The following is a 126,455-nucleotide window of genomic DNA, read 5'->3' on the forward strand; positions in this document are numbered from 1 at the left end:
GGCTGATGGGAAAGGTGTCCCTCCCGCTCGAAGGAAAGGCATTTCAGAACTTTTCCTGGAACTGCATCCCAGGGGGCAGCCACAGGCCAGGGAGACTCAGAGGATAGGAACAGCTCAGGGTGGCTAAATAAAGGGAGAGGAAGGCATTCCTAGCGCAGGCGTCTAGCAGGGGGTCCAGGGTGAGGTGGGAGCTGGGGGCAAACTCCTTTAAAGGCCGTGCTGCTGGGCAAGTGCAGACAGAGGGGTGTCCAGGAGGCAGCGCCTGGGTAGGGCAGTGCAGCCCCAGAACCCGAAGGGCCTAACACAAGCGCACCACCGCGAGGAAAGGGGGTCTGGACCAGGTCAGAGCAAAGAGAGAACTTTCTCTTCGCCCAGTGCAGCTCAGGGGCTCATCACAGAACAGGATGTGTGTGTGTGTGGGGGGAAGGGGGTTGTTGGGGGGGGAGGGGCTGGCAATCATCACTGGCACCTCTCATCACTATGTCTGCACCTCTGCCCTTTGGTGTCTATTGTTATGTTTAATTCACTGTGCAATCAACTGAATCCTGTCCTCATTCTCCACTACGAGGTCAATATTCCCATCCAACCCTTCGTACAACCTCCAGGGAGCAAAGGAAGACATGCACGCCTCGCTCCTTGGACGGGATCGAGCCCACCTGTGTATGGCGGCGGAGTTGTTGGGGTTAGAATGGACGGGGAGGTCGGCAGTGTCTATAACAGAGGCTCCGTCGCTGGCTCGTCTCTGCTGCCTGGGGAGCACCTCCCATCCCAGGCAGCGGGCTGGGGCTGATGGGGTGTGACGGGTTGGAGGACTGGCTGACCAGGACCACACCAAGCCTACCTGCCCGTGCATCAGTCACTTCCTGCTGAGAGCCGTCTTACGATACTTTGGAATCCACCGAGTTAAATGTCAAGGAAACCATGGAAGTTCTTTCACATCCCGTTTCACTGTGTCTGTTGCGTTTTTCTGGCTAATGGCCCGGCGAGTCCTGCTGGAGGAGGAAGGAAGCGAGCTGGCGTGCTGCCCTTAGCGCACTGGTTAGGAGGTCAGGCGAGCGGGAGGGCAGGCCTGGGTGGGGGTCACCGCATCTCCGCTGAAGGGCTGTGTGACCTTGGTGAGTCACCTAACCTCTCTGAGCCTCAGCTGCTCTCAGCTGTAACATGGGAATAACAATATTTCCTACCCCACTAGGCTGCTGTAAGGACACTACACTGAGTGGCCAGATGATGATGATCTCTGAACGCGTAATAATCTGGCCACTCCGTGTATTTGTGTCTCAAACGGGTACCAAAAGTATTCTAGACTTTTGCTGGGGATCAACCACCTATTTGCCCTGAGCTTCCCATCAGCCGGTGCAAAGGGGAAAACTGATCGGGTGCACGATTTATAGCATCTTTGATATCAAATAAATGAGGTACTCAAGAGAAGTACACTGAGCGGCCAGATTATTATGCGTTCAGAGATCATCATAATCTGGCCACCCAGCATGTAGTGATGCAAATTATTGTTACTGTTGTTATTTCTTGCTGGTTCCTAGGGGATACTGACTACTTCTTTCCCGGGTGTTCCGAGGCCATCCATTGCGGAGCCTTGCCTGGGGTTGAAAGGAGGGCGACCCGTGGGAGTGTGGGCAGGGGCAAGGTTACGGGTGTGTGTGCTGGTACAGAAAGAGTTCACGGGGCAGATCCGAGAGGCTCTCCTTAGAAAGCCTGCTTACAAGGCTGGCCCTCGGCTGGCCGGCCGTCTGGGAACGTGGATGACTGTTCCCTGCATCTCCTGACTGATAAGGATGCTTTATTACTGTGCCGAATCTGTTCGCACACCTGTGGTTCATGCTGCACACCTGTTTTCTTTGTGGAAATCTGGAGTCCTGGTCTGTGCCAGGCAGACGGGTGCCTAGGTGACCAGGCCCAGTAAACCCTGGCTCTGAGTCTGCAGTGGGCTCCCTGGGCAGGAACGCGGCTCCTGTCGCTGTGGGAAGAGCGCGCTCTGGGTCGCCGCTCATGGGAGAGGGCGCGGAGGAAGCCTGCGCGTGGGCTCCTCTAGACTCCAGGTCCCGTCCGCTGGGGCTGCGAGGAGGCAACGCCATAGACGGAGAGGATTAAACAACAGACATTCTGGAGGCTGGAGGCACAGGATCAAGGTACCAGCAGGTTTGGTTCCTGGTGGGCCTTCTTCCGGGCATGTAGGGGGCCACCTTCTCCCTGGGTGCTCACGTGGAGGGGAGACGGGAGCTGTCGTCTCTCCTCAGAGGACACTCATCTCGTCGCGGGAGCCCTGCCCTCCTGGCCTCATCCAAAGGCCCCCCCAACTCCCAGTGCCATCAGGTTGTGGGTTAGGGCTTCAGCATGCCCTCGTGGAGGGACGTGACCCTCCGCTGCTAACACTTCACCTCTGGGTGTTCCCCTCACGGTCTGGCTGCGTGTGATCTGACTGCTGCTGAAATAAAGCTTAGCCATGAGTGCACATGGGTCTTTATAGCGAATCTCTGAATTTGGGGGTGGCCTGAGGGACCCCGACACAATGTGTGAGTGTGTGTGTGTTCTTGCTTTTTGTTCCTTAGGGTAGTTATATTACTTTCATGAGGAACAAATAACCATGCTTATAGTTCTGTAGAGTGAACGTGAAGTCACGGTGCTACTTCAGCGGTAAGGTCACGCTCGCGGTGCAGCATCCGCAGTGGCATTTCCAGCAGCTGCTGGGCTGTGGGGCTTCCTCCCTGCTCCTGGCCCTCGGCCCACATCCCTCCCCTGGCGATGGCGTTGTCAGAGCCCACGCCGCCTCTGCCACGGCTGCAGGAAACGGCTGGTGTCCCGGAGACAGGCCTCCCCGCTGGACAGACAGGCCTCCCCACTGGACGGAACCGAGCGTGCGTGGGCGGAGACACCGGCGCTCCCACATATAGAGATGGGGATTTGAGCAGCCGAGGAAGGCGCTTCCAGGAGTGGTCAGGTCCTCGGCCTCCTGGGAATTCCTCTCAGTGACGCCGAGACCGGCGCTCCTTTCAGCAAGGTCAGCGCCCGTGTCACACTCACTGTCCCAGGGATTGTCCTGGCTTCGCTCGTGAATGAGAGGACCCGAATGGGGTGATTCAGCCAGCAGACTGGACAAAAGGACACTGTGCCCAAAATGCAAATCCAGGGGCCAGATTGCCCATAAATTTGCAAGTTGGTAACATTTTGTGTTTCTTTGTTCAAGTTCCGGCTCCTCGGCTTGGAGGGCGTGCTTGTCCAGAGTTCCCAGAACCGGCGCCACGATGGGCCTCCCCCAGCCTGGGAGGTCGTGGGTTGGTGAGCGAGCGAGTGAATGAGAGCAGGAGCAGCTGTAGCTGTTGGGAAGCAGCTTAGGATCTCAAAGAGCAGCGGCTCGGGTGAACAAGGGAGGAGTGCATAGTGGTTAGAACAAGGGCTGGGAGTCAGATTTGGTCCCCTGGCCTGCCTTGGCCACGGTGAACTTGGAACCTCTCTGAGCATCTGTTTCCTCATCTGTAACGTGGTTTCTTTCTTTCTTTTTTTTTCCCCCAAAATTTATTTTTATTGATTTCAGAGAGGAAGGGAGAAGGAGAGAGAGAGAGAAACATCAGTGATGAGAGAGAATCATTGATCGGCTGCCTCCTGGATGCCCCACACTGGGGATCGAATCCACCACCCAGGCACGTGGCCTGATCAGGAATCAAACCGTGACCTCCTGGTTCATAGTTTGAGGCTCAAACACGGAGCCACACCGGCCAGGCTGTAACATGGTTGCTACGGCAGCGGGCACTGTGAGGACGAAAGGAGATCACGCACGCCAAGGCCAGGCACCGTGTTCATGGCTAGCTCCTTGGGGTCCATCATGATCAAAGGTGGAGGGCGTGGCGTTTCTACCTTCCTGTGGGCATAAAGAGAGACAGGGGAAGGGAACTCACCTTTCTCTAAGTCAATAGTGAACCAGAAACTTTATATTTTATTTCTCCAAGCAAGTGTTGTGGACTTAAATGTGTGCACCTATTTCCTGGGGAATCTTGTGAAAATGTGGATTCTGATTTAGCAGGTATCGCGCTGGAGGCTGAGATTCTGCATTTCTCACACACTCTCAGACCATGCTGATGCTGCCGGTCCATGAGTACACTTGAAACGACAACAAGGTAGGCAAGTATTACTGCGCCCATTTCTCAGGTGAGGACAACTGAGGTTCAGGGAGGAAACCCAGGTCTGCCTGACTCTGAAACCCGTGCTCCTTCTCCCATGCTACTAAAGGTTTCTCAGTGGCTGGATGACATTTCGATTGCCATAGGAAAGGAAGGTAAACCAGACAGGGGTGGGCAGCTTGGATCCGAGGCAAAGGGAACGAAGGAGGGGCGCATATTGGAACATTACTGAAGCAACTCGGGTGGGAGGACAGACAGTCCTAGAACAGAGGATGTGACTTAGAAAGCTGACAGATACAGTGAAGGCGGTTGTTTTTGAACAGAATATTATGATTTTATTAACGCAATTCCAATGTGCACACAAGCCGTCTCTTCCTTTTCTTTGCTGCGCAGCCCGGCATTGGATTGTGACCCTGAGGGCCAGCAGGGCTATTTCCACAGCGGTTTTGCGGTTCTTTCAGGAAATGGGCGCGATCTCCGCACAGTCAGGTTTGATGCACATCAGCAGCACGTCCAGCTCCTGGGCGCGGTGGACCAGGAGCTTCCAAAGGCCACTGGGCAGCATGTGCTTGTTTTCTTGTTGCTCCCACAGCCGACGCTGGGTCATCGAGGTCTGGCCCTTGGGTCTTCTACACATTCCATTGTCGGTGCCTCTGGGTTTCCGCCAGTTATGCTTCATTTTGACATACTGGTCTGACTGGTGCCGGATGAACTTCTTGGTCCTCTTTTTGATGATCTTGGGTTTCACGGAGGGTCTGAGGGTGGCCATGGTGCGGAGATGGTGGCCAGCTACGTAGGCAGCCCTGAGGGAGAGCTATAGTGCAGCTTTGGAAGGAGAAACTGGAGTGTGTGGGTGAGGAGGCTCTTGGCCCATTCAGGGTACGGGGGGTTGGGGGACATGAGCAGCGCTGAGTCCATGTAAGCTGCGTTTGTATTAGTCAAGGTCAGCGGGAAAGGGCGGTGCACCTGAAGGGCTCCTCGAGGGAATGGAACGAAGGAAGCGCAACGGGATTGAGAAACCCCCACAAGCTGCAGCAGGCAGCCAGGCAGCCCCTGGCCTGAGCAGGGAAGAGGGGAGAATCTACCAGCATCGCAGCATCGGAGAGAAGTTGACCCAAAGGAGCTGTGGTCATGGCCAAAGAATGAAGCCACTGCCCAAGCAAGCCCAGTGTGGACAGAGCATAAACACCCTGGAGGTCTCTCCTCCCAGCCTCTCATCTCCTGCTGGTGCTTCCCGTCGGCCAAATCCAAGGGAGGCCGAGGGATGAGCTCATGGAGATCAGCTTCGTGGGCCACAGGGCAGAGAGAGAATCTGGAGAATACCATGTCCTTGAATTCCCTATCTACTGCTTACTGGATGGCTGGTCTTGGGCCAGAGAGTTATCATCTCTGAGCCTTGGTTTCCATGGCTTGTAAACATATAATGGTACCTCTCCCATAGGATTATTGGAAGCATTCAAAAACATAATGCACGTTCTTGTCTCTTATAATAAATCTGCTGGCCAGGAAAGAAGCTTTGGGAAAAGCACAAGGTTTTCTTTCTGATGTGGAGAGCTTAAAACAGGGTGTTTTAGTGTCAGCTGTCCAAGTGGAAGTCTGACTTTCCAAATAAAAAGACCTACTGGCCTCTGTAATATAGTCCTGACCCAGTCCTGACTCACTGCTCCCATGCTGAAGCATAGTAACTCTCTCCATATTGTGACAGTTTAAATAAAGCACAGAGACTATGAAAACGCAAGTTGATGTGGTTTTGGCTGCATCTCATCTGATGACTGCTGGAGAAACAGCAAAACATTTTCAGGAGACGGGAAGCTGAGAAACTACACCTTGTTCCTGTCACTGTCCTGAGTGAAAGAGTCCACCACATTCCAAGATGCACGTACCAGAAACTCAGGGGGCATCCTTTACCCTACCTCCTTACTCATGTGTCCCGTGTATCACCAAGTCCTACTGATTTTATAAAAGCAGCTCACTTCCATTGCCAGCACTCTAATCCAAGCCCCCACTGTCCTTCACTAGGTTTCCACTCTTCCTATGGGTCGTCCATATAGTAGCCAGGGTGAGGTTTCTGAAATTCAAATCTTAGCATGTCATGTGTTGAAAACCTGTAATAACTTTCTGTTGTTCCAAGAATATTTGTCCTCCCAGGCCTCTCATAAGCCGATCTGGTTCACGTCTGTAGCCACCTATCCTGACCTGCTCACTCACTCACTAACACTTGCTTCGTTTCAATTCCCCAGACCCAGCCCTCTCTCCGCCCCAAGCCTTCCTGCAGCCCGGACTGATGTTCTCTTCTGTCCATCCTCCTTCCCATCTTTCAGGCTTAACTCCTACTTCCTTAGGAAGGACCAGGCCCCAGCCTCCGTGACACTTTCTCCTGGCCCTCGTGTATTTTCCTTCACAGCACTTCAGTGATTGTGTGGGGGGTACATGGTTTGATGGTGTGTGGCCATTTAGAAAGTTCTGTTTGCCCACTCACTGTTTGCCAGTGCTTAGCATAGTGCCTGGCATATAGTAGGTGCTCCAAGAAACATTTGTTGAATGAATCAATGAATGAATGAATCAATCAATGAGTGAATGAATATGGAGAAATGGGCTCTCCATGGGCCCTTTCAGTCTCCAGCTCCTGAACCTTGAAATTCATTGTGTTAACATACGGAGGAGCCCACGTTAGTTTTCTCTTTGAGGGCGTCCATACCCAGGGCTTTGGTGTTGAAATGAGAGAAATTACCCACAGATACAGTTGCGACTCCTTTATGACTTCTTAAACAGTCATAGTCATAATCATAAGCTTCTGTGGACCACACATGGATGTCACTAAGTCAGCCTGGGAAGCTCTGACTGGGGGCTGCATTATCCCACAAATTCACTCCAAGGGGAGGTGGTGGTGGTGGTGTGGTGGGAGCGCCAAGCTGAGCAGAAAACAGACATAACAAAAGGTAATCACTGCCGGCACTTAAGAAGAGCCAAGGCACTGTTCTAAGAGCTCCACTCATTTAACACCCACATTATGACGTAGGTCTTCCTATCCCCATTTTACAGGTGAGCAAACTGAGGCCAGTTAAAGACTTAGCCGGGGTCACTTAGCTAGTAGGTCTGCAGAGCTTGGTTCCTCGCCCTCTCTCCCTCTTTACCTAGAGGCTCTGCTGTCTCTGGTTGATGCTGAGTGCATCCCAAACAGTTTTTGGTGCTATAGGCCAAGGGGATTTTCACCCTTCAATTCTGTGGGTTTTGATCCTGTTCAGGAGCCAAACCCGCTTCTCCTCTCTTTGTGTTTCCTTTCTCTTTTCCGTAGCAGAGGGCAGTGAGTGAGTACATCGATTCCAGAAGCAAATGCCCAAGTGTAAATCCCAGCTCAGACATCCCTGTGTGGTTTCAAGCAAGTCAGTTAGCCTTTCCGTGCCTCGGTTTCCTCGGATCTAATACTCGGATAATGCCTGAAGCTGCCTCGTACATTGTGGCTATGAATAAATGAATGACTGCTGGTGAAGGTCTCAGGTCAGTGCCCAGCACAGAATACATGCAATCGGTGTGCTTGGTATTATTGTATTTTAAAATAGCAACAAACCATATTTGCCCAAAGAACAGACCTTGGTTGGAAAATACTTGAATCAGTTCATGGGTGGCCAGACAAGCCACCTTGCTCTATGTGAACTAGGAGACCCAGCCCCAGCCATGGCCCTGCCCTTTCCAACCATGCGGCTTGGCACAATTCCTAGGTTTTTCTGAGCACCAGTTCTTACATAGGTGACATCAGGTGCCCTCCTTCTCCACGGTATTCCTATGCATTCAAAAAAAATCCTGGCTCAAAAGCCATGGCTGAACCCGAGAGCCTCTTCTTTCCAACCAGTTACCTAAGATTCACGCAGGCAAAGCCACAGGGAAGCAGCCGTGTTTCTCTGAGCTGAGCTCAGGCCCCCACCGGAAAGCCCCGGGAGCCGTTGTAGCACAGCCTTAAAGCCACAGCTGCTTCTTTCCCGTTTCCCACCTGGTGGGCTGCCCAGGGGCTGGAATTGTCACCTCCGCAGTGGGGCTGGCCATTTATAGAAAGAACCAGGAACTCTCTGTCCTGACAAAGAAAATAATATCCCAGTGGCTCTTCAAGGCCCAAGGCCTTCACGCAAAGGCGCTGGAACGCGGGCCAGTAGCTCCCGCCGGGGGCGTCCCATGACTGTCCCGAGATGGAGGTTCCGGAAGGTCTGGGTCTTTGGCTGGCTGGGCTGGTGGAGGTGGGTTGTGCTTTCTCAGGAGGATTTGCACAGAATCTGCTTACACTCTCATCTTGGTTGCGCTGCTGAACAAAAGATGGACGCAGACCCGTGGGCTGCCAGGAGGTGAGGGAGGAGGTGAGGGAGGAGGTGAGGGAGGAAGTAGGGAAGGAGGTGAGGGAGGAGGTGAGGGAGGAGGTAGGGAAGGAAGTAGGGAAGGAGGTGAGGGAGGAGGTAGGGAAGGAGGTGAGGGAGGAGGTGAGGAAGGAAGTAGGGAAGGAGGTGAGGGAGGAGGTGAGGGAGGAGGTAGGGAAGGAGGTGAGGGAGGAGGTAGGGAAGGAGGTGAGGGAGGAGGTGAGGAAGGAAGTAGGGAAGGAGGTGAGGGAGGAGGTGAGGGAGGAGGTGAGAGAGGAGTGAGGGAGGAGGGAGGGAAGGAGGTGAGGAAGGAGGTGAGGGAGGAGGTGAGGGAGGAGGTAGGGAAGGAGGTGAGGGAGGAGGAGGAAGGAGGGAGGAGTGAGGGAGGAGGTAGGGAAGGAGGTGAGGGAGGAGGTGAGGGAGGAGGTGAGGGAGGAGGTAGGGAAGGAGGTGAGGGAGGAAGTAGGGAAGGAGGTGAGGGAGGAGGTGAGGAAGGAGGTGAGGGAGGAGGTGAAGGAGGAGGTAGGGAAGAGCAGGAGAGGAGAGAACCCTTCTCCCAGGATTGAGATGCTTCTGTGCAAACAAGGCTGCAGCTGCTGTTGTCTCATTTCCAAGGACGGCTCAGGAGAGGGAGAGGAGTAATGGGGACCAGGGCTAAGACAGGGCTCCTGAGGGTGTGGTCTGGGGACCACCCCTGGTCAAGAGGTGCCTTCCTCAGGTTTCCTGTGCAAATAGTCACACACACATAACGGATGCTTCGTAGTAACAAAGAAGTGCGTTATTAAAGAAAGGTATCGTAATCATTAAGTTTGTGTCCACAGGACAGGAAAAAATATCAACAAAAAAGCATGCGTGTCCCTCTCGGCCCTTCCAAGTGGGACTGACGCCAGGTTGATGGATTGGCCTGCTCTCAGATCTCTAGAGTTCTGATCAGGGGATGGGCTACATTTGTATGAGAAAGGGCACGGAAAAGGTGCAGGAGGGAGAACAGACCTGCCAGGGGACTGGAGCGGGGAGAGGGGAGAGAGCAAGGGTGTCAGGGAGAGAAACACGGGGTCTGCGGCTGCTTGCGGTGGGGCCTTGTCACGCTGTGGCCGCCCGTGCTTCTCGGGCCCTGTTCCTGCACATGGAGACACACCCACCTGAGCCCTGAGCCGAAGCCAAGTTGGACTCTGTGCTCGTTCAGGTCCCACAGGAAACGGGTGCCAGAGGCTTACAGGGTAGGACACGACGTGGTGGACCCGGGAGAACCTTCCGCCCACAGCGCGGGTCTCACTGAGAAAGGAGAAGCGAGAGGAAGGAGGCTGGGTGGGAAGTGCCGCAGCCGGCAGGGCAGCAAGGAGGACGTCAGCCCGGCCCACGGGAGCCCCGGTGGGAAGACCACCCTGTGCAGAAGCCCGGACATGGGCCAGAGTGGCCTGCCCGGCGGCCCTGCCTGCTCCGCTCCGGCTGCGAGCAGAGACGCTGCGGGTGCTCTCTTGAGAGAGTTCTGAGCAGCGTCCCCATGGCCACCACCACCCCGAGAGCACAGAGTGGCCCCAAAGGGGGCAGGTTCTGGAGGCAGAAGTCTGTTGCAGGGGCCATGGTCAGAGGTGGGCAGGGGTCCCATGGGATGGAGGCAGAAGCTCAGTATCAGTCACCCAGTTTGTGGTACCTGGTTAGCGCAGCCCCAGGAAATAAGACAAGATCCGTTCCAGAAAAATCCGGTTCAACCCTGGAGGACGACAGCTAGCACCTGTCTTCTGAAGAAGGGGCGGGGCAGGTAGCAGGCGGGAGGGGCCGCACTCATTGGCTGTGTCCCCGCACTTCCCCTGCAGTGAGCCCAGGTTGAGGGACACCCTGAGGCAGTGGTCGGCAAACTCATTAGCAAACAGAGCCAAATATCAACAGTACAACGATTGAAATTTCTTTTGAGAGACAAATTTTTTATAAACTTAAACTTTTTCTAACGCCCCTTCTTCAAAATAGACTCGCCCAGGCCGTGGTATTTTGTGGAAGAGCCACACTCAAGGGGCCAAAGAGCCGCAGGTGGCTCGCGAGCCGCAGTTTGCCGACCACGGGTCTAGGCCCTAGGGCAATGCCTGGCCCTGGGGATCTTGTTAAAATGCAAACCCTGAGTCCACAGTCCGGGGAGGGCCTGCGACCCTGCACCTGTCACAGGCTCCCAGGCGATGCGGCTCGTCCTCTGAGCAGTGGGACCGCAGCACCGTTCTCTGTAGGTGCGCCGTGGACCGCGTGTCAGCATCGCCGGTGAATACACCATTCCTGACTTACAGCCCTGGACTCTGTTTAACCACCTGCCAGGACAGCCTCCCAACCACGGACTTGGGTCTCGGGTGGTCAGGGCTGGGAAGATAGTGGCTCCTGAGTCCCTTTCTTTTTGGAGCAGGGATAAAAGCATCGCGTGTTTAAAGAACCTCTTCTGTGGCCCACCCTGATATAGGAAGCCTTACGTTCAGTTCATTGAGTGTATTTAATCATCTGAACACCTCCTAGGACGCAGCTTCTAGTCTTACCCCCATTTTGCAGATGGGGAAACTGAGGCCTAGAGAGACAAAGCATCTTAGGGTCCTATAAACAGACCCACAGCCAGCTGTCTGATCGCACACTGTCCCCGAATTCACTCTGACTGTGGGCCCCTTACCCCGCACCGTCCTGGGTCTCGGCGGAGCTCTGTTCAAGGCCAGTGCCTCTCAGTGCTTTAGTGTGTCTTCCGGTCACGTGGTGACAGTGCAGGTCCTGGCTCCCAGGTGACGGCACTGTTGCCCTCAGAGGAAGCATCCAGGGCGTGGATTAGGAGCCATCTGCAGGGTCCATCCGCCAATACGCAGAAGAGATGAAAGGCCTGGCACTTTGGGAAGGTGGGGCAGACGCCGTCCTGTTTTCCAGCCATTTGAACACCTGGACACCTGGATAATGGGACCACGGGAGCAATCAGATTACAGAGCAACTGGCAATTAATAGAGCTCAGAACCACTTGTTAATGGATTTCCTTGAAAATGAAACAGCTGTCCAATCGCCTGGCTAAGCTCTTTAAGCACCTGCTTGAAATTACCTGCTTTAAGCACCTTCTCCCAGCAACTCAGTGGCCCCAGGAGCGGCTTCCTCTACATTAGAAACACCTGGGACCGGGCCCATCATTAAAAACAGAATGGAGACGCCTGCTGGAGCCCCATTACAAAATGAGCCCTCGGGGCGGTGGGTGGGTGAGCCACGGGGCGCTGGCGGGGTGCGTGCATGTGGGTGGATGACCCTGGCTCCCTGCTTCCCTGGAAGGATCCTGCTGAAACCGATCCGCCATGGAGTCGCCACAGGTCTGTAGTAACTTACAAATGCTGGGTGTTCTACAGAACCAGGCCTTCAACCTACTGCCTCTAAAAAACCCTCTTTCTTACACGTAGGTGCTAGAATGATTTTTCTTTATGAAACGGGCGATGATAAATGTATTACCTTTTTTTTTTTTAAGTTCTTAGTTGATAAAATAAGTAGGCAGCCTTGTTTCAGCCCCTTGATGTCTTACGTAGTCTGTGAAACCCACAAATCTGGAGACCTCCGTGTTCGGCCATTGGGGTAAAGATAAATGTACAAGATACTGAGTGCAGCGTTGCACGTAAATGGGAAAGATGGAAAGCAACCAAAATGCTTATCCGTCGGGGCCTGGCTCGATTATGTGTTCTCAGACAGGGAATACATGAAAATGGAGGTTTGTGTGAGCTCCCTCGTATATTAAGCGGAAGGAAAAGACCAGGTGGAGACTGGAGTGGCTTCTGGAGTGAGTGCGAGGGCCGGGAACATGGAGTCTCTGGGAAAAGGCACAGAAGCTTGGCGGTGGCTGCCTCTGCGGAGAGGACGCGGAAGGACGGTGGGAAGGAGATTTCCTTTTTTATGACAGCCTCCCTGGGGCTGTGGAAGCCAGTTATTGTGTTCACGTATTAATGTTTCGACAAACAGGTTAATTAACCAAGTGAAAGCCTGGGACCCCAGCGAGGCGGAGGTGCCAGGGAGGGGTCCCGGGAGGAAGCGCCAGCGCGTGGCCGCTGATGTGGGCTGTGCTCCCGGCAGCGTGGCTGGGAGAGAGCTGGCCGCCCCGGGGGTCCCCAGGCTGGCTCATGTGGGGGCTGTTAGGATGCGCGCGGAGCTTGGGGCCTCACCCCTCTTAGGCTCTGCTCCCCACACCTGAGGTGCATGTGAATTGCTAGGAAGGCTCCTTAACACACCGCTTGCTGGGTGCCCCCCTGACTCGGGAGGTCCGCCTCGGTGTGAGGGACCCACATTTCTCACACGTTCCCAGGTGCGCTGACCTGCTGGCCAGGCCCCCACCCCGAGGACCACAGCTTGGAGGGTCCCAACCCTGGAGGCTGCTGGGCACTTTCCCGATGAGTTGCTAGCCCTTCCCACACACAACAGGCAGCAGGTACTGACGGCCAATGGGAAGCAGAGCAGGGAGTCCAGGGGCTGGGGCTGGGACCCTTCGGGAGTGTTCAGAGCACCCAGCCTGAGCCATATCCCAGAACCTTTCGGCGTGGGCTCCGTCATGGGTGGTTAAAAAACACCGCAGGTGAACTTGGAGTACAGCCTGTGCATGGGTGTCCTGTGGCTGCCTTAGCAAAGGACCACACACTGTGTGGCTTAAACAAAAATGTCTCACAATTCTGGAGGCCAAGGGTCCAAATCAAGGTGGCTGTCAGTGGAGTGGTCCTCCCCCCTCCCCCCCTTAGGGTGGGGAGGGAGTGCCTATTCCAGGCCCCTCTCCTTGGCTTATAGGCGGCCCTCTTCTCTCTGGCTGTTCACCACATCCTCTCTCAGCACATGTCTGTGTCCAATATTTCTAAATAAGGACACCAGTCCTATTGGATTCAGGGCCACCCTAGCCCAGTGGGATCTCATCTGAATTAATTACACCTGCAATGACCCGATTTCCAAGTGAGGTCCCGGGGTTAGAGCGTCACCCTAGCCATTTTGGGGGGACACAATTCAACAAATTCCGAACCGCGTGTTAGGTTTGCTTCTCAAACAGCAACGTGCACGTGCATGACGTGGGGCCTTAACGAGATGCGGATTCGGACTCAGCAGGTCTGGGGCAGGGCCTGGCACTCTGCATTTCTGACCCGAGCCCAGGCTGGGTCAGGTCACCGTCGGGAATTATTAATGCTGTCAGGTGTGATCATGGCGTTGTGGTTGGGTAAGAAAGTGTCATGTTTTACCACGAGATGCAGACAGACATGTTAAGGCTGAAAGGTCAGGATGACAACCACGTTCTTTCAAACACGTAGTCCGCGACCAACAGGAAATACGGCAAAACGGAGCGATGGTTAAATCTAGGGGTTGGTGTGAGGAGGTTTGTTTTATTGGTCTGCTTTTCCTCGTGTTAGAAATTCTCATTAAAAAAGAAAAGCTTTCCAGGTGACTCCAAGGTGTAGCGGGGGCTAAGAGCCTCTGGGATGGATGGAAGGACAGAAGGGCAGGTGGGGGCGGGGGGAGCCTGGGCCTTGGTTCCAGGCCCCCTCCTGAGCTCGCTTCTTGGAGCAACAGCTGTGTGCACCAGCGCCTTGTCTGTGTCAGCGCTTCCTTTTTATTTTTCCGCCACCGTCACTTCCTCCCCCCTGCCTCTGAGTGAGTGCTGGGAGGTGTCAGGAGGGGTGGGATTCTGGTTTCCCTGGCCTGGGGGCCGAGGACAGTTTAGGTTTCTGACCTGCAATCTTGGCTTCTATGTCCCCAGCCCTTGTTAGCGTCATGCCAGCACACAGCAGTCAGTCAGTACATGCACGGAATGAACGAACGGCTGTGCACTTACCCTGAAGGCCTGGCCTGCTCTGGAGGAGCCAGGCTCGGGGAGGTCCGGGGACCTGTCCCATGTGGCTGAGCCGGGTCGGAACTTCTAAGACAGCCCTGGAAACTGGATGGGAGCCCCATGCATGATTCGGAATGTTCTCGTAGCCACATTTTCAAAGTGAAAAGGGATGGGCTACATTCATCTCGAGGATACGTTTTATTTAACCCAAATGACCAAGATGTTATTTAAACAGGTCATCTCTGTTTTAAAATGACGGGGTGGAGGCAGGAGGGGGATCTTCGTGGTGAGGGAATAGTTCTGGACCTTGGTTGCAGTGGTGGCCACACAAATCCACACGTGTGGTAAAAGGACAGAAACGTGCACACGTACCCATGTCAGTTTCCTGGCTTTGACACTGCATGATCATTATATGAGACTAGAGGCCGATGCATAAAATTCGTGCAAGAGTAGGCCTTCCTTCTCCCGGCTGCCGGCACCGGCTTCCCTCAGGCACTCGGGACCCGGGCTTCCCTCGCAGACCCGTCTTCGTCCGGAAGGTCATCCAGAAGGACATCCGGTCTAATTAGCATATTATGCTTTTATTATTATGGATGTCACTATAGGGCAAAGCTGCGTGCAGGTATCTGGGATTTCCGCGGGCGATCTTTGCAATTTCTTGGGAGCCTATAATTATTTCAGAATAAATGTTAACATTTTTGAGAGATTTTGCTACTGAAAATAACTTTTTAACTTAAAAGTTAAAAAACCAAGTCTCTGAGCTGCGGTGTGCACGTCTGCGAGTGGACCAGCTCACGCACTTGGTGGCCACGAGTGGCCGTGGCTGCTGCCGTGGGCGGCCAGCTGTGGCCTTGGGTTCTTCCCTGCAGCACGGAGTTGTTGGGGGTGGATTCCGGAGGCCTGTTCGGGTTGTCTGGGAGATGGCAGGTGAGTTACTGACCTCAGGTCACGGCCCCTTCCGAGCCTCAGTTATCCTTGTCTGTAAAGTGGGGCTCACTGTGGCTCTTAGTCTCCCCCGGTGGCTGTGGGCGGTGAAGTGAGCCGCTGTGCCTCGGGCACTTATCAGTCGCCAGCATTTCCTCGTGTTGCCATATTTGAAACCCCAAACGGCAGCTTCATCTGGTTCCCCTCATGTTACAATACCTACTGCCTCCGTCTGCTGGTCTCCCCGGAGCAGCACACGCTCCAGCATCGCTTCTGTTCTAGCTGCTGGGCAGGGGGCAGGATGGCATCGCCCATGTGTACTTGGCCCCTCACTCCTGTTGCAAGCTGGCTGGGGGCTGGGGGTTTGGGACTGGGGACTGGGGGCTCAGGGCTGGAGGCTGGGGCCTGGGGGCTCGGAACTCGGAGGCAGACCATCTGCGAAGATCCTGGCAGAGCCGGTTTGGAAACTGAGGACGCCTTTGTGAGCCCCGGGCTGCCCCTCCCGGAGGCGCTGCTTTTCGCCATATAAGGCGATCCCGCGACAAGGATGACACAGGTGAGGCAGCTGCACCGCAGGGTCTCGCTCAGCTACACCGAAGAGGCGCTTCCACTGAGCCTGTGCACAGAGCTTAGCAACGAGGAGGCTCTGAGGCCTTTTATGGTTTTAGCAGAAGAGAGACCTGTCGCCACAAAAGCAGAAGCGCAGAGCTTTACGGGGGTGAGAAACGGGCTGACCTCAGAGCGACACTCTCAGCCCAACCAGGATGTAACGCACCCAGAGCGGGTGCTCACAAACACCCTGGCGGGCTGTCTGCTGGGTGACGGCCGTGGCGAGAGGCGGTCACAGGGATCAACTGCAAAATTTAAGCCGTGTGTGTGTGTGTGTGTGTGTGTGTGTGTGTGTGTGTATGGGGGACGGGGGTTTGGGGAGAGGGGGTTTGGACGGGGCATAAACCCTCCAACCCTGCCCTCACCCCAACCCCTCCTGAACCTCAGGGCTCATCCTTGGGGTCTTCCTGGCCTCTGACCAGGTTAGATTTCCCCACACTGACCTCGAACCCTGTTCTGTCTTCAAAAGACTTCACCCCCCTCTGCCTCCACTTTCTCATCTGAGCATCTGCGGTGGGGAGGAGAGGGGCCGGGAAGGTCTCCGGGAGGCAGAGGGTGAGGAAGTGCAGGTGGTCGGGACACTTCTCCCGGGGGAGTGGAAGGGCCAGTGCGAAGGCTCTGAGCTGGGCGTCCGCAGGGTCCGGGACAGAAAGGCCATGTGTGCTGGGAGAGGTGGCCAGGAGGGCAGGGGAAGCTGCAGCCCTCCCCCCACCCCCCAGCTCCCGGGACAGGGGGAAGTCACTGAAGGACATGGCGTGACTCCTTGGTGGGGTCTCGCTGCCGACTGCAGGGTGCCTGGCGTGGACAGAGGCAGGAGCAGCTAACCAACCATTCCTGCATTCAGCGTCTCCTGAGCGCCGCCTGCGGGCCGGCGGACACAGATGCAAGGCCCTGCTCTCAGGGTCTCTGAATCCTGTGCTGCTCACAGGGCAGGGGGATGCCGTCCCTTCGCTCTCCTCACACTGTTCTCTGGGCTCTCCTTCCTCTGACCCCTCCAATGACTCCGATGGAGTTTCACTCGGATAATTGGGGAGCCAGGAAGAGGCGGGAGCCCCAAGTAATTGTCTTCTGCTCCAAACTTGCCAACCCGCTGGGCTGCACGCCTCTGCTTCGTTCTCGCACGGGTGACGAGAACGCTCTGCCTCTCCACCGTCCTCACTGGAGGGGAGGGGCAGGCAACGCTTTAAAAGAAAGGACAGACCTTTAAAAATACACGAGCCAAAGAGCGCAGCCTGGGAGAGGGACGGAGGAGGAGTGACCGGCCAGTGCCGAAACGGACAGACGGCACCTCGGCCAGGTGACCAAGGTCAACACCAACAGGGATGAGTCGGGGGACAGCATGTGCCCTTGATATGGTGTCGTGAGTCTGTTGGGGTCTTCATCCACCAAACCCACAACCTCAGTCTAATCAAGAGAGAAACGTCAGACAGATCCCAATAGAGGGCGTCTCATAAAACCCCGACCAACATGCCTGGTGATCGCGAAGGCCGTCAAAGCAAGGAGAGTGTGAGGAACCAGCATAGCCCAGGATGGCCAAGGAGACACGGCAACGAGACATAGGTAGGATCGCTTTTCTAGGCAGTCTTCCCTCGTGGACACAAGTCTTCCCTCGTGGACACAAGTCTTCCTTCGTGGACACAAGTCTTCCCTCGTGGACACAAGTCTTCCCTCGTGGACACAAGTCTTCCCTCGTGGACACAAGTCTTCAAGGCACAGTCCTGGTCGGTGATGGGGCGGCATTTGGGGCAACTACCAACCAGAAGCCCTCCCCTCACAGACCTGTGGAGGGAGCAATGCCTCAACTCCAGCTGTTCGTCTCCAGACGGAGTCCTATAAGTGACGTCCTTCTCAAGGAATCCCACCTGGAGTTGCGGCATGCCCCCCTGGTCATTTTGAGGCAGGATAGTAAGAAGCTAGGCAAGTTCCCGGGCAAGTGGAATGAGGAAACGGAGACAAGATCATCAAACAAGGCCAGACAGTTTGAACAACTTACGCCAGCCAGGGAGTCCCAGACCTTAGATTCTTTAACCGAGGACACTTGAGAGCAAATGGTTTACACCCTCCTCCCCAACCAGAGAATAAACAGCTTAAGTCACCCTGGTCGGGGCGGCAGAGAACAGAGACCCCACGAGGGCCACTGGTGTCAGCCAAACCCAAGGGCGGATGAAGTCAGGGGGCCAAATACCAAAACCCCCCATTAAAGCCACACGGACTCCAGGTAAAAGTGAAACAGTGAAGTTGACAAAGAAGAATCCCATGCTCATTTCGATGCATCGGCATGTTGAAAACACACCTGGGAAGCCGATGAACATTCTCCTCAACCCCCTCCATAAGATTCTCGCCCACAGAAGAAAGATAACAACCCTCACACCGTGACCGGGTGCAGGCTCGCTCTGGAGCACGCCCTGTGCCTTCTCGGGCACGAATGTTTACTTCCTCCTCAACTCTGAGGGTCCCCACAAGACTTGCATCCAGGGGAGCAGTGGGCAGCAGCAGCTCTTCCCAGGCTCACCCCATGATCTGTCTCCCTTTTCTCTGACTTCCCGGGGAGCTAATGCAGCCCACCCTGGCTCACTGCTCTCCTCTGACGTTTCCAGGGAGCCATAGCAGAGCCCCGCCCAGGCTCTCTCCTGTTGCTTCTTCTACCCCAGGTCCGTCCTCTGTCTCACTGTCCCCAGCTTTAATAAACGTGCTTCAGATCACCCGGACTCCCATTGTGAAATCTTTCCTGCATGACGTCAAGAACCCACGTACGATAGCTGGCCTGAGGCAGACCTGCTCTGGGCCACTCCCGTCGGGTAACAAACTTGGTCAAGTTGCTTCAGGTCACAACCAGTCTTTGAAGAAGGAGAAACCCAAACGGAAAAGTGATTATCGCGTGACACATGGACAGCGATGCGGCAAGAGGGACGGATTTGGGGATACTGTACCAGCTTCTGAAGGCCGTAAAGAGATTTGGCGATGCCCTGAAGGCTGCAGCACATGCTTTTGAGAGCAATGGTCATGAACTGGCACAAGCAATCATGGATGGTGCAGCCATAACATCCCCACAAGGTGCTGTGATGAACTGGGAAACGGACGCCCGCGTCCCGTCCATCGCCTGGCACCACCATCACCATGATAGAGGGAAAGAGCGGCAGAGACTGGATGCTCCTGAGCCACCCCCCACTTCTGGATGTGAATGTCAGCCCTGCTCGTGCCTTGCCGCTGGGGAACACCTCAAACATGTGGTCCGCAGCACAGGCGCTGTACCCCGCGAGGAGGCGGCTGCGCGCAGCAGAGGGAGTGGAACCGAGGAGTCGGCGGCGCTTCTTTCCTGGCCCACCTCTCACTGACAAAACGGAGCTGGAAGAGCTGAAGATCCCAAGGGGCTGTGCTGTACGGGTTACAGTGCGCCACCCTTGGCACAGCCGGCACCAGGGGAGAACTGAGCTGGTCCTATGGGCTGGTCCCCAGCTCCCTCCGCTCCTTTATGGCTGTTTCCTACTCTGTGGTGTGAGGTTTCGTTTCACTGCTCTGAATTCCGTGTCGTGATTTCATCCTGAGGAAACCAGTGAAAAATCCCATTCCATCTGTGATGGAGAGCAACAAAAACAATTAATGAAACACAAAGAGCTAGCCTTTGAGTCTCATGCAATTATGCTTTCTAATTTGAGGGGCAGTTCAGAAATAGCCATGTGTATGAAGACCCCCAGCAACTATGTAGTGGCTGTATTAAATGATTTGGACTCGAAGTAGAACATTGCACCCATGAAGAACAGCATTAAGCACCTTGTGAGTACAGGTGTGTGTGTTTTTAAATAAAAATCAAGTAATCACAGAAGTAAATAAACATAAGGGATTGGCTCATTAATGGGGACAAGTGTATCATACCAACATAAGACGTTAGTCATAGGGGGATCTGGGGGTGGGCTACGCAGGAACCCTCTGTATCAGATTCTCAGTCTTGTACATCTAAAACTTCTAAAATTTGTGTTTTAACAACCATGGCTCTAGCACAGTATTTTGCAGTGATCATGAGTGCCACCTTGTGGGCACACAGCTGTATTACCTGTGACCAGTCCCCACAAAACAAACTAAAAGGCAGGGTCAGGAACACCAGGGCTGGGAAATGGCAAAGGCCCATTTCCTGCCCTGCAGTGGCTCCTAATCAAGGTGCAGGATGATGTTAAGCAAATACAGGATTCCTCATCACAGCTGGTGTCTATCTGCACCTTCACCTAGGGCTAGAGACCCATCCTGCTGTCACTGGCCCAAGACGGCTTCGTGTGGTGTGATCATGACATCAGCTTCATTTCCTGTGGCCCCTTGAACCTACTGGGAGGGGGAGGCAGCCCCCTCTTGTCACTAGATAAAAAACCCAGGACTTCCCCAGGATGTTTTTTCTTTAAAAAAAAAAAATATTTGTATTGATTTCAGGGAGGAAGGAAGAAGGAGAGAGATAGAAACATCAATGATGGAGAGAATCATCGATTGGCTGCCTCTTGCACGCACCCTACTGGGGATCAAGCCCACAACCTGGGCATGTGCCCTTGACCGGAATTGAACACGGGACCCTTCAGTCCGGAGGCTGACGGCCTATCCACTGAGACAAACTGGCTAGGGCTAAAAATGTGCTTTTATAGAGTTTTGTATATTTCATTGTTTTAGTAAAAACCTATAAAATTAAAATAATACAGTAGAAAAAGGGGGAATATAATGGGTTAATAATTTATAAATACATTTTTAATGTTGTTTTTAAGAAAGGGAAAAAAACTAATACCTTTATACAGGACAACCCAAAAAATATATACACACTTTGAATAATTATAAAGGCAGTGTTTATTAAGATACACTTCATTTTCAAAATGTAATAGAACCTACAGACATTGTGTGTATACGTTTTGGAGGGGTACCCTGTAGTGTGTGGAAGAGTTACCGTAGCGAGTCTGAGACTACCATCTTTAGGAAGGTCAGCTTCCAGGGCTGGCCCAGGGCTGACCTCGGGAACTTGGCACTTGAACTATTCCCTGCATTCCCTAAGGAGAAGGGGGTTCACTGTACCTGGGCTGCTGGCACAAACAATATGGCTTATACACAACACCTGCTTTCCTGTTGGGAGTCTGGAATTTGGGAACCTGCCAGGCAGACCCAGGGTGCCTGTGTGACCAGCCCCTAATAAAAACCTGGTCACTGAGAAAAACGGGCTTTGCTGGGCAGAAAAACTGCACACGTTATTGCATTTTCATTGCTGGGGGAAGAGGATCCTTTGTGTGATCCTTCACGGAGGGGAGCCTGGGTGTGGCATCCCCAAATGCCACCAGTGTCTTTTCTTTTTCCTTTGCTGATTCTACACTTTCATGGTAATAAAATTAGCCATGAGGTCAACTATATGCTGAGTCCCTAAATCCTTCCAGTGAATCACTGAGTGTGAATGGTCTGAGATCCAGAAACATTATTCATTAGTACCGTATTTTCCAGCGTATAAGACGACCTTTTAACCCAGGAAAATCTTCTCAAAAGTCGGGGGTCTTATATGCCGGAAAATACGGTAACCCACCCATCATTTGGCAATAACTCACTTTAATTCTAAATTGTAAATACTGTATTTTCTGGCGTATAAGACCCCCAACTTTTGAGAAGATTTTCCTGGGTTTAAAGGTCGTCTTATATGCTGGAAAGTACGGTAATATAATTCATTAGTAGTCCTATGTAATAAAAGCCTAATATGCTAAGTGTCCAGTTGTCTGGTCAGTCATTCAACTAATCAAAGTGTAATATGCTAATGATATGCTAAGGCCGTTCAACCGCTCGCTATGACTTGCACTGACCACCAGGGGGGCAGACACTCTGACGAGTAGGTTAGCTTGCTGCTGGCGTCTGGCCGATCGGGACTGAGTGAGATGGGCTGGACACACACTGGAGCCCTCCTACGGTCCCTCCCCGGCTGGCCAACCTCCCGCATCCCTCCCCGGCCCCGATTGTGCACTGGTGGGGTCCCTCAGCCTGGCCTGCGCCCTCTCTCAATCCAGGCTGAGGGGCCCCCTCGCACGCCCCCCCGCCCCAGTTGCACGAATTGCCCCTAATAAAAACCGGGCCTCTAGTAATAAATAACATAATGGTTTCTGCTTGGAGCCTTAACTGCACATTTATCAATTGCTTTGTTGAAATTGACATTCTTGGCATATGCACATTCAGTAGTATTAGCCACGTGTCAATCTATCTTTGCCAATAGTTGCTGGAAGAACACATTTTGTTTAAATAAACTTTATTTTCAGAAAAATGTTAGAATTGCAGAAAACTTTTAAAGATGGTACACAGTTCCCATAAGCCCTGCACCCAGTGTCCCATAGGGTGAATGGCTCACATTATGATGGTACATTTGCTGCAATTACTGAATCCTTAGTTCTACATTAGTATTGACTAAAGTCCACAATTTATTCAGATTTCCTTGTTACCTACACCCCTTTTCTGCTCCCGGAATGGAGAGGGAGATAGAGCATGGATGAGAGAGAAACATCACTTGGCTGCCTCCTGCATGCCCCCTGTTGGGGACTGAGCCCAATGCCTGGTCCTGGGCCCCACCTGGGAATCAACGGGTGACCTCTTGGTGCACAGGATGGCGCTCAATCCACTGAGCCACACCAGCCAGGCCCAGGCTCTTTCCTGACAAAGTGATGTACATACTCGAGGAGGGAGCTGGGAGTTCCATTCTTCCTGGGAATCTCAAACAGCAAAGTTTCTGCTGATCTAGGATTTTAGAGTTCCAAGTTCTTTGTGAGTAAACGAGTCCCTCCTTTAAAAGGGGGATTGTCATAACACTACAGCTTCAGCTGGGTGTCCTTGGGAAATGCTGTTCCTGTGAACTTGGCAGCCGGCTTTGCCAGTGTCTGCCGTTTCGGCCTGATGAATGGCCCCAGGGATGCTGTGGTGCTCTCTCAGTCTAGGGGGGGCAGGACAAGTCTTTGTGGGTTTAGTGCAGGGATGGGCTGCAGGAGGCAAAGATGCCAGGAAGAAGGCTGCTACTTCGGTCTAGGTCTAGCCGAATGGATGATGGGGAGTGGATGGATGCAGGACGTATCTTGGAGGTAAAACAGATTTAGTCAGTAATGGAACATGGGGGTGGGGTGGAAAGGAGACATCCAGGATGGTCCCCGGTCTCCGACGTGGCCCTGGAAGGAGGTAAACAGGAGGGCAGGGGCTGCGTCTGGGTTCAGCTGGGCTGAATTTGATGTGCAGCCTTGTGGAGATGCTGGATAAACACCTGGATAGGACAGGCTCTAAGACGAGCTGGATGTGCAGGTTCGGGTCCAGCACTGTGGAGAGGTGGGGATTGAAGTCACGAGGAAGGACGTTATCTCAGGAGGACGTGCGGGATGAGAAGACGAGGTGGCCCTAGGGGGCATCATGAGGAAGTCCAGTAGAGCAGGATCCAGGAAAGACTAAGTGAAAACCTACAGGGAGAGGGGAGGAAAGCCAGGAACTGAGAGGCCTGGAGGCCCAGGAAAGAGAGCTTGGATAGGGAGGCAGGAATAACACCTGCATGTCGGGGCTGAAAGTGCATACGTGACAGGGATTTAGTGACAGGGCCCCTGGGGCCAGGTTTCAGTGGTTTGGGAACTGAATGAAAGGTGAAGAAATGGGGACAACAGTCTGGAGACATTTTGGAGTGAAGGCAGGGTGGGTACTAGCTGGAGAAGGGCATGGGGCTCAAGGAAAATGTACTTAGCAAGACTGGAGAGACTGAAGCACATTTGAATGCTCCTGGGAAGGGCTGAAAGGGAAGAACACAGGCAGGACTTAGCTACCAGTGTTAACCGGACAGGGGACCTGGCCCTGAGCTGGGAGTGTGTGTGTTTTTGACTTCGTGTATGCAAAATTTCACAACATGAGTCCAAGTGACTATGGGGGCGCCTTTATTAAAGCTGGGGACAATAAAACAAGTGAGCCTAGGCGGGGCTGCTTTAGCTCACTAGGAAGTCAGAGAGAGGGGGCCCTGGAGACAAGGGGTTAGCCTAGGATGGCTGCCGCTGCCCATTGCTCCTCTGGTTGCAAGTCTGTGGGGTCCCTTAGAGTTTAGGAGATGCGTGTCTATGAGGGAAGAGGATGGGCCAGAGGGAGGACCCCCCAACCCCCCAAACCGAGTCCTTTGTCCTGAGGCTTTGATCTCTTTTGCAGGCGGGAATTTTAGGGGAGGTCTCATGGGAGGGTTTCAGCCGGTTATTCATCAGTTTTCTAGGTGTGCTCCTTCAGGGCGGTGGTCTCCACTGTTGGGTCAGTGTCAGGGCAGGGAGTCGTTAGCCATTGCAGCTGACCCTGGCTTCATCCACCTGGTTTTGCTGCTTTTCTGGGCCTGGAGCTGAAATAGAACTGAGCCCAGATGTTATCTCTAGGGAGGTGGCCTTCTGTATCTGCTGTAAATGGGTCTGCCAGTTTATTCAGCTATGTTTCCCTCTTCCACGTGTCCTGGCTTACTGGCCTGTCATACCTGGGGGAGGTAAGGGGTGGCCTGCGGAGCCCCAGCTCTGGTTAGGGGTTTGTGCTCTCTTCAGGTGGGAGAGGGCTCCTGGCCCAGAACCAGTGGTGAGGAGTGAGAGGTGTCAGAGGAGAGTGGCCTGGGTCTTAATCCAGGGGGCCTAGCAGTAAAGGGTCCCACAGCTGGGTTACCTGCCTCTTTTCTTTTCACTATGTCTCCATTTTAGGCCTCTCTTCTCCTAGGTCCGTGGTCAGCAAACCCCAGCTTGTGAGCCACATGCGGCTCTTTGGCCCCCTGAGTGTGGCTCTTCCACAAAATACCACGGCCTGGGCGAGTCTATTTTGAAGAAGTGGCGTTAGAAGAAGTTTACGTTTAAAAAATTTGGCTCTCAAAAGAAATTTCAATCGTTGTACTGTTGATATTTGGCTCTGTTGACTAATGAGTTTGCAGACCACTGCCCTAGGTTATCTTCAACCCCATGCACAGTCCGTTTCTCATCTACATTCTCATTTCCAGCCACACCCCCTTCCCAGCCACACCCCTGCTTTTCCCACAGCCCAGCTACTATTTTCTACTCCAGCCTAGACACCCGATTCCTCCCCAGGTTGGCTTCCCTGGATTCTCCCCTGAGTGACCAGCTTCTCTCTTTCCCAGTTCCTACTCCAGCTGCACTACCACAACTCCCTCCATTCCCCCCAGCAACTTCCTGCCTGCAGCCGCCTACATCCCGGCCCCCGCCCAGTCTGTAGCCCCGCCCTTACCCGCCAAGGCCAGCCCATTCCCCATGATATGCATCGCCATTGGCTGACTCCTTTATAGGACTCCGCCCCCTCAGCCTCCACTTCTGCCATTGCGGCAGATAGACGCCCGTCAGCGCCGTCGCCTGGCAACAGGGCTGGCCGCTCCAGGGGGAAAAATCCTTGAACAGCCGGACCGGAAGGCGAGTCCAGTTTTCGAAGCTGGGAAGGTGAGTTTAGTTCCGTGATGATGGAGGGCGGAGGTGAGCTGAGAAAAGAGGCGCTGGCTCTGTGGCCTGGAGGCGGGGGGCAGCGATCAGGGGCAATGACCCTGGTCCTGGGAGCGAAGGTACCCCGAGTCGCCTGGGGCCTGCACCTGCCTGCCACGGGCCCTAGGTCGGGGAAGGTTAGGGGCGATGGGGGGGGGGGGCAGCATTGGGGGATGGAGGGTCTCCGTGTGGTCTGTCAGAGCACAACATCACCCCGCACCTTCAGCCTTTCGTTTGCTGGAGATAAAAGTGTCCCAGCTGGTGCCATCGCCAGGGCCGAGGCCAGCGGTCTGGAAGGGCGAGCAATAAAACTAGTATGGACATGGGAGGGACAGGGGAACATCTGTGGGAGGTTAAGGTGGACTGTGGGGCGGGGAGGGGAGGGGGGGAGTGGAGGAGAAGGGGGACCTTCCTTCTTGCTTTCTGATCACAACCTACTAGCTTTTCCCCAGGTTAGTTGAGTCTGATCACCAAATTCAGGGCAGAGGGGAGGAGAGGGAAAGAAAGCACGGTATGCTGACACCTGCAGATGAGTCAGTGGGGCTCTCTGGAGGGCGGAAGCCAGCCTTTGCAGGACAGTTCACCTTCCCGGCCAGAGGGACTGCGCAACCTGAAGGCTGGCTCAGGTCCAAGCTGACCTTGTGCAGAAGGGCTGCTGGTTCTGGGACATAAGCAGGGCTTGAAGTGCTTCTGTCCCGATGAGGCAGTTGGAGTCTTCCCAGAAAGGGGGTACTTGAGGGTCAGGTCACCAGTCTCGGGACCGTGGCCCCTTGAGGTCGGGGGTTAGAGATTGACAAGCCCGGGTGGAGAGCATCCCCAAACAGGAGCCAGTTGGAGAGGTTCTGAGGGCTTGACTGAGCTCTCCTAGGACGCCCGCCCACTCAGCAGACAAGGGCTCCCGCTCCCTCCCCTGCTCCCTCCCCTGCACGGAGGGAGTTTTCTTCCAGGCTGTTTCTCTTGTTTCAAGGCAAGAACTCAGTCTTCCCTTGTGGGCTCGTCTGTGTCTGTCTCTGGCTCCAGAAAGCAGAATTAATGGCCTATGGTACCTCGCTTAACCCTTTTCACCTCATTACAGCGTTGGTGGCACTTCCGCCATTTTACTAAGGTTCGAAAAGGCCTAGTAACTTGCCCCGTCATACAACCAACAAGTGTTGAACTTGAACTCAGAGGTGCCCGTCCTTGTTACACCGTCACCTCAGAGCCTGGCGCCCTGCGCTGGGGCCAGTGTTCTAGGGTACGATTCGGTGCAGTTCTGTGTGGACTCCCCTGCCCTGCCCCGTGGCCCCCCGTCCTTGGAAGCCAGGATTCCCCACCCTCTGCCTTCTGACATTTAGGGCCAGGGCATTTTTTGTGGGGGTGGGGGGGAGGTGGGCCTCCTGTGCACTGTTGGATACTTAGCAGCAGCACCCCTGATGCCAGCAGTGACCCCCTTCGCAGTTGTGACAACCAAAAGTCAACTTGCCACATGTCCCCTAGAGCAGCGGTCGCCACCCGGTGGTGCGCGGTCCGTGAGGTCCGAAAGGTCGGCGACCGCTGCCTTGGAGGACAAAACCACCCCCAGCTGAGGACTAACGGGGTGAGCAATCTTGGAGTAACGTTGCGGTGCGTCCTCCTGAAAGAGAACGTGGTATAGGGACCTACAGGAGACGCAGGCCAGCGGAGGCTGGCTGTGTGCACAACTTGCCAGGAAAGAGTCGGTGCCGCATGGCGAGGTGCACCTGGGACAGTGCCCTGTGAGAGCCATTGCTGGGACTGGAAGAAAGCCCAGGAACTTGCATTTGGGGAGACGTAAGGACGCTAGAAGGCCTTCATGTCCTTCCCAAAACTGACTAGAGATTTCTGGCATGTTCACAGCGATCGATCGAGGCTGGGGTGGATGAACCGGGGACACTTTGTACCATTCCTGCCTCTGGCCTTGCAGGAGCTCTTTAAAAAGAGGTGTTTTGAGATGCGTCCCTTCTCCAGTGCCTGCAGGCTAGGAATGGCGGGGCAGGGGGAGGGCATGGTGTTAGGAGCTGCCCCTCCTCCCATAGGCCTGAAGCTCCTATTTGCGGCTGCTACACACGCACTCCTTTTTTACTGTTGCCTCAGGGCCTATCCTGTGTCTCCAACGGGGCGCTGCCCTGTGCCCACCCCCAAGCTGATGGCCCGCACCTCTCCTCTGCATTGCCCTGCCTGGGCTGCTCGCCCAGCCTTTCCTCTCTCACAGTGTTTGGGCGCTGGGCAAGGCTGGCCGGGCACCGGGCGAGGCTGGCCTGGCTGCTCCATCCTGATTTGTTTTCACACAGTGGAGGAACCTGTTTCCAGTGGGACAGAGGAGGAGGTGGGAGGGCTGGAAGTGAGGAGCAGACGGAAGTCCCTTGTTCTGTAGTCCCTTCAGGTACCTTCCCCCCACCAGGCCTCACCTCACTAATCCCGGGGTTCACCCCACACCTTTGTGCTCACTGTCCCCACTTCCCAGGTGAGCCTCCTGTGGGTGCCTGAAGACCCAGCCAGAGCGTGTGTTCTCACCCTGATCCCCACTGACCCTGCAGCACTTGTCTGCCTCTCCCTGTTAAACGGGAGTTCCTGCAGGCCCAGGCCTGCCTGAGGCTTCTCTCGTCACCTGCTCTCTCGGACAGCCCAGCCCGGGAGATGCTGAGCTGTTTATTGAAGGAATAGAATCATTTGCTGACGTCAGGAAGTGTCCTGCAGGAGGCGGGACCTGTGGCCCCTTAGTGGCACAACCCCTGGGTACACTACAAACTTCCGAGGAGTGGCATTTAAAAGTGGGTGGCCTATACGCCCCAGTCAGTAGGGCAGCGGGTGAGAAACCCCTTACTGAGGCTGGTGTCCCCTAGTAGAGCAAATCCTTGGTTTTGAGCAGGGAGGGAGCCTGCTCAGGATTCCGGGAACCTGAGGTGTGGCACTTCGATGTCTTAAGAAGCCGGAGGTGGCGTCATCTCGAGATCCTGGCCTTGCTGTGAGCTCTCCCTGGTGGCTTCTGGGCTTGTGTTGTTCTTCAGGCTGGGACGAATCGCTTCCTTGTATGTGCTGAGTCCCGGCCGTGGTCTAGGCCTGACGGGCCGTGGGGTACAGAGATGAGGCACCCTGGAGCCATCCAGTTGTGAATAGTAGAGAGAGCACCGATCCAGGGAGCTCCTGAGTTCTGTGGGCCCCTGGGAGTGAGTCCCATAGGAGCTGAACATGGGGTGCTTGGGCCTTCTCAGGACCTCAGCCAGGCTAGCCTTCGGGGTTCACACCTGGGAGCCCACAAGGAGCGGGTAGAATGGCTTGGTCCACCTGAGAGGCCAGCAAAGGAATGACAGTCATTGGACATGACGTCCCCATGCCTGCATGCGCCAGGTTGGCCTAGGTGCTGGGCAGGTGGCTGTGGGGCAGAGTCTCTTTTGTGACTCAAATTCTAGCCAACCAATTAGGCATGAACCTGGGCGCTGGAGGTGGGGGGCAGTGAGGGGCAAGCAGATGAGCAAGCATGGCCTGTCTCCATTTCAGTTAAGGCAACAGTCAGTTCTAGGAAAGTCACAGATGCCGGGTGGTCTCGGAACCCGAAGGCTGAGTGCGATGGGGAGGTGTGCAAGGTGGACAGGGAGGGCCCTCCGAGCCAGGCGAGGGGCAGGAAGGACCTGGTGCCCGCGCGGACCTCACACATCTGTGAGGCTGGCCGTGGGAGCCTGCCTGGGTGGGCGCAGCCTGGAGGGATCAGCTTTGATATGAAGCTGTGCCAACGTCTCAAAAGCCTTCCCCTCCCAGGTGCCAGGAAGCTCTTCATCTCTTCCAGAATTTAGCTGAGTCATGGCTTTCTCATGTCACAGCCGTGAGGTTTTCTAGAGGAAGGAAAAAGTGAGCTCTTTTCTATGAAGACCCATCCATCTGAGGATGAGATGAATTCACTGGGGTGCATTTTTGTACGTTTACCACTTTCAGGATTTCAGTATAAGAACAAGATAGGACGCAGGGAGAGTCGTGTGACAAAACTTCTGGTGGCCTGATAAATCGACACAGATTTTGAGTGACTTGAATTACTTGGTTGTGCTGTGTGTGTGTGTTGGGGAGTATGAATCTAAAAATACTTTTGACTGTCATGATTTACCAGTGATATACACTGAGTGACCAGATTATTATGATCTCTGAATGCATAATAATCTGGCCATTCAGTGTATATCCTATATAATAAAAGGCTAATATGCAAATTGTTCCCTCGACCAGGAGTTCAACCAGCAGGCAGGCCAGCCAACCACCCATGTCCCCTCCCCCTGGCCAGGCTGGCCGGACCCCACCCATGCACGAATTCATGCACCGGGCCTCTAATAAATAAATAAATAAACACACACACACACACACACACACACACACACACACACTGAGTGGCCAGATTATTATGCGTTCAGAGATCATAATAATCTGGCCACTCAGTGTATGTAAAGCTGTGACAGAACAACGCAAAAGCAGGACCAGGCTGTACAGACAAAGATAAGATCACGGTGCATGCTCCCCAGATACCCCTCCCCCCCTCTCCTGGTAAACTCAGCAGTGCGGCATCCTTCCTAATGCTAACTGTAGCCCCTTTCTCTTCTCCCTGCATCTTTGTTAAAAATGAAGACACCCAGTCACTGATTTACACCCAGTCCAGACTGAACCCTGCCTTCTCCGAACCTTCCAAGGAGGCAGCCCCAACGCCACCCCAAGCCCCCTCACACGCCCTTACCAAGACCCCCCACACTGCCTCCCTGCAGCAGCTTGGAAATGCAGCTTCTTGCTCGTCTTTTAGGGGGTTATCGACATACTTTCCACTGTGGTTTCTCCTGGGCCTTGCCTCAGAATGTTTCCTGAAGCCTACAGCACGCAGGATGTAGGAAATTAACCTCAGAATCAGAGGTGTTTCTGCCCTGCTTCTCCCTTTGCTTTGCGCTCTTTCCCACTCTCTGCTGGAATCGGTGGTATTTAAACACCATGATGATGGCTCATCTCCTAATCCAGTCTTAAGTGGTCAGGTTATTTCTTGGGGCTCTTAGAATAATTGAAGAGGATGGGCTAGTCTTGGCGTGACTGCTTGAATTGTGCCCCTGGAGGGGGCTAGGGGCCAGCTGGTGCTGCCCCCCTGTGGTTAGAGATAGTAAAGCCGCATGCAGGCTGGCCTTGAGCCAGGGCGCCGGTTTCCTTCTTGGCTCTCATGCTGCTGGGAAACTTGAGGAGTGGAAGTATTTAGATCAGTGGCCCGTGAGTGACAGCCCTACACTGGTTGCTAAGGCCTCATTTGCAGCCTGCGTTTGCTAGTGCTCTATAGTCCCTCTCGGTGCCTCTGCTGGAGCCTTCCTGTTCGGGCCTATGGCGCCCCTGCCAGGATGGCAGTGATTAAAAAAAATGATGGGAAAAACAGCAAGAAAGTTGGAGAGGATACAGTGAAATCGGAACACTTGCGCTTTGCTGCTGGGAACGGAAAATGGAAAGCAGTTTGGTGGTTCTTCAAAAGTGGAACATCAGATTACCACAGGACCCAGCAGCAATTCCACTCCAAAGTCTGTTCCCCCAAAACTTGAAAGCAGGGACTCAAACAAGTACTTGTGAATATCACTGCTGTGAACATGCGTGTACAATACCCAAAAGGAGGAAATAGCCTAAATGTCCATCAACAGATGAGTGGATAAACCAAATGTGCTATCTCTTTTTTTTTTTTTTTAATTTTTTTTTTAAAATATATATATTTTATTGATTTTTCAGAGAGGAAGAGAGAGGGATAGAGAGTTAGAAACATCGATGAGAGAGAAACATCGATCAGCTGCCTCCTGCACACCCCCTACTGGGGATGTGCCCGCAACCAAGGTACATGCCCTTGACCGGAATCGAACCCGGGACCTTTGAGTCCGCAGGCCGACGCTCTATCCACTGAGCCACACCGGCCAGGGCCAAATGTGCTATCTCCACACACTGGAGTATTACTCAGCCATGAAAAGGAAGTGCTGACACGCACTGTAACAGGATGAGCCTCGAAAACATTCTGTTGAGTGAAAGAAGCCAGTCACAAAAGGACACATGTGTGATCCCATGTACATGAGAAGTCCAGTGTAGGCCGGTCCCATGGAGAGGTGAGCAGTTAGAGGCTGCCAGGGTCTGGGGGAGGAGGAATGGGGAGTGACTAGTTTCCTTGGGGCACCATGGAAATGCTGTGGAACCATAGAGAGGTGGTGGGGTACACTATTGGGAATGTACTAAATGCCCTGAGCTGTATCCTTAAAAGGGTGAGTTTTATGTTAAGCGAGTCTCGCCTCAATAAAAAGAAAAGATCCCAACTGTCCTCCATTTCCCCTTGAGGTTTGGAACAGCCGGGACCTGAGGGGCCTGTTACGCACACTCCGCGCCCTCTGAGATAGCTGCCCCTCCCTCGATGTCCTGGTGGGAGATAGTTGGACCCTTGCAGTTTATGGAGTGCTTGTCTCTCCAGCAATTTCACCAAAGCGAGTTTCCAGATTAAGTTTAGGATAAGAATTAAGAAGTCGCAGCACTTGCCCCTTAAGAGATTTTTTTTCATCTGACTGTGCTTTTCTCTTTGAATCCATGGATCTGTAACGAGGTCTATGATAATGAACAAAGGTCACCTGCTTTTGGGTACTAGTCTGTGCAAACTCCTGAGCTCATTGGCTGGATAATTTAATTACCAAAATAATCTCTGAGGTACGGCTGTGATTTATTACTAGAGGCCCAGTGTATACAAAATTGTGCACGGTTAGGGTCCCTAGGCCTAGCCTGGCCTCCGGTGCACAGCCTCTGCCACCATGCGACGCTACGTGAAGCTCCCCACCCCAGGATGCTCCGTGATGCTTTCGGCCCCTCGACTGCTCTGCGGGCTCCCCCCGCCCCGCCACTGCTCCACGAAACTCCCCCACCCTGCGACTGCTTCGAAAAACTCGATGCCGCCTGGGTGACTGCTCCACTAAGTTCATGGCCACCCCACCCGCTCAACAGTCCCCAGTCCCGCCCTGCCGCCAGCTCCCCCTCATGATGAGCAGCTCGGGGGCTGGGGGAGAGGGGGGACCGAGAGGTGCTCCATGCACTTCATGGTGACCCGTCGCCCGTTCGTTCGTGACCCCACCTAGCTATTTATATATATATTAGGATTATTTTTGTTAATCTTCACCCAAGGAAATCCCCCCCATCCATTGATCTTTAGATTTTTAGAAAGAGTGGGAAAGAGAGCGGGAGGGAGAGTGGGAGGGAGAGAGAGGGGAGGGGAGAAAGAGAAGGGAACACCAATGTGAGGAGACACATTGATTAGTTGCCTCTTGCACGCACCCCGATGTGTGGGGGGGGTGCCCTTGACTGGGAATCGAACCTGCAACCCTTGATGGGCAGACCGATGCTTTAACCGCTGAGCCACAGAGTTTCAGTAGTTTGCCCAAGGCTACAGAGCCAGTGAGAGGCAGAGCCACGATCACAGAGAACTTGTCACATAGCCTGTTCCCTTTGCCCATGATAGTTTCAAGGTGCTGATTGTATTCGAATACATGTGATCATCCAGACAACAGGTTTTTAAAGTTTTAAACTCAGATTAAAAAATATATATATATATATATTTAAATTAAAATACTGGTGTTTTTTCTACATTTTAGTTACATTAACTTGAGAACTGTGTTTTCAAATAGAGAACTCTAAACTGGCAATGATGGACATGTTCTCAGAGATCATAGGAATCAGGATTGGGTTTTCATACTTATTTATATTGGCTATCAAGTTCCACCTCATCGAAACAACATGACCTGGCTCTGATGCGTTTTAGCCGCATTTCACAGCTAAGTCAACGTTTATTAACTTGATCGTATACTTGTCAACGTTTATTTTCGATGGTTACGGCATTTTGATTTTTCTCTCTAACTTAGTACCTTCTTCTGCAGAGAATCCTGCCAGCAAGAAGGCAAGATGGGGAACAGGGGAAGCTCGGAGCAGAGTGTTTGTTCGCAGTTTCTTCCTGAGGAGCAGGCGGAGGTGGATCGATTGTTTGATGCCCTGTCATCGGAGAAAAGCAGCTCAGCCTCGCCTAGATCCTTTTCTCTGAAGGCACTCAAGGCAAGAGTCACAGTCATCAGTTAAGGCTTAGTCCAGAGCGGGAGTCCGCAAACTATGGCCCCCGAGCCAGAATCGGCTCTGTTTTTGTAAGACTGAACTTTAAAACGTTTCTTTTCTGTCAAGGGTCAGATAGTACATGTGTCACAGCTACTCTGCTCTGCCTTCCTCTCACATTCCCAATGAGATTGAACAAAGGGACCAGCCCCGCTTCCCATCGCTCGACCTATCGGGGTCATAGGCCCAATAACGGCAAAGGGTTCCTTTTGCCTTTAGGATTTGTAAAGTGTTTGCCTTTAGGACTTGTTACGTGTTTGATGCTCTTTTCGCCCTTAGGCTTTGTTAAGTGTGTGCAGTCCTACGAATTTTATGGTACGCCTAAAAAATAATAATGTTTCAAAGTCAAGGTTCATGGACAAGGAGTTAGATGCCTGTTTCCCCACCTTTTTGCCTTGTTCCCTGGGGGCTTTCACTGCCTGTCTGAGTGCTCAGACGGAGGGAAGACACCGGCAAAGACGACATGGGCTCATGTGCCTGGGCCGTGGGAGGGAAGGCCCTGTGTGAGGCGCTCTGGCAGCCTCCTCTTCTAGAGCATGCGGAAGGGGAGCTGATGGGCATCGGGGTCCCCCAGCCTGCTCCCCTCACAGATGAGCAAACTGGCCAGGGAGGTTATGTGGGTCACAGCCGTGTGGTGTATGTGCGTGCATCTGTGTGTGCACATGTGTGTGCACAAGTATCTCCACTGGACCAAAATCACCCCCGTCTGCCTGGTCACCCCCCTGTGCTGGAGCAGACAGAACCAGACTAGACTGGACGGCAGAGTGGGTGACAACATCATAAGTGTTTGTTTATTTTGAATCTCTGGACCAAATCTGATCTGATGTCGGTCAAAAGGAAAGCGACATTTACAGAACGTTATTGGCAAGACATTAATTAAGAACTAGATTTTAAATTGAAATACAAATTAATTTAAAATGCATGTTAAGCACACAGAACTTAGATAAGAAGTGAAAGCCAGCTACTATGTTTGGAAGTCCCGAAGATAGAGGAGACCAAATTAGCTACAAATAGACATATGCACCATATGTTAATAAATTCAGACGTGCAAATGGCAGCTATCCGTGTAGGAGGAAGGAGATGTTGTAAGCGGAGTGAAGAGCAGATGATGGCCAGACGTAGGAATGACATGGCCAGCCATGGGGAGACGGGAAAGCTTGGAGAGAGGGGAACAGATTGTGGAAGAATCTGAGGGCCATGACGAGCCACAAGCCAGGGCACGTTATGCATGTGGGTCCTTGGTGATGTGAGGCCCTTCGGTGCGGGAGAGATGGTGCGTGTGAGGATCTGGGCAGGCTACACGCTGGTAGAAGCACCACGGCATGGCAGTGGTTGCCCGTGGCGCCCTCGTTACCATGTTTAACGTGGACCCTGTCTAGCCCTTTCTCCTCTTGGTCCTTCACAGAGCCACATCGGGGAAGCGCTTCCCCCGGAGATGGTCGCCAGACTGTATGATGGCATGCGGAGAGTGGACCTGATGAGACCGGCAAAGGGGCCCAGCGAGAGCGTCTCCCAGGAGCAGTTCACAGTGTCCATGTCCCACCTGCTGAAAGGGAGTTCCAGGGAGAAGAGCTTCATGATCCTGAAGATGATTTCCGCCACAGATGGCCCTGTGAAGGCACGCGAAGTCCAAAAGGTAGGGAGGCCCCGAGGACCAGTGCAGCCATCCCAGTGGTCTCGGAGTCCGTAAGTGGGGGACTCGGGGCGATCAAGCCGCTGGTGGAAGCGTCAGAGAGATGCCCACCTTTGGGGAAGCCTGGGTCATCTAGCTGGGGGACAAAGGCCTCGGCACAACCAGACCAGCCGAGGGGATCATTAGGAAAGTGAATAACTACCTCAGTTACGTGATCTTTTCCCACGTTGTGGCCATTGCAGTTGGCACTAGAGAGATAAAACACCTTCCCCTTGCTGATAGGACGTAGGTCACCGGTCCTGGTAGAAATGTCATTAATGGTGGAATTGTAACCTTCAAGTTCACAGAGGACCTCGTGGGCTCTCTGGTGCACGTGCTGAGCCACAGGCAGGAGCTGAGAGGCTGGACGCAGAAGAGAGCTCCCGGCCCCCCGCCCAGGGTGCAGGCTCTGGCTGCGCAGCTGCTCTCCGAGGTGAAGTTTGCAGGCAAGTTTGCACACGCTGAGGCCTCAGTGGCGTAGAGTGGTGCCATCTGTCTCGATACTGTAGGCTTGCAGTCACGTTTTGGAATCAGAAAGGGTGAGTCTTCCACCTTGGGAAGACTGTAGATTGTCTAATTGGTTGGTATATGACTGTTCATAGTATTTCCTTTTTTTTTAAAAAATATATTTTATTGATTTTTCACAGAGAGGAAGGGAGAGGGATAGAGAGTTAGAAACATCGATGAGAGAGAAACATCGATCAGCTGCCTCCTGCACACCTCCCACTGGGGATGTGCCCGCAGCCAAGGTACGTGCCCTTGACCCGAATCGAACCCGGGACCTTTCAGTCCGCAGGCCGACGCTCTATCCACTGAGCCAAACCGGTTTCGGCCATAGTATTTCCTTATCATCCTTACCGTGCAGGTTGAGGTGAGGAGATCTAGGGACCTGTGATCGCCCACTAATACTGTTTGCCCTTCCCTAGACGGCAAGAAGCTGCTGGGGCCTGAGCAGCTGGACTGTGACTGCGACCCCGCCGTGATCGAGGACTGGGTGTTCAGGGCCCACCTGGTGGCCACGTTCCTGAGCGTGGTCATCCACAGGGGCTTTTGCCTGCCCTGGTCCCTCGATCTGGCCACGCTGGTCCCCGAGCGGCAGGTTGACCAGGGGCAGGAGTTTGACAGCGTCCTGGACCTCCTGTCGGTCATCTACGTCAACGCCCACCTGCCCAGGGAGCAGCAGCACCGCTGGCACCTGCTCTTCTCGTCCGAGCTCCACGGCCACAGCTTCGCCCAGCTCTGCGGGCGCGTCCCACACCGCGGGCCCTGCCTGCTGCTCCTCGAGGACCACGACGGCCACGTGTTCGGGGGGTTTGCCTCCTGCTCCTGGGAGATCAAGCCTCAGTTTCAAGGTGAGACGTGGCCACCGAAGCCCAGTGGTAGCAGGGTGCGCGTCAGGAGTTCTGGTCAGACGGCTGCGGCCTGCAGACCCCTGAGCCCCGGCAAAGGGTGTGGGTGTGAAAAGGGTGAGCGTTCCTTCCGGCTGCTCCTCCAGGCGTTTGCCCAGCTGTGTCTGGGAGGAGAGGGAACCACGCTGCTGCTTTATGGAGGGTAAACGATTCATGGGTTTCCTCTTTGGTCCCGATGGCAGGGTTGGGTAAGCAGGCCACGTGTCCTCGCTTGGATTTTAGGGTTATTAAAGGGTGCCAGGTCCAGGTGGTGGGAGAGGCTGGGCTGCGGATGCCTCATAAGGGCCCGGGAGATGCCAGCTCTTTCAGATGGGACCTCTTCCTTCCCTGGAGCCCCTGTGTCTGCTGTGCCGCCGCCGCCGCCATGTTTTTGGTTTTGTGATTTTGCTGGAGTCGGGAAGATCTTGTGGGATCTCGAGTGTAGCGAGATCTAAATGGCTCTAGAGAATTGTCCCCCTTCCTCAAAGAAAAGGGCTCTGATAAGCATTTTTAAAGGGCCATTTTGAAGATGCTAATCTGCTGGGCATACTCGGGGGTGAAACTGCCTTCCTAGGGTTTGGTGTCGCCGTGTGTCCCCTGGAGCGTGGCCCGTCTGCCCCAGTCTGCTTTCTCAGCAGGATTCCTTGGGGCCAGTGGCTGTGGAGGGCTTTTCCTCGTGGCTCTGAGCGCAGGTCCATTCCCGCTCTCACTCCCATGGGCTAAGTGAATTCTGGGCAGGCTCCCGCCCCGTGAGGGGCGAGGTTAACACCCTCCCTAGCTGTGTGAGTGGAAGGGAGGTTCCAGGGACCTGAGATGTGGGAGACGGAGGAGAGACTGCGCATCTGAACCACACGGTCACCCGTTTCCCGCCATTCTGCTGCGTCCCTCCCGCCTCTTCTCTTCCTCTTCCTCTCGCTCTCAGCAGCGTGTGCAGCTGCCTTCTCCCGGGCCCTCTGCTTTTAGTCTCGCCCTCCAATCCATTTGCCATGTCCCAGCTTGTCTCCTGGAAACTCTTAACAGACCCCATTACCTCCACTCGCCTGGCCCACTCCTGCCCCCCTTGTGATCCGTGCTCGGTCCCACTGAACTTCCTGCGGCTTCCAGAACAGGCCACGCTCCCTCTCATCTCGGGACGTGACACATGCTGCTTTCTCCCTCTTCCACCTGTTTGGGACTCAGCCAGGGTCACCTCCTCCAGGACGCCTTCCCCGCCCCACGAGGGCCGTACTCCCTGTGGTCCTCTGTTGTGCTGCAAGCCGCTAGGCGGAGCTCCTGCCGGCGGGGGAGCCGCGTCCAGCTGCAGAGGCCTTAGCAGCGGGGCCTCCCTGTGCCTGGGATGGGGTGGAAGGACTCATGAGATGAAGGTCGGGTACCTCTATCCCAGAGATCCTGTTATTTCTAGGATTTTATTTTCTCTCGGGTTTAGAATGTTCTGGCTCTTCAGTCCAGGTGCTGCTCCCAGCTCTTCCCCACTGTCCGGGGCCCCCAAGACCACCCCCACACGGTGTTCCACTGGCAGCGCCCATGGACTCGGCGAGGAGCTGCGCTCACGGCCACGGTGTATCTCCGTGAGAGGACGCAGACCAAGATCAGCAGAGGGAACAGGTTGGGGTGAAGTCTGGGGCAACCAGGCACCAGCTCCCAGCGTCCCCTCCCAGTGGAGCCTCCCCCCCCGGACATGCTGCCCTCCCCCCAGCAACGGGCCGTGACAGCACGTGCGGAGTGCCGTCCACCACGGAAGCTCAGTTGGGGCTCGGCGCCCAGGGTTATTTTGGGGGCCGGCCACGTGGGCACCCTCTGCCAGGCATGAAGCCAAGTCCCAGACTCCCAGGAGGAAAGCAGGGGGTCAGCCCCAGTCACTGTGTGTGCAAGCAGTTCAGGCACAGGGAGCCTCTCTGATCAGTTCTGGGAGTGGGGGGACTCCCCCGAAACCCACGTTCCCAGACGTCAGCCCAGGGCCGGCCCTGGCAGCTCTTCTGGGACCGCGGTCTCAGGCCGGCAGCGCCCCGTTCTGCACAGCCACCTTTCCCTGTCCGTGTCACGGGCAGTGGCACCCCCTCCCCCTCCCCGTCTCCAGGCTTCGGGGAAAGACGAGTCGCTCTGTCCTGTGGGTGGAGGCTGTGCTTTAGGATATGGACAAAACACGCCCCGAGAACCATTAGGAATAAAACGTTCGCTTCTTCCAGCTCCTTTAATATTAACGCCAGGTTAGCGCTGCTGGGTCTAATGTTTTATTAACGAGCAGCATTAATCTTCCTGAAGAACGGCGGAAAATGCAATTACCAGGTTCTCCAACCCGAGTTCATTCTGCTCTGAAATATGAGGGTGGACCTCCGGCAGGGGGCAGCCTTGCTCCGGAGTCCCGTCCGGTTCAGAGAGCGCGCTCTTGTCCGTTCGCCTTGGGAGCCATCACTTCTGATGTTTGACTTGGAGTGACAGCCACGGGTCGCTTCCCGTCTGCTCTGTCTCCTGTGGTGCAGTTGACAGGCCCGTGGATTTGGACTGGGCACAGAGCCTCGAGTCCGGCCCCGGTCCTGGGCAGGGTGCTCGATGTCTCCCGGGCCTCGGTCCCCCAGAAGTGTGGGAAGCGGCTTGTAAACTGTGTCACGTGGGTGGTTGTCAGGTGTCGTCACTGCGAGAGTGACGGGGGAGCCTCACTGTCGGTGTGGCTTTCTGCAGGTGTTACTGCCTCCCTGGGTCCTTACCGCCACGTTCTAGGAAGAATCCTCCCCACGTGGCCGCCCTGCCCAGGGCAGCCCCCGATGGACTAAAGTGGGGTGCATCGCAGCCGAGGGGCCCCTCCTTCGTGGCCCCATCGCTTTGCTGAGCAGCATCAGACTGAGAAAATGTTGGCTGGAAGACAGTCCTAGGATTGCAAGGCAAAGTGATGCTGTGACCAGCCTGGGGGCAGCAGGGTGCGACCAGGTAGCTCATCGCTTCCAGAACCGCCCCCACCTGCTGGGCCACCCAAGCCCATGGACTCAAGCAGGGGTCCTCAAACTACGGCCCCGCGGGCCACATGCGGCCCGCCGAGGACATTCATCCGGCCCGCCGGGTGTTTTTGCCGCCGCTTCCTGTCCTGCTTAGCAGCCGACTTAGCAGTGTGCATAGGAATTTGTTCATGGTTGTTTTTTTTTAAACTATAGTCCGGCCCTCCAACGGTCTGAGTGAACTGGCCCCCTGTTTAAAAAGTTTGAGGACCCCTGGACTCAAGTCTTTGCCTAGAGTCAGGTCTGCTGTCATCTGGCTCCCGTGACTGCTTCAGGCTCATCTCCCTTGCTGCCCTCCCCAGCGCTCACACATCCTTCAGACAGGAAAGGGCTTCTGCTTTTCCCCACACGTCTTGTCCCCGGGGGGGGACGGGGGGTTGGGGGACTCCTCCAGGGTGTGGCTCTCCCCGCAGCTGTCTCCATCTCAGGATGTCCTTCCCGAAGCTCGGCCTCCAGAAACTCTGACCATCCTGACTGCACCCCGAGGATCTGTCTGGGTTGAGGCTTGAGCATCGCTTGCCCAACTCGGTCCTTCCTGCTTCTTGAGGCCCCTGGGCTCGAACCCCCCTTCGTGTCTGCCCTCCACGTCTGTGCTCCATTAACTTCCCGGGACCTTCCTTCTGTCTCATGAACTGCCTGACCCCCGCGTACCAGGAAGTGCCCCTTGTGTGGGCTTGTACGGCTAGTTTTGACACCAGGTGCCTTTCACACTGTCACTGTGGAGGGGCAGGCCTTTGGGCCAAGTTCACACAACTGTGGGGGCATCTCTGGTTTGGCTGCCCCTGAGCTTGAGCTTCCTGGGAGCAAGGTGGGCCTCCCCCCCCCTCCCCTGGATGTGCTGACTGTGCTTCTGGAATGACTGCATCCAGGAAGGGAGGGCTCTGAGACTCAGGATGTGTTCATGCCCACAGTTTGACTGGTACCTGCTCTCAGAGGCAGCATGCCCTGCCCTGCCCTGGGACGAAGGTAGCCGGTCACCTTCCCCTGCCTGCCCCATCCTCCCTGCGGGGCAGCGGGCTGTCTGCAGGTGTCCTCTCCCCACCGAGTAATGCTCTCTTTTAGGCTGGGCCAGCCTTCCACAGCGTCCAGGGCCGACTGGAGGAGGCTGTGCCCACACCGGGTCAGGACCTGGAGTGACCGCCAGGCTCCTTGCTCCGAGGTTAAAGGGCACCCGCCCCTTTTGACTTGGTCGCATTCTTCCCATGAGCAACGGGCAGAGTCCCCACGACTGCTTCCCTGTCTTGGGCGGGGCCTGCATGATGGCTGAGCCCCGGGGGTGTGTGTGTGAGCTCAGGGCACGTGTGAAGACCCATGTGATGGCCTCGCTGCTTTGCCTCTGAGCGGCGGCTTGTTTGCAGCCCCTGCCTCTCTCTGTGCCGGCAGATCAGTGATCCTGCTTATGTGTGCTCCGGTCACTTTCAGGGGACAACAGATGCTTCCTGTTCTCCATCTCCCCCAGCATGGCCGTGCACACCTGCACGGGCTACAACAACCACTACATGTACCTGAACCACGGGCAGCAGACCATCCCAAACGGACTGGTGAGGACCGGGGAAGGGCTGGGACGTCCCCCCTGAGTGTCCATCCCGGTGGAGTCGGTCCTGATAACCTGGGAGCTGTGTGCATTCACTTACACCGCGTGCCCCGTTCCGCTCATTCTGCCCGGTGCCAGGGCCGCGATGAGTGACAGGGCGGACAGAATTTACCTGGTGTAACAGAATTTCCCCTGGAGCCTCGGGTGGGGTGTTTTGGTGGCTTGTGTGCGATGGTGGATTTGGCCAGTTTTCCTGGTAATCAGATGGTCCGTGGCCTTCGTGGCTGGACATGGTGTCGGTGTCAGACCTGTCACTGGCCTTGCTGCCCTGCCACGTGCCTGGGGGGATGAGCTGGGGGAGGGGGCACAGCCAGGGCTGGACTCCCTGGAGCCATGGGGGAGCCAGTTGTCATCCGTGACTCACAAAGCGGTGTGTGGGGTGGCCGCACCTCCTGTCTGCTCTGGGCTCCAGCCTGGAGACTCAGCCACAGGAAGAGGCGAGTGAGGGTGGAGGCCAAGGGCCGGGGTGGGCGAGGGGCCAGGCGCCCATGCACACACAGCAGCCCAGCCCCTGCGGGCCAGCTAAGTGTGGGTGAGAAATGTGCCTCTTACCAGCACTCTCGCCAATTTTTTCTCTCTGCTTAACAAAAAGCTCCTTTTGGGAAACTCCACCCTGTGCTTGCAAAGCCAGGGTCATGGAGAGCGCCCCCGCGCTCTTTCCCAGGCTTGCTGCATGCCTGCCCGGGGCCACCTGAAGACCCCGACACCTCCCAGAAAGGGCAGTGTGGTGGCCACAAGGGCAAAGGCTTTGGTCTCGGGAGCAGCACCCAGTACGTCCCCAGGAATAGCCAATCATCAGTCCGAGGGAGAGAAGCCGCTGAGAATCGACTGCACTTTCTTGCTTTGGTCTCTTGCTCAAAAGTAGTTCCAGGCCCCCGGGGCCTCGAGAAGAGGTGGTGGAGGTGGCGCCCAGATGCGTGATCAGGGAGGGGAGCAGCAGTTCTGTTCTCATCGCCACGAGCTTAGAGGCGGCAGTGTGGGGGGCAGAGGCAGGACAGCTCTACGTCACCCCCCGGGCCTGTGTCACCCCCGGGCCTGCTTCCTGGTTTCCCGCGGTGTAGGTGACACAGAGTGAGGGACTTACACCCTCAGCGCAGTGCCCTGGTCTGGGGGGGACGAGTGTCCCTGCTGCAGGTTTCCCACGCAGTTCTCTGGGCCCTGACGGTGCGTTTCTGTCCCTCTCTGTCAGCCAGTGTAGCCCCAAGAGAAAGCCATGCGGTGGGAGTCCGGGCACCTCAGTGATGATCCCAGTAACTTGTGCTGGGATGTGTAAATGGCACCAGTCTGTATGTTTCACTTCTCATCCCGCGTCTCGGCCTGGTGGCTGAGGCTGATGTGGGCTCGGGGTCCGACACGGAGGCTGGGGCGATGCTGACGGCCTTCCCTTCGCAGGGCATGGGAGGGCAGCATAACTACTTTGGGCTGTGGATCGACGTCGACTTCGGGAAAGGACACAGCAAGGCCAAGCCCACGTGTACCACGTACAACAGCCCTCAGCTGTCAGCCCAGGAGGACTTCCGGTTTGAGAAGATGGAGGTGTGGGCGGTTGGAGACGCCTCCTGCTCCAAGCTGGTGAGCGTGGGGCGTTTCTCCACTTTCTCAGCTTCACTCCTTTTTGCTAGATGGAAGCATCTAGAGACAGTTTATTCCACATTTGTTTTCCGAATTTGCTGGCCAGAGGGATGCCATTGGGGGCACAGCAGAGTCCTGTTGGGGTCCACTGAGAGGGGCAGATTAGCAGAATGAACCACCGGGAAAGCGAGGCCTGCCCAAGGTGGGAACTGGGGTGTGTGAGGGGCCCCCATCTGCAAGATGAGGTGGGTTGGGGTGCCTTCTAGTTCTGTGGTTCTGCAATGAGTCATGGTTGGGCCCTCGGCCCCTTGTCACCTCCCAGCAATGGCGTGCCGGGGCAGGGAGACCACAGTGAGGGAGCCAGAGCCCCCACCGCGTTTCCCGTGGCAACAGCAGGCTGTTGGTCCACGCTAATAAGCCTGAAACATCACCTCCGGCTCTGGGCTGCGCATCATTGGTCACCGAACACACCATTTCCCTTTTTCCCAAGGCCAACAGCGGCAAGAGCATTCTGGATGCGGACCCTGAGGCCCAGGCCCTGCTGGAGATCAGCGGGCGGAGTCGCCACAGCGATGGGCTTCGGCAAGCCCCTGACCAGGAGTGAGGAGGAGCCTGGACCGAGGGTGGTCCTGGAGCCGCGCGTGACCCCCTGGACAGAGCGCTCAGCCTGCAGACCTCCTCCCCATCCTGTGGGTGCTTAGCTTTAACCGAGAGCTGCCTGGCCGTATCCTGGATGTGCTGACTCAGAACACAGCCACCCCTCCGATGCCATACGTTGATGAGTGGGTGTGTCTCCCAGAAATCCCGAGTGTCAAATGGGCAACTTAAGTCCTGCACTTTGTAAATTTTGTCTCACTGAAGTGCAAAGACACTGAGACACGTGAGACCTCTGTTGGAATCCGCATTTGATGGGCGTGTGGGTTCTGTGTGTGGGGGTTTGGCCCGCTGCAGGGGTCACTTGGCCTCTGACCAGGTGTCCGTCACAGTTAAAGTGCCTTGACGTTCCGTTTCGACGGGTAAAGGACAGGCATTTGGATGGGAATCGTGATGCTTTTTTATGTATTAATGGGGGAAATGGCTGAAGATTTCGGAGACAGCAGCAGCCTGGGTCTTCAGTAGGTGTCCATGAGGCTCCACGTCTGCCTCCTCAGCTGTTTTTATTTTTTTTTTATTATTTTTTTTTTATTTTTAAAATATTTTTATTGATTTTAGAGATAGAGGAAGGGGGGGGGAGAGAGAGAGAGAGAGAGAGAGAGAGAGAGAGAGAGAGAGAGAGAGAGAGAACCATTGATCCGTTCAGCTGCCTTCTAGACTCCCCCAACTGGGGATCGAGCCCACAACCCTGGCATATGCTCTGACCAGGAATTGAACTGGCAACCCTTTGGTGCATGGGATAACACCCAGCCAACTGAGCCACACCTGCTAGGGCCACACAATTCACTAATTTATATAAGAGTTGATCCTCATCTTTACCTTACATTTTTTTTTTTTTTTAATTTCTTTATTGATTAAGGTGTCACATATTTGTCCTCATCCCCCCATTCCCATCCCACCCCTCTCCCCATGCATGCCCCAATCCCCTGTTGAACTTAACCGTTGGATAGGCTTATATGCATGCATACAGGTCCTTTGGTTGAACTCTCCCCCTCCCCCCACCCTCCCCCTACCCTCTTCTATCCTCCCTCTGAGGCCCGATAGTCCGATCGATGCCTCCTTGCTTCTGGTTCTGTTCTTGTTCCTCAGTCTATGTTGTTCATCATTTCCTCTAGATGAACGAGATCATATGTCACTAGATATATACTAATAAGAACTGAATGTGAGACGAGCAATAATATTTATGCTGACAGGCAAATGAATCAATCTGTAGCGAGCTTCCCCCTGGACCAACAGTTCTTTTGAGACCCAATTTCGATGTCCAGTATTTCCTTATGTGTACATGTCAGCACTGACCCCTCAGCTCTGGATGGTGGACAAATGGTGGTAACGGAGGTCCGACTCCCTCTGGTTTGGTCTCGGCCGAACCCAGGGGCACGGCGTCACCCAGACTAAGGGGCACGTGGCCTCACCCATACCCAAGGGGCACGTGGTTTCACCCGGGCCTGGGACCCAGCCTCACCCGGATGGATCCTCCTCAGCTGTTTTTAAATGCGTCTGTGCCATGAGCAAGTGGGAAAATGAGCGCGACAGGGAAGTTACGTTCTGTTACTAATCCAGTGGGGCATTTGGAGGCCCTACCACGGCCTGTTTTATAAATCCTTGGCAGCACTGGCCTGGGATGCGGGCCTCCTGACGCGCACCTGTCAGTATCACCTCCCTGCCCAGTGCCGCTCCCACAGGGGAAGGCTGGCTCCCTCCAAACAAACCCCAGTGACCCCGAAATGCTAAGGACCGCTGAGCTTAGGCAGGCTGGGCTTGCGAGCAGAGCTGCCATCCCCCAGGCCTGAAGAAACTATAAACACACTGTGCAAATCCCCTCCTTCACGGAGCTGTGGGCGCCCCTCTCAGACACGTCACTGCGTCCTTGTGTCTTCTGCTCTGAACTTTGACCTTTTAGAACAGAATTTGCCCTGATGATAAGCCATAGCAAACTGAGCTGTTTGCCTTTTGTAGGTTCTTTATTTTCTCCCAGGAGGCTCATCAAGCTTTGCACTTAGCAGTGCCCTTGACTGAGCAGAAGGCCCTGCAAGTGAGCCTTCCAAAGGAAAGCACACGCTCGGACGGTGTGCGGAGGGGCAGCGGCGTGACACGCACAGATGCAGTCACGATTGATTTTCCTTATAAAAAGCCAGTGTATAATCGCTTCCCTGGTACATTATGTGACCTCCTCACAGATGGATTAGCAGCTGCAGGACACTGGGACCCTCAGATATCCTCACCATAAATCTGAAGAATTAGGTCTCGAATCTTCAGTTTGTTGTGGAATGTTTTTTTTCTCTTTATTTTTTATAAAATGCAATTAAATACCTCATTAATGAAAGATCCATTGGCGTCCGTACGTTGAGTACCATTCACTGCTGCCTCTGTGGCTGTCGGAGAGGCGGAGGTTTTGTCTGCCTGCGTGCTTCCCGCCTTGCGCTTGTTCTGATGAGAGTGCACGCAGGCTAAAGGGGGTTGCGTTTCCCAAGCTGCACACTTCCAGGAGTGGGGGGGGGGGGTGGTGCCAAGACCAGGTGCGTGGTTACCTGGGGGATGCTGCCCTCACGGTGGGCCTGGGGGTCTGAGCACACCCTGATACGGTGTCAGTCGTGGCCAGGCCACTGGCCTGGCGCACCATGCTCTACCTGGGACCAGGAAGCCTGTGATGCTAGTCTGAACAAATGTGCTTTTCTGATCGGGAATAACAATTCAGGTTGTGAGGACCCGTGGTCTCCGTAAGTGAAGACTGGGCAGCGCCCAAAAAGGTGCTAGAAGGAAGAGGTGGAAAAAAAAAATGCAGTTCCTGATACCAACCTGCCTATTTTCCCATCATATTTTATTAATTTTAAAAATTACCACATGTGTACGTGGTAAAAACAGCCAAAATAGAAGCTACAACTCGGAAGTCTTCCTCCTGCCCCCTTCCCAGCAGCTCCTTCCCAAGAGGCAAAAGCAAGGTACCGCCTTGCACCCTCCGCTTGACTGTTTTCCACACTGGTGTGCCCCTCACTTTTTATTGGGAGGAGGTGGCTCCACAGTCACCCATCTGTCTTCTTTGTTTTCATTGACTGTGTAATGTCCCATTAGAAGGATGCGGCATCGTTTCTAGGGTTCAGCCATCCCGGCTGCGGAACGTTTGGTTTGTAGCTCACTGTGGCTGCAGTGACTCTCCCGTGTGTCTTGGTGTGATTTCTGTCCGGAGGATAAACTCTTAGAAGCTGACCTGTTGGATCAAAAGGTACATGCATTTTTATTTAGATATTAACAAATTAATCCTTCGAGCTCAATTTATATTTTTAACATTGGAGTGCTTGTTTGCTGTGTTTTCATCAACATGATATTAAAGTTTAGTTTTTGTTTACTTGATACATGAAAACTAACTTTGTTTTCTGTTTATGTGTGACAGTGAGCAGCTTAATTTTTTAAAGCCCTCTATATTATGTCCTTTGTTTTCCAGGGTGTGAGTCTTCTCTAATTGATTTGCAAGAGTGCTCTTTTGAATGAGGCAAACTAGCATTTGACGTGTATGGCAAATATTTTTTCCAGTTTGTTCAACTTTGTTTATTTTCCTTTACATAAGTTTTGTGTTTTATGCCATCATATTTGCCAGCACTTCCTCTTAAGGCTTCTGAGATTTGAAGTTTTTCTCCACTTTTAGATTTTTAAAAAAATGTTTTCTTCTGCTACTTTTGTGCTTTCTATTTTTACGTCTACATCTTTGAACCGTTCAAAATGTATTTTAAAATAGACTTCTATCTTACCCCAAAGTAAATTCCAGTGCCTTTTATATTAAATAGTATGCCTCTTTCATACTGACTTAAAATGCTACTTTCTCCTTAACTGAACTTAAGAATGAACTTAGATTTTTGTCTCATATTTTAATTACTGGAGTTTTATGATAAAAAGATGTAAGAGCTATTCCACTATGACTACTGTTTTTTTTTGCAATTTTCCTCCATATGCTTGCCTGCTTGTTTCCCGCCACCCTTGGGAGCACTTGACTTGGAAAAAATCTGATAGCACATTTTTGAGATAGCATTAAATAGAGATTGCTGTAGGCAGAACTGACACTTGGCTAAAAATTTATGACTCCTGCTATCCAAGAACAGGAATATCTACGTTTGCTACATTAAGTGTTGTCATTGCTGGCACTGTAAGGGGATTTATTTTTTCCAAGATGATTATTTGAACTTAGAAAAGTTCTTAATTTGCCCACATAGTTTTGTACCCAGTTACCGTGCTTTTACCCAGTGGTTCTCAGTCCTGAGCCTGCAGCAGAATCAGCGAGGGCCTCCTCAAATGCAGATGATGGAGCTCCACCCCTAGCGTCTGGCTCAGTAGGTCTGGGAAGGAGGGACCCAAAGAATTTATATTTCTAATAAGATTCCCAGGTCGTGCTGATGCTTCTGTTTCTGGGGCCTCACAGTGAGAAGCACTGCTGTTCATTGTTGTTGTTTTTTATCCTTACCCGAGGATATGTTTATTGGTTTTTAGAGAGAGAGGGAAGGAGAGGGAGAGAGAGAAACATCGATCGGATTGCCTCCCGTATGTGCCCCCAACCAGGGATGGAACCCACAACCTAGGTATGTGCCCTGACCAGGAATTGAACCAACAACGCTCTGAAGTACGGGTCGACACGCCAACCAACTGAGCAACCTGACCAGGACTGTTCATTGTTTTTGATTGACTACGAATTCCCTTGGAGTTTACAGGTATTATGATTTTTTTCTTTTGTTTGAAATCTTTATTTTGCCTTTGTTTTTGAAGGATTGTTTTTGTTTTGTTTTTTGAAAGATATTTTTATATATTTTCCCCCAACCACTCTAAAGATGTCTTACTGTTGTGTTTTGGCTTGCAAGATTTCTTCTTTTTTTAATCCTCACCTGAGGATATTTTTTCATTGATTTTTAGAGAGCGTGGAAGAGAGAGGGAAAGACACAGAGAGAAACATTGATGTGAGAGAAACACATCAATTGGTTGCCTCCTGCGTGCGCCCTGACCAGGGCCTGGGCCAGGGAGGAGCTTGCACCGAGGTAAGTGCTCTTGACCAGAATCGAACCTGGGACCCTTCAGTCTGCAGGTCGACACTGTCCACCGAGCCAAATGGGCTAGGGCACAAGACTTATTTCTTCCCCCCGCGCCCCAGCTTTACTGAGATATAATTTACACAGAACATTGTGAAGGTTTAAGGCAGTGGTCGGCAGACTCATTAGTCAACAGAGCCAAATATCAACAGTACAACGATTGAAATTTCTTTTGAGAGCCAAATTTTTTAAACTTAAACTATATATTGTTATTAACTTAATTAGGGTACTCCTAAGCTGGCCTTTGCTAAAAACTCAAGGGGCCAAAGAGCCGCATGTGGCTCGAGAGCTGCAGTTTGCCGACCACTGGTTTAAGGTATACAGTGTGTGACTGCGGGCATTATGATTGCATACCTGGAAATAAGGATAATTTCCCTACTCTTCTGTAATCTAGACCTTTTAATCCTTTCTCTTGATTAAGTATATCAGCAAATATTTTGAGAACTTTAAAAGTAATGATACATCCTTCTCATTTCTGATTTTAATGGAAATATGCCCAGTCTTCTATCATTAAGCATGATGCTGGCTTTTTGGAGACATTTCATATAAAGGAAGTAATTACTTATATTTATATTAAAGAGTTTCTATCAAGAGATATTAAATGTTTTTAGCATCCATGGTTTTCTTTTTCAGAGTTATCAATAAAGAATAGGGTTTGAAATCTTGAGCTATCTTTGTATTTTAACTCACTTTTCCAATGCGTTAATTCAGTTGGCCCGTGTTTGGTACTTTTGTAGCAATGTGTATAAATGAGTTGTTCTGTAGTTTTTTGTTTGGTTTTGTTAGATTTTATGTAAACCATGCTTTAGTTTTGAAGTTTGCTGGCTTTACAAAAATAATTTAGAACCTTTCCCTTTTCTAGGTTCTAGAGAATGCAAATGAAAGGATTTTCTTAATGTTTGGGTAAAACTCATCTGGTGCATTTTGATTTGGTGGGTGAGAACAGGGTTAACTCTTGATGACCTTATCCATTTCTTTTATCATCTGGGTTGTTTTAAATCTCTACCAGGATCAATTTTGATAATTTTTATATTTCCATTTTATTTAACCCTTTGCACTCGCTTGCTTTTTTCTCGATTCCTTTATTCTAATGCTAACCGTGTCGAGTCACACTCGACATCCAAGTGCAAAAGGTTAAATCTTCAAATTAATTTATATAGAATTGACTAAAATATTTGAAAACTTTTGTGGGCTTTGTCTCTTGTTTTTTTTTGTGTGTGTTTTTTTTTCCTAGATTGGTCTACCAATTTAAAAAATTAATTTTGCTTTCATATTTTTCCTCCTACTTAACATTTATTTTTGTCAGTTTTTTAGAGTTGACTGTTAAATTATTAAATAAGAAGAATGAAAGTAAATGAATATATAGAGCTATTACTCTTTCTTTGAGTTCTGCTTTAGATAGCAGTATTGCATAAACACAATTTCTATGGAATTTTAGTACATGTCTAGATTTGTATAACTACCACTACAATCACTCCCCTCCCCCAAACTCCTTCAAGTTTCCCCTATTCTCCTAATCTTTTTTCTTTTTTTGGTTAATCTTCACCCAAGAATATGAAATATTTTATAATTATAGAATATAGAAATTATAGAAATAAATTTTTTAAAATACTGATTTCAGAGAGAGGAAGGGAGGAGAGAGAGAAACATCAGTGATGAGAGAGAATCACCAATTGGCTACCTCCTGCACGCCCCCACCGCCCCCCAGGCATGTGCCCTTGACTGGAATTGAACCTGGGACCCTTCAGTCCACAGGCCGACGCTCTGTCCATTGAGCCAAACCAGCTAGGGCTATAATTTTTTTTTTTAAGAGATACTGGAAGGGAAAGAGGAGGAGGGGGAGCGACAGAGAAATATCGATGTGTGAGAGACACATGGATTGGTTGCCTTGACCAGTGCTGGGGAGCGAACCTGCAACCCAGGTTCATGCCCTTGACTGAGAATCGAACCTGAGACCCTCTGGTGCACCAGCCAATGTTCTAACTGCTGAGCCACACTGGCCAGTGCGCACCCTCCTGATCTTAATCACTGGCAACCTCTAATCCATTCTCCATCACAATAAACGTCACTTTGAGAATGTTATGTACATGGAACCACATAGTATGTAACCTTTTAAGACTGCTGTCACTCAGCATGATAGCTATGAGACCCATCTAAATTGTGATGTTTATCTTCCTTCTCGTGGGTAATATTTCATTGTATGGACAGGTCACAGTTTTTTAATTCATTCACCCACTTAAGGACATTTGGGTTGTTTCTAAGGGTTGGCTCTTACAGGTAAAGCTGCCATTAACAGTCCTTTACAGATTTTTGTATGAACAGAATTCTTCTCTAGGATCAGTACCTAGGAGTAAGATTGCCGAGTCATTGTAAGTTTACATTTAACTATACAGGACTTTGCCAAACTGTTCTCTAGAGTGGCTGTAGCTTTTACATCCTCACCAGCAATATTTAAGATTCTAGCTGTTCGATATCCTTGTCACCACTTAGTATTGTATTTTTTTAGTTTAGCCATTGTTACAGGTGTATAGTGTATCTCATTGTGTGTTAAGGTTGCATTTTCCTACTGGCTAATGATGTTGAACATCTTTTCATGTACTTACCATCTGTATGTCCTCTTTGGTGAAGACTCAGTTAAGACTTGTGTAAATTTTCCAAAAAATTTTAAGTGTTAAAATTTTGAGTTTTTAAAAATACTCTGGATCTCGTCTGTTGTTGGATATGTGATTGGAAAATATTTTTCTTCTAGTCTGTTTTTTATTTGCTTAATAGTAACTTTCATATGAGTAAAACTTTTTAATTTTGGTGGAATTCAATTTATCAATTTTTTTCATGAATGGTACTTTTGGTGTCATGTCTAAGAACTCTTTGCTTAACCCTAGACCCCGAAGATTTTTCTCTTATGTTTTTTACCGTTTTGGTCTATGGCTCATTTTGATTTAATTTTTGTAGAAAGTATGAGTTTTAAGTCAAGGAATGCCCAGTTCCAATACTATTTGTTGACATCATCTTTTCTCCATTGTATTCCTTTTGGATTTTGTCAGAAATCAATGGGCTTTACTTGTGTGGGGCTATTTCTGGACTCTGTTAATGTTCCATTGATCTATGTGTTTATCACTTTGCCAATATTACAGTGTCTTAATTACTATAGCTATACTAGAGGCCCGGTGCACGAAATTCGTGCACGGAGGGGGGGTTCTCCCTCAGCCCAGCCTGTACCCTCTCCAATATGGGACCCCTCAAGGGATGTCCAACTGCCCGTTTAGGGCAGTCAGACATCCCTCTCACAATCCAGGACTGCTGGCTCCCAACTGCTTGCCTGCCTGCCTTCCTGATTGCCCCTAACCGCTTATGCCTGCCAGTCTGATCACCCCTAACTCTGCTGCCAGCCTGTTTGCCCCCAACTTCCCTCCTCTGCCGGCCTGGTCACTCCTAACTGCCCTGTCCTGCAGGGTTGATCACCTCCAACTGCCCTTTCTTGCAGGCCTGGTCCTTCTCAACTGCCCTCCCTTGCAGGCCGGGTGCCTCCCAACTGCCCTCTCCTGCTGGCCATCTGTGGTAGCCATCTTGTGTCCACATGGGGGCAGGATCTTTGACCACATGGGGGCAGCTATATTGTGTGTTGCAGTGATGATCAATCTGCATATTATTCTTTTATTAGATAGGATAGAGGCCTGGTACAGGGGTGGGGGCCAGCTGGTTTGCCCTGAAGGGCATCCCGGATCAGGTGAGGTTTCCCTTGGGGTGTGGGGCGGCCTGAACAAGGGGCCTGTGGTGGTTTGCAGGCCGGCCATGCCCCCTGGCGACCCAAGCAGAGGCCCTGGTATCTGGAATTTATTTTCCTTCTACAATTGAAACTTTGTAGCCTGGAGCAGAGCCAAGCCTGGGGCTCCCTCCGAGGCCACAGCCATTGTGTTGGGGTTATAATTGAAACTATGTTGCCTTAAGCGGGTGGGCCCGGCCAGGGTGTGCGGAAAGCTTTGCTTCCCCTGTTGCCGCCGGCAACCCTGGCCTGCTCTCTCAAGCTCCATTCTGCCCCCATTTGTTTGAATTTGTTTACCTTCTATAATTGAAACTTTGTAGCTTGAGTGGAGGCTTAGGCCTGGAAAGGGCAGGCGGAAAGCTTGTCTTCCTCTGTTACCTAGGAAACCTTGCTCTTTGTGACTGTAGCCATCTTGGTTTGGGTTAATTTGCATACTCGCTCTGATTGGATGGTGGGCGTGGCTTGTGGGCATGGCTTGTGAGTGTGTCGGGGGTATGGTCAATTTGCATATTTGTTTATTATAAGATAGGATAGTAAATCTTAAAATCAGGAAAAATGTTTTTTTTCCAAATTTCTTCCTCTTTTTCAAAATTATTTTAGCTATTTTAGTGGTTTTTTGTCTTTTCATATGAATTTTAGAATGTGATTGTTTCCCAAAAAAGGCCCTGCTGAGATTTTAATAGGATTTGTGTTAAGTCTATGGATCAATTTAGGGAGAACTGTCATCTTTACTATATAGAATCTTTCAATCCATGAACACAGTATGTCCATTTTTAGAAGTTTTCTTTGTTATTTTGTGGTTTTCATTATACAGATCCTATACATGCTTTATTTATACTTATTTCATTTTTTAAAATTATAAATGGTATTATGTTTTAAAAATTTTTTAAATATATTTTTATTGATTTCAGAAAGAAAGGGATAGAGAAACATCAATGATGAGAGAATCAATGATCAGCTGCCTCCTGCACGCCCCTTACTGAGGGTTGAGCCCACAACCTGGCATGTGCCCTCAACCGGAATTGAACCTGGGACCCTTCAGTCTACAGGCCTGATGCTCTATCCACTGAGCCAAACTGGATAGGGCTAAATTTTAATTTTCGATTGTTCATTGCTAGTGTACAGAAAATACAGTGACTTTTTTGTTCATTTTGAATCTTATGGCTTTACTAGACTCACTTATTCGTACTAAAAAGGTTTTTGTTTTAGACTCCTTGAGATTTTCTACAATGTCATCTGTAAATAGGATCAGCTTTCTTTCTTTTTCCAATCCCTTTTCCATGCTTTTTAACTTCCTTTTCTTGCCATGTTTCAGGAGCTAGGAATTCCAGTTCTATGTTGAGTAGGAGTGGTGAGACCGGACATCTTTGCTCTGTTCCTAATCTCCTGGGGAAAGCATTCAGTCTTTCAGCATTAAGTATGATGTTAGCTATAGGTGTTTTCTTCCTTCCTTTCTTTAGTTTTTTGTAGATGCCCTTTATCAGGTTGAGGAAGTTCCCTTCTATGCCTACTTTGCTAAGAGTTTTTAATCAGGAATGGGGTTTAAAGTTTATCAAATGCTTTCTCTGCTTCAGTTGATACGACCTTGTGGTTTTCCTCCCTTAGAACATGAATATGGTGGATTACATTGATTTTTGAATACTGAACTAGCCTTCCATTCTTGGATTAACCGTACTTGGTCTTGTACTCTTTACATGCGGCTGGATCCAATTTGCTAATATTTTATTGAGGATTCTTGAGTCCAGGTTCATGAGACATGTTGGTCTGTAGAACTGTTTTTATCTGGTTTTGGTATCAGGGAGTGCTGGCCTCAAAAACTGAGTTAAGTGTTCCCTCCTATTTTATTTTTTGGAAGACATTGTGTAGAATTGTTATGTCTTTAAATGTTTCCACCAGTGAAACCAGATTGCCTTTTGGGGGAAGAGTTTTAAATACAACGTCAGTGTCTTGACTACTTATAGGACTATTCAGATTATCTATTTCATCTTCAGTGAGTTCTGGTAGTTTGTGGTTTTCAAGGAATTTATTTCCTCTAACTTGTTGAATTTATGTGCATAAAGTTGTTCTTAGACCCTTGTTGTTGGAATACCTTAAGGGGGTTATAACGATATACCACCTTTCATTGCTAATACTGGTCATTTCTCTCTTCTTTTTGATAAGCCTTTAGCCAGGCTAACACGTTTATTGATATTTTCAAAGAATTCACTTTTGACTTTTTTCCTCTGTTTTTGTCTTCAACTACACTGATTTCTCTTCTTTACTATTTTTATTTTGGTGTATGTCCTCTGCACTTGATGGGTGGAGTGCTTTGTACATGTAAATCAAGCTAAGTTGCTTATTAATGGTGTTCCAGTTTACTGTATCCTTGATGAAAAGGTTCCATTTGAGTGTAGTTTGATTTATCCATCATACTTTATGGCTCGCATTGTGTTTTATTTAGTAAAATTTTACCTATCTCTATGTTTTCTTCCAAAAGCTTTATTGTTTTCTTTTCTATTTATAATCTACCTTAGGGGTTTTTTTTGTATGGTATTAATAAGGGTTAAGAGTAATTTTTGTTGTTATTGCAAGTATCAATCAACTCGGGTTCTTTTTTTATTGTTTTTAAAGGGAAAGCATATTTCTGGGGTCACTCTGCTGAAGGATCCTGAAAAGGGAGAGGGGCAGCAGGAAGTGTCCTGGCCTCAGAGCGAAGCCCCGTAGGAGGCTGTATGTGAGAAGTAATCCAGCCTTTACTGCTGAGCCGTTGCCGGGCAGATATCACCTCTGCCCAAAGGTTTCTGCAGCCAGTCCCCTCATCTTTTCTTTTTTTGTTTTGTTTTGTTTTGCAGGGATGGTACATGTGTCTCTCTCATCATTGACTTCTGGTGTCTCTTGGGGTCGGGGCAGAGGACCACAGGGACCCCCACCTCCCCAGGCTGTGACTATTACTTTGGGGGGATCTGGACTGTAGTGTCTGAAGGGTTCACTCTGACCTCTCCCCTGATCTGGCCCAGGTGTCACCATCCCGGGCAGTCTGTCGACAGCTACTGTGGCTGGTGTGATGGTTACTTTCATATGTCAACTTGAGCTAGGCCATGGTGCCCAGTTGTTTGGTCAAACACCAGTCTAGATGTTTCTGTGAGATGTTTAGACGGGATTAACCTTTAAATCCGTAGCCTTTGAATGAATCAGATTCCCTTCTTCATGTGGGTGGGCCTCATCCAATCAGTTGAAGGCTTAAGAGAAAAGACCGCGATCCCCGAGAAGGAAGGAATGCTGCCTCAGACTTGAGCTGCGATATCAACCCTTTCCTGAGCCTCTCCCGCCGGCCAGCCTGCCCTAAAGAAGTCGCACTTGCCAGCCCCGACCATCAGGTGAGCCAGTTCCTTAAAACAGCCGTCGCCAACCTTTCGGACCCCACGGACCAACAGTGGTCTGCGGACCACTGGTTGGCGACCTCTGCCTTAAAACAAATCTCTCTCCCTCTCCATCCTATTGGTTCAGTTTCTCTGGAAAACCGTGGCTAACACCTGGGGGTAAGAGCTGTGGCCTCATTTCATTTCTGGTTCTCCGTGGTGGCTTTTGCCCGCTGCAGACAGAGGCCTGGGGCAGAGGCCGCTCTGCTCTGCCACCTTGCAGCTAGAAGGACAGGCACGTGTTAAAAGTCTTTGGGGCAGTGGGTGATAAGGCTCCTTGTCAGCCAGGCGGGCAATGTTCCAGTTCCTGGCTCTGCAGGGAAGGGCTGCTTACCGTCCATTTTAAAAGCTGGGCCTTCACGTAGACCACTCCGGATGAGACTGCTGCTCCCACATACGTGGTAATGTATGCGCACAGGCTGCCGGTTCCCAGCCTGGGCCCTTGTAGCAAAAACACTAATTCAATCCATCAAAGTCATAACCAGGCTCCTGGGCTAGCACTTAACCGAAACACCCAAAGCCCCCATCCGGTGGAGGAGGAGATGGGCCTGGAAGGGCCAGCAGGGCAAGGACCAGAAGCCCGTCCTGTCCCAGCCCGCCCCCGCCCCTTGTCCCCAGGCCCCACCCCCCCTGCAGGCACCCGGGCATTCTTCACGCGAGGGCTGCACGCATTGAGCTCTCACACAAGGACACAGGCAGACGTGGTTTATAAAAATCACTGTGATTTAATAAATAGCGGGTGTTTCTGTGCAGCTTCCTCACAGTCCGTCCCGGAGCCCGAGGGGCACGTGTGCATGCCGCCGGGGCCGAGCTTCCTGCTGGCCTCCCGGGAGAACTGGGCGAGCGACCTCCTGCTGCGTGTCCTAGAAACACCCCTTCTCTGAGGAGGGCCGGGGGAGGGGCGCAGTCACATAAAAATATAGCTTATCTGGGGCTTTTACGGGGTCGGGCTCCACTACGCATCTTCCTGGCGGGCCTGGGCTCTCCTGGCCTTGGAGCAGAGTTTCTCACACAGTTTGAGGAGCTCTGACAAGATGAACACGGATGAGGCCAACCCGGTTAAGAGCAGCAAGTCTGTGAACAGGTGAGGAGAGAAATGGGTCGGCTCTGCCCCGGGCTCTGCCCATCTCCCCCCCCCCCCCCAGTTGGGCAGTGCCCAGCACGGAGGTGGCTGCGGGTCTCCCAGGCAGCTCTCAGGACCCCTCACTGCGGAGCTGCTCCCTACACCTCGTTCTAATTAGAGAGACAGGCAAGGGGGCCAGGAGCCAGGGACAAGCCCGTCCATGTCCCTGAGCAGCTCCACAAGGACCAGCAGCCTTTCTAGGGGGGTCAGGGAAAGGGGCAGTGGGCAGGTTACCCAGGGCAGCTTCCCCTTAACCATGGCTTCTGGCCCAGCCCACCCTGGCTTGTTCTGTGGGTTAATTCTTAAAGACCCCCCTCCCCCGACCCCACGGCATGTCACTGCCCAGAACCATCCCTGCTCCCTGTTGTCAATGATTCGGGACAAATGGTGCCTAGTCACGGTGTTTCCTTCCGAGTTGGTGAGCTGGCTTCATTCCCAGTGGATGGAAACATCCATTAACTTTTTTATCTTGGGGGGCGGGGAGAGTGTCTTTTTTTGTCTGTGCCCACAGGGCATTCACAGGAGACCCAGGAGGACACTGCTTTTTAGATTTGGGGAAGAAAGAGCTAATTTCCCCAGTCTTGCCTCAGGCCCCGTGCCCTGCCTGGGGCTGCCTCACCTGCTGCCCTGGGTGGGGCTGGCCAAGCGAGAAGAAAGGGTGGAGGAGGGAAGGGGGTGGTATTTGCCCTGCTCCCTCCAAGTCCCTGTGGTCAGGTGTCTCTCTCTCTCTCTCTCTCTCTCTCTCTCTCTCTCTCTCTCTCTCTCTCTCTCTCTCTCTCTCTCGACTTCCTCCCCTTCAGGACCCAGCCCTCCTCTCACTTCTGCTCAGTCATCACAGCTGCAGGCAAAGGAGGCTAAGCCACCCCTGGCAGCTTCCCAAGTGAGAATGAGGGTCTGGGGAGGCCCAGTGAGGATGGGGAGAGCCCTGGGGCTCCACACAGGGAAGGTGTGGGAGAGCGGGTCATTAAGTCCCGTCCCTTTCAGCAATGCTGTCCCTGCTGGTGGCCCACTCCCTGTCTTCAGGTAAGTGGGTGTCCAGGTCACTCCTCGCTGGGGCACACGGCATGTCACAGGCTGAGCCTCCTTGCACAGGGCGCAGGGAGGGGCCGAGGTGCCAGTCCCCTTCTGCCCTGGACGGCCCTCCTGCCAGAGGCACCTGCTCGCTGCAGTTCCCTGGGTTGTCCCTGTCCCCGGCAGTGGCCCTCCTACCCAGTGCAGGCACCTGTCTGGTTCTCTGGGGACCCCGCTCCCCAGCTATGTGCTGGCCATGGTCTCTGGTGAGCCCGTCCTCCGGTCCCCTCCTACTCACCGAGCACCCCCAGGTTCTCCGTCTGGAAGACCTTCTGCAGTGGGGGCACGTAAATCACGGCCAGCTGCCCTAGGATGGACCCGAGCACCGAGTACAGGAACATGTGGTTCCGGAGGAAGCCGATCTCGAATATCAGCTTGGTCTGCGGGGAAGGCACACGCCCCCGTCTCAGACAAGGATGCCCGAGTCCCAGAGCCCCCCTGAGGGACTCGGACAGGGACCCGTCTCGCTGAGAACACGGCTCAGTTCCTCGGGAGAGGAAGCCGAGAGGCAGCAGGTCTCACCTGAGAGCGACAAGTCAGGGCATTGAAGAGGTCAAAGAACACAAAACAGGTGAAGGTCATGGTCGTGGTGCGCGGGGTGCTCGCCTTGTCCTCGGGGATCTGGAACACAAGTGCATGGGAGGAGGGGATGCAGCCCCTGCCCTGAACGCATCCATCGCGAGCTGGGCCAGGGCACCTGTAACCGCCTCGCGGTTCAGGCCACAGCACATGAGCTGGACTAGAAACCCATCAAGACCTCCCTGCAGTCCTGGGTCAATGGTGTGGCCCAGAAGCGTGTCTCCCGAGCCACCCCAGGGCCTGGCCCCGCTGTCAGCGCCTGGGAGGGGCCGTGAGCCTTCACTCTGGAATTGCATGCTGGGGGCGGGAGGGGGTGGGAACCTCTCTTAAGTAAATGGAATGTCCCTGCCTCCAGCAGGTGACACTACCACAGGTACATCCACTTCACCGGATGTCGCTTCCTACAGGGAAGGCAGAAGGACCCCGACCCCATGGAGAACTAGGGCCTGGGAGGCTGAATGAACAAAGCCACAGACTCCTCCCTTCTCTGGCGCCGCTGGGACCCGTCTCAGGTCCCACGGATGACAGAGGGTGGGGGCGTCCAGGGTGAGAGGAGCTGGCCTTGCTCCCGGAGCTTCCCTCTGCCTGACACAGGTGGCCACGAACCCTCTCTGCTGCAGGCGCCCGTCACCATTCCTGCCTGAGACCCTCCGCTGGACCAGGGGTTCACCCGCCTCCCCTGGGGGGACACTGTCCAAACAGGGCAACTCGGGGGCCTGAGAATCAGCATTTCTCCCAGGGTCCTGGGTCCCGGGTGCTGATGCCGCCGAGGGACCCCCTGCTGAGGACAACTGTGTTCCAACAGGAAGGTTCGGTCTCTCCCTCCACCAGGCTATGGCCGGTCCAGTGTCCCATCCCGCTTCCTGCACGTGGGTGATTGGGGTAAAGGTCTGCATGGGCCACCTGCTAGCTCGCCTAGCTCACTGGATGGCTGGGGAGGGGGCCTCCTGAACCTGCAGGCCATGACACGACCTTGCAACAGCGACCTCAGGGAACAAAACAGGAGTTTCTTTCAGTAGATTTCAGATTGTTTCCTGGTGACAGCAGCAAGTAGAGGCATGTGTCCCGCTTAGGAAAAAAGTCTGAATTCTCTCCTCTGCCCCTGAGGCCTCACATCCCTCCTGCCTCTTCCCACCTCGGCAAAGTCAGCTCCTAGTCCCCCACCCTCCACCCCCCACCGCAGGGACTGTCCACCTGCTTCCCACGCCCAGCCCCGCATCAGCCGCCGGGCACTGAGGGGAGCCCCTGAGCACGTCCTCACCTCTTTCCAGAAGATGAAGAGGGTCCCGCTGATGATGACAGAGGCCGACAGCAGGATCTTCAGGATGAGGGCTCTGCTGAGGATCATGTCTTTGACCTTCCTCGGCGGCTGCCGGAGGGTGTCTTTGTCCACCGGCTCTACGCCCAAGCTGCTCGGGACAAAAACGGGAAACGTTGGAATAAACCACCGAAAAAGGAACCTGAAGCAGAGATGTGCTCGTCACCATCAAAGGCTCAGCCAGGATGGGGAGGTGGCAAAGGCCTCCATGTTGTCCTGTGTGAGCCAGCGGCGTTCCCAGTCTCATGGGGCCCTCCATGGCCTCGTTGGAAGCCTGCGCTTCCCATCTTCTGACCCCCCCCCCCAACCACCCAGTCCCTTAGCTCCATCTGGAGAGACCCCCAGAGCCTGGACTCAGGGCAGCTTGCCCACCTCCATCTATAACCCCCTCACCCTCTCTCACACACACACACCTTGATCTTGAATCCACACTTAGTCATTTTTCTGCTCAATTTCCACCACAAGGGGACCCACCCAGAGCTGGGCCTGGCCCCATCCCAGCTGGCCGGAGATACAGGATGCAGGCCCTGCCCACCACAGAACTCCCCGTCGACTAAGGGACACCTGCCTCAGCCCATTCCGAAACAGTGGTAGGTGGTGTGGGGGCACCGAGGAGGGAACAGGCTGGGTGAGGCCCCACTGTGTGCAGGTAGGGCTGAGGTCACAGCCCTGTGCTCAGGAAGAGCGTGTAGAAGAGGGAGCCTCTACGTTGGGGATGTGAGGTGATGACAAAGTACAACCCTCTTTCCTCAGCAGCTGTCACTGGTGATGATTATATTAATTATAGTCACAGGAAATCAGCTACATCTGAAACAACACCCACTATGTGCTCAAGCTCAGTGAAGTGCCTTGTTTGCTTTGGTCATCCTGACTCCAAAGCTCGTTCTTCCTCCTGCACCATTTAGCTAGCCTAACTCTCTCATTCATTCAGCCACTAATTTACCTAGCTCCTGCTCTATGCCAAGCACCATTGTAGGAGCTGGGGATACTGCGGGAACAAAAAACCTTGCCTCCAGGAAGCTGACATTCTGATGGGGAGATGGATTCTATATAATCAGGTAAGCAAGGAAACACACATTTCCCTGTCGTGAAAAATAAAGCAGGGTAAGGTGACTAAGAGAGGAGGATGCTGTTAGAGTAATCAGGGAGGACTTCTCGAGGTGGTGACCTGAATGAAAAGGACTGGGCCATGCAGCTAGCCCAGGGAGAGCATTCCGGGCAGAATGTTCCATCATCCCCTGCCCTTCCTGCCTAGGCGCTTCCCCCTGTGCCCAGTGCACCACACTTACGTTTCCCGGGGTTTCCCATGGCCAGTGATCGTGTTTGCCCACCCCGAGCCCCTGCACAGAGTTAGGGTGCAGTCAGTGGAGGCTGGCAGAATGGTGTGGTCCCAGCGCCTCACCTCTGTGCTGGCGGCCCGTCCATGATGATGTTGATCCACAGGATCTGCATGGCGTTGAGGGGGTTGGGCAGGTTGCACATGGTGGACAGAGCGATGAGGCTCAAGGCCGAGATGCTCCTGCGGGGCACGAGCGGCAGAACAGGGCACGGTCAGCAGAGCCAGCCGTGCAGGTGCAGCACTTGGCACCGGGAGAGGCTGGCCCCGACTTACGTGCTCAGCTGAAAGCGGACAAAGTTTTTGATGTTATGGAAAATCCCCTTGCCTTCCTCCACGGCGCTCCTGCAAGCGAGGAGGAAGCACTGAGTCACAAGGAGGGCCTGGTGGGAAGGGTCAGCCGCCCTGTCGGCTGCTAAACGAAGTGATGGTGCCAGCCATTGGTGACACCATGCTTGGAACCCCCTTCCTGTTTCCCCTGGCTGGCGTTCTTGGGGACACACCGGTAGAGGTGCTCCCCCGTCCACCCCAGGCTTTTCCATCTGCTGCACTGCCTGCAACATCTGCTGTGTTTTCAGAAGAGCTCTTTGCATGTGAAAGTCCTGGATCACTAATGTTGTAGAAAACTGTTTAATCCAGTGGTTCTCAACCTTTCTAATGCTGCGACCCTTTAATACAGTTCCTCATGTTGTGGTGACCCCCAACCATAAAATTATTTTCGTTGCTACTTCATAACTGTAATTTTGCTACTGTTAATGAATCGTAATGTAAGTATCTGTGTTTTCCGATGGTCTTAGGTGACCCTGCTAGCGGTTCTCAACCTGTGGGAACTGTATTAAAGGGTCGCAGCATTAGAAAGGTTGAGAACCACTGGTCTAATCCCTCCCTTGTTTTTAAAATATATTTTATTAATTTTTTACAGAGAGGAAGGGAGAGGGATAGAAACATCGATGAGAGAGAAACATCCATCAGCTGCCTCCTGCACACCCGCCACCGGGGATGTGCCCACAACCAATGTACATGCCCTTGACCGGAATCGAACCTGGGACCCTTCAGTCCGCAGCCTCCCTTTTTTTTTTTTACGAAAAATTTTGCCAAGGAACTAAAGCTGTAGAGCTATAGATTAACTACATTTTCTCATTAAGAGCAACTGTTTTAAGAATTCTCAAGGTGATTCCTTTTGTAAAGTCGACAGTGACATCAAACTTTAATATTTGATATCAGGTTTAAGAAGAGTTTTTCCCATCCCCATCGGTGTTAATGACCTGGGCATTTCTGTCGAATCTCTTTTCAGTTCATGAAATGTACGTATCAATGCCAACACAACAATAGACTCAAACTGAACGTACTCATTTCTCTCACACGGATGCCATTCGTGTAACACCACCGTGTGAGCGTGTCTCTGTCACTAAAATGCTCTTCAAAACGTGTTTGCTAATGGCCACGTCGTCCTCCCGTCTCCTGCTGTTGGCGTTGAGGGTGGCCAGGATTTCCTTGCACATGTGCTGCAGCTCCCCCATCCACCCCAAGCTTTTCCATCTGCTGCACTGTCTGCAACATTCCCCGGGTGCCACCTGCCGTCACCCCAGGTGGCCCCCAGGACCCCGCTTTCAGTGGTGTTTGGGCCCGAGGACACCTTGTATCTACAGCACAGCGGATCCCAGGGGGCAGCTGGTTAACCCACTCCTCTCTGCCACCAAAAAAACACCTTAAAGAGCAACTCACATGATGGCTGAGAAGTCATCGTCCACCAGGATCATGTTGGCAGCCTCTTTGCTGACGTCCGTCCCCGTCTGCCCCATGGCGATCCCAATGTCCGCCGCCTTCAGGGCCACCGCGTCGTTCACCCCATCCCCCGTCATGGCCACAATCGCCCCCGACTCCTGCAAAGCCTTTGGCAAGAGGAGGCGAGTGGAGGCAGTGCAGCCCGAGGCCCTTCTTTCTAGATCCTTCCTCCCCTCCTGACGCTCTGTCTCTCACACTGTGGCTGACAGCAGAGACCCCTCTCTGAAGGGCACCGGCGTCAGCTGGCCCGAGTCTGAATCCCACCTCCACCTGCACTAACTGTGGGACGTGGGCCAGCCTTGGACTTCTCAATCTCAGTTTCTCCATCTGCAAAATGGGAACAAGAGCCCTTGCATCCCGGGCTGGAGTTAACCAGAATATGCCAAAGACCCCTCGGCTAACCAAGGCTGGCCTCCTCTTGGGTTTCCTTTTGCATCACCCGACTCCCACTCCCCGGTTTTGGTGTAGGAGGTGAAGGGCCCCCCGTCAGTTCTTCCCTCCCCAGAGGCTGGAAAAAGGAACCGCTGATGCAGCTGCCCTGGACCCAAGGGAGGAAGCCAGGCTTGAGGGTGGCCGAGGCTCCCGCCAGCTCAGGCCCTGCGCCATCCTGGGGAGCAGAGCCACCGCGGCTGCCCCGGGCCGTGCCCCAAAGGACAAGCGGGGCAGCCCCTGTCTCCTCACAGCTTACCTTTATGATTTTGAGTTTGTGCTTCGGGCTGGTCCTGAAGAAGACAGACACCTGCACATAGAGGCGTGAGAGGGCAGAGTCCGTGAATGGGAAGCGGGAAACACAGCGCCCTCCACGCTCCCAGCGAGCCCCCGGGGGGACCCTACCTTCCCCACGTGGTCAGCCAGCTTGCTCGGCTCCATACTTTCCACCTCCTCCCCGGACATGGCACTCAGCCTCCCGTTGCACAGGCCGATGTTCCGTCCTGCGTGGTGGGGAGAATCCGCGCTCAGGGCGTGCCCCAGGCCTGCAGCTGTGGTCCCTGGCCTCACCCCTCACGCCACCTACCTGACATCACTCCCTGCCGTGGCCACAGAGTACCAAGAATAAAACCACGATGGCTACCATTTGCTGAGCACCTGCTATGTGACACGATCTAACTCTACCCACAGAATTAGCCCACTACAAAGGCCATCTTATCCCCACTTCAAAGATCAGGGAATGGGGAGGGAAGTAACTTCCCAGGGTCACAGAGCTGGCAGGTGGTAACTGGAACCTGGCTCCATGGTGCCAGGCAGCCTCGGGACGGAGGGGCAAGAAAACCGAGGTGTGACAACCCTCATAGCAATAAGAAGAGCAGGGGGACAGAGTGGCTAGCTAGCCCTCTGCTGATGAAGAGCCTGAGGGTCAGAGTGGTCCAGTGATTTTGCCAAGAGTTCACAGCTGATGCAGAAGCCAGACTGAAACTATACACTGGGTGGGGTCGATGCTGCCTGCGAAGATCATGGATGAAAAGCCCTGGCACATAGTAGGCTTTCATTATACGTGAGGGCTGTTCCCCTTTTGGAGAACCTGCCAACGTTTCAGAGCTGGCAGCCTTTGAAGGCGGAATGCTGGGACATGCCAACTTAAAGCTCAGCATCTTTTCTCGGTACCAAGCTGGTGAGCTCTCCTGACCAGGCCCGTCAGGGAGTAACCAACGGTAGGACCCCACTCTAAAGGATGGCAGGTCCTGTCTTCCTCCCCCTCCGCCCCCTTACCTATCGCCAAGGCCGTCTCCAGGGCATCCCCCGTGATCATCTTCACGGACACGCCGGACTCCGAGAGGACCTGCACGGCTTCCTTCACGCCAGCCCTCGGAGGGTCGATGATGCCCACGAGACCCAGAAATGTCAGCTGCCCCAGTTCGGGCCCAGAAGCCAAGGCCAGCACTGCGGAGAGAGCAGACCCACGGAGGTGTCACTGGGGCCGAGGGACTGATGCTAGCTGCAGTCAGCCCTGGCCCCACGGTGTTGCAGTTCCTCCTGGCGGTGAGGGGCTTGGGCACCGAGTTCCCGGACCCCGAAAGGGGAGGCGGAGATCTGTGCGGTGGTCACAGGCCTGCCCAGGGCAGCGCGCCTCACCCCAAACCGAGATGCTAGAGTCAGCTTCCCTGGCCCCAAATGAGGCCGCTGTCCAGGGTGCTACAAACCCCACCCCACCCCAACAAGAGTGCCGCGAGGAGGTCTGCGAGACGGCCTGCAATTCTATGGGTTCTCCTGGTCTGCTCTCGTTTTGTCACCCCAGCAGACGGGACAGCAGCTCCAAAGGTTGGGGAAAACGTGCGGGAGGCGAACACGGGTGAGAGGACTCTTGTTTCGGTGGCGCAGGAGCCAGGCCCAGCTCCCCGGCGAGTGCTCCCAGGGGGTGGCCCCTTACTGATAACGGAGGGGGCTGTGGCCCGAAGCCTCTCGCTGCGCCTCCCTAGGACAGCTGCCCTGTGCCCGACGCAGGTGCTGTTCCCCGCTTTCCCGAGGCCGAGATCCCTCCCCTCGCACCTGTCAGCGAGCTGCTAGCGACGTACAATGTGATCCTAAGGGGGGAAACCAAGGCCCCGGACACCAGTGTGGCAAGCCCGAGGCAGCTATCTCCCCGAGGGAATACACGTGTTCCGGAGTGATTTTCAAGACTTCCTCTGAAAGCCGACAGGCTGAGAAATGACGCGGCAGGAAACGGGGTTTTCCACCCTCAGCCCCTCCGGGGAGGCCCCCGGCCCTGGTGCAGAACACTGGAAACGTCTGCCTTGATTGACAAGAGCGCCAGGCTTCCCTGACAGTAAGCGCTGAGCAAGACAACCAGGGGCCTCCCAGTCACCTTAGAAAACTCGGGAACAGGGAGCCCCCTCTCCTCATGCTGAGCTGCCCCTGGATTAATGGGTGTCTTTGGTGGTGGGGGGGGGGCCCTATACATTCTGCACTTGCTTGACTTTCATTGGCCACTGCCAGCTGCCACTCCGACCGTCCCCTCACAGGCTGAGGACCCTGCATCAAGGCGCCTGAAAAGTCAGCGTGACGTGCAGACGCAAAGCCCGGGGCTGGGCCGCAGGCACTGACCCCGCAGGCCAAGCGACCCCATCCTCTTCTCTGCCTGCTGGCAGAAGGACCTCTGCTGGGGCGTCAGCGGCAGGGGGATGCCCCCATTGTTGTACGTGGTACAGTAGCGAACCACCTCTTCGAAGGCCCCCTTCATGAAGTAGATGTCTTCCTGCTCCTTGAAAAGGACAAAAGGGAAACGATCTGTCACCGGGTGCTTCCTGGTGAGGTCCCCTCATCCACCGAGAGATGTGCACGGCCGGTGACGTACAGGGGGCGCTCGGCGCTCTCCAGTGGAGGGGCGATCGGGTAAGTTTCGGGAAGCCCACGCCATGGAACACCACACAGCCCATGAAAGGCAGGGGCTGATCTTGGACCCCCTCCGCCCCACCCTGCATTAAGCCACCGTGTTAAGGTCACTCAGCATGTTTCACTAATTGTTCATATCTCAGCCAGTGTATGTATTAGGTATGTGATTGACTGCTGGGTGTCTATTTCAGAACAAGACTGTGAAGGGAAGTTACCTCAGGTGGGCGATGGGTAGGGAGAGAAGGGGGCCAAATAAAGAGCTTCTACTTTTAAAGTCACATTTCCATATTTTTTAAAATCTTCACCCAAGAACCTGTTTATTGATTTTAGAGAGAGAGGGAGAAGGAGAGGGAGAGGGAGGGAGGGAAAGAGAAAGAGACACATGGATGTGAGAGAGAAACATCGATCGCTTGCCTCCTGTAGGTGCCCCAACTGGGGATCAAACCTGCAACTTTTTGGTGCTCTGGATGATACTCCAACCAACCGAGCCCCCAGCCAGGGCCCATAGATTTTTCAGGAGACTATGGTACAATCACCTTCAGGGGGGTGATTTGAAGGTATTAAGACGTTTTTTACAAATCCATAACCCCTTTCAAGCACCCAGAATTGACATGCCCATCCAAGACCTGGAATGAGCTGGCGGAGCTGCCCCCTGCCCTGAACGAGATGGGAAATCTCAGCATGGACAAGACGTGATAGATTCCAGAAAGAATGGGGGAGAAGGGGATGGTTGGAGGAAAAGGCAGAAGGCAATAAAAAGCAGTATCTTAGAAAAGATTTTTTTTGTGCTAGCTGGTTTGGCTCAGTGGATAGAGCATCGACCTGTGGACTCAAGGGTCCCAGGTTCGATTCCGGTCCAGGGCATATGCCCGGGCTGTGGGCTTGATTCCCAGTAGGGGGCATGGAGGAGGCAGCCGATCAATGATTCTCTCTCATCATTAATGTTTCTATCTCTCTCTCCCTCTCTCTTCCTCTCTGAAATCAATAAATCTATATATATAAAAGCCTAAGCCACCATATGACTGGTAGCTATGATGTGAACTGACCACCAGGGGGCATATGCTCAATGCAGGAGCTGCCGAGCTGCCATGACTTGGCAGCTGTGGTTCTCGGGTGACACACCCGGAACCAGAGAGGAGGGAGCTTGATTCCAGGGTACGTCACCTGAGAACCACCCTCTCACAATCTGGGATCCCTCGGGGGATATCATAGAGCTGGTTTTCGCCTGATCCCTATAGACCAGGCTGAGGGACCCCACCTGCCAGAAGGATCCCGCTCACTCCGCAGACGCCCTTCGAGCCCTGGCACCGCCCCAGGTGTGGCTGGCCAGGGAGGGACCATGGGAGGTTGGCTCCAGGGCATGTCCGACCCATCTTGCCCAGTCCCACCCTGCCAGCTACCTTCTAATTAATTTCCTTTCAATGTGCACAAATTTGTGCACTGGGTCTCTAATATATATATATATTATATATTATACACACACACACACACACAATGTGCACGAATTTGTGCACTGGGTCTCTAATATATTACTGTTACTGGGGCATCCCATTCACCTTAGAAAACTCGGGAACAGGGAGCCGCCTCTCCTCATGGTAACTGGAACCTGGTAACTGGTAACTGGTCTCTAATATATTAGAGACCCAGTGCACAAATTCGTGCACATTGTGTGTGTGTATATGTATATATATATATACACACACACACATATTTATATATATGTATATATATATGCATATGTGTATATATGTATATATACATATATATACATATATATATAAATAAGTAAAGATTATTTTTATTGTAGAAAATATGTAAAGCTACAGAAAATTTAAAAAGAAAAAAAAAAACAGTCAGCTGAATCCCCACCCAGGGATAGCCATGAATAGTTTGGTATATAGTCCTTTAATCACTTATAACATGTATGCATGTGTGTATGCGTGAGCTCACTGTTCACACCATTTGTGGGGGACCCCCTTCAGAAATGAAGAATTGGGTCCTGGTCAGTTTGGCTCAGTGGATAGAGCATCGGCCTATGGACTCAAGGGTCCCAGGTTTGATTCCGGTCAAAGGCATGTACCTTGGTTGCAGGCACATACCCAGTGGGGAGTGTGTAGGAGGCAGCTGATTGATGTTTCTCTCTCATGAATGTTTCTGACTCTCTATCCCTCTCCCTTCCTCTCTGTAAAAAATCAATAAAATATATTTTTTAAAAAAAAGAAATGAAGAATTGGTCCTTCATTGTGACAGTTAAATAAGCTCACGTGTGTAAAAAACTTAGCATGGGATGCGAAGGAAGGACCCAAGCTAGCAATGGGGTCCATTTATCAGAAGCCTAGGGTCGCTTTAGTAGTAATTACTCAGCAACTATATTACAGGCCAGTGACTCGCGCCTTGAGCGTGCATCCGAATCCCCAGCAAACGCAGATTACTGGAGCCTACCCCTGGGATTTCAGATCAGGAGGAACCTGAGAATATGTATTTCTGTTTGTTTGTTTTTGTTAATCCTGACCCGAGAATATATTTCCATTGATTTTTAGAGAGAGAGTGGAAAGGAGAGAAGAGGGAGAGGGAGAGGGGGAGGGAAACACACACAGAAAGAGAGAAACACTGATGTGAGAGAGACACATCGATTGGTTGCCTCCCATAGGTGCCCCATAGGGGCTGGGGATTGAGCCTGCAACCAAGGTACGTACCCTTGACCAGAACCGAACCCATAACCCTTCAGTCCGAGGGCCAACGCCCTAACCACTGAGCAAAATGGGCCAGGGCAAGAACCTGCATTTCTAACAACTTCCCAGTTGGTGCAATGATGGGCTGGTACAGGACCCCACGTGGAAGACCAGTGACTCGGTTAAAAATCTCAGAAGACCCAAGGTAGTCAAAGATTTAATTGCTATCAACTGTATTGTCATGTATTTGGAACCTCACAGAAGCAATGGAAACTAACCTCTCTCGCTGATGTCTGCATTTGCTTGATTTGGGGGGGATGTGGTGGAAAGGGACCGAGAAGCAAACTCACCTCATTCTTGGGGCTGCACTTTACTGCCATCCACTTCTGCTCTGAACTGAACGGGATCTCTTGTTTTCTCACGTAGGAATCTTTAACGTCACTTAAGTCCATCTAGGATAATACAACGGGAGTTTTCAGTGAGGCATTCTAAAGCAATTTCTATGCAAAGCTCGGTCCATTGCAATGCCTCCCTAATGAAACCATCTCGGGCAGATGAGAAATCCAAGCGTTTAGCTCACAGAGAAAGGCCATTTGCTTTCAAATGTTCCAACCAGGAAAAAGAACACCTCTTTATCTTGTCCCAGGGGCAGAACCACGCGCTCCCTGAAATAGCTCCCAGCTGAAACTTGCTCAGAAACAGGAGCCTGTGGGGTTCCTGTCAGAAGAAATGTCAGACTTGAGGATGGAGCCATTTCCTCCCAAAGGGTCCCCTGGGTCAGAGGGTGGCCTGTTGTCACAGCCTGGGGTCCTTGCCAGATCTGACATTTGTTGGCTCTTTGATGGTTTGTGGGCCAGTTAGTTGACAGGTTTGAGCCTCAGTTTCCCCAACTGACCACCAGTCCTAACCTGAGCATCCTGTTGACTCACAAGGGGTGAAAAGGGGTCCTTAGGAGGGCAAAAAATCCACTTTCTAAATATTTAAAGCGCAGACATGCATGCAGTACACTAACAGACATACAACGTATCTGTGGTATTAAAATTCCATGGAAGGAGTGACTAGGGAAAAATGTCTAAAAAGGTTCCTGAAGGAGGGTATTATGGGTTGCACTGTGTCCTTCCACCAGATGTGTTGAAGTGCTAACCCCCAGTACCTGTGACTGGGATCTTATGTAGAAATAGGGTCTTTGGAAATGTAATCATGGTAAGATGAGGTCTTCAGGGCAGGCCTAATCCAATATGACTGGTGTCCTGGTAGGAGGAGGACGGACATACAGGGAGAACACCATGTGAAGACTAGAGGGATGCGTCTGCAAAACCAAGGAGCACGGGGATCACTGGGAGCACAGGGAGAGGAACAAGGGAATCACTGGGAGCACAGGGAGAGGAGCATGGGAATCACTGGGAGCACAGGGAGAGGAGCACGGGGAGCACTGGGAGCACGGGGAGAGGAGCACGGGGATCACTGGGAGCACAGGGAGAGGAGCACGGGGAGCACTGGGAGCACGGGGAGAGGAGCACGGGGAGAGGAGCACGGGGATCACTGGGAGCACGGGGAGAGGAGCACGGGGAGAGGAGCACGGGGAGAGGAGCACGGGGAGAGGAGCACGGGGAGAGGAGCACGGGGAGAGGAGCAGGGGGATCACTGGGAGCACGGGGAGAGGAGCACGGGGATCACTGGGAGCACGGGGAGAGGAGCACGGGGAGAGGAGCAGGGGGATCACTGGGAGCACAGGGAGAGGAGCACGGGGAGAGGAGCACGGGGAGAGGAGCACGGGGAGAGGAGCACGGGGAGAGGAGCACAGGAATCACTGGGAGCACAGGGAGAGGAGCACGGGGAGAGGAGCACAGGGAGAGGAGCACGGGGAGAGGAGCACGGGGAGAGGAGCACGGGGAGAGGAGCACGGGGAGAGGAGCACGGGGAGAGGAGCACGGGGAGAGGAGCACAGGAATCACTGGGAGCACAGGGAGAGGAGCACGGGGAGAGGAGCACAGGGAGTGGAGCACGGGGAGAGGAGCACGGGGAGAGGAGCACGGGGAGAGGAGCACAGGGAGAGGAGCACGGGGAGAGGAGCACGGGGAGAGGAGCACAGGGATCACTGGGAGCACAGGGAGAGGAGCACAGGGAGAGGAGCACGGGGAGAGGAGCACGGGGAGAGGAGCACGGGGAGAGGAGCACAGGAATCACTGGGAGCACAGGGAGAGGAGCACGGGGAGAGGAGCACGGGGAGAGGAGCACGGGGAGAGGAGCACAGGGAGAGGAGCACGGGGAGAGGAGCACAGGAATCACTGGGAGCACAGGGAGAGGAGCATGAGGAGAGGAGCACAGGGAGAGGAGCACAGGAATCACTGGGAGCACGGGGAGAGGAGCAGGGGGAGAGGAGCACAGGGAGAGGAACAGGGGGATCACTGGGAGCACGGGGAGAGGAGCACGGGGAGAGGAGCACGGGGAGAGGAGCACGGGGAGAGGAGCAGGGGGAGCACTGAGAGCACAGGGAGAGGAGCACGGGGAGAGGAGCACGGGGAGAGGAGCACGGGGAGAGGAGCACGGGGAGAGGAGCAGGGGGATCACTGGGAGCACAGGGAGAGGAGCACGGGGAGAGGAGCACGGGGAGCACTGAGAGCACGGGGAGAGGAGCACAGGAATCACTGGGAGCACAGGGAGAGGAGCATGAGGAGAGGAGCACAGGGAGAGGAGCACAGGAATCACTGGGAGCACGGGGAGAGGAGCAGGGGGAGAGGAGCACAGGGAGAGGAGGAGGGGGATCACTGGGAGCACAGGGAGAGGAGCACGGGGATCACTGGGAGCACAGGGAGAGAAGCAGGGGGAGAGGAGCACAGAGATCACTGGGAGCACAGGGAGAGGAACAGGGGGATCACTGGGAGCACGGGGAGAGGAGCACGGGGAGAGGAGCACGGGGATCACTGGGAGCACAGGGAGAGGAACAGGGGGATCACTGGGAGCACAGGGAGAGGAGCACAGGGAGCACTGGGAGCACAGGGAGAGGAGCACGGGGAGAGGAGCACAGGGAGCACTGGGAGCACAGGGAGCACTGGGAGCACAGGGAGAGGAGCACAGGGAGCACTGGGAGCACAGGGAGAGGAGCACGGGGATCACTGGGAGCACAGGGAGCACTGGGAGAGGAGCACGGGGATCACTGGCAGTAGCCAGGTAGCTGGATCGCCAGGCCAGCCTCCCTTCCCTGCAGAGCAGTGGGAGTTACTGAGTGGGGCTGCCCTCACTGTTTTAAAGAGGCAGTAAGTTCCATTTGGTATTACTGACATTCTGGAGAGCATTTTCTTCTGTGAGTGAAAGGAATGTCTGAAAGCGCTTTGTTTACCTTTACACGGATATACTGAAAGGGTAATCCTTTTCCCCCTCATCCGCCCACCCTGCACTGGATCCTGCATCATGGGGGAGAGGCAGAAATGTGGGTACCCTGGCCTCGTGCTAGGGGAGGGACAGGTGGACAGATGGACACAGGACAGTGTGATGAGTGACAGCTCAGGGTACCCGGGTGAGCAGAGGCGTCTACAGAGGTGGAAATGGCAGTGAACTTGAAGAGAACATCTGAGGTGGCCGTGAGTCAGGAGCAGAGTGGCTGGGAAGGAGCGGGAGGGTCCCCTCCACAGGACAGGCACCGTGAGTGGGCTCCTACCTCGACAGAGGGATCTGATCGGACCTCTTCTGTCATTTGTCCCCTGTGCACAAGCGGCACACCCATCAGCCCACCACCTATCCCTTCAACCCTCGCGAGCAGCTGCTCTGCGCCGGGCACTGGGCAGAGTGGGGGGGCACTTCTGCTCAGTCTCAGAGCTCAGGGTCTAACCGCTGAGCCCCGGGACCAAGTGAATGTATGAAAAGGAAAGAAAACATCCCCCACCTTCATTGCCAGGGCGATCAAGGCACCTTCCGTGGGCTGTCCCATCACGGTGTTCTTCCTGATGACAGCATTGTTGGCGACACAGCCGGCCTGCAAGGGGGCATTTCTGAAACTTTAGTTAATATTCAGAGCCGGCCCCCGACGGGTCCCGGGCCCACTCGGGCTGGAGAGAATGCCCGTCGGCCCCATTTTAAATGCATATTTCTCTCACGGCGCTGCGGACACCTACCTCCACCAACTTCCCCACGGAGACGTTGGAAAACTCCTTAACGACTTCCTTTGACGGTAAAAGGCAGACTGTCCCTTGGCCGTTATACCCAACTCCGCTGACCTGCAGGGCAAAGGGACAGAAAGGATGTCATCAGGAGTCAGGAGTACACTCCCCTGGTTGAGCCCTGGTATCTTTTCTGGGGGACTCATCCCAAGGACAAAATCCTGGCCGCAGCCACGGCTTCAAGCATGGAGACAGATGCTCCCGGCAGGACTGCATGTTAGCGGAACACCTCACTAACCGCCACGAGTCATAAACGGCGATAATTCTGCCCTGCAGCCAGGAAACGTCTGGGTAAGAAAACCAAGTAACAGCACAGGAGAGTGCTTATGGTCTAGAAAGAGCTCGGCAAACCTCTCCTTCTAGCACCAGATAGCAACTATGTTAGCCTTTGTGGCCCATGCACATCTCTTGCGACGACTCAGCTTTGCTGCTTGGCATGAAAGGAGACACTGACTACATATGAACAAAAGGGGTGGCCGCGTGCCAACAAACTTCATTCGCAAAAGTGGGCGCTGGCCCAGGGCTGGCACGGCTGACCCCTTGGTGTGGAAGGTTTTGTGAAAAAAGCAGCAAGATACAAAACGGCACATTCCGGGAGCTTACCACCACCGTGCTGACACAGGAGAGACTCAAAGCCCAAATGGACTCATCGAGGTGAGTGTACCCTGGGAGGTTGTGGGGAAGTCTTCTAGCTTTTCACCTTTACAATGTGCTTATTATTAAAGATAATAAAAAATGAAGATGGCTATCTTAAATCAGCCATGCTCCTTTGCAGCGACTGGTAACAAGGAATCTGCACATTATAACCCCTATTGGCTTTCTCCGTGTTTTCTGGAAGACTCCCTGTGCTTTCTCCAGGAAGGAACGGGTCTGGCAGGCCACACCCTTGTCTTGAACCTTGTAATTCACACAGCACTCACCTCGGCATGGAGCCCATCAGACGTTACGAGTTGGCTGACAGTCATTTCGTTGGCAGTCAGGGTCCCCGTCTTATCAGAACAGATAACATTGCAGCAACCTGGCAGGAGAAACAGCAGAGTTTATTTAAAAAAAAAAAAAAAGCAGTTCGTCGCCACCAACTCTCAGGCCTGTGACATACCCACGTTGAATGAACACGGCACCAAAACATCCATTCCACCCAAATTTTAAGGATTCAGCCAGCTGGAGTCCCTCACCTAAAGTCTCCACGATCGGCAACTTCTTCACAATGACCTGCTTCTTGGCCATCCGCAGCACTCCCAGGACCAGCGTAACCATGACAACGATGGGCAGACCCTCTGGAATGGCAGCCACGGCCAGGCTGGATCGAAAGGCCAAATGGGTCACTTTCAACATGTACTTAAGAATGATATGAGTTCCAACTGGGAATGGCAACACGTTCACCTGGTGAAGCTTGTCTCTAGTGTCCCCAAAGCTCACGTTCTATTCTCTGTTCCCCATTCCATGATGCACCTGCCTCCTCCTCCAACATCCATTGTGCTGTGCCCCAATCCCCTCCGCACCCCCCCGCAAAAAAAAAAACACCCACACACAAAAAGTCCTGCTTTTGGGAAGGAATCTCATCTATCAGACACCCACATTTTAGTGTGAATTAGTCTGCTAGCTGCTTTGCCTCTTTAAGTGCTTCTGCATTTAAATTGTTCTCATTTATTAAAGAGAAAAGTTTCTGGGCTCTGAGAAAGGAATTTATTAATCAGGGAATTAGTAGGAAGTGGAATTTTTTGCTTCAGTGGGTCCTCCCTTAAATTTCACTTTTCATTGGTCTAATGGTTTAGACACGCCTGGTGGGGAAGTCAGACAGAAAATAAAAGTTGAGGGAGGCAAAGTGACACAGCTCTGCCTTTAGCAGATCTGTTTGGGGTATCTGCTCACTTCTTTACCATCCCTCCAACTCTTCATTGTGTGAGCTCGCTCTCCCATAGCCACAGTTATCTGGATTAGAGGAGACCCTGTGTTTGTTCCAAGCTGAACCAATGAGCTTCTAGTATTTGGGAATCTGAGCTGCGATTGTGAACATGGATCCCCTTCCTGTGGGCAGGATGTCAGCATGTGGGAGGCTGTTAAGAAGGGGCTCTTTCTACCTCAATTTGGCTCCAGAGCATCAGGGCTGACTGCTCCCTCAACCCCCCATTCCTGGGCTGGCCTGACCGAGGGCAGAGGGCCGGATAATGACCAGCTGACCTCAGGCTGATGGGGGAGGCTGGAGATGAGCGGGGGAGAGGGTCCTTTTGTGCAGTTCTGCGCAGTGAGCATCACCACACCCCACCCACCAGGGTCACCTCTGCACGGGAACCTCCAGCAGAACCCTGCAGGCCTTCAGTGAATATCTGCTGAGTGAACGAACTCGCAAGTGAATATATGGCAGGAGTCTCGACCCGCACTGGCCCAGCACATAGTGAGCGCTCTATGTGGCTGGCTCATCATCAGGAAGCCTAGCTGAGGAGGCCCATTCCACCACAGTCACACACCGCTAACGTATTTCCTCCGATCTAAGGCGAGGCTGCTTGTGAAGGACACCATTATCGTGTGTACTACTGAGGAAAAAATACCGCCGATTCATCAGCCACACAGTGCTTTATCGCGAAGTCCGACTTCAGAGAAGTTAAAATGTGAAAAAGGATGTGCATCTTAGACGCAAAGAAGCACGGTAACGATGGTGGCCTTTTGCCCGGAGACAATGGAGCATTCAGCTATAGAAACCAGGATGACTGACTGGTTGAGGGACTGTGCCTGGTTGCCATGGGGATGGCAAGAAGGTTTGCTTGGTTTTATGGCACAGGCTGACAAGGCTAACGAAGCAAACATCTGCGAGGGTTAGGAGGGGGACTTTCCCCCTGTGCGGCGTGGGGAGGGTGATTTTTGTACCGGGAAGCTTGCATAGGAACAAAAAACGAATCCACAAACGGATAAAGATGAGAATGGAAAAGCAAGAGTACCGTGGGTCATCCTGAGTGTCTCTGGAGGCAGAGGGAACAGGATAAAGTGTTTAAAAGAGTGACTCCCACTTATTTGTTTTGAAGAATCTCCTCCTCACTGGCTATCCTGCCATTGCTACATTCCGACTTGGTGGTTCCGAGTGACTTCAATTCTGCTAAAACACCTCCGTTCAGAGTCACAAGTGAAATGAACAGTGAGTTTTCTCTTCACGGTAAGTTACCCCAGATCCCGCAGAATGAATGAGAGGAAAGGGAATGTTAAGACAGGAGATCGGGAATGACCTTGGGCAGGTAGGGTGGGATGGACACGGAAGCCCTTTTTTGTTCTTTTCCTGGAAATAGTGAGCCGTCTGGCTCGCAGGACTTCCCTTGGTTTAGAAGATGGGAGTGGGGAGTTTCACTGTGTCGGGGAGGTCTTTGGCGCCCTGGCACCTGGGCGCTCAGGCGGCCCAGCCCCTCTGCCATCACCCGCCTCTGACGGCCTCGTCGCCTGAGCACTCCCTCCAGGGGCTGACTTCTTCCCTGGCCCTGCTTCCTGCTGGACCCTGCCTGGGGCAGCCCGAGTCACTGCCTCGCTGCTCGGCGTGCTTCCTGAACCAGGAGCATCAGCATCCATCCTGTTGCTAACGGTCAGGTAACCGTGTCCCTTCATTCGCACACAGATAAGCTTGACCACGTACCAGAGACACGCCCGGCCTTTTTAGCAAGGCTCTCCTGCCCACACCGCTCAGCACTCGGGAAGCAGCACCTCTGACCTCCGTGTCCCAGCACAGACGGGGTGCCCGGTCACTGCGAGGTGCGTCACTGTGATTTACTGTAATGACCGTCGCACACAGGTGTCTGCTGACACTTGACTTGTTATATATAAACCAGAGAGGCTCAGGGATCCGATGAATAACAACACTCCTAATGGTCTGCTCCACGCTCTCCTTTGTTGTCTTTTCTGAGACACAATTCACATGCCTCCAAATTCACCCTTTTAAAGTATGCAACTCGGTGGTTTGCAGTGGAGTCCGCGTTGTGCAACCATCACCAAAATCGAGTTTAGGACATTCTTATCACCCCGGGGGAATCCCTGTAACTGTCAGCAGTCACCCCTCGGCCCAGCCTGGAGACCAGGCGTCTGGTTCCCGCCTCCATGGAGTTGCCTAATTCGGACATTTCACATGAACAAAGTTATACAGTATGTGGCCCTCTGCGTCTGGTTTCCTTCACTAGCATCCTGTTTTTTAAAAATATATTTTACTGATTTTTTTTACAGAGAGGAAGGGAGAGGGAGAGTTAGAAACATCAATGAGAGAGAAATATCGATCAGCCGCCTCCTGCACACCCCCTGCTGGGGATGTGCCCACAACCTAGGTACATGCCCTTGACCGGAATCGAACCTGGGACCCTTGAGTCCGCAGGCCGACGCTCCATCCACTGAGCCAGACCGGTTAGGGCTAGAATCATGTTTTCTAGGGCCACCCTAGTAGCGGGCGTCAGTGCTTTTTTCCTTTTTGTGGGTGAATAATGTTCCCCGGGATGAATTTTATCCATTCATTAGCTGATGGGCATCCAAGCTTGTTCACATCATGGGTTTGGTGTCCTACGGGTATGTTTTTGCTCACAGACATGAAAATAATTTCCCATGTGCCACCTAAAGCATTTTGCCAACACCAACAGCATGGGGGTCACACTCCGGAAACCCTGGGGCTTAACGTGAGCCTAGAAATGTGTTGGCTTTTGTGTGTCCCAGAAGGGTCACCAGCTGCCCCTCTGCTGGGACATATCCGGTTACAGACCGTCCCTGGCACTCTGCCTCCCTGGCCTTGGCGAGCAGCCGTGGAAAAGCTGGGGCAACTTCAGCCACTGAGCCTGCTCCCTGCTCATCTCTGCATCGTTCCCCGGGCCTGGGGGTGTGACTGTCGCTTGTTAGAGTCACCATGTGGAGGGACGGCAGGCTCCTTGGGCTTAAAGCCAAGGGCCCTGGTTCCCAGCCCTGCCATCAGCTGTGTGGCCTCAGTGACACGGCCTTTACCATCTCCTATAGATTCCGCTGTGAAAGAAGGACCAAGCCAGTGCTTCAAATACTAGGAGCAAATACACACTGTGCGCTGGGACTGTCGCAGGAACCTTCATGGGCTCTCATCTCATCCTCACCATGACGGCAGGAGGGGCTATGTCATCACTCCCATTTTACAGAGGAGAAAACTGAGGCACAGAAAGTGAAAAAGTCTGCCTAAGGTCACACCGCTAGCAGTGGTAAAGGCAGAATGTAACCCTAGGCAGGCAGGCTCTGGAGTCCACACCATTAGCCAGAAAGATCCAAACCCATGGGCAAAGAAGTGGTGGGAACGGGAGGTCCAAATCTTACGCCTTCATTTGTTTTGCAAGCTTTCCCTGGGCACCCCACCTGCCAGATAATGTACTATTGGGGCTGCGCTTGAGGTGAGGAGGATGCATCTTCCCCACACTGTTCCCGCGCCCCAATCTTCCTGCCTTGTCTTGCTGCACTGACAAGGGAGGGAGGGCATGGAGCCCTTACCTGACCCCAATCGTGAACATGCTGAGAAGATGCTTCCCTTGCAGCCAGCCAGTGAGAATGATGATGCCTGGAGAAGAGAACAAAATAAAACAAAACAAAACGTGTGTGTGTGTACACACACACACACACACACACACACACACACACACACACACATTCTCCAACATCTAAAGGCATGACAGCATTTTAAGAGTTTACAGGAGAAGAGACACCGGGCAGTGATTAATAACCTCAAGGACTTGTAACCACTTTTTCCTTTTTAAGAAACCCTTGAATCTACAAAGAAGAATGGTTTTACTTGTTCTGGAAAGGATCCAGCCAGTTCAAGCAAAGAAAGAAACAACCGGATTGTTCTGGGCCAGTGGTCGGCAAACTCATTAGTCAACAGAGCCAAATATCAACAGCACAGCGATTGAAATTTCTTTTGAGAGCCAAATTTTTTAAAACTTATTCTCACGCCACTTCTTCAAAATAGACTCGCCCAGGCCGTGGTATTTTGTGGAAGAGCCACACTCAAGGGGCCAAAGAGCCGCATGTGGCTCGAAAGCCGCAGTTTGCCGACCACGGTTCTGGGCGGTTGTAGACATCTACAGATTATTCCAACAATCCCCAAGTGCTGTGCGGCTCCAGGACGCCCCCTGAGGTGGCTGAGGTGGCTGATGTGGCAGATGATGCCTCTTCCGTGATGGGCAGATGGGCCAGTTTCCTGAGTGTTTTTATCTTGCCATGTTCATGATTAAATACATTCCCTTTTCCATTTTCTCCTTCATCAATCATTTACCCAATATTTACTAAACACCAGGCCCTGTGTTAGGCTCAGGATACATGGAGACTGTCAGAGGCGGACCCTGGAGGATGAGAACGGGCATAAGCCATGCTGGGACCCGTGAAAGCTCACAAGAGGTCTGGCAATGGGGAACAGTTCTGGGGCCTCTGGGGTGGCTTCAGTTTACTCATCTGTAAAGTGGGGATAATGACCATGCCTCCCTCAAGCAGTTGTTTCAGGATTTAAGAGATGACAACACATCTGAAGTGCTTAGCTCAGCCCCTGACCCACAGCGAATGCCCAGTCATTAACTGTTGCTGCAACTGTATGGGAAGTGGTGGGAAGGTGAGTGGGAAGGTGAGTGGGAAGGTGAGTGGCGTTCCTGTTGACACTGAAGGATTTGCTAAAGATCATCAGCTCTGTTACGCAGGAACCGGGGGGCAGGGCAAGTTATGAGCTGTGTGATGGTGGTGGTGGTGTGTGTGTGTGTGTGTGTGTGTGTGTGTGTGTGATCACAACTCCTGATTTGTTACATGGTTGTTGTTTTATTCATACTATAATTAGCTACAGAAATCAGCAGTCAAATGAAATCTTAGCTGGAATCCAAATGAACCCAGATGTAAAAGACTGGAGGGCGGAAGCTGTTAGAAATAGGGGTGGGGCAGTGAGTCTGGAGCCCTACCCATTAGAATCAGAAACACCCCCTTCCCCAGGCCTCCCTGCAGAAGGCTGCAGCTTGCTGTCAGGGGCTCACACAAGCCTATGTGCACACCCCACAAATCATGTTCAATAACTTCACATTGGCAGCTTGCAATAGGCCATGCTGAGAGTATTGACACCACAGAAAGTGGCAAACGCTACTCTGCCCTGGAAAGTTGTTAAACATTTACCAGGGCACCACTGCTACCCTGCATCTCCCACTCCTGGGTCCTTAGCGATCCATGGAACCCAGTTTCAAAACTCCAGCTCCTCTAGAACAATTCTTGAAATAGTTATTATGAAGTAAAAGGTCTGAGTGGTATTGTGGGCTGGCCACACGTGTGCCAATTTAACTAAGCCTTAATTTAACTTCAGGAATAGTGGCTTAATGCAAGGCAATGACCTTGTAGGACCCCTGACTTGGAACTTTTTATGTTTTATGAACAATTTCATCTTGGGGAAAGTCCTGTGAATACTACCTGCTTGACAACTTAAAGCACATCTACTTGCTATTTGTTCTTGAGGCTCCTGGGGTAGAAAGAGCAGCGCCCATTACAGCACTATGTCCTGCAGGTCACTGCAATCGTCCAGAGCACGTGTCAGAAAACTTTTTCCTGGAACCAGCCAGAGGGTAAATAGTTTCGGCTTTGTGGGCCATATGGTCTCTGTTGCAACTCAGCTTGGCCACTGTAGACAGCAGGTGAATGGGTGTGGCTATGTTCCAATTAAATGTTATTTATAAACACCGAAATCTGAATTGAAACTTGAATTTCATATACTTTTTATGAAATACCAGAGGCCTGATGCACAAAATTCATGTAAGGGGCTTGGCCCTCGCAGCCCCTCGCAGCCCCTCGCAGCCCCGGCTTCGTCTGGAAGGTCGTTTGGACAGTTGTTCTGCTGTTTGGTCTAATTAGCATATTAGCTCTTTATTATATAGAATTATTCTTTTGATTTTTTCAGTCACTTAAAAATATAAAAGATATTCGTTGCTTGTGGGCCATTACAAAACTAGGTGGTGAATCCAGTTTGGCCACAGATTCCAATCCCTGCTTTGGAATGTGAAATGCCTCTGGGTATTCTAGTCTGCCCTGATGCCTGGGCAGCATGCAACCCCAAGGAAGGCCAATAAGTGGCGCTCACAGCCACCTTCCCTTGTGTCACTCATCTTCCCAGTCCTCTTGGCCACCACAGTCCCACAGTCCTCTCACAGCACAGAGCCCCAATGGCTGTCATCAGACTTGGCAGATTAAAACCCATTTTTCATCACAGCTCCAGGACAAAGGAGGGCAGGAAGGAGGGAAGAGGGCATAGAGCTACTTAAAAACAGTAAACTGAGTGAGTTAGCAAACTCTGAGCAGCTAATCCAAAGCGTAAATTTGGAAAGAAGACTAGACTGGAATGTTGGGGAGGGGTGGCCAGGGAGGGAAGCAGAGTAGGTCTGTCCGGGGCATGACAGAAGGAGAGCCCTGACTCCAGGCCACCTCCTCTTAACCACTTTGCTAAGTTCACCACCTCCGACAAGCTGTAAAGGACTGGGAGATACCTTCCGTACTTTTGAACTTATTTTTTCCCCTGCCCGGAATTCCCAATCCCCTCTTTTGTCACTTGGCAAACTCCTACTCCTCCTGCAAGACCTGGTTTAACGTCACCTCCTCCTTGGAGTCTTCCCAACTCTTCCACACCAGATTAACTGCTCCTTTCGCACTTCATATTTGTTCAGGTATCTCTCCCCTATTTGCCTGGGGGCCCTTCAGAGGGAAGACTCTGCGTTTTACTCATCTTGGTGGCCCGAGAACCTACTGTAGGGTCTAGTGTGTCATAAAGCACTCACGTAATGAAATCATGCATCTGGGTGTCCAGAGGCACAACAGCGCTGCTGCCGGAAGAGATGGCTGATCCTCCCAAGAACTTCCCCTGGCTCCAGATTTACGAGTCTTTCCTCTTATCGCTGCTTGTGCGATGGGCAGTGGTTTTGGCTTGTTCCTTTATTAGCTCATTAACTCAACGTGTTTATTGAGCATCTACTATGGGCAAAGCACTGGGTGGCCCTGAAGGCTGGGAACAAAGGACACAGACTCCAAGCCAGAGCTGGAGCCAGCAGGAGGGAGCAGGCGAGGGGACCAGGGCAGCTGCACAGTGATGTTGGGGTGTAAGACCTGAATTCAGGTCCTCAGCATCACGCGCATGCTGGTTGTGGTGTGCTGCCAAAGCCATGAGGCATAAGACCAGGCACAGCCTACTCAGTGGCACAGAAATATGGCTGGGCACACGGCTAAACCACAGCTTCCAGTCTCCCTTGCAGATAGGCAGGCTGCATGACTCCATCTGACCAACTGAAAATGGATAGGAGTGATGGCTTCACTTCCTGGTCCATGCCTTAAAATGTTCCCACACACAAGCCTCTGTGTTCTCAGGCTAAACAGAATTATGACCAGCCTCCAAGGACCCAGAGGAAGGGAGAGCAAAGATGCAGTGGGGGCCTGGGCCCCTGAGCTGGCATTTGAAGGTGAGCTGTCCAGAAAAGCCACTAGACCAGCAGTCGCCAACCTTTCGGACCTCATGGACCACCAGTGGTCTGCGGACTAGACCAAGAACATGCCCGTGGACTATGATATGAGCAGGAAATAAACTTTGACCTTGTTAAGTCACTACAAAGCAGGGGCTGCTTGTTACTGCAGTTGGCCTCGTCTGACTGATACAGAAGCCTTTTGTCACTGTCAGAGAGTCTCCGACCCCAAACCCCCATCTTTACCCAGGTGAGCAGCAAGCTATTTGAGCGACAGCTGGGCTGTTCGGGGCGCTCTCCCCAATCCCCGGGACCAAGTGCAAAAGCTTCACTCACCAATTATGAAGAACGAGAAAAGTGTCAGTTGTTTCCCCAGCTTGTCCATGCTTCTTTGTAGAGGAGTTTTAGGTGTCTGCAAGGATGGGAACAATGGGTTTCTTAGCTGACATCCCAGCAGCATCCCACAGCTTCTGCCTGGCTCATTTCTATCTTGAGCCGAGTGACAATGCCACAGGGGTACACATCTGTAAAAACTCATTGGCCTCTACATGTAATGTCTGTGCACCTGATTGTAAGTTATATCTTGACAAAAATCCTAACACATGTCTTAAAATAAAAATTAATTTTTAAAAATTATACTCACACTAGAGGCCCGGTGCATGAAAATTCGTGCATTGGAGGTGGGGGCGGTCCATCAGCCGGGCCTGCCCCCTCTCACAGTCTGGAAGCCCTCAGGGGCAGGAGGCAACTTGGCTATCAGGGGAAGGCGACGCCCCCATTACACCTCTGCTGCTGCCACTGCCGGCAGTGCAAGACTCGGCTGGCCCTGGTTACTGGAGCCTTGGGCTGTCCTGGGCTGCTGGGCAGCCGCCATCCAAGGCTTGCCTGCACCTCGGCGAGCCCTGGGCAGCTGGGGGGGCTGAGGGCGGATCTGGCTGCACCGTGCACCTGCTGCTCCCCCCACCCCCCGCCCGCCCCAGCTGGGCTGAAAGGACTGTGGGACTCCAGCAGGGCTGAGGGGACTGGGTGCCGCCATCTTTGTGGCAATGTGATGGTCAATTTGCATATTCCCTCTTGATTAGATAGGATTAACCACATGATCCTCATTCCTAACAGGTGGGCAGGACTGGCATCACTAGCCAAGATGTCAAACCCCAGCTCACAAGAAAACCAAAGCCCCCACTCGCCTTACCTCTTCGGCCCGCATCATCTTAAACACTTCTCCGAACTGAGACCTTTCCCCTGTTCCGATCACGACTCCCTGGGTTCAGGAGAGAGAAGTGTGAGGCCTGAGGCTGGAAGCCTGCTGGTGGTAGAAGCCACGGCCCCCAGGGCGCCCCAGGGCTCACCTGCCCCTTCCCGTACTGAACCAGGGTCCCCATGAAGACGATGTTCCTCAGGGTGGTGAGGTCCCCCTCGCCTGTCAACGGGGTGTCCGTCTTACTGCATGGCTCAGCTTCTCCCGTGAAACTGGACTCGTCTACCAGGAGGTCTGTGACCTAGGGGAGCAGAGGGAAAGGCCGTGGGATCTGCCCTCTCGCCCTGTGCACTGGTTTTCACGGCACAGAACGGTGTCTAACACCTTCATGTCAGTTGCATACCGACAGCATAGAATTCCTCGAAATCAGGGGACAACAACCAGAACGTGACCCGAGATGCCTCAAGAACCAGAAAGCTTTGAACGTGTGGCCCCTCTCAAAAAACGGGAAAGCACTGTATCTTCTTTTACATTATTTTAAGATTTAATATAACATCTAAAAAGACACATAGGCAATGGCCAATTTAGAATATACCTTTCAAAGCACCTGTGCCTTTCACCTAACATTCCACATGCTGCCCCCCCTTGAAAGAGGCCCATGAAATTGGTGAGGTTTGAGCATCACTGAGTCAGGTTATTCAGTGACGGCCCAAGGTCATATCAACACCAGAAACATGGGCCCTGACTCACACCCATTCTTATTCTTCCTCTCTCTCTCTCTCTCTCTCTCTCTCTCTCTCTCTCTCTCTCTCTCTCTCTCTCTCTCTCTCTCTCTCCAGAAAAGCAGGAGGAAGGTGCCAGCAAGCTTATGTCTTCATCCTCACACCCACCATGAAAGATGCTATTATCTTTCCTGTGGAGAAACTGAGGCACCGTGAGTAATGTGCTCAAGGTTATGCAGCTACTTAGTGGCAGAGCAGAGGCTGAGCCAAAGCTCTGCTTACAAAAACTGCCCTCTCAACCACCTTCCAAACTGACCACAGACCCAGTAGGTATCGCTCAGAGGGGCGTCTGCTGTGGCCGGAACTGTTAACAGGCACTTCTGAGGACATTAGGGGCCTAGGATGGCCCGACCTCTCAGGACCCTGTTATCTGAGCATGTAAGACCCACTTAGAGAGAGGAGCCATCTTCCTGCAAACTCACAAGAGAACCGTTAGTTCAGCATTTCTCAAATAGGAGCTGGGGAATCCTCTATGATTTAAAAAAAATTTTTTTAATTCAATCTTTTAAAAATATGCCCAGTGCCATGGGATCCCAGTCCCCAAGAAGGCAGGGGCTACCACTTGCTGTGAAATGCCCATCTCCCGTTCCTCCGAAACAGCCCCCATGGTGTTGGGAGCGGTGATGTGCTCCACCACACCATCCTCCTTCCCAGCCTCCCTTGCAGCTAGCTCAGTGTCTCCAGAATGAGACAAGACGCCAGAAGCCACCATTGTACTGGGGAAGATCTTTGAAGGTGGCGGAGCTGATGGGCCCCTCTGCCCTTCTTACCTTCCTCGTTCCCCCTGCCTAGTGTTGTTATGCTGGAGCTCCAGAAGCCACCTTACAAATCAAGGGGATGGCCACCCCAGGGAAGGCAGAGTGGGGGCTGGGGAGCCCAGGCCCTTCATCCCACGGACACTCCACTTCTGGACACTCCAGGATGTGAGTGAGAAAGAAATCCCTGGCCCTTTGGAGCCAATATACATATTTATCTTCATCTCAGGTCATGTTCTGATTTCTGTCCCCTGATTTCAAGTCAAACATAGCTACCAACTGATCTAGAGTCTGCACCTGTGTTCTTTAATCCCCAGGGCATCAAGGGAAAGTCAAATAATCTCATGGGGCAGCTCCTAACCCACAATGAAAGAAACAATGGGAGACCTGAGCCACCCAGCACCATAGGCTGCTGACCCAGAGGCCTGGAAAGCAGAAATTGGCACCACATCCCAGTGGCACTCAGAGATCTCATCCCCAAACACTGTCTAATGGGAAATGACAATAATTTGGGTAAGTTGTACTTGATTTGAAAATTTGGCTTAGGTTCACAGTTGTATATAAGTTTGAAGCACATGGAATTTGTACTTCAAACGTATATAGTTGTTCACATTTAAGTAACACTGTAATAAAGACAAGTCAACACTGGTAAGGAAACCCCTCCACTGGCTGTGAGAGATGTAACTGGAACAATCTGATGATCTAATCGATCTAATCTGCAGCAGAAGGTTGGGGGTGGGAAGTGGAGGGTGGAGTGGCTGGTGTGGGGTGTGGGGGGGGGGTGGTTGAGCTGGAAGAGAAGGGCTTCCTGAGGGTTCTGGGACTGGAACAGACCTTGCGGAATGAGCAGGCATTTGGTGAGTGAATAGGGCAGGATCTCCAGGGAGGGAAAATAAGGCAATTTGGGCAATTGACGGTGGGAGAACATGGTAATCACACACTTGCAACTGAGATGGGGGAGACAAAGAAAAGACTTCTCCCAGCACGCCACCAGCACTGAAAGGACAGAAGCCAGGAGCACTGACACAGTTCACCCTTTGGGGTGCAGGTTCTTGGGAGTGGGCAGAGGCGGACGCAGGGAGGAGAGCTGCCCCTGCCCTCAGGGAGCACTGAATGGAAGATAGGGCTCTACCAAGATGAGAGGGCCCAGGCAAAGGCAGGAAGTTTGGTCCACGTGGGGACACGTATGGGGACTAGTTTGACTACATCAGAGCACTTGTGAAAAGTGTGGTTGGAACCCAATTGCATTTGGCATTGATTAAGAAATTTGGATATTGCCCGGCCAATGTGGCTCAGTTGGCTGAGCATGGTTCTACGCACCAAGAGGTCACTGGTTTGATTCCTGGTCAGGGCACATGCCTGGGTTTCAGGCTCGATTCCTAGGAGGGGGCGTGCAGGAGGCAGCCGATCGATGTTTCTCTCTCATTGATTTTTATTTATTTTTTATTTTTTAAAAATATATTTTATTGATTTTTTACAGAGAGGAAGGGAGAGGGATAGAGGGCCAGAAACATTGATGAGAGAGAAACATCGATCAGCTGCCTCCTGCACACCCCCTACTGGGGATGTGCCCGCAACCAAGGTACATGCCCTTGACTGGAATTGAACCTGGGACCCTTCAGTCCGAAGGCTGACACTCTATCCACTGAGCCAAACCTGTCAGGGCTCTCATTGATTTTGAGAGAGAGAGGAGGGGAGAGGGAGAGAGAGAGAGAGATAGAAACATCAATGATGAGGACTGAGGCTGCAACCCGGGCATGTGCCCTGACTAGGAATCGAACAATGACCTCCTGGTTCATGGGTCGACACTCAACCACTGAGCCACACTGGCCAGGCTGAAGAACTTTCTTGAACCTGCTGTTTCCTGGCCCTAAGTGGCTTCAAAATGTATATAAACTCTCCTGGATCTCAGAGCTTAAGAGCTGATAGAACTATTAACTGTGTTGCAACTCTGTTGGTATGTTGTCCAACAGAGTTGCAACATACCAAAACGGAAATCTGTCGAGTGTTCACAGGTGGTAGCTTGGATTAAACCCTTATGGTGTCAACAACCAGGTACAATTTGATTTATAAAAGCAGGGCAGGAAGAAATCCAGTTAAGTTGTAAAGGTGTTATTTGGGGTTTTAAAAAATTGTTTTTAAAGAACTACTGCAGAGACCGGTAATGATAAACAATGACACCAGCAGCTAATTCTCGGTGACTGCTGACCCACACCAGGCATTGTGCCAAGGAGGCTGCAGGTCTTAGCTTGTTTCTTCTTCCTGATCCCCCTGCAAGGTGGGAGTGAACATTATCCCCTGGGATAGATGAGAAGACTGAGGCTCAGAGAGGCCAAGGCCGCCCTCAAAGTCACATGCTGGCAGGTGCTGGGTGGGGACTTGAAACCCAGGGCCCCCTGACATCCAACACGTGCCCATCACTCACCGGGGCCAGGCACCGTTCTGAGCACTTTGCATCTATGAAGTCACCTTTTGGCCATTATCACCCCCCCCCTCATTTTACAGATAAGGAAACGGAGGCTCAGAGAGGTTAAGTAACTTGCGGCAGGTCACACAGCTTGTGAATGATAGGCATCAGGTTCAAACTCAGGCTAACACCCAGCCTCAGCGCACTAACCACTTAGGAGCACTGCCTCTTCATAGCACCTGTGGTGGAGATGCCCAGTATCAGGACCAACCCTGTACCTCTGGAACCCCCAAGTTGGGAGGCAGTGTTCCCCTCTTGGTGGGGAAGTGGACAATGTCAGACTGGCTTCCCAGGCTTTCCGGGGGACAATGGTTTCTCTAACGGGATCCCAGTGCCCCAGACGTGCGTGCTGAATGCCCGCACAGGGAGGAGCGGAGGGTGAGGAATCCATTCTGGTATAGGAAGGGGCATCAGCATGAGGTTGAGAGAGAATGCCTTCCCCCAATTCCCCCCTTCTCCCCCCCGCCACCCCCCGCAGCCTGGTCCCTGCCCTGCCTGGTCCCTGCCCCGCCTGTCCCTGCCCCGCCTGTCCCTGCCCTGCCTGGAGATCTGAAAGTCAGGGCAGAGAGGCAGAGAAGCCTGAGTGGCCCTCTGGCCCTGCCTCGACTTCAAAGCCTGGCCAGCATGTTGTAAACGCAGGACCCAGGAGTTGGCTCCTGGCCGCCTCACCTATCTCCGTCCCTCGCCCTTCACACCACCTTTGAACAGCATGCTATTAACCCTCCCATTCCTGAGAAAATAAATAAATCGGGCAGATAACCTGTGCTTAATCCTCTATCACTAAACGCTTTGAACAATTCTTAGGCATCATTGGAAAGAGTCATAAAATAGATTACTCCCAGCCACAGATCCCTCTGAACTTGATTTCACCTTTGCTCGAGAATCCAGGATTATCTCGGAGCCTTGGGTATTGTTCTGTGAAGCTGTGGCACCCTGGCACCCGCAAAGGTTAGGCAGATAGTTTGCCTACACCCCATGTCCCCAAACCGAGCAGCTGTAAAAAGCTTGTGCTACTTCCTATGCTTCATCGGTCCGGTTCCCTTCCCGTTCCTCAGCAGCTGCTGCCAGTCTTCCTGACATCTGTGCGGCTGTTTCTGGAAGGAGCTCTTGCCTCATGCCTCAGCCTCACCCTGGTTCCATTTGCTGCTGCAGTCTATAAAAACTAGAGGGTCACGCAACCAACATGTGGGAGGCTTCTAGCTGAAACGGCAGCACGTGATTTATGAAATACAATCTGAGGAGCTTCGTGCTTAACGTTAGCTTGTTTGCTAACTCCCCGACTTGTCCGGTGCATGTGCGCGCGTGTGTGCATGCACGTGTGTGTGCACGGGTGTGTGTGCGAGACCATGTCCGCCCCCGAGAAGCTGAGTGCCTGCATGTCCCACCGGCCAGGGCCTGGGAGCCTCACCTCAGTGAGACGGATGTCTGCAGGGATCCGGTCTCCGATGGAGAGACACACGATGTCCCCGGGAACCAGGTCTCGCGCCAGCAGGTGCTGGAGCTTTCCTTCTCTTACGCTGCATGTGAGACAGTGAAAAGCCAAAGCACGCATGTTAGCACCCCAGTTCTATGCGCTTTGATAAACGTGAGCAACGATGACAGACACACGCTTTCCCTTTCGGCTGTGGACAAACCTTTGCGGTGCTGTTATTTTTTAAACTCGTGTACCCTAGAAGGTGTTTTGGGAGAGTGTGTGGCTTCGGGGAGACCCTGGTCCTGGTCTGAAGTGCAGAGCTTTCCCTGTTTACCCGCCGCCTGGACACGGGGCTGGGCCACACGGCCTCCGGCTCCTGCAGCTCTAGGTCAGCGGTGCTAAAGCTTCCTTAATGGAGGCAGTAGCTTGTGTCCTCAGAGGAGACACCACCCGGGTGTGCAGAGCCCGTCTTGAGAACTCAGGGATGGCAGAGCCTCGTCAGAGCCCGGAGGAGCATCTTAAGTGTCCGAGCAGCCCAGGACCACCCTCCCACAGGGCCAGGACCATTGCTCATCGCCATCCGCCTTTGGACAATGGACGTGCGTCTGTGCACAGGTTGCAACTGCAATCCCACCACACACCGCCCTCCTCCAGTGGCCTCCCAGCCGGACTCCTGCCTCCCCTCTGGCCTCCTCAACTCATCCTGCACACAGCAGAGAGCTCTTAGGACACAACATCAAACCCTCCAGGGGCTCTCTGATGACCTTGCAATCAAACCCAAAAGCCCTGCTAAGGCCCTCTCCATCCAGACTTGTCTCCTCCTCACACCAGCCAGCCCTTGAACACACCCAGCTCTTTCTAGTCTCAAGGTCACTGGTGACCTTGAATGCTGGAGCAGGCATTCCCCTCCTCCTGGAAAACAGAATTCAACCTTGTCCCGGTATCCACCCTTCCCCCCACAGCTGTGTGCTCCAGGGATGGGTCCCGACTGGTGAGATCATCGGAGTGATCCCACCCCCTCCCACGATTGGCTTAGGCACAGGCATGTTGTGTAACACTGGCCTTTGCGACATGAGTGGGCATGTGATGGGGCTCATACACCTGTAAACACACACACACACACACACACACACACACACACACACTGGCCTTTGCGACATGAGTGGGCATGTGATGGGGCTCATACACCTGTAAACACACACACACACACACACACACACACACACACACACACACACACACACACTGGCCTTTGCGACATGAGTGGACATGTGATGAGGCTCATACACCTGTAAACACACACACACACACATACACACACACTGGCCTTTGCGACATGAGTGGACATGTGATGGGGCTCATGCACCTGTAAACACACACACACACACACACACACACACACAGCCTCTTCTCCTGTTTGATCCTTCATGTCTGGCTGTGAGGCCTGGAGAAGTTGCAGCCATCTAGGACCAGGAGGGGAACCAGCCGGAGAGCAGTCAACAAGCTGAGGATGGCAGAGTAAAGACATGAAAAGGACCAGGTCCTTGGTGGATCTTCAATTCATTAACCCCACTGCCCGCCCCCTCGGGTCTCTTGCCATGAGACCACACAGCTTCCTCGTGGTTTGTGCAGTTGAGTTTTCTGTTCCTTGTAGCCAAGAGCACCTATCCGATACACGCCGGCTGTTCCCTCCGCTCTCCCCATGGCTGCCTCCTTATCTGTCTCAGGCCTCAACTTAAATGTCAGCTTTCCCTTAAATGTCAGATCGGGGGGAGGGGGCCTGGCCTCTGGCTAGTTAAGGTTGCCCCACTCCTCCACCAGCCACCACTGTGTCTCTGTAGGGCTTTTTGTTTGTTTGTTTTGATTTTTGTGGGGCTGTGTGTGTTGAGGGGTCTTGTTGGCTCTAATGCACCTAATCATGTTCACCGATTATAACCCCAGCAGTGTTTCTCCCAGCACACAGTAGGTGCTCAATAAATAGTTAATGGCTGCACCAAGGGTGGAGGCAATGCAGGAGGGGTCTGCGTGGCAGGTGTTTCTCCTAATTTGTAAGACGGGCCTTGGAGAAGCAGAGAGTGAGGCTGCATATCTGCGATGCTCTTTCAACTCTGCCAGGCTGCCTGCCACCGCTGTTCCCGAGAATAAAATGTCTTTTAGAGGCAAAACTTCTGAGGACATCAATAATGCATCTATTCACCTCAAAGGTCAAGACTTGATATTTACACTTAATATCACATCAAACCACATCAATCATTGACACTCCCATTTGCTCACGGGATTATGCCGCACATCACACACCTGGATTTCCGACAGCCTTATCCATCCCATCATTAAGCCCAGACATTTTTACTGTCCCCAGTGACCCTTCCAGAATTGATTCATCCTCTCTCATGCCTCCACATATCCTTTTTGTCTTTATTTTGTTATTCATTATTCTCTGCCGATGTCACACACACACACACACACACACACACACACACACACACACACTACTGATTCCTTGAGAGGTGGAACTCTGTTTCACAAGATCTTTCTATCCGCCAGCCCTGTGGCTCAATGGTGCCATATATACTCAAATATACGCTAAGGTTCTTTCCCCAGAATTATCCTTCAGAAAACAGGTACTGTATGCTGAAGTCCTTCCAAAATACCTCAGGTCATGTAATGCCTGCCCCTGCCACATTTTAAATCCTCAGTAATCATATTTGACTGGACATATACTGGGCAGCACAGATTACAGAACATTCCAGAAAGTTCTACTGCACAGCACTGTGCTAAGCAGAAATGCCCACGAGGTATTGACAGATATTTTTGCCGTTTTCCTGTTTAAATATCGTTGGTAAGGGCTGCGCGATCACAAGCAGCAACGTGGAAATGCCTGGACAGGAGAGAGGCTGGTGGGCTGCTAACCACGTCCCTGGAATTCATTCTCATGTCGTCCGACCCTTCCACCAAGGTCCTGATGCCTCAGCTTGATAGAGCCCTGCATCTCAGCCTGAGTCCACCCTTTGAGAATCCAATGAAACCTCCGAACGCTCTCTTTTGGGAAAATGCACAGTTTTGCACGGCGTATGACGGGTTTCATGGGCACCCTCTTCCCGGGGCCATTTCCATCATCCGTGGCCCCCAGGCCAGGAGCCCTGATTCGATGCTAATGACAGACCGGAAGCCCAGAGAAGCCGAATGACGCGCCCAAGGACTCAGGTAACCCACTGGCAGGAGGACCAGCCCGGAGCCCCAGTACGGCGTGGTTTTCCCATGTCACCCTACAAGGCATACAAACTGTGCCAAACTCACCACCAGCCCACAGGCTCCTCTGATGAACCAGAAAGTCCCGGGGGGTCTCTGACTTACCAGTGACATTCGGGAGGTACCAGCTTGGTCAGCTCTTCCAGAGATTTCTCCGACCTGTACTCCTGGCAGGAAGCACATCACACGTGGTTTCCAAAGGTGGGGATTCCACAGAGCTCCCGCCACGCCCGGCCACCCCACCCGGGACCGCGGGAAATGAATACACACCTGGATGAAGGCCACAGTGACCACGATCAGCACGGCCTAAGGAGCAAACGGAGGAGCGTTAACACGGGGGGCACAGCGCACGAGTCCACGGGAGCGAGGGGCGGCCATTGTCTTTCAAAGTATATTTCTTTTTTGTTTGCAAAATAAGTGTACTGTGCCGAAACTCAGAAAAGAGATAAGCCAAAAAAAAAGAGCAGCAAAACCACCCCAAGTCCTACCCTGAGAGGATCAGGTTGTGGGGTACCCCCCTTAGATTTTCCTTCACAGACACACTTATCACACAGGGTCCGAGAGTGGAGACACGTCCTTTTACAAACTGCCTCTTCACTCAACAGCATCCTGTAAACACCATCCCGCTTCAGAAGGCGTGGCTCTAACCCCAGCCTTTTAAACAGAAGCAGCACATTTCATGGTGTGGAATGAGTCCGTGTTTGTATTTTAGGAGGGCCTGGCAGATAGAGAAAGCCGGAGTGACATCCGTCACAAGGTGACCGGTGGAAGCCAGGCACGAGAGGTCACATGTTGTGTGGTTACATTCGTATGAAATATGCAGGACGGATGACTCCACAGCGACAGAAAGCAGACTGGTGGTTGCCAGGGGCTGAGGAGGGGAGATGAGGGGCAACCATAATGGGCACGGGGTTCCCTTTTAGGACAATGAAAATGTTTTAGAACTGGATAGAGGTGGTGGTCATACAACATTGTGCATGTACTCCATGCCACTGCATTGTTCACTTTAAAATGGTTGGGTTTTTTTATGTGACTTTTCACCTAAATTAAAACAAAAATTTTTTAAGGCGCTCAGTGGTTCTCTATAGGTAACAGATTACAAACAATTACTCTTTTTTTAAAAAAAAAATATTTTTATTGACTTCAAAGACGAAGGGAGAGGGAGAGATAGAAACATCAATGATGAGAGAGAATCATTGATTGGCTGCCTCCTGAACGCCCCCTACTAGGGATCGAGCCCACAACCTGGGCATGTGCCCTTGACCGGAATTAAACCCGGGACCCTTCAGTCCTCAGGCTGATGCTCTTTCTACTGAGACAAGCTGGCTCTGGCTGCACGCACAGCCAGGATCGAGCAATTCCACCCGGGTCATGGGAGAGGAACTCCTTGCAACAGAGTTCCAAATGGCAAAGAACAGAAGCCACCTGGGCATCCACCAACGAAGCGATGGCCACATAAACCCCGACACCCCCTGGGGGCAGAGAAGGACATGGATTTGCTTCTCTTTCTTTCTGCTGCATTTTCTTTTTTTCTCAACAGCCAAGCTCTTTTTTCCTTGCATAGTAAGTAAGCAAACCCCCAGCAAGCCCCAGGGCAGCCGGGTCTGGGGGCTGGTGCTACCCCGGGCACCGCGCACTCACCACGGTGATGCTGATGGCGTCCTCATAGTTCTTCGTGAGGATGCTCACCAAGGCAGAGGCCAGCAGCAGCAGGATCAGGGGGTTCTTAAACTGAAAAATGGAAGCAGGTGGGTGGGCTCTTCTCTGGAATTCTAACCGTGCAGCAGCACGTGTGACCCGGTTCCTCACTCAGAGCCAGGCTTCCACGCCAACAACTACAGTGACCCAGGGCTGGGGGAGAAAGACCACCGCCACCCAATGGTCCTCCTCCTGGAATGGCCCCCCTGCATTTTCATTGACATTGGCTTCCGGGGGCCACACAGCAAACAGGCAAGAGGCCCAACGGGAAGCACACACCACGCGCCACCCGTGCCGCCCTGGCCGTGGACGATCAGGCTCTTCCTGGTTCCGGGAGCCCCTTCCAAGCCCACACGGTCAGGGAGAGGCAGCCAGGGGCTTGTTGGAACCTCACTGTGCAGGGGAGCTGGTGATCCACTGGACAAACAGCAACAATAAAAACAACCACCATTGAGTGGGCACACGCACCTGTTACTACTCCTGCTTGGTAAGTGAGCAACCAGAGGCTCTGAGAGGAACCGAATTTCCCCAGGGTCCAGTTAGGTCAGACTGACTCCTTCACCTGTGCACTTACCTGCTACGCTCCAATCAGGGCCAACTTATACAGGACAGCCTTTACTGAGCAACTCAGTATGTGCTAAGCTTCTTCTTATGTAAAACTCAGAACAGTGTTTATTAGTCCCACTTTCGAGATGGGGAAAATTGAGGCTCAAGGAAGTCCAATAACTTGCTTAAAGTCACAAGGGGGGAAAGTGGGATTTGAACCCCGAGAGCCTGACTCTAATACACCTTCGCCTCATGATTCCAGGGCAGCGTGTCGTGGGTCACGCTCAGGTAGAATTCTAATGGTGAGTCTCCTGAGTTGGAGAAGAGGGGCTGCCTTGTGAAGGGATGAGTTCCCTGTTACTGGAGGAGACAGACAGGAGAAGCACAACATCTGGCTCATGGCAGGTGCTCAGCGAGTGTGAAGAGTTAATACATGAGTGCAGATGGGCTTTCTGTACTCAGCAAGGGGGTGGGGGTGGGGCAGGGCCATCAGGAGCTGCCTTCCGGGATTCCCACAGATGGGCCCAGGGACAGACAAGGCTGAGATGAATAAACATGTTCCCTCTTAGAACGTGAGAGATTTCATTTCTGGAAAGGCCCTGGCTGGAGGCTGGAGGAGAACCCTTGGTATGAGGTTGACAGGGCACAGGCAGGAAGGAAGATGGCTGGGGAACTATGGGCCGGAGGTTTGGGGGAGGGGCGGTCCTAGTGGAAGGGACAGGCAGGGCAGAACTGAGGAGGCCCAACTGTAGGAGGAAAATGTCCCCCGTAGCCAGTGTGTCCACCTCCTTCCCTGAACTCCAACTTCCAGGAACCTCCACTACCTCCTTCCAACACTGGGGTTCCAGGAAGCTTCTGGGCAGCCAGAGCCACCTGCACGCAGAAGACCCTTTTGCTGCCCACACGCATCAGTGAATGGCATCCCAGTGCACTGAAAACCAACCAACGAGCAGGGTGGGGACTGGAGGAGAGTGTGAGGATGCTGCAAGGAGTGCTGTGATTGGTCCCCGAACCAACCAATCAAGAAACCTTTAAACGCTGAGCCAATAGAACACGGCTGAAGCCTGGATGGGGGTGGGGTGGGGATTAGGGTTAGGAGAGGCAGGTGTCAGGGATGGGAGAAGGGGCGCAAAAGGCCAGGGAGAAGAAACCAAGGCAGCCTGAATGCCTTCAGGCATCTGGGGAAATCTGCCGGCTAACTGGGGCAGATTTCTGAGCTGGTACTGGGTGGGTGATGGGGATCTTAACTGCTAAACTGGAACTTGCAGCCATGTCCATTTCCAATTTTTCTTTCCTCTTCCCAGAGGTTTCCAGGCATTTGATTTGTGCGCCCTCCATTCAGCACCCTGCCTGCACCAACGGCATCAGTTAAGGGGGCAGGGCCTGGCTCACTGCCCAGCATTGCCACTTACTGCTGTGTGACCTCAGGTTCCAGTTGCCAGATACACAATAGGGCACCGAGTAAGATCTGAATTTCAGATAAACAAAAAACTTTTTTTTTTTTTTTTGTAGACGTAGGTCCCATGTACCATTTGGGATCTACTTATACTAAAATATTGCCTTTTGCTCATCTGTCTAAAATTCAAATTTAACAGGGCATTCTGTGTCTCTATTTGCTAAATCTGGCACCCTTACACAGTCTGGAGATACTTCCATTTCTTTGTATTCACCCTCCTCATCTCAAAATGGAGGTCAGGAGGAAGATAAATAAGTTAATGTTGACTTACTCACTCAGCTAGCATGGAGCCTAGCAGGTGGAAAACCCTCTGTGAATGTAGCAACTGCTGTTCCTGATCACGGCTGCCTGGGGAGTTAGCGAAGTCTCGTGTCCGTCCCTCCCGCTGGCTGAGAGCAGCCTGAGTGTAGGAGAGCCTTTTTATTTTTGTCGTACAGATGCCCCACGCCCTGGGACTGGCCCAAGGACACCCTCGGTGAATATTTAAAGAGAGACTGCCCAGCCGGTGTGGCTCAGTGGTTGAGCATCGACCTATGAACCAGCACATGCCAGGTTGCGGGCTCAGTCCCCAGTGGGGGCATGCAGGAGGTAGCTGATAGATGTCTCCCTCATCAATGTTTCTTTCTCTCCATCCCTCTCCCTTCCTCTCTCTCTCTCAAGTCAATAAAAAAAAAAAAAAACACAATTAAAAAACATAGTTTAAAATATTTTTTTTAAAAAAGGAAAGACTGCCCACCCTCCCCATTAGACATGCAGGGAGGGAATGACGCCTATGGGCCTACCTGATCAAGGTATTTCTTCCACACGGGTTCAGTGTTGTCAGCGACAAACTCGTTCCAGCCGTGGACCAGCCTGCGCTGTGTCACCGAGAACTCTGACAGCCCATTCTGTAAGTCCACCTGCAGGGAGACGGTCCAGCCCCCGCTCACCGGTGGGCCCGGAAATGCCGAGGAGCCCGAGCCACAGAGTCCCCACTCTGCACCCAGCCACTTGCACCATCAAAGAACGTAAGCACTAAGGGCAGAGAGAGAAGGAAACCCACAGCCCCAATTCTTTTTCAATTAGACTGCACTCCTGCCCTACAATTACAGCACAAAACAACAACCCGGGGCCTAAATTTGTCACAGGGAAATGCAGAAACACATTTTCTTCTTGAAAAAAAAAAAAAAAATACAGGCCTTGGGAATGTAAAATGGTACAGCCACTGTAAAAAAAAAAAACAATATGGAGTTTCCTCCAAATATTAAAATAGAATACCACACGATCCAGCAATTTCACTTCTGGGTGTGGCTATTCCAAAAGAGTTGGAAGAGGATCCTGAAGAGATATTTGTGACGTGTGTTCATAGCAGCATTATTCTCAACAGCCAAAAGGTAGGAAGCAGCAGAAACGGGGAGAGATTGTCCAATGGGTGCCGAGTGTTGCAAGATGAATGAGCTCTGGAGATTGGTTGCACAGCAATGTGAATGTACTCATCATCACTGAGCTGTACACTTGCAAATTCTTATGATGGGAAGGTTTATGTTGTGCATTCACCACAGTTAAACATAAAGTAAAATAACAGAAAGAAGGCCTGTCCCTAAACACAATGCTAGCTAAAATTATTATACCATGCACGTATTGTGCCAGGCACAGCTTCAAGCTCTTTACACAAACTAACGTTAAAATAGTTCATTTGAGTTGGTAATTGTGTAAGGAAACTGCACTGTTCTGGTTGCAGCAAAGGTACCCTTGTTTTTAAAAAGTTGATAAGACAGCTCTCCCAGGTGGTAGAGGTGGCAGGGAACGCTGAATTGGTTTCTAGATTCCTTCCAGTAAAGAAAATCAAGCTCATTTTCTAGGTGGTGTAAAAAGTCTAGGCAAGGAAAAAATATTTCCCTTCCTCTCTCCAAATACTAACAAGCAGGACTTGAATTTAAACAGACTTTTGAATTCTTCTCCAGGAAAGCCTGGCATGAAACACGGACATCCAACTTCCCTGAAATTGTGGCACGTGCCATTTATTAGTAATTTTTTTTTTTTTACCAAGTGTGGTGGGTTATGAGTGAACACACAAACACAACATTATGTTTGCCCGGTTTTCTAGGTAAAGAAAATTAAACACATGGAGCAAGCCACGTCCTTCAGCCTCAGAGAAGAGTTTTATAGAATGGGGTGTTCTTTTTCATTTCTTTCTTTTAGTTTTGCGCTGGCCAGGAATTCAAATTCACTTGAGAAATGTAAGAATTTGATTTCTGGAATTGGCAACATCATAGATGATAAAAGATGAAGGGTGTGAAGAGGAGGTGGTTAAGAATTGAGCTTTGGCCCTAGCCGATTTGGCTCAGCAGATAGAGCATCGGCCTGTAGACTGAAGGGTCCTGGGTTTGATTCCAGTCAAGGGCATATGCCCGGGGTTGTGGGCTCGATTCCCAGTAGGCGGCCTGCAGGAGGCAGCCAATCAATGATTCTCTCTCATCATTGATGTTTCTCTCTCTCTCTCCCCCTCTCCCCTCCTCTCTGAAATCAATAATATTTTTTTTTTTTAAAAAAGAATTTGAACTTTGTTGTCAAAGCACCTGGATTCACCACTGGCTGTGCTACTGTATAGCTGTGTGTGTTATGACTTCTCTATGTCTGATCAAGAGAAACAAGTAATTGAGCATCTGGAAGAGGGGGGTGCCAGTCCTCTGGTAAGGGCCTCACGGGAAATCAGAACAGTTCAACTTAGAGGGAGAGAGGGAGATGGAGGAGGAGGGAGGGAAAGAGAAACATAGATGTAAGAGAGAAACATCGATGGGCTTCTCCCACATGTGCGCTAACTGGGAATCGAACCAGAAACCTAGGTATGTGCCCTGACCAGGAATTGAGCCCGAAACCCTGTGGTGCACGGGATGACGCTCCATCCAACTGAGCCACCCGGCCAGGGCAATAGCATTTTTTAACAACGAGAACAAAAGTGTCAGCACAGAATTCTAGAGCAGCTTTCAGGACACCGCGTTCCTCTCTGCTTCATCTAAAACCTTTCCCACAACTGGCATCAAGTGCAAATCCAATGCTTACGGAAAACGCTTCGGCCAAATCCTCTCTGTGGCATTTGCTCGCCTCCTTGGGTGGCAGGGCGACCACCGTCTTCTCTTTCTCGATGGCTTTCAACTCACACTGTTCATCAAACTGTGAAAAAAGCAGATTGCTGCTAAGCAAGTTGAGGTTTTGTACTTACGCGTCTTTTGTTTGTTTTTGTTCATCCTCACCCGAGTATATTTTTCCACTGACTTTTATTTTAAAAAATATATTTTATTGATTTTTTTACAGAGAGGAAGGGAGAGGGATAGAGAGTCAGAAACATCGATGGGAGAGAAACATCCATCAGCTGCCTCCTGCACACCTCCTACGGGGGATGTGCCCGCAACCAAGGTACATGCCCTTGACCGGAATCGAACCCGGGACCCCTTAGTCCGCAGCCCGACGCTCTATCCACTGAGCCAAACCGGTTAGAGCTCCATTGATTTTTAGGGAGAGTGGAAGAGAGAGGAAAAGACAGAGAGAAACATTGATGTGAGAGAAACACATCAATTAGTTGCCTCCTGCAGGAGCCCTGATCAGGGCCCGGGCCAGGGAGGAGTCTGCAACCGAGGTACGCAGGCCAACGCTCTATCTACTGAGCCAAACCGGCTAGGGCCTGATGCGTCTTTTTAAAGTATGACATACACATAGAGAGTGGGCGTATCTTAACTGCACAGATCAAAGTCTCACAGACGATCCAGATAACCAGCCTCCAAATCACAAAGCGGACAAGCCAGCCCAGGAGCTCCTGCAGGCGACCTAACCCCCTGGAGGGGAATGGCGCCATGGTCTCGCCACCATGGATTAGTTTTACTGGGGTTTGAACTTGATATAAATGGTCACGTGTAACACATACTCTTTCCCACCTGGTTCCCCTCTATTCAGTGTTGTTAGTGAGAGTCACAAAGGACGTTGCATGCAGCAATGGTTTGCTAATTCTCATGGTTGTATAATATTCCACTGAATAAGCATAGCAGCCTCGCTTCCCCATCCATGGTTTCAGTTATCCATTGTCAACTGTGGCCCGAAAATATTAAATAGGGAAGTCCAGAAATGAAAAATTTACAAGTTTCCAATTGCTCTCTGTTCTGAGCAGTGTGATGAAATCTTGCCCCCACTGACTCCATCCTGGCTGAGATGGGAACCATCCCTTTGCCCATGTCCCCACGCTGTGCACGCTCCTCGCTCGTCAGTCAGTTACCGCTGTCTTGGTTATCTGATCGACTGTCACCGTATGGCAGTGCTGTGTTCAAGTAACCTTTATTTTACTTGGGAATGGCCCCAATGCACAAGAGGAGTGATGCTGGCAACTCAGATATGCAAAAAAATTAAAATAAAAAGTCATGCCCGGCCGGCGTGGCTCAGCGGTTGAGCATCAACCTCTGAACCAGGAGGTCGTGGTTCAATTCCCGGTCAGGACATGCCCAGGATGTGGGCTCAATCCCCAGTGGGGGGCGTGCAGGAGGCAGCCGATCAATGATTGTCTCTCATCACTGATGTTTCTATCTCTCCATCTCCCTTCCTCTCTGAAATCAGTAAAAATATATTCTTTTAAAAAGAGTCATAAAGTGCTTTCTTTAAGTGAAAGGGTATGTATGTACAGAACAAAACCCTAGAGTATATTTAGGGTTCAGTACTATCTGACGTTTCAGGCATCCGCTGGGGGTCCTGGAACATATGCCCAGCAGATAAGGGGGACTACCTACCTCACGAGGCATGTATCTGTTCTGCTGTTGTTGGACATTTGGGCTGTTTCCCGTTGTTGGCTAATACTGACACATCTGTTTTTAAAACAACCGTATTTCATAGAATCGGAGCTCACAAGGCTGACAGAGCAGGGCCACAGTTTACATAGTTAGAGCCCTGAACCTTGACCCTCCGGGATTCTCAATCCAGCTTGCAGCATATTGTAGAGAGTGTCCCTGATGGAGACAGGGGTCTCACAGCCTGTGGAAGAGCCCAAGAAAGGGGGAGCCCCGCTGAGTCTGGGTGTCTGACAGGCCTGGGAAGAAGCACAGGAAACACCTGGAGGGCATGGGAGGCCATAACACAGGAAAACCTCAGACCCAGACAACATGAAGTGTCTGCAGAATTATTCTGAGAACTCCTGGGCCCAGGACATGATAACCATCTTTTCCTTCCCACCAGGTTGTCGGGCCCGGGAAGGAGGAAGGGGAGGCAGCACTGGCTCACCTCTTCCCTCTTCCTGCAGCTGGAACAGAGGAGCAAATGCCTCTTTTCCTTCTCGCCAGCCCCCCGGCAGCCCCCGCCCACACCCAGCACACCCCACCTGCCTGACTTGCTTAGAAATGTTCTACTAACCACATCGGTCCCCGGGGGTGCTGCCCTGTTAGGCAGGGGCCAGGAAGCACGCAGTGATGGCACAGGCCACTCGGCAGGCTCCCGGCCGTCGTGAGCTTTCCTGGGGCCACCGTCACGGTCGCTGTACGAGACTCACTAAGAAACCTGTGCCTCACAACATGACACAGAACGCTGCTTCTGTCCTCAAGAGCTGGCTCCACGGGCCGGGTAAAGGGCTCCATTCTCGCTCACACCACAGACAGAGGCGTGCTGGGGTTTTAGGGCCTGCTCCCCCGGCTGGGCTCTGTCTTGCCATTTCTTTCCGGCATGACCATACCCGATTCACTTCTTGTACCGCATCCCGAGTGGCCCTGGAACATGTAAAGCCAGGCCTCCCCTCCAACCACCACCTCTCTGCCCTTCTCTCTCATACACACACACCATGCTTGGAACACCTGGGAGATTCCAGTTGCTCTGAGGAGGAAAACCCAACGGCCACCAGGGGGCTTCAGCAGACCCCACATGCCCACCCCCAGAAGCCTGGCACGTTTGGGCAGCAGCACACCAGCAAACAGCCTGCTTCCGGGGCCCACGAGACACATGCTGTCCATGGAGGAGCCCCGTGTCCCCCAGGAATGGGCCTTGCCAGCGGCCCTAAAGGAGTCCCATGCACATTGCGTGGCCGCCACACCAGACTCTAAAGCAGGATCCTCAGCCAGGAGCGGTTTGCCCCCAGGAGACTTGGGCAACATCTGGAGGCACGTTTGGTTATCATAACTGGGGGGCGAGGGTGCTGCTGGCGTCTGGTGGGTAGAGGCACACATGCTTCCAAGCACCCCCCAATGCACAGGACACCCCCCCCCCCAAAACAAAAAGGAATGATCTGGAACAGAAAGGTCAGGAGTACTGAGAGTGAGAAACTCTGCTTTGAGATACAGGGATTATTCTGTCTTGACATCTTCCCAAATAGATTAGTCAACCTGCTCTGCCCTCAGCATCCTGACTTCCTCGTGATGCCACCTACGCAATCACCAGCGAGTGGCTGTCATTAAACGCCTTCATCCGCTCACAGGGCAGCCACTCCAGAAGGCGGGACCAATGTCTGGTACCCCGGGCTGCTCCCCAAGCGTCTGTCAATCAGAGCTCAGGACACTACTGGAAATGTGCAGTTAGTTCTCCTGGCTATGTGGAACGAGTACATGCTCTCAGCCACAAGCCTCAGTTTACCCAGCTGTAATCTCCTCGTCTGCAAAATGGGGTCAATGATGTCTTCCTGGTCACGCTGTTGCAGAGTCAAGCAAGCGCATGCGTATCGATGGCTTAATGCAGCCCAGACCCACTGCGCGCTCCCAGGAAGTGCGGGCCCAGTGCCTGCTGTGGGGACCAGGCCTCCAGCACTTGGCGGGAAACACGGCGATGGGACGTGGCCTGGTGGCTCAGCTATGTTTAGGAAACTCAAGAACAGGAAGGAGCAGAGGGCAACAAAAGGAGCACAGCGGTTGGAATGGCGCAGACCGGGTTTCCATCCCGCTCTGTCACTGGCCAGCCCTGTAGGGATGAAACAAATGCATAGAGACAGGAAGGAGCATGGTGGCTGCCAAGGGCTGGGAGGGGAAGGGCAGTTAATATTTAACGGGGACAGAGTTTCAGTTAGGGACAATGAAAAGGTTCTGGATGCCGACAGTGGTGATGGTTGCGCAACAATGTGAATGTACCTAATGCTGCTGAACTGTGCGTTTAAAAATGGTTAAGCCCAGCAGGCATGGCTCGGTGGTTGAGTGTTGACCTAGGAACCAGGAGGTCAGGGTTCAATTCCTGGTTGGGGCACAGACCTGGGTTGTGGGCTCGATCCCCAGTGTAGATTGTGCAGGAGGAGACTAATCAATGATGCTTTCTCATCATTGATGTTCTATTTCTCTCTCCCTCTCCTTTCCTCTCTGAAATCAATAAATATATTTATATATATATATATATATATATATATATATATATATATTAAGTGGTTAAGACAGTAAATGTTATCTATATTTTACCACAATAAAAAAAATCCAGAAAAACAACAAAACAACTCCCCTGCCTTTGTGGGTCAAGGTTAGCAGGAGTCACCCTAGCCAACCGCGGCTCACGAGCCACATGCGGCTCTTTGGCCCCTTGAGTGTGGCTCTTCCACAAAATACCACGTGCAGGCGTGCACATACAGTGCGATTGAAACTTCGTGGCCCAGGCGCAGAAGTCGGTTTTCGGCTCTCAAAAGAAATTTCAATTGTTGTACTGTTGATATTTAGCTCTGTTGACTAATGAGTTTGCCGACCACTGCCCTAGCTGGTGCTGCTCAGTGATTGGAGCATTGGCCTGCAAACCAAGGGGCTCAGGTTTGATTTCTGGTCAAGGGCACGTACCTGGGTTGCAGGTTTGATCCCCTGCCCCAAGGAGTGCGTGGGGGAGGCAACCAACTCTGGCATCAAAGTTTCTCTCTCTTCTCTCTCCCTCCCTTCCCCCCCCCCCCCCCCACTCTCTCTCTCCCTTCCATTCCCTCTAAAAATCAATGGAAAAATTATCCTTGGGTGAGGATTAACAAAAAGGCTAGCAGGAGTGCCCACCCTTTCTCAGGAATTGGTGGGCTCTGACAGGTGCAGGGCAGGGCTGCCCAAGCTCTGGGAACCAGCCAAGTGGCTGAAAGAGGCCTGTGGGGCTAAGGGGGGGGGGGGGGGGGCAGGGACAGGCAGCCTGGAGGGGAGGTCTGGCTGAGGACACGCCTACCATGGGGGCAGAGTCTGAGACCCAGTGGGAGGGCACCTGGCCTCCAAAGTAAAAGCCATCCACACACTCCCAGGTACGTGACCACGGGAACGGAAAGCAAGGACTCACATGAATGCATGTTCATGGGTGATCACAGCCGCACCATCCACAACAGCTGGTGCCCAACCACGAGTGGGGGACAAACACAATGGCTCCAGCCACACAGCGGAACATTCGTCAGCCACACAAAGGCAGGGGGTGCTGACACATGCTATGCTGTGGGTTGAATTGTTTCCCCTCAAAACAACATATCTTGAAGTCCTGACCCCCAGGGGAGGGGGGTGGGAGTGACTGCTAATGGGGTGAGGCTTCCTTTAGGGGTAACACAAATGTTCTGGAACCCTCTATTGGGGTCCCACTAGAAGTCGTGGTCACACAGTGTTGTGACTGTCCTAAATGCCACTGAAAATGGTTCATTTTATATTATGTGAATTTCACCTCCATAAAATAAAAAAAAGAGGAAGCCATTATAGGTCACAGATAGGAACTCCCTCCACAATCTGGAACCACCTGGAGGTCTCAGACCTCCGCCCCGTCCTGCCACCCCCTCGGCCTTTCATCTCCGCTGTCTCCACTCTCTCCCCAGAAGCATTTCAATACACTTTTAGGTTTTCCACCTGAATCGGAGCCTCCTGCCTGGGCTCACAATGGAGATGTCCACACTTCCTTCTCTCATTTGCCACAATCAGGCTCGGTAACAAGCCGTCTACGCTCGCTGTCTCCAAGTTTTCACCTCCCATCCACTTCTCAACCCACTTAGGGGGTCTCCCAGGTCCCTCCTGTGGTCCGAGGCTGCTAGGATGTGGCCCGGGACCCGAAACATCACCCGCGAAGGCTCACTCCGTCTCATCCTCAGGGAGCGGAGCCCTTGGGCCCGGGACTGAGCACGCGGCCCCGGCCCCTGCCCGCATGGGGGTGACTTCTGCACAGGGTCACGTGTGGCCTTCTCGCTCCCTTAAGGACACACACACACTTTGTCGGCGTCTGTCCGGCTTGAGTCAGGACATGTTCCATTGGTAACGAGAGTGGCACGTCCTGATGGAGGTCAGGCGCCCTGTGGGGCACCCCCGATTCTCGCTTCCTGTCAAACCTGATTCTGGGGGAGCCACCCCTTCCTTCTCCTTTGTGTCTCCTTTTTTTTAAAAAAAAGTTCCTTTTTATTAAGGTGAGATCCACATAACGTAAAATTAACCATTTTAAAGCGTTCAGTGACATTTAGCACATTCCCAATGTTGCCCAACCACCACCTGTATCTAGTTCTGAGACATTTCCATCACCTCAAAAGGAGACCCCATCCCGTTATCAGTCACTCCCCATTCTCCCCCTCCCCCCCGCCCCCCTCAGCTCCTGGCAACCACCACTCTGCTGTCTGTCTCTATGGACCGACCTACTCTGCATATTTCGTATACATGGAATCACACAGTGTGTGACCTTTTGTGCCAGCTTTGTGACCCCCAAAGTACTGTTTGCCCACAGCAAACAGATCCATGCTGGCATCCCAGGGCAGGCGATGGTGAGTGGGGCCGTCCTGAGCCCCAAGGAAATAGTCTGGGACGAGGATGTTGAGTGTTTTCCCAAGCAAAGACAGCTCAGGGCCAATATTTAACCTCGCGGAGCTTCCGGAGGGAACCGCACAGGGCAAACATGACATTGCTGAGCGATGAGCTGGCTGAGGGAGCGAGCACGTGGCACCCGGGGGTGGACCAGCCTCCTGCGCCAGAACCGGGCTCTCTCTGCCCTTCCTCCGGGCAGAGAGTCAGTTCATTTCAAGCACCGACTGGCTTAGACCCCAAGGATTGCTTCCCTGTCCAATGACTGATGCGAACACTTATTTCTTCAACGTATCTGTCAAACCCACCCCTTGGCTGCCTCAGTTTCCCCTCCTGAAAGCGGGGGGTTTATAACAGCAGCGACTCCAAAGTTGAGGAGCCTCTGGGATCTTGTAAAAATATACCTGCCACGGCCTATCCTGATGGCTAGGTCAACAGAGTGGGGCCTGCTTTTCAGGGTTCCTGAAAGCTCAGGTGATTCTAATTTGCAGCCGGAGCTAAGCTGAGGCTACCTGGCTGGAGAGGCATTCAAAGACCAACCCCATAGGGTCCTGTTCTTAAGAGGCCACCACGTTGGAGGACCGAAAAGCCCATGGCTCGCAGGCCAAACACCAGGTGGGGAGTGCCTGGGCCCTGGAGAGCCATGGGAGTCCAAGCAGGGAAGGGTCCTGCCGCTTCCTGGGGGAGAGGGGAGGGCAAGGCCCAGGGCAGCAGGTGCCCCCAAGACTTTCTAGAAGTTGGACAGTCAAGGGAAGGAGCTGGACAATAAAGGGGTGTCCAAGGACAGCTAACAGGCCATAATGGTGACAGGACAATACAGCCCATCTGAGGTGTGTAACTGGGTGCCGTTCTGCACGTGTGCACCTGAGGAGCCCCACCAGGACGCAGCCTGGAACCTCTCCAGCTCCCGGAAGTTTCCCTCGTGCCCTTTCACCCTGCGAAAGCTGACCAACGTTTGGACTTCTATCAACATGGATGTGTTCTGCCTATTTTGGGACCCCACATACATAAAATCATATTAGGTACTCTTACGTCTGGCTTCTCTCAATCTATGTCATTTTGCTGAGATTCATCTGTGTTATTCCATGAACATGGTTTCATAGCTGTGATTCATTCTCTTTCGTTGCTGTGTAGTATTTCAAGTATCCCATTGCATGGATATGCCATAATTTATTTTACTACTAGAGGCCCGATGCATGTAATTCATGCAAGAGTAGGCCTTCCTTCCCCCAGCTGCCGGCACAGGCTTCCCTCTGGCACCCGGGACCCGGGCTTCCCTGGCAGCCCCAGCTTCATCCGGAAGGTTGTCTGGAAGGATGTCCGGTCTAATTAGCATATGCTTTTATTATTATAGTTAGATTTGCATGTGATTGGGCACTTAGTCCAGTTTGGCCTATCAGACATGACACTGCTTTGAGCAGATTTAAGCCCTCATTCCTCCTGGGCACATCCCCGGAAGTGGAACCGCTGGGCTGCAGGTATACACCCCTTTGGTTATAGTAGACACTGCCCATCAGTTTTCCCAGGAGCGGTACCAGTAGCAATAGATTAGGAAGAAAAAGACGTACAATATTGTAACACATTAGCCTATGTAACACAGAAAGGAGAACGCGTATTTGCTTGTTTATTAGGCACAGCTCACACCAGGCTGGGAGACAGAGGCAGTGAGAGGCTCCTAAGGACACCCTTTTTGAATCCTGCACCACCATAAGAATTGATGATTCAAAGAGGGAAGACCCCGTCCTGACCAAGCGTGGGGGCAGAGCCCGTGCAGGAGGGAGCGTCCTAGTAAAGGGATGCTCAGAAAATGGAAGGCAGAGCAGATGAGCAGATGTTAACTCAGGAAGGTGGGGGAAGAGAGCCCCAGGCAGGGCACAGTGTGGGCAAAGCTGTGCACAGAGGAGCCACGAGGAGGCCGGCTCTCTGCGGAGCACAGGAAACAGGAGGCTGGATCCTCGGGCAAGAATCACAAATGAACTCAAGAGGACCTGCCCAACACCTTTCAATGTTAGGGGGGAACCCCTAAAAGTAGCAAGCCAGGGGGAGGGAGCATCACTAGGCCCACATCTCACGAATCTCGGCTTTACTTCTAGTCCCCCTGGCTACCAGCTGTGTGACCCTCAGCAAGTCCCCCACCTTCTAGGAGCCTCAGTTTTCTCCTCTGTCAAATGGGAATAAGGTGATCCATACGGAGGATTGCTGAGGCAGGGCTTCTTCAACTCCAGTCTCAGGTCAAGATGGGTTCAGAGGTGTTTCCCAGTCCTTGAAATTATAGCTAGGTACTGTGTGTGAGTGTGTGTGTGTGTGTGTGTGTGTGTGTGTGTGTGTGTAATGGTGGTGTGGCCCCAGCAGCAAAGAGCTACAACAGGATGAAATGTGACATCCAGAGTACATATCTTGTTTACAGGCAGTCAGTGCAGTCAAGGCCCAAGTGAGGAGATGGCCAAGCTAGGTGGTGGCCAGTTCGACCCGGAGCCAACAATTGGCTGGCAAGGTAAGGAGACTGCTTACAGACAGGGAGGTTGTGCAATAAGTAAATATACTGCGGATAATGGGAGCTGCTGTTGGTGAAGGGAGTTACACATATAGAGAGCTGGCACTGACCCTGTGGAATTTATTGATTGCAATCTATGGTTTCACACACACACACACACACACACACACACACACACACACACACCCTCCTCTGAGAGGGCCTAGAAGCTATGACATCCACTAGCATGCACACACCTCGCCCCAGATCTGGTTCTCCATACCACTCTTCCAGCAAACAGAGCCGAGAATCCTGGGAGAATTGGCTGATCCAGGGCTGGAGCAGGGAAGGTACCGAACGAGGCTGGAATTTCTTATTGTGCCAGAAAGTAGGAATGTGCTCAAAGAACGATGAAAAAAATGCCCAAGATTCAAGATGTCACCATGGAGGGGCTCCTGTTGGCCAAATCTGGGACAATCTGAGCATCAAAGTGAGAGATACTAACAAAATTTTACACCCTTAATAAAATAGGAATCCATGAGTTGACAATGTTACATGAATGAGTAAATAAATGACCAAATACGCAGAAGAAAGGGGAAGCTCTTCCTCATGCCAGAATGCCAGGTAACCCAGCGGGGAGGAATGACAGAATTAGAAAACCGCCGTTTCTCAGATGCTCTAAGAGTAATTGATTCGGGCAAAGATCATCAACGGATGCTAAAACTAAAGAGTGAAAACGGTCTGAGAAACAGGCTACTGACAACCTCAACACGTCTCTCCGTAAAATACTTATTAATGACAGTGGGGGAAACAGCAACGTATAGAGAGAAACGAGGCCTGGAGAGAGAAATCTCCAGCACAGAACCCAGGCAGCCCTGGGTTCCAACCCTGGACAGGTCACTGCACCCTCAAAGCCTCAGGTTTCTGCGGGGACGTTTGTAAGGATTCAGAATAACATGGTGCCTCCACAGATGTCCTTTGGGACTTTGTTCTAATCATTAAAACAGGAAACCATCTAAATGCTCATCCACAGAGGTGGGTTAAATAAAAACGCCTACACAGCAAGAACCCTCTCCGGAACTGTATATACTGCAGAAATGGGGAGGGTGCAGGTGCACAGAATTACCCTAGGTATATTTTTAAAAATATAAGTTTTTTTAAAAAAACATAGGTTTGCTCCATGGTAAGAGTGCCGGCCTGGTCAAGGGCATGTTCTTCGGTTGCAAGTTTGATCCCAGGTCCCAGTTGGAGTACGTGCAGAAGGCAACCAGTCGATGTGTCTCTCTCACATCAATGTTTCTCTCTCTCTCTCTCTCTCTCTCTCTCTCTCTCTCTCCCTCTCTCTCCTCTCCCTCTCTCCCTTCCTCCCTCCCTCTCTCCCTCCTCCTCTCTCCCTTCCACTCTCTCTAAAGATCAATGGTGAAAATATCCTTGGGTGAAAATTAAAAAAGAAAAGAAAAGAAAAAGCATGAGTTGGGTGTGAATAATAAATACTGTGGCCAGGTGCTGCCCTAAAAGCTTTCGGCGACCATTCCGCTCCACAACAGATCTCTGCCGTGTGTGCAGTCATGACCTCACATCCAGAAGGAAAACCGGGGGCATGGCAGACTGAGGCATGTGCTCAAGGTCTCACTGCTGGCAAGCGGCAGGACCAGAATGCGCATCTAGGGAGCCTGGATCACAGGCTCCGGTGCTGCTAACCACAGCCTTTCAGGAACGGCAAGGAAAGGGGCCAGGGCCGCCCACACAAACAGCCATCTGATTACCGCGCACCGATTAGGTGCACACAGTACGCACAACCTCCACGCACACCAAGGAGGAAAGTGGGAGCACGGTGGGGCAGTGAAGGAGAATTCCACATTGTGCAAGTGTTTCTTGTGGTTTCTGAAAATAACCATGACAAGTTGAGAAAAGAAAAAGAAAGGGAGGAAAAATATATACAGTTCCTGGTTCATAAAAAATAGATTAAAAAACGAACAAACAACTAATAGGAGCATAATTCAATGAAGGCAAAACTGTCACTCAAATGTCAATATGCTGGTATTTGGCGGGGGGAGGGACAGTCACAATTGCACTGGGGGCAATAATCATGACACGCTGAAGGGATGAGAGTTTCTCAGTGGCTCGGAGAGAAAACCAATGGAGTCCTCGTGCAGCAGGTGCTCGAGGCATCGGGGAGTTAACCCTAAAGTGTCCAACCACTGAGAAGTGCCATCGCAGTGCTAGGGGGGCTTCGTGTGAATCCGGTCTTTGTACACAGCTGCCTGCCTGCCACAGTGGATGAGCGGCAAGTACGGTAATCAAGCCCAAGTGAAGAAATATTCTTTCCACAATGGCCGCCGCTCACCTCCGCGTCCAGCGACCCAGCCAGTTCTACAGTTACCCACTGACGGCCTTCCCAGTGGGCGTTCACAGGCTGCTGGTCCCACACTACACTGGCAAACACATTTCTGAGACATTTAAGTGCCATTTTGTACGGGTAAGTAGACATTCTCAGCCTGAGCATTATCAAAATCAAATTTAAAAGAGTCTAAATAAATAGAACTCAAGACTAATAAAAAACACCAACAAAACTAGCTAACTCTGAAACACACCATGCAGGTGGTTTTTATGTGAATGATCTCGTGTAAAAAACAATTTCTTCCTACCACTTGTGGACGGCAGCCTCTAAGACAGCCCCCAATCATCCCAGCCTCCCCGTATTCCCACCCTAGTAATCCTGCCCCCTTGAGAGTAGGCTAGCCGCTAGACCATTCATCCTTGGGGAAGCATTCCTGAGGCAGCCCTGGGGAGAGGACCATCGCGCCAGGCTCAGAGACCTGCAAAGCAACCACGGGAGTGAGCCTGGGAGCCAATCCTCCTCCTGCCGTTACACGAGTCTGCTGGAACCCAGCCTTCCCCCTGCAGAGTCCCAGGAGGATAAATCCGCTCACCAACCAGAAGGCAGTGCAGGTGGAGCCACGCAGTCTCAGTTAAGAGGTGGGAGCCCTGAGGGTCCAAGACAACTTTCACAGAGTCATCCTGGAAGCAGGTATTTCTGGTCCAACATTCTCCTTACCCAACCATCAGGTCAGCAGAGAGAAGCTTTTTTCCCAGTAATTAAGGGGGTTTCTCTTATACTTTTTTTTTTTTCATTACAATAGAAATACAGCCAGAGTGAGATGTCCTAGGAGCCATGAGAACTGTGCTTAGTTCCTGCCTCTGATGCGTCTAACTCTGGCTCCACGCTAGTCCCGTCTCAACCACTTGTCCCCCACCCAGTCACTCTGTTCTTTATTCTCCATCATACCCGAGACCTCTGAATGTTAAACATCTCGGTTTCTCTGTTGGCTGTCAGCCTCCCCCATGAACTCTGTTTTGTACAGAAGTATCGTTAGCGCCTGGCCCCACTGTGAGCCTTGACATCCTCATCTCTCACACAATAAAACTTCTCTTGAACTGAAGAGACCCAGGAGGAAATGCAGCAAGTTCTTAACAGTAACCATTATAACTGGGTGACTGGGCAAAGTGGTTGGGAGGGCCAGAGACTGCCCAGCATGCCACATACAACAGCCTATCCAATAAAAGAGTAATATGCAAATTGACTGTCACTCCAACACACAAGATGGCCGCCCCCATGTGGTCAAAGATGGCCTCCCCCATGTGGACACAAGATGGCCAGCACAAGATGGCCAGCAGGGGAGGGCAGTTGTGGATGATCAGGCCAGCAGGGGAGGGCAGTTAGGAGCAACCAGGCCTGCAGGGGAGGGCAGTTGGCAGCAACCAGGCCTGCAGGGAAGGGAAATTTGGGGTGACCTAGGCCTGCAGGGGAGGGCAGTTAGGGGTGACCAGGCCTGCAGGGGAGGGCAGTTGGGGGCAACCAGGCTGGCAGGGCAGGGCAGTTAGGCATGACCAGGCCAGCAGGGGAGGGTAGTTAGGGGCAACTGGGCCAGCAGGGGAGCAGTTAGGCGTCGATCAGGCTGGCAGGGGAGTGGTTAGGGGGTGATCAGGCTGGCGGGCAGAAGTGGTTAGGGGCAATCAGGCAGGCGAGCAGTTGGGAGCCAGCAGTCCTGGATTGTGAGAGGGATGTCCGACTGCCCGTTTAGGACAGTCAGATATCCCTTGAGGGGGTCCCAGATTGGAGAGGGTGCAGGCTGGGCTGAGGGACACCCCCACACTGTGCACGAATTTCGTGCACCGGGCCTATAGTGTGCTCATACGAGTTAGGACTATTGTGGAAACATTGCTTCTTTTTTCAAAATTTCTTGAGAGGAAAAGAGTTCCAACTGGAGGGCATAAATGTGAGAGCAAAGGAGCTGTTCGGGCTCTGAGCTGAGCTGGCAATAAGCAGGTCGCCTCACGGGGGTGGGCTGGCCTCCCTCCCTCATCACACTCCCCATTTGCCTTTACACTGTGTTTCTCAGCCTGCCTTTGATGCTGGCTGCCTGGGTCACGCTACACTGACAATCATCCCTTCAGGGTGCAGCTGAGAGCACAGGTCCACAGCCCAGAGGGTGAGCCCCTGCCCCTCCACACCTACAGACAGGCTGAAGCCCTGAGGCCCCTTTAAAAATTTGGGTGGGGGGGAATGAAGTCCACTTTGGTGCAGAGATCAAGCTCACCCCAGCAGCTCTATTCATGCTATTTCATCCCCAGGCACACCTGGATCATACTTGGGGCACCTGGACATCTCATAAAATCTGATCATAACCAACTACATTCACATCAGGAGGGTTTGAAAAATACCAAGCGTAATGCAAAAATCAAACAGTGGGAAGAAAAAGAACATAGAAAAGGCAACCATGTTGGCAAACCAACTTCAAACTTCTTTAACAAAACGCATCACGTGGCATATTAAGTAGAGAAATGGATTTTGGCAAAATAATGGAACTCTTTACCCCAGGGGTCCTCAAACTTTTTAAACAGGGGGCCAGTTCACTGTCCCTCAGACCGTTGGAGGGCCGGACTATCGTTTAAAAAAAAACTATGAACAAATTCCTATGCACACGGCACAGATCTTATTTTGAAGTAAAAAAACAAAACGGCTAAAACACCCGCATGTGGCCCTTGGGCTGTAGTTTGAGGACGCCTGCTTTACCCAATCCATGTTTAACACACACAGTGCTTCAGAAAAATAAATTTGAGAACTGCTAGTTACACAGCCCTGTGGTCCACCACCCTAGTGCCAGAATATAATAAAAGGCTACTGTGCAAATTGTCCCCTCAACTGGGAGTTGGGGGGGGGAGGGGCAACCGCCTCCAGCCCCTCCCTCTCAGCTGGCCCCGCCCCCAATCGCTCCCCCCATGGGGGCGGGGCTGCCCGCATCCCTTTCCCTCCCCGCCACCACCAGGGTCCTGATGGCCCGGATGGGGGCCGGCCGGACCCCACCAGCGCATGAATTCCAGCACCGGGCCTCTAGTCCATTTATAAAATGCCATTTTAATATGCACCAATATTTAGGAATCCTACAACCAAACTGCTTGACTACTTTCGTTCTTTGGGAGGAAATTAAATATTTTCAATCAAGTATTTCCAGCTGATCTCTTTCATTACAAAGTAAACAACTTTGAGGTTTCCCTTCCCCAGTCGAAAGGCAGGGTTGTAGTCTCATGAGCGCCCCCAGGGGACTATTTCGGGATTTTACTTTTCAATGACTGGTGAAGCTTAGACATTGGGCGCCCTCTGCTCTGGTATCCTGCTGTGAGTTCTGATTACAAGCTCAGGAGAAAGTAGGAAAGCCACCTGTCCCCGCTGTCACCTCTGGCTCCTCCAAGTGCGAGGGCTTTTGGGGGGACAGCTCTGCCTCAGTGTGTCGGCTAGCAAACACTCCCCTCCCTCAGAATCCTGTTGGTTTATTCTAGAGAGTCTCCTGAAGGTTGCAAAGTCAACATACAAACACGAGTGGTTTCTTACAAGGGCCCTGGAGACATGGGGAGCGACGCTGGGAGGCCTGGCTCCTACTACCTTGATTTTCACCATTATTTCTATGATTGCTAAAACAGGGGCGCAGTTTTCTGTTGCGGTTGGTTTTACATCGCTCCTCCCCCACCCCCCAATTCAAGCAGCTTTTAAAAATCCATAGAGCAGCCTAGGTGAGGAGACCCGGGGATTTCATTTCTCCGGAGTCGGAGAAACCTAGGTTAAGTTCCCAGCGAGGTGGTTTTCTGGCCGTGCGCCCTTTGAGGGACGCATTCACCGTGCCCCGCGCTCAGTTTCGCATCCGCAAAGTGGGCTTTTCGCATCGCATTTCGCATACGCGGCATGAGCGCGGGGCCAGAGCAGAAACGCGAGCTGGCGTTGCTACGAAGACGCTTTTCTCCAGAACCCGGCGATGGAGGGCGGGTGGGAGGAGCGCACCACGCGGAGACGGGATCGGGGCGTGGGGTGCGGAGGGTGGAGGGTCAGGTCCCACGCTCCGCGCCCGGGCGTCCAAACTCACCGAGGTTTCCAACTCGCCCCTCTCCAGCCGCTCGTACTGATGGCCCGCGCCGGAGAAGCCGAGTTTCTGCAGGAACTTGGAGAAGCGTGTCTTGACCATGGTGAGCGGGCGGGGGCCCCTCGCCCAGCCTCCTGTCCCGCCGCCGGCGGCCCCTGCGTGCGTGTCCGGATCCCCGGGGAGGCCGAGGCTGGCTGCGCGCGCCCGAGCCTCCTGGGCCGGGGCCAGGTTACCAGGGAGCCGCCTACCTGCGGCCGCAGGTGAGGCCCCGCCCCGGGGCGGAGCTGCGCACCGGGCGGCTCGGGGCGCACCTGGCTCCACCCGCCCCGCGAGCTCCCGGGACTTTATGGAGAGGCCCGGGGGCTGCAGCTGCGCCTCAGCAACCCGGCTGTTTTCCTAAACTTGCCAGATCTGAGAGCCACCTGGAGCAGGGGACGGGGAGCGAGAGAGTGAGCAAACGCTTGTTTAAAGTGCGCATTCTCTGACCTCGAGTTCTCGGGTCTGGAGCGGCCCAAAAGCCGGACTTGAACAAGCCCAGGTGACTCGCCTGCGGGCAGTGGTTAACCCCAAGGTGCCGAGAGCACGTGGACAGGAGCCGAGTGAGACTCCTGCCGCTGCAGTGCCCCCTGGACCAGCCACGGGGCCCCTCTGAGCAGAGGCTCCCTGGTCTGGGGTGGGTAAAGGCCAAGACCTCACCTCGAGGGAGGGCCTTGAGGCCCCCACAGCCTTTGTGCTGTGTGTGGTCTTGGGTGACCTCTGAGCCTTTTAGTCTCATCTGCAGAATGGGTTTCTGCACTTGCCAATCGAGGGATCTCGGGCAGTTTTCTTAAAATTTCAGAGCCTTGGTTTTACTGCTCTGTAAAATGGTCACCGTGATAGTGCCTCCTTCATAGTAAAATGGAGAGGATTTCCCGGACAGTGTTGCATAGGAAGGGCTCAGGACAAGGGCAAGGGCGTGGCACAGGGTAGGCTGGTGGTCTCGCCACCACCAGGGAAGCTGCTGGGCTCAAATGCCTCCCAAAGTATGTGAGTGAATGTGTAGTGTGGACGGTGCCCAGCCTCCGAAGGGATGTATGGAAAAGTGTAAGGGCTTTGGCTTCATATGGGACTGGAATCCATAACAAGGCCCACCACGTAGGGGGGTGGCTTTGGGGAAGGCCGTGCCACGCCTCTGTGCCTCCGTTTTCTGTTTTATAGAGTGGGGTTACTTAAGGAATGTAGGACAAGGCATGTGTATGTGTCCATTACATTGGGCTGCCCCTTTTGAGCAAATATTTGCCACCTACCTCAACTGCAGGGAGTGGCCACCTCAGCTCCATTCGACCTGCTGGGAAGTTCTGGTGGCCCTTCGTGTTTATCCTGACTCTTTCCCCTTGACAGAAATAAAAGGGCCTACCAAGACTGTACTGTCTGGCTCCACCCATGTCAACAAAGGCCCAAGAATAATGGAAAACGCAGAGCTCGGGTGTGAGTCCGTCCAGATTTGAATCCGAGGCCGGTTCCTTTCAGATGTGTGACCTTAAGCAAATTTCTCCACCTCCGTTTACCCATCCACAAAATGGGGATGACACGACCTACCTGGCCACGATCCCACGAGAAACAGATGCCACCCTCAAACTTTAAGTGTTCTGAGGAGAGTTGGATAAACAGGATATTTACAAAGGGGTGGGCAGGGCGTAGAGATACCAGAGGGATTCTGCAATTTCCCAAGGTTAGCAGCCGTGAAAAAAATGCTACCATCCAAGGCCTGGGCGGAAAGGGGAGAAAGCAGTGACTTGGAGGAGGTATCTGTGTGGAGCTGAGAACGTAGGAGAGGGAAATGGCTCTGAAAGGAAGCCAGGGGTGCAGCCTCCAAAACCAAAAACCCAAAGAAGCAGGGAGGAGAGTGAGGAGTGGGTCTGTAGGAGCCAAGGGGGGCTATCGGAGCCTACTTCACAGTCCTGTGTATACGGGTCTGAGCTAATGTTTGCGTAGGTAGAGTAGCTAGTTAGGTCTGACATTAGTAGCTCCTCGGGAAATTCCATCTCTATATGTAAAAGGCTAAGTGACCAACCGTTCGTCCGACCGACCGACCGTCCATCTGACTGACCGGCCGGCCAGTACACATGACACGCACTGGCAATTTAAAAATAAACGTTGAGCCGAAACCGGTTTGGCTCAGTGGATAGAGCGTCGGTCTGCGGACTGAAAGGTCCCAGGTTCGATTCCGGTCAAGGGCATGTACCTTGGTTGTGGGCACATCCCCAGTAGGGGGTGTGCAGGAGGCAGCTGGTCAATGTTTCTCTCTCATCATCGATGTTTCTAGCTCTCTATCCCTATCCCTTCCTCTCTGTAAAAAAATCAATAAAATATATTAAAAAAATAAATAAAAATAAAATAAAAAATAAACGTTGACTCACGTGATACATATAAAGGTCTCGCTGGCACCAATCGCACGCATGTGTTTCGATCTGCCATGGTGGATTGTGAATTTGGTTGACTCTTCTATTATGGAGAAAGGGTGAATAGCAATATTAAAATATTTCTTCTAATTAATTTCCTTTCAATGTGCACGAATCCATGCACCGGGCCATGAGTTATCAATCTAAAAGATTCATGGGACCTTGGCTTAGTTATTTCTCAGGTTCTTTCCAACTGAATTCTGTTATTTTAAGATAGTGTTGGATCCAGGGAAGAAAAATGTCTTGTTGGCATAGAACTTCATGCTTCCCCAAGAGTGCTCTCAGGTATCCTTTCTCCAGGGAGTGATGTGTTGGTCAAACGCCTTTCTCTTGAAAGCCTGGCCTCTTGGATCCCATCACCATGGCCTCTGCTCCCACTCAGAGATGTCAGGCTGGAATTCATGGATCAAGTTGGATAATGCCCAGGGTATTCAGGAGGAAAACTCTGGATAGTGGATATTGTGAAACACCTGGACCTGTTGGAATGGAGAAGAATACGGAGTAGACCAGCGGTGGCCAACCGGAGGTCCGCAGACCACTGGTGGTTCATGAGGTCCCAAAGGTTGGCCAGCACTGGAGTAGACCACAGAGAACGCACTTAAAGAGATAAGCTATGTGACTGGAAGCAGCTGAATGGGTACCCTTAGGCTTAAGTTTATTTAAATTTTTTGTTCTTGTTGCCTTGTGATCAGAAAATGTAGCCTGCACACATGTCTACTAAATTTTCTTAATTTATTGAGACTTTGTGTCTGGTTTGTATGGACTATTTTGTAAGTACCTAATGGCACGAGAAAAGTTGGTATATTCTTCATAAGGGTACTGGTAAGCTGCACTCTTTTTGTAAATTAATTCTGTAGCTATTCATTCTTACTTTTTAGTTATATTGTATGTCCTTTTCTTTCTTTTTTTTTTTTTTTTACTAGTAGATCTGACACAGGAAGATAATGAACTTTAACACTTACCAGTCTAATTGCTTTCCTGTCCATATTTCTTTTGTCTGTCTGAACTTTTGCTTCTTGTATTATGCTTCTTTATTGGTTAGTGCGTATGATTTACGTGTTTGTTATAACTCTTGTAACTGTTTAATATCATCTGCAACCCATTAAAATATATTCCTTAAATTCTACTTTGTAGAGTTAATATTGCCACTGTTTCTTCCCTGTGGCTTCCATTTGTGTGATCTATACTTGATCTATTTTTGGCCATCTCGTTTCATTCTCCACAGACTGTAAGCTCTGTGAGAGCAGGAAGTCTTCCTCATTGTGTGTCCACTCCGTGTCTGGCATGGTAGACAAAAATATTTATTGACCACGTCTCTCACAAACAGCAGATTATTGAAATTTGCTTATAAAAGAGATATGTATTGTGTCTACCTTGCCATAGTTGTTACCATTAAATGGACTTCTATCATCCTCATTTACATTTTATTCCTATGCTTTTGAAGGCATATGATGCAATTTTCTGTCATCTTTTACTTTGATTTCAGGATAAGCATTCCGTTGAAAATTTCACCAGGAACTATCTGAAAGCATTTCAGAAATCTCTTTTGATTTCCTCTTACAGATTTAAAGGACTTTTGTTTGTGATTTTTTTTTCTTTTTCTAACTTTTGTTTCTTTTTCTCTTTTTAGTAATTTGATGTCACTACCCAAGTTATTATTATTTGTTAGTCTTTTTGTTGTGTGTTCTCCACTTTCCCCCCAGAATTACACCTGCTATTTATATTTGTTTTCAACATCCTTTCTGAGCTCTGCCACTTTGTTTAAATCCCATGGTCATCACCACTGACTTCAAGACATTTTTCCTCCAAGAGTTTTTTTTCCTGCCTTTAAACTGCAGAATGGTAGAGTCTATGCTGAATGAATCAATTCCAACAAGACAGTTTTCTGGGAAACTTCCTGAGGTTTGACTCAGAGCGATCCTGATGTCTTGGCCAGCACTAAGTCAAGGGCGGGACTCGGCAAAAGCAGTCTTTCTTGAATATCTGCTCCGGGCACCTTGAGCAATGAGGTCATGCTCTCCAACTCCCATTCACTCTCTACGGGAAAATGGTGTCACTTCCCTTCCCGTAAATCATCTCCCCAAAATACACCTGTTGGGAAGCCTTGATGCAATCCCAACACACCTGAAATTTATAATAAACTTCACAAATTATAAGGTTGGCATTTGAAGGCATCCTTTTAAGAAGGGGTATAATACAAAGGGCATATTTTGCACACATATATGTCTTTAATTTTAGGACTTAGTATGAAGTTATGTCTTTTTACATAAACCCTCAATTCTGTTTTTTTTTTTTTATTTTTAATACTTTTTTTTTATTGATTTCAGAGGGGAAGAGAGAGAGAGATAGTAACATCAATGGTGAGAGAGAATCATTGATCGATTGCCTCCTGCAAGCCCCACACTGGGGATCGGAGTCTGAAACATAGGAATGTGCCCTGACCGGGAATTAAACCATGACCTCCTGGTTCATAAGTCGACACTCAACCACTGAGCCATACCGGCCGGGCTCTGTTTGTTTTTTAAATGGCACACAGGGAATAATCATTTCATAGATAAAAATTTGCAGTTTAAGAAAGTAAGCCCCTTGCGTACACTCAGCAAATATTCTTAAGCACCTGCTACATGGCATTGGAGATAGACCCTTGAACACAACAGACTTTATTCTGCACTCTTGTATCTTATTTCCTAGTGGCTGCCATAGGCTGCAAACAAGTCAATGTGTAATGCAATGCTGGGCAGTGAATGTAGTGGGTTGAGCAATGCCCCCCCACCCCCACCCACAAAAGCATATGCTCACATTCTAATCCTCAGACACTGGGAATGCAACTTTATTTGGAAAGACAATCTTTGAAGATATAATTAAATCAAGGATCTTGAGATGATCATCTTAGATTAACTGGTTGGGCCCTAATGACTGGTGTCCTTTTAAGAGATGGAAGAGGAGATGCACACACATAGGGAGAAGGCCATGTGAAGATGGAGGCAGAAATTGGAGTGATGAGGCCACAAGCCAAGGACCCCTGAGGCCACCAAGAGCTGGGAGGGGTAAGGAAGGATCCTCCCCTAGAGTCTTCAGAGGGAGGGTGGCCCTGCCGACACCTTGATTTCAGACTTTTGGGCTCCAGAACTGGGAGAGAATAGATTTGAGCCAACCGGTGTGTGTGTGGTCACTGCTGCCCCAGCCCCAGGCCACTAGTAGAGTGAACAGTGCTATGAGGAAAGTCCAGACTCGAACAAGCCAGAGCCACCAAGCCCTGGCCCCTGACTCCCTCCCCACCTGCCCACTCCACCCATGCCAAACCCCTTCTCTTCCCAGAGGCCCCCCAGTGCAAGCTCTCTGCCCTCCCCCTTTGCTTGAGCTGTCCCCTCTGCCTGCATTCCTCCGTAGGGTCCCCTCACCCAAACTCTTTTCCCTCATAAGTCCTGCTCACTCGTCAGGTTTTATCTGAATTGTCCCTTCTTCTGAGAGGCCCCTCCTGATCCTTGGACTGAGTGCGATGTCCTGCAAAGGGATCCCTACCATCCCTGTGGTTTCCACAAAGTCTTGGCACTTTATTACATTCGCAAGTTTAAACAAAGGTGCTGAAGACAAACAGCTCAGATGCCTATCGGCAGGGCGTGGCCCACCCATGTGGTGGAATAAAAATGAAGTACTGATCATGCTGCCACATGGATGAACCTTGGAAGAAGCATGCTAAGTAAAGACACTAGATACAAAAGGCCACATATTGTATGATTCCATTCATAAGAAATGTCCAGACTAATCACATCCAAAAAGACAGAAAGCAGCTTAGTGGCTGCCAGGGTCTCGGGGAGGGGGGGACTTGGAGGTATGGATTTTTTTGGGGGGTTGGGGGAGGTAATGACAAGGTTCTGGAATTAGAGGGGATGGCGGCAGGACCTCGTGAATATAGTCAAACCCTCTGAGTGGCACGCTTCAAAATGGTCAAAAATGGTAAATTTTATCTCAACAGAGTTATATTTTAAAAGGAGGCCCTGAATACATACTTGTTGAATGGGGAATGAATGAGTTACTATTTTAGTGAGCCAGGAAGCTGAGTGTATGATTTCTGCTGGCTTTTTAATATAATCAATATCAAAGTTCCTAGTTACCCTCTCTGGAAGCTGCGAGAGCCCAAAGGCTCCCAGGTTGGCCTGTGCCTGAAGAGGCGGTGAGTTCTCAGGGAGGGAGCTGGTGGAAGGGGCATGACCAACCAGTTCCTGGGTTTGGTGAAGCCATTTCCAGACTCATCTCTCTGGGGCTGAGGTCTCCTGAAGGGGCTTGGAATCCCTTCCAGCCGAGGAAGCAAAGAGGTGGGGTCTCCCTCCACCCTCCCGGCTCCCCCTGCCGTCAATCCTCCATGAAGCATGAGCAAGCTCATAGCCCCCCATGCTTCCCACAGCAGGTGCCACTGGGCACATCCCATCCGTCCGCACTCACCTCAAAGGGGAGGCTTTTTGCTTGAAGGGTTTTATTTTGGCGCCATGGGCCAGACATGGAGTTAATAGCCTGAGGCACTGTCCCCACAGTGTCCCAGCACCCTCCCAAAGGATCGGGATCCAGTCCCCCACAGAGGTAATCATCGGGAGAACACACCCTTTATTCCTCCTGTCTCACTTCCCCCCTCCGCTACTTTTGTTTCCTGGGATCTCACCCTGGGAACTGGGAGCCCGTGCCATAAAGCCAGGCTCCTCATACTGGCCCACAGGGTCCCCCGTTATCTGCCCCATCGGCCCACTCCACTCCTCCTGCCCCAGCCCCACCCCACCAGTCTCCTGGCTGTGTGTCAAACAACTGAGCGTGGTCCGGTTCACCGGACTGTTCTACCCAGCAACTCGCAGGGCCCAACCCCCATCCCTCCAGGCCTGGACGTCAGTGTCCCTCCCCAGGGAAACCTTCCCTTCCCACGGATTAAAGCACAGCCTCCTGCTGCCCGGCGGGGCGCCCACTCTGTTCTAGTTCATTGAGTGGAACTTGTACTGGGTGTACTTGCCTGTAGGCAAACTTTGCTTCAGTAAGAAATTCTGTTCCATTTGTTTGTATAAAGCAGATGGAAGTTTATTAACACCGTCTTAGAGTGTGTCCCACGAAACACTTACTAACTACGAAGGGAAAACGGTCGCTTTCCAGTGGAGAAACGTGGCAGACCCCACAGTAACCACGGAGGCAGCTCCATGACCAGTGAGGCAGCGAATGACCCCGTGTGGCTCAGAGAGATGGGCCAAGAGCAGTGTCACCGCTGGGTGCTCCTGGCAAAGGGCTTACACATCTCATTCCGAGGAACTCAACAGGCCGTGCTCTTCAAAACTGTCATCGTTAGGGAAATCAAGGAATGTTCCAGATCAAAAGAGACTGAAGAATCATAACAATTAAATGCAACCTGTGTTCCTGGGCCCAGAAAAAAATATCTTTGTCTTTTGCCCTGAAGAACATTAGTGGGGCAATTGGTGAATTTGGGTGAGGTCTATAGATAATAGTATTATACAGTGGTAGGCAAAAGTAAGTTTACAGTTGTTTGTACAGAAAATAATACAATAACTAATAAATAATCCTCCTATATAATAAAAGGTTAATATGCAAATTGTCCCCTCGGGAGTTCGACCAACCGTGAGTTCGGCCGCTCGCTATGACATGCGCTGACCACCAGGGGGCCGCGCGGAATGAAGGAAGGTCCACTGGCAGCCGGGGGAAGGAAGGCCCCTATCGGCCCTGATTGCCGGCCAGGTCTAGGGACCCTACCTGTGCACGAATTTCGTGCACCGGGCCTCTAGTACAAGAATAAACCGTTTTGCAGACTCCCAACTGTAAACCTACTTTTGTCCCACCAGGAATTAATATGAATTCTCTGATTTTGATCATGGTACTCTAGTTATGTAAGGGAATGTCCCTTTTTGAAAGTACACCCTAAAGTTTTGGGGAGTAAGAAAGGGAGGGGAGGAGAAAGAGTGTACACCTGTGCAGGGACTTTGAGAATTGGATGAAGAACACAAGCAAATCTGAAAAGGTCACATGTTGTAGGATTCCACTCTCTGACATTCTTTTCTTTTTTTAAAAAATATATTTTATTGATTTTTTTCAGGGAGGAAGAGAGAGGGATAGAGAGTTAGAAACATCGATGAGAGAGAAACATCGATCAGCTGCCTCTTGCACACCCCCTATTGGGGATGTGCCCGCAACCAAGGTACATGCCCTTGACCGGAATCGAACCCGGGACCCTTGAGTCCACAGGCCGACGCTCTATCCAATGAGCCAAACCGGTTTCGGCTCTCTGACATTCTTGACGTGACAACAGTATAGAGCTGGAGAGCAGGTGATTGCTCGGCAGAGGTTAGGGGTGGTGTGGGGAGGAGGGCGGCTGTGCTGTGAAGGCATGAGAAGAGCTATGGGTGATGGGACAGTTCTGTATCTTGGTGGAGGTGGTGCTTGCATGAATCTATACAAGCAACCAAATGCCAGAAACCGCAGGCACACTGTGCCCATCAGTCCCCTGGCTGTGATAAGGCACTGAGGAATGCAAGATGGAGCCGTCGGGGAAACCTGAGCGAAGGCTGCACAGGGCCTCTCTGTGCGATCTTTGTTGCTTTCTGTGAATCTATAACTATTCAAAATAAAAAGTTGGAAAAGTAAAAGAAATAGTGTTTCTCTGCCCCCTTACATTCCCCTACCCTGATTTATTTTTCTCCCTAGCTTTTATTCACGGATTTCACCCATTTGTTTATGGGTACCATCACACATCCCCTTTCCTGCTTTATTCCCAACACCTACAAGAGTGCCTGGCACATCGTAGATAAATTGATAAACGAATAAGAGCCATAGCTAGAGGCAACTGAGTGTCCTGGCCACAGTGAAACTGAAGGGAGGCAAGCTCAGGGCAACGGCCATCTGAAAGCACATCAGGCCCCTCTGGGACGATGGGGGCCCCAGCGGGGCAGGCCTAGATGCAGCCGCTGTCATCGCTTCCTCCTGGCTGTGGGTCTCCTACCACTTGTACCGTGTAGCCTGGAAACAAAGAGACGTCTGATAACCAGTTTGGGTGGTAACTGCGAACCCAGTTAAACCAGTAGGAAAGCTGGTTTATTCATTCAACAAATATTTGTTGAGAGCCAGCAGAGAGGAGAGAGGCTGCTTGCAGCAGGTGATAACAATATGAGCACACAAGACTGCTGACTGGGCGGCGAGCGCTACCTTCACTTACATAACCAGGTTTCTGCCCTCACTTCCGCCACGGGCCATGTTCACGGTCAGCGCCCCGTTTCGCTGGGGAGGGAATGTATGTGGTCTTCCGCCCAGGTCCCCTGGGACCTCTTCTTGGGGGGGAGCTCCCCCTTCTAAAATCCAACACCGGTGCATCTTTGGAGGCCAGATCTGGCAGTGCCCAAGACCAAAGTGCCTGGACATGTTCTCATCCGCAGGACTTCCCTTGACCATGACTGGCAAGCCCACGGCAGAAGCCCAGCTCCTGGCCCCCCAGGAGGGACAACTCAGGTCAAGCTCACCCTCTGGAGCTCCCTGCTGGCCAGGCCGAGCTGGGGCCTGACCTGAAACCACACCCTTGCCTCTCCTATTCCCTTCGCGTCCTTCTAGTTGCTGCTGGAATGACGTCCTTATCTCAGGCTCTGCTTCTGGGGAACCCTGCCCAGGACAGAATTGGAGGCACAGAGTGGTTGAGTAACTGGACCACAGCCACACAGCTAAGAGAAGAGGGAAAGCCAGAGGTTGTGTCCCTGGAGTCAGATTCCAGAACCTGCACCCCTACCCACCATGCCGCACTGCCTCCCCAGAAGGACTCATTCATTCACTCACAGTCCTGTTGTGACCATCCCCGCTGCCAGGCTCAGAGCCGAGGGGCCGAGGGGATTCTCAGGCCCCTCTGCAGAAGCTCTCAGCCTCTTCAGGAAGGCAGACTCAACCCCATCCATTCGATCATTCACCAATTCAATAATCCAGTGTCGAGGACCTACTATGTGCCTGCACCATGCTAGGTGTTGAGAGGGAAAGGACTCGGACATGGTCCCTGCCCTGCAAGAACTCTAGGTCCAGTGGAGAAGGAGCAAACATGTGGTGAATGTCGCAATGTTTCTGCATGCAGGACCCGCAGGGGCACAACAAAGCACGTGTCAGTCTGCAGGGAGCTGATACACATCTGGATCTAAACAGAACAGAGAGACAGGGTGAGGGGGTGCGGGGGGACGGGTGGAGATGCACTATCTAGGAGAGGAGCAGTTGCATAACATCTGAGGCCCTTGGCTGGGCTGAGAGGAGGACGTGAAATCACAGCCCATGTGCTGTTGCCTGGGCTCTGGAGGAAACGCCAGAGGTGGCCCAGGCATCACGCCCTCATGTGGCCCGGCACCCAGGCTCCACTTCTTTGGGGCCTTGAACCACGTATCTCACCCCTCAGCCTGGGCCTCTCTAAAAGGGGAACACTCACACACACCTTGCAGGTGGTCCTGAAGGTTACCTGAGGATGACCTCGCCCTGAGTAAGCCCTGGATGGAGCCCACAGGGCTTGGGCAGGGGTCAAGGGGCACCAATCACATCCCTGCAGGTGCTCATCATAGAGGACGGGCGCCCTTTTTGAAACCTGCAAAGCCTGCAGGTGGACTAGCAGCAGTGCTGCCTATGGGGGCTGTCATTGCTGAGACCTGCCGGGGGGGGGGGGGGTCTTTGGTGCCCACACGTGAGCCCGACCTGAGCACTGCTCATCGGAGCCTGGAGCTTCACAGGCTTCCATGGGTCTTTGGGCCACGCCGGCAGCGCCGAGGACCTGGGGACCACTGGGCAGGGTTTCAGTAGACAGGATTGGCATAGACGCTTAGGGGACAAGTCCACTCTGGGCCAGTTCTCACTCTACCACCGACTTCCCGGAGTCCTCCACAAACCGCCCCACTTTCCGAGCCTCACTTCTTACAAGCGAGAACAGAAGAAGAATGCCCACCACTGGGCTGTTAAGGATGGACCGACACGAGCTTACATGAGGTGAGGCTAAATTACTCGGCCAGTTCGTTCAGCTATCTGCCTCAGTTTCCCCATTCCACTGGTCAAGGAATTTCCCTAGCTTCTTACTGTCCTGCCTCAGCAGGACATCAGGTTCGCCAAGACTAAGCCAGGGGAGGGAGGGAGAAGATCTGTCCTTCTCAACTTCCCTCAGGGGAGGTGGGACATGGTCCCCGGCCACCCACCTATCCATACAACACGCAGTTATCAAGTGCCTTTTATGTGCCAGAGATTATGTGAGACGCTGGGGGTGGGTGAGGGGGGTGGTAGAAGCTCCAGGTAAACTAGCACAGGTACTCTCTCCAACCCATGTGTAGATGAGCCATTGCCTCCCACCTCATTGCACATTTTCTTAGTGTCTTGCTTTGGGGTCCCCCAGAAGCAAACTCTGAAAAAAAGATTTGAATGCAAGTGGTTTTCAGGAAACTGGCAGTGGCCACGCCCATTCTGGCCAACCATCTCTGTCCCCAGGTGTGATTGACAGGCAAGTATCTTCCCCATGTCACCCCAACTTTACTGGGCATGCGTCTGTCTTTCCCATGTGCTCCCCCCGCCCCCCGTGTTTTGCAGGGAACATGCCTAGAATGTCT

The 126,455-nt window shown here is 52.3% G+C and overlaps 2 protein-coding genes and 2 pseudogenes across 2 annotated transcripts; 2 read left to right on the forward strand and 2 right to left on the reverse strand.

Moving 5' to 3' along the window:
- Positions 1-3,747: 3,747 nt before the first annotated feature.
- On the reverse strand, positions 3,748-4,899 carry LOC129147774 (60S ribosomal protein L32-like; annotated as a pseudogene).
- A 12,427-nt stretch (positions 4,900-17,326) lies between these two features.
- Positions 17,327-26,362, forward strand: LOC103284736 (ubiquitin domain-containing protein 2-like; annotated as a pseudogene).
- Positions 25,149-43,743, forward strand: MEAK7 (MTOR associated protein, eak-7 homolog). Its single transcript, XM_008139721.3, has 8 exons — positions 25,149-25,219; positions 33,148-33,319; positions 34,779-35,009; positions 35,347-35,491; positions 35,972-36,397; positions 40,846-40,964; positions 42,410-42,589; positions 43,080-43,743. Exons 2-8 carry the CDS (start codon positions 33,173-33,175, stop codon positions 43,191-43,193), a joined length of 1,362 nt encoding a protein of 453 aa, XP_008137943.2. The 5' UTR covers positions 25,149-25,219; positions 33,148-33,172; the 3' UTR covers positions 43,194-43,743.
- A 12,440-nt stretch (positions 43,744-56,183) lies between these two features.
- On the reverse strand, positions 56,184-114,633 carry ATP2C2 (ATPase secretory pathway Ca2+ transporting 2). The gene is made up of 27 exons (XM_008140064.3): positions 114,428-114,633; positions 98,883-98,993; positions 96,623-96,739; positions 93,782-93,871; positions 92,411-92,446; positions 92,246-92,307; positions 88,886-88,994; positions 83,625-83,774; positions 83,468-83,536; positions 82,612-82,687; positions 78,302-78,368; positions 74,014-74,138; positions 73,759-73,856; positions 72,794-72,895; positions 72,565-72,654; positions 69,032-69,133; positions 65,722-65,878; positions 64,390-64,560; positions 63,517-63,614; positions 63,371-63,421; positions 62,623-62,789; positions 61,174-61,242; positions 60,964-61,080; positions 59,505-59,652; positions 58,187-58,285; positions 57,903-58,044; positions 56,184-56,544 (listed from the first exon to the last, which is right to left on the reverse strand). The coding sequence occupies exons 1-27, from the start codon at positions 114,524-114,526 to the stop codon at positions 56,426-56,428; spliced, it is 2,841 nt and encodes a 946-aa protein (XP_008138286.2). The 5' UTR covers positions 114,527-114,633; the 3' UTR covers positions 56,184-56,425.
- Positions 114,634-126,455: the final 11,822 nt, after the last annotated feature.

This window comes from Eptesicus fuscus, chromosome 21, assembly GCF_027574615.1.
Source record: "Eptesicus fuscus isolate TK198812 chromosome 21, DD_ASM_mEF_20220401, whole genome shotgun sequence".
Lineage (NCBI taxonomy): Eukaryota > Metazoa > Chordata > Mammalia > Chiroptera > Vespertilionidae > Eptesicus > Eptesicus fuscus.

What these genes read in the sequence shown, in the direction of transcription:
- MEAK7 (XM_008139721.3), top strand. Translation starts at nt 33,173, where the DNA reads ATGGGGAACAGGGGAAGCTCGGAGCAGAGTGTTTGTTCGCAGTTTCTT. An exon ending in AGGCACGCGAAGTCCAAAAG is followed by an intron (nt 35,010 to 35,346) that starts GTAGGGAGGCCC and finishes GTAACCTTCAAG; the next exon opens with TTCACAGAGGACCTCGTGGG. An exon ending in GATCAAGCCTCAGTTTCAAG is followed by an intron (nt 36,398 to 40,845) that starts GTGAGACGTGGC and finishes GGTCACTTTCAG; the next exon opens with GGGACAACAGATGCTTCCTG.
- ATP2C2 (XM_008140064.3), bottom strand. Translation starts at nt 114,526, where the DNA reads ATGGTCAAGACACGCTTCTCCAAGTTCCTGCAGAAACTCGGCTTCTCC. An exon ending in ACGCCATCAGCATCACCGTG is followed by an intron (nt 92,447 to 93,781) that starts GTGAGTGCGCGG and finishes TTTGCTCCTTAG; the next exon opens with GCCGTGCTGATCGTGGTCAC. An exon ending in GACGGGCCGCCAGCACAGAG is followed by an intron (nt 59,653 to 60,963) that starts GTGAGGCGCTGG and finishes TGTCCCGAGCAG; the next exon opens with CTTGGGCGTAGAGCCGGTGG.